A 144,179-nucleotide genomic window follows, 5' to 3' on the forward strand; every position below is an offset into this window, starting at 1 on the left:
AAGAGCAATTATGACTCCTTTGGAAACATCCTTAGCTGAACTCTTAAAATAATAAAAACACTCCTCCATAAGACCACATTAACATATGGTTTTTGTAATGACAGCACAAACAAATCACCCACTCATCAAACACATTTAGGAAGAAGACAGGAACAAACAGAACAAACAAATTTTCTAAAGATTACTTACTGGTCCTGATCAATCAGGAAGAAAACAAAATAAAATAAAATAAACTCAATTCAGGAACTGCCTATGGGATAAAGAATACACATAAAACATGCAACATAGCAATTACCAAACACATGAATACCACTGAACGTTGTAAAGCAAAGTTTGTAAATATTAAGCTCCGAAGCTGTATTTCAAAAATATTGAGCTGCTGATGCCCAGCATAACGATCCGCTCTCTGGTTTACTCTTTAACTTCGGTGATGCATCATGAGTAAGCAAGAAAAAGACAAAGTGTGTCTGCAGTGGTAATGGCTGTCGGAATATTCCCCACTGGGATCACCACCCCTGGTAACTTGCAGGCGAGTCCCAGAGGAACAAGAGCCTCCATCCACCACATACGCTGCTCCATCCTCATGAGCAGCAGCAGGCAGCCAGGGTGGCTCCCCACCAAAGAGAAGGCGACCACGTGCTGAAAACAGGAGACCAAACTTTGGAAAAAGTATTCCAACGGCAAGGGTGGGCCTAATGACGTGGCCGGTGGGCAACATGCAGATCCCTCTGGCATGATGCATGGTGACCGCACAGGTGCTACCTGGGTTGAGACGCACAGACCCCTGACACCTTCCTCTGGCTCCGGGCAGCTCAGCATGGCTCTGCGGTGCAGACCCGCCGTCTAGGAGCAATCCCAGGAGTGGAGTGCCTCTGGAGCCTGGCTCCGGCCACACAACTGCTCACACTCAGCAGAAGCCCAGTCCTGGGGCAGTCCTGAAGCAGAAATAGGGCTGCTGAGGTAAGCAGGCACGAAGCTGCTTTGAACGGCACGGTACTCCTGTTCTCACCTCACGTGATGCATAGAAATGTGCATGCACATACAGAACAACTGTTCTTTTCCATAGCTTCCATTTTCTCACATTTCTGAGCACCTGGCAGGTACCAGGTGCCTGGAAGCACTCCCCTTCTCCTCTGGATCACAAAGCCTGTCCCTCTGCATACCACATCTTTTTGTGCATAAGCTGGAGACCCTGCCCAAAGCCACCTGCCCATAACCCCTGCCAGGTGACATGCAGACCAGCCCTGCTGCATGACCCAAGTCCTCGCAGAACATGCACATCTTCCTGGGGTTGCGCGTTGGCAAACAACAGCAGTGGCCAGCACAGCCTCCATGCAGCTCCCCATGATAGCTTCAGCCAGACCTCGGCGCGGAAGAAAATGGGAGCAAACCAGCTCCACGTTCAAAACAGGGTGTGCACACTGACAGGCCCCTGGAGAGAGCCCTCAGTGTGAAACAATTCAAAAAAAAAAGCTTGAGCAGATTCCTCTAAGGAGTGTTTCTGCCTGCGTGTAGGTCCATTGTTTGTGCTTGCTGTCTTCCAAGTGCATCTATGCTTTGTCAATAGAAGAATAGATGAGAAAACTATGCACTAATTTTGATTCCAGTTGGGAAAGGGACCGAGCAAATCTCCCACACCTGTCGTCCTCCTCTGAGTACCTCCAGACAAGACCGAAGAAGAGCATTAAAGAGTGAGCTCTTGTCGCCACGTCCTCCCTCTTGCTGCGATCTGCGGGACCGGGCAGATGGTAACAGCGCCGGGAAATACGTGCGATAAAACTTGGGTAGATAGAGCCAGAGTGTCTTGAGTTAATGACATGAAGAGGAACGAGGTTTCCTCCTCTAATGACTAACCATGCCATTTTCGGGTTTAAGCAAAATCGGCATTGCTGCTGCTACAAATATTTCACTCAGAATTTTGTCCCAGACCGCTTCAGCCAGCAGCACTGCCCCTGTCCTGCCATTTGCTGAAGGCTCTGCACAGCAGCGCTTGGTCTCACTTAGGGGGGCATAGCGCTCACCCTGTGTTCTGCAAAAGTCACTGCCGAGTCCTTGAAGGCACCGTAAGTGCTGAAGATGATCAGCGCTGACGAGTCATGGCGGGGGGAATATTTCCACCCAAACAAATGTTAATGGAAATCAGGAGGAAAAGATTAACATTATCTGTCTTTGAACAGTTTTATCAGAGGCAATAGTTGCTTTCAGTTTTTGTCCAGCTGTGTTACCACTTTATCAGAAATAAAGATCTGAGTATTCAGAAACTGGAAAAATTAACAGTGCTCCCAGAAATAATGCTGTGATGTAGTCTACTCCATTATTATTGAGCTTTGAAAGGTAACTAAGTGGCAGCCTGATCCTGTGGGGATTTTCTCAAGAATTAATCTTTGTTATAAAGAAATTAGTTAAATTTTACTTGACGTTGCCGTTGTGAAGTTAAGGAAAGTCCTGGTGACAAAGTGCCATTGCTCTGCATGAGTGCCACAAGGAATGCATCTCTCATTTGTCAGCCTGTCTCCCCAGTTGCCAGAGGCCTCAATCTTTGCAAGAAAATTACCTTTGAAAAACAAATCCCTAATCGCAGGGCTGCTAAAGCAAGTTAGTCCTTTGACCTGAGAAATGGTGTTTTGATGTCTGCATACAGGAAGGAGACACGGCCACCGGGAGCAGGACAGTTGGCAGCAGTCCTGTGCTCCGGGACTCCCACGTTTGGCTGTGCTGGCTGCATGCATTTTTCGGTTATCGGGAGGAAATCCAGTTCATGTTACTTCATCTGAAAACAGGAGCCATAGAAGAAGCTTCAGGAGGACTCTCCAGAAGCTCGAGGTGAGCAGAGAGCAGCCAGGTGTTTCAGTATCACCGAGGGCTCGCAGGGCAGTATCTGATCAGCAGCTTTCCTTGCCCGCAGAGATGACTCACATGAATTATCTTTGTATATTGTCTAGCGTTTACTCATTACAGTTCCGCATTGTTTTTCATTTCTTGCAAGAAAATGAAAAACATTATTACCACATTTCCCTTCAGTTTAGGATTTTTAACTTTTCCTTGGTGCAGGGTTGCATGGACAGAAAAGCCTGAAATTGTTCAGGCTCTTTGCCACTCAGATGGCATTTCTGGAGGGTCCTCAACTTTTTCATTGTGCATTGTTTCTAAATCTGCCCTGCCCTGTTATTATCCTATTAGTGTTAGCTGTGTAAAAAGCCATTCAAAAGAGTTTTATTTTTCTCTGAATTGTTTATGTGCACTTAAGCTACAGAAACTTAATAGGAACATCTGCTAACGGCGTAAGTGGTATGTGTGATTGATTCATCATCAGAGATGCTCTAACGAAGTAACTCCTTACATCTTCTTCACCAGGAAGAAAATGCCAGGAAGGTCCTCTGTCAGCCCACGTTCTTGCTCTCCCCACTGCTTTGTCTGAGTTACCTGAGCAGCACTGGTAGGTAACTCCTCAATACCTGCCAGACATAGCAAAGGGATCAGACATCTGTCCCTGAAGGACAACTTCAAATTAAAATGTATCACTGAACTCACGATTAGCGCTGAGAGCTATTTAAATAATTTCTCTAAAAAAATACAGCACTGCAGTCAGCACCCTTTTCTCCTATTTTAAATTATGGATTTACAGCCAACCAAAGGATACCTTCAGGAAGTTAAAAACCTTTTCTTTTTTACTTATAAGAAAGCTACAGATTAAGAACACAAAATTTGCAAAGAGACCTTAAAAATAATAAAATAAAAGACATTTTATATTTATTTTTGAGAAAAGTTTTTTTTTTTTAATAAACAACAATTTTATTTTATTTTATTTTAAATCGGGAACATGATAAGAACTGCATCTCATTGAGACCTATATAACATTAAAGACAACCTTCCAGTGCCTTTTAAGGCTTTCTGGAGGTGGCTCTGTTCCCCTGCACACCCTTTATTTGCCTCGGCAGTCACAGGAAGCCTCAGATTTAGCTCAACTCTCCAATCTTTATGAAGCATTTTGACTGCGCAAGACAAACCCTCATGAGTCACAGTAATCATCTACTTCTGCAGCCTGCTCCCACTGCTTCAGTATTAGCTGCCCTCCGGAGATATCCTAAAGCAGTAACGAGTTCGGCTTCACCAGATGCACACACCACTGCAGAAGCTAGCTCACCTCTGGCCACATGCATGTCATATCGATGGCCCAAACGCCTGGATGGGATTTTTACAGTAGCATGAAGTCACGGTCAAAGCTTTGTGTTTGTGAACAAGTCTGATAGCAGATCAGAGATGAGATCAAAAGCTTAATGGCTAATCAGCTTGCCTTATTAACAATGTAAATAAAATGAAAGTGGAAAGATCAATCTTCTCCCTTTACTGTCTATTTTTATTCCCTTACTTTTCTGGGCTAGGGTCATGGGAACATATCCTGCTGCAGCCCTACCTGCCACCTACCATTGGTTTTGTTTAATAATTAAATTGCAGGTGCTGTGGACTCAGCGCATGTTGCTTTGGAGATGCCTCTGGTTCTTACTTGTTTAAAAGCCTCTCACCACACACTCTTTTGAAGGTTTCTGGTTTTGTACATGTTAATTTGATCTTTCAACAAGGGACAATTTAAACTACTGCTACCTAATTTATACAACAGACAACCCTTTCTCCACCTTGCCCTCTTCTCCTTCTACATGGACTGTGGTGGGAATTTCTAACTGATATTTCATTCGTATCAGTATTAGTATCAATATTAGTATCAATAATCAAATTAAAATGAAAGAAACTGCTATAGAATTAGAGGATTACAAAATGGAAAAGCAGAATTTGTATGATGATACCAATACAGAAAAAAATCTCATAAGTAACATTTTACAAAGTTAAGAAAAGTGACAGGAAAAAGTGAAAAGGAGACAACTGACACAAAAAAGCACCATCAAGAGTCTCTGATGGAGACAGCACAAGACATAAGGACATGTATTTCTTAGCATAATACCTGCAGGGAAAAGAATTGTTATTTTAACCTCTCCCTAAGTGCATCACAGTTTGGGTTACAGCACCGCTCTGCCAAGCAAGCACGAGCTGAGCTAACTCCTGACGGAAACTTTCACTCCTGCTCCAAAACCCAGCTGGCAGCTCCTGCAGAGGAGCCACCATCACCTCCTCCACCACGTGCCCCCAGCAGCCCCTGGCCAGGCCCTTGCAGCACCCAAGCCCCTTCCCACACCTGACAAAGCATTTCTCTGCCACGTGCTGGCGATCCAGCTTTGAATAGCAGCACATCTAGTCATGTTTTGGCAAGGAATCATCCCTTCCTTCCAAGTTGTTTACTGTCAGGCAATCCAAAAGTTGTTTACCAGGTTAAATCTACAGAGAATTGAAGTTTCATTCACATCTACAGCCTAGTGAAGGCAGCTTCTGGCCTGCAGCACGTGTGGCCTTTATTTTTTGTAATTAACCACACAAGGTGGTTAAAAATTCAAGTGTATGTGTCCCAACTCAGAAGCCTGGCCAGCAACACAAAGGAGCTGTTAGGATTGGCATCACAGGGGTGTTTGAAGGCTGGGGGGCTCTCCTCTGCTTTTGGTCTTTGGGTTGGTTGTTGTGTTTTGTTTTGTTTTAATTGTTTTAATTGTTTAGAAGCCAAGCATCCCATGTATGTTCTCCTGCAAGCTGTGACAGTGAACTTGCCTGTTACAGGCATATGGTCAAATGGTGGATACACAGGCTGAACTTCTAGCCAAGAACTATAAAGCAAAGAGAGCAATTTTTCTGTACAGTCCTGATGCTCCAAGATGCTCCTCATGCTCTTTAGAAACTGTTTGTTTCTAAAGAGCCCTTAAGGTTGAACTGAAAATGTGGCCAGAGTGTAAATTGTTTACCTTTCCTTGAATTTTTTCCCTGTGGATAGCTTGAAAAAGGCACCTATGTGCATGTAATTTGGCTGGACTGGGGGGCTTTATATAGCTGCAGAGCTTGAATAATATGTGATCTCCTCAGTAAGGTCTAACACGATTATGCAAACATCATGGTGGGGCTGGTCAAAAGCCCTCCAAAATACACAGAATTTCTGGAGCCACTAGGTTTGCTGCTGTCTTTGCACAGGTTGTGAAGTTCACAGGAGGAAAGAGTAATCCTGAGGGCGTTTTCTGTGCTGGCATCAAGCCGATCCTACAGGCAGTGCCAAAGACCCTGTGCAGCCATACAGCAGGCTCAGCAGCTGCCCTGCAGCAGCTGAGGACCTGGCTGAACAGACCACTCCGGACATGGTTGCCAGAGGCCCACCTCCCAAGCCTTCCCAGGTCCCTCCGGATGGCATCCCTTCCCTCCAGCGTGTCCACCGCACCACACAGCTTGGAGTCATCAGCAGACCTGCTGAGGGTGCACTTGGCTGTATCTCCACATCACAGCTGTCGATGTCTTGCGTATGGATGTGGATGCATCCTGACCCAGGAAGAGAGGTCCCAGAGACCCCCAACCTGTCAAGAGGTCTTTCTCTAGCTGCTTCCCCAAATCCTTCCTTTCGGATTGTCATGCAACAAGAGCAGGGCAAAGGGAGGCAGGGCTGCCTGGTGTGCTTTTGTGGTACACGAGTGGGATCCAAAACAAATATGAGGAAGGTCTTGCCAAAAATGCTGCAAAGGCTTGTGAAATAGACAACCTGAATGCACTTGACATAACGTGTGGGTATCACAAGAGTACAGCACCATAGGGTACAGCTGAGAGAAGAGTGTAGCTGTGGTCATTATTACCAATGAGCAGGGCAAGCCCCAAGGTCAAAGGGACCTTATGACAGTGGCATTGGGTTTGGTGTTGTACCTGCAAACTGCACGTGAAATGCAGACACAGTCTAACAGATAAATAACAAGACAACACTTAAACTTCAGAACAAACTCAGCATGCAGAAGTTTGTCAAGGCACATCAAAATGCTCAAGAAAAATTCAATTTAACAAGCAAATCACTGTTTTCTAGACTAGTTTCAGTCTCCAAGTTGATGCAAACAGAAGTTGCACTTAGAATGTAATGCAGTTACTAATATTAATCTCAAAAAAAGTATTGATCAAGTAAATCTGTCCATTCTGATGGGAAATTAATATAATTTTATGTACAAAAATGAGGAATGTCATCTGCATGTTCATTTAAAAAGAGTGAAACTAAATATTAAAATACTGCACAGACTTAGGATTGTCTCTGTTAGGCACTGGTTAAGAAATGTCAAAGCATTGACTGAGACACAAAACAAGGTTTAAAGCTGGCTGTGATGAGCATACTGAAAATCTTTTCTCTCATTTATCTCTTCTACAGCCTCATCTACACAATGAACAAGGGAAGTGAAAGGTTGCAGGAGCTCCACAGGGATGCACTGAGGCAGATGAGTAAATACTCGTAAAGATTTATCTTCTGGGATCTCCCTGAGAGAGAGAAATGGAGTCACTGAAAGCCAGTCATACAAACTGCTGTAGGTTTTCCAACTGCATCAACAGTTCTGAAGCTGAAAATAGCCAACGGGTCTAACTGTGTTAGTCGAAGCACCTTCTCTGTTCTCATTACCAGATCATCTGCTACAAGAACCAGCATTGTGCACGCATACACTCAGGTATAAACACAAATTGACAAAAATCAGGAGGACCTGAAATATCTAGATAAAGGAAGCCTTTTACAGAGACACAGTGGAAGAATTAGCTGGGTTGCCTTTTGTCCACTCTTGGCTTTCTGAGCGGGTCTGGGAAGGCATCCTTTTTAGTCTTGTTAATATGCTAACTATAAGGACTGTGCAACACATTCCAAATTCTTTTCTTTCAACAACCTGCTAGTGTTAGAAAAAAATAAAATAAAATCATTCATTTAGGAACAAAAGTCAGTAAGCTTTTCATTATTGATTGGGAATTCAATCAAATAACAACAACGAAAAATGTGTATGCTTAAACATGAAAGATCCAAAGATGTTATTTTTTTGTCAAAACAAATTGTTGAAGATATCTGTGTTCTGTATGAAAATAGATTTATTGAAAATCTTAAGTGGCATAGTTCCCCCATCTACCAAATGATGTTCTGTGGGGTTTTGTTTTGAGTACTGAGCAGTCACATCAAAAAACTTTTTCATCTGGGGAACTGTGACAGTTCTTTTCTAACTTCTGTTTACTGGTTCTCACAAATTCAAGAAAAAATATATACTACATAATTCTATCTTGGCATGCTACTATGTGACCATCATGATGGCAAATGTTTGTAATAAAATCAGTTAATAAGCGAGCCACTATTTTAGCCACCCTAATTTCAATCCCAGAGCTAGTTTAATAAGTATCTTCATGAAGAACATTTGTTTTTCTATTTTTTGCATGTCTGTTAAGGCTGGTGTAATCAAGAGGTTAATTAGAATCTAAAATGCATAGTTCACATGTAGAGAGATTTGTCTCACTCTATAAAGAAAAAGCTTTATGACATCGGAGAATGTTTTTTTTTTAATTATTATTATAATTGCCCATTTTGAAGAAAATGTCTTGTGTATTGGCAGCATGAGAGTCCAAATGAGAGGCTATAAACATTTTAAAATAATAAGTTTCCAATTTTCTTTTATTATTTATAATACTTGAACTCTCTTGCTTTCTTGATGTTCACATTGCCACAAAGTTCCTGAAGCTATACTTATTGTGCCATCTACTATGTTGTGAGTATAAAGATTGTACAGAACTGCACACAATAAAAAACTAATAAAGGCAGTAAAATAAAATGATGTGGCTTTTCGCTCACCAAAGCAACACCAACAGCACCCAACTTTGCAATGAAGGAGGGAGTAAACTGAGGTCAAGTGATTCTGAATTTCACTTCTGGTAAATGTTTGTTGACTCACATTTACTTTAATTTTTAAGGGGATTGTGTTTTGTTTTCCAGTTATTAATTTTTATGGGATGCCTAATACCTATGACAATACAATGAGAATTTTGAAGTGTGAGTTGTGTACAGAAGGCTAAAGCTGCATGTTGCCAGTTGTAATGACTATTGCCACAATTTTATTTCCAAACCACAATAAGAATTATTCTGAGACTTATTGATGGCTACTTATATGATGACCTTAAACGTAACACCAAGGCAAGCAATTCTTGCATATTTTCATTGCATGAGCAAAAAAGCCCAAGCCATTATCTAACTGGGCCAGAGCCACAGGAATCAACTGGAGATGCCTTAAATCTTCCTGGGCATGCTGCACGTGGGATGCAATGGCTCCAAACCTAGTAACGTGAGGCACAGACACCAAGCTGGAGTTTTGGTCTGTCACATTAAATAACATGTCTGTTATTCATCACACAAAGCGGCACACACACAGGAGACGCTCTGCCATGCTGCAATGCCACAGGGACCTTGCCCAAGCAGCAGACGTGGTAGAGAACAAGAAGAAGAAGGAGGCACTGCCATGGGGGTGGCACCATTTTGGCCACACGGTGACTGGGCAAGGCACCCAGGCCTCCATCTGGGCTGTGCTGTTTGATGTCTCCCGCACTGGGGGATTGTCAGGCTCCGTACCACGGCGCTGAGCCCGCTCCCGACCTTTAAAAATGGAGGATGAGAGAACGGGTATGGACTGCTGAGAAACCAAGCCCCACTCTACAGCAAGGCCCCATGCTACCCCCAAAATGGCGGCCCTCCCCAGGAACTACACCCCCCACAATCCTCCGGGAGCCCGAGCTGCCCCGGCAGCCCGTGACGTCACCGCGCGCTCCCCGGGGAGGGGGCGGTGGAGGGGGCGGGGCGAGGCGGGCGGACCATAGAGCGGGGCGGCCGCCGGCAGCGCAGAGCGGCCCCGGCTCGGCGGTGACCCGCAGCCAAGATGGCGGCGCGGAGGCCCCGCCGCGCCTCAGGTCAGTCAGCGCCCGGGGCGCCGGGCTCGTCGCCGTTAAACCGCCCTCCGAGGCGGCAGCGGGGGCGGGCGGCAACGGGGCTCAGGGCAACGGCCGGGGCAGCGGTGTGCCCGGCCTCCGTCCTAAAACACCGCGGTGGAGGTTTGGTTAGGCACAGTTGCGTGCGTAAAGTGTAACGTTATCACACAAGGAAGGGCGTTCGTTTAGTTATTTTATCAAAAAGGTGCTCAAGCGTCGTTATTGGCCACGCAACGCATCATTTATGCGAGCTGTGATGTGCTTCTGCCCCTAAATTATTATAATTTAACATAATTGGCACTCTGCGACTGATGATACATTATTCCCTTTCTAAATAAAATAAACAGACTGTCTTTGGTACCTCAAAGTTGAAGAGAACATTCACCTGCAACTTTTTATCATTATGGGTCTTGTTATTGGTGTTTCAGCACTTATGTGATAGTAAAGGGAAAAAAAATCATACCTACTTATGTATTTCCTCCATTCCTTAGCCTTTCACTCACACTTGTAATAAGAGCTTAAAAAAAAGAAGTTGCTGACGGGAACAGAATGTTTACGTTGCAACTCATTACAATTCTAGGTAGTAACAAAACTTTTCTCCTCTGCGGTGACCCAGCATCCCTGCTGAACTTACATCTTACCTTAAATATTTTAAACAGAAGGAGACTTTAATTCTGTGTGTGTGTATACTGATATATGGAATGCTTTTAGAATACTCCTTTTTGAAAGTAGGCCATCTCTTCCTTTGATGTTTGAGTATAAGCAGTATTTAGGATGTCTAATTTGGAGTTGTAGGAGAAGGCCTAGTTTGAAAACGTTGGGAGAATTGTGCTGAAATTATGGAACTTAATTGAAGTCCCAGCTTCATCTATTTCGACTGTGGTGGAATGGGAACAGATGTGTCTGTTCTTGGCTTATTACCTTAACCTAATGTCCTGCCCTCTGAAGAAGATACAAAGCCAGGAATTCTTAAAAGAGAAGCATCTGCTTTCTCTTAAGTCAGGTGTGTTTCACATTGCTGAAGATCATAAAAGCGATTGTGCGATGTCAGATGAAAGCCCAGCATCTTGTGTCTGACAGCCATCAGCTGCAGGGTGAGCTAGGAAAGAATAACTCGGTAAGCATGTAGCGATGCTTTCTCAGAATGTTTCTGATGATTTTATGCTCTGGACCTCGTGATAGCATTTGTTGGATTTTTGTTGTCGTTCCTTTATTTTTTTTTTCTTCTGTTGTTATTTGGAGTCCACATCAGCTGTTGGTGTCTACAGCATCCTGCAGCAAGCTGCTCTACAGGTTAACCAGGGCCTCTCTCAGAGAGGGCAGAGAAGGCTTCCCTTTTTTTCCTTTTTTTTTGTTGTTGTGTTAAACCAGCTGCCTGCTGGCTCCAAGGCCTTTCAGGTCCTCTCCTTGAACAGAGAGGAGATTCCTGTTCACCTTTTATGTGCCACATGTGGATTTTATAGATAATACCTTTCCTGTAGTCTTGTCTTGAAGATTGTGGCATAAAATCTCAAAGGTTCTGTGAACCTCTGGACCATAGGTAGCCCATATATGGCAACATAAGCCATTGTATTAGCCAGCTAATGCCAAATGCAGTTCTGTTAATGTTTGGGGTTTTGTTAGTGGATTTTTTTGATAGGTTGTTAGCTTACTGTGTAACAGAAAATAACTTTTTTTCTTCTTTGCTCTTTTTAAGAACGTGAAAGTGATGATGATTCCTATGAAGTGTTGGATCTAACAGAATATGCAAGGCGTCACCATTGGTGGAATCGTGTGTTTGGCCGCAATTCAGGACCAATTGTAGAAAAATATTCTGTGGCCACACAGATTGTGATGGGCGGAGTGACTGGCTGGTGAGAGAATGTCGCTTTCATAACTGTGCTAGACCTTCTACTGTTCTTAGATCTTTTTCCAGGCTGCTTGAAGCAGATACACTTATTTTCTCTAATAGGGTTTTCTTTATCGTTGATCAAAATTATGCATGCGTGAACAATTTCTTAACTCATTGCTCTGACTCATCATCCTAAAGTCGTTTTGTAATACTGGTAAAACGCACTAGTTATCTAAAGGAGCCCATACCACTTATTGTGAAAAGGATTTGAAGAAATGGCAGAACTTTAAAAGTCTAAGGAGTAAATGGAAAATTACTGCATGTAATTTTTGTTTCTATGGAAAATCAGATTGACTTACTAGTGGAGGTTTAGAGGCCTAGTTATGATATTACGGCTAAGATGCATTTTATAGGTAAAAGAAGTTAAGAAAGGAATGTTGTGGCAGAATGCATCTTTAAGAGCTCCATTTTATGGAGACATCTTTGTTTCTCTAAATTAAACTGGAGCCATTTTGAACAGTTTAACAGTCTCTCTACAGATAACATGAGAGCAGATACCATAAATTGTTTTAGCCTAACTATGCTGTGGTGATAGGTAGAAATTGGAAAGTGTGGTCACAGTCTTGGCAGCTATGTCAAGGTATTTGTTACTTGCCAAAGGTATTTGTCTAGTCCTTGTTTATTCCAGTATTCTAAAAAAATATATAATAATTTCAGTGAAAAACAACATTATGGTAGCGCAGGAACTTTGCAAATGAAATTATACAAGATTTGGAACATGAAAGAGGCTAAAAATGAAATTGGTATTTACAGGCTCAGTACAGCTTTGGGGAATGTAGCCGTAGCTTTCAATCTGATTTTTGATTTGCTTCTGTAGCTTTAAAATAGCTTTGAAAAGTTAGGTGTGAATAGACAAACTCAGAAACCTGTAGGGAGTAGCTAGTGGGATCTGGCATCCAAGAAGTGGCTTTCTGAACGATGTAGGAACTGTATTGCAGTGTCTGTGTCTACGTACATACATGTGTATGTGTGTGTATTCGTGCATATCAATAGGGTTTCACCCTTCATATGCAAGGGGAAAAAAAAAAAAAAAAAAAACACACATGCATGGGGCTGCGAGGGGGCAGGTCAGATGCCGGAGGGGACACCCAGAGAAGCTTTGGGACCATCAGCCTGGGAAGCATCCTGCGCCCACCTGAGCAGGGCCCTGAGCCCTCAGGACTGATGGTGCAGTTTTGGGCAGGGGGCTGGGGCAGAAAACCTCCTGCTGCGGTTCTGTGGTGCTGATGTCCGTGTGCTTCTGTGTTTGATGTGGGAGCGTTTGGAGACTGCAAACAAGGTACTAAATCGCTGGTTGCCTTGGTCCACTAAAAACAGACCAAGGCGATGTCCCAGAGGAGTGCCCTTCCCTGCCCTGTCCCCCTCTACCCTCCTTTTAGAGCTTTTAGCTCTTGTGGTAGGGATGTAACTTCTTCTTACCTGGGAATTAAGTCGTAGGTCATGTAGCTAATATAAATGATAGTGTAATATATTAACCTTCCATCTGGGAATAGTTAAAATGGCACTTTTGTATTGCTCTACTGTGCTTTGTTAAAGTGCTGTATTTAATAGCAGCATGCAGCTTTTATGTATAGACAAAGCCCACAGATCTCAAGCTTACTTTAAAGGGGCCATCAGTCATCAACTAGCAACCGTTGCTCGTGTTGTTTTGTGTTAGACGTTATTCATTAAACGTTGTTTGTGTTAAATATTCTGATCTAAAGACTTAAAAATGTGAATTTATACATTTGCTTTTGTTAAATGAACAACTTAATAGTTGTAGTCAGGAATTTTAGAGTGTGGCATTGTTGAGCAGACAACTTCATTGGACTGGGTTTTTTGTTTTGTTCTCCTAAGGTGTGCGGGATTTTTGTTCCAGAAAGTCGGAAAGCTTGCAGCAACTGCAGTAGGTGGTGGCTTTCTTCTGCTTCAAGTATGTAGAATTTCATGCTTTATAAGTTGGCAAATGTTATTTACTTAAACTGTAGGCAAAATTCAGCTGCTGGGTTAAAAATTTAATTAGGAAGGCTTTTTACCTACTTCATTTTTTTAGTGCTATCAGTCCAAAACTTAATTTCAGACGGAATACTGTGTGTAAAAGACATCTCTAAAAGAACAGTCCTAAATCGGAATCTATCCTGTAAAATAGTTTGTAATGAGCCAAAAGAAACCTTTGTGCAGAAACTGAGATGCTGTATGTGATGCATACTGCCAGATTAGAGGAACTACAAGTAAACTTATTAGAGAGATCAGGGTATTTAAGCTGTGTTTATTTTAAATAGGTTTGAGAATTTTTATCAGTGCTTTGAAAAAAATGGGCTGCTTTGGCAGTTGCTTGGAAGACATGCTCTGGTCCAATTATGAAGATACTTGTTTCCCTTTTCTCCCCATGCTGTCTTTGCTAGTTATCTGTTGAACCTCTGAAGCTCTCCTGACTTCTGGTGGCTTCATTGCTTTCCTCTGTTCAACCAGATTTCAAGTCTAAAAAAAATATAATGGTGTTACCTAGCATGACCATTTAAATTTTTCGTCGGATATTGTGTTAGGGGAGGACAGATTTCCAAAAAGCCTTCAAATAAATTAAAAGGCTTTAAGCAAAGGAGAATTTCACATATCCTTCTGCGATGTAAAAGAATTTATATTACTTTGCTAGCATTTTCCGTGTCTTAATATTTGTGGGCTTGTCGTTTTTATTTTTTTCTTCAAATTACTCAGAGAAGTAGACTGGTGCCTGTTTAGGTTTGTTCAAATAATACACCACTTCATTTTATTTTTTTGAGACAAGGATAAAGATAGTTTCTTTTTATTATTGCCAACGTGGCCCTGGATGGTTTCTGAAAAAAACTTTTATTTGTTTCCTTGACGGTAATGGCTGTTACAGCCAACCATTGGTCAGGAAGGCTTGTGTAGTACCTCTGGCTGCTGCTGTGTAATGCGTCCAGGTGGCAGTTGGGTGAAGTACTCTTACTTCCTTCATGATCATCCTCTCTACTGTTTTTTTTTTCTTTTTTAAATCTCCAAGCCCCTTGTTAAATGTAAGCACTGTAGTTCGGTTACATGTGAGAATGTATGCTTTTCCAAAACTATTTGGTTTAACTTGTTTTCAACAAGTATAACACCTACCTTGCTCTGAATTACTCAAAGGCGAGCATCAACAACAATGTAAAAAGTCAAAGAGAAATATTTTTCATGTGAAGCTTTATAGCATTATTATTTGTTCCACTTCACCACGGTGCATTGCTGACCTTTTCGAATCTCCTGGAAAGCACTGGTTATTGGGCTTGTACCTAAACATTGGGATGGATTTTACAAATGTATTGAATCAGAAGTGGATTAGAATCATCCAGATGTAAATTTTTGGCAAAATGTGCAAAGCCACCAAATAAATCAATTTGAGAACACTGCAGTTCTGTAGCCCACAGTGTGTATTTCTGGATGATGAGGGAACATTTAAATCTTTACATAATATATATATAGCTAGTGGATCTTTAATCTATTTGTCTTTAAGTTAACCAGATGAGAAAGCATGACCAAAATCTCTCTTCTCATTTAGCGTAGTGTTGGTCTTAATTCACTAAATGACAATTTTTATCCAAATTTGGCTGTAGAGCCTGACAAACAGAGGCCTGGAATCCAGGGGCAGCAGGCAGAACATTGCCTGCAAGTCCCCGTTAGTGCTTCTTACCACACTAAGCTGAAAAGTTAAAACTAAAACCTGTAAATAGTGAAGAATAGAAATTGCTTAAAAACATGTTACACACGCAATATTTTTGCTTGTTGAGCTGTGAAGTTTGGGGAGCTTTCCTATATGTAAAATCTGTTTGCCATGTGATAGTGTGTCTGATTTCTGAGTTGATCTCATTTAGAGTGTACTTGAAAAGGAATATTATCCAAGAGGAAAAACGAGTTGCGTATTTTGATTGAGTTATCTATGTCGTTAATTGAGAAAGATCAGATTCTCTAGGAAGGGAATAAAGTAAATGCCTCGGTCTTTCATATTAATTCAAAACGCTTTGCATTTTTAAAGCTGAGTCATAAATTCTATAGTGTAATTACATTTCTGTAGTCTTTAATTTTTTCATTTAAAGATCACACATTATGTTTTTAATTTCCTTATGAATATATGTTCAACGCTTCCCCTGTGTGGGCAGAGGAACGTTTCAGCACGTGACTAGAAACTTCTTTTTTATCTGTAAATTTTTCTGAAATTGCAGATTTCATTCCAACTCCTGATTGCAATATTGATGTTGTAATTACCTGCTCAAACAAGAAAAAGAACTACAGAAGGCGAGATTCTTGGATAAAGCCCATTCACTGAAACATTTCAGTCCCGGAATTGAAAAAGTTCATTTTTTCTCTAGCATATGATGACTTCATCTGAAGAAATCTAGTAGGAAACAGAAAGCAATACGTTTTGGAGTGTCAGTTCGTACAAGAAGTGAAAAGATCTTTCAAATTATTGTAAATGATCTATAAATTTGTCAGTCTCAATGCAGATTAAATAAAAAGCAGTCTGAGGAGAATAAAAATGACGTGAAGGAATCTGCATTGTTCTTGAAAATTAAGACCTGTTCTCACATCTCTGAGCTGGATATTTCAACAGCTTAATTTGATCAATTTTTTATTGAAAGAGTTGTGATTCTTCAGGTATGCTGGTGTATGATCAATACCCATGCTCTATACCGAGAAAAATACAATTAATTTCTCCTGTTGGGTATCAGCTTAAGGGATTTCCCTTGTCAGACTTACAGGTTATGTAGCACGCAGGTTAGTGAGATCCTGAAGAGCAGGGAAGTGTGAACTTGGTATGTTTCTGCTATAGTAAGTTACTTAAAACAATTGTTCTTAATGAGTGCCTGTTCTCAGTGTTTTTAAATTCCTGTATCCTTAGTAATGATCTCATTACTTTTTGCTCTGCAATCAACATATAAATTGTGGCTTTTTCCATTTTGTGTTGACTACTATTTAATCATAAAATGGTGTATTTGTGCAGTTATTTGTGCTTTCAGTAATAAATTTTGCCTCATTCCATTAACATGCCATTGATGGATTCAATTCAACTCCTCATTAAAATACCTTCTACCTTGAGAAAAAGCTTTGAAAACGATTCAAGAAGCAAGGTAAACCCTAAGACAGCCTCAGCTGCATGTTGTGCAGAGGTCTGGTTGGTGCCACGGTGATGCTATGGTATCTCAGCGGAGTGGTGAGAGAGCAGCATGCTTCTGGGGTAGGGACTTGTTCAGAGGGAGAGTTGCGTTTGGTTTTGCACTGGATACCTCACTTGACAGATGATTCGTGCAGATTTAGAGGGACTATTCAGTGGAAGAGCCAAAGCAAACAGTATCTGGAAGTTTGCCTTATAAAGAAATGCCCTGCTTCTGGCAGGTGTTTACATGAAGTGGAGGGGCATCGTTCTTCTGCTTTTGTAAACTGGAGGAGTTTTATGGTCAAAGGGGAGCTGTGCCAGTAGATGGTGGCTGAAGATACAGCCTCTGGAGTTCAGCTCTTTAAAAAAAAAAAAAAAAAAAAAAAAAAACAAAAAAACACTATCATTTCTCAGTCCCTCCTTATCTCTGTATGTTGAAGTTAGAGGCTTGTCAGGGCTGTCCTGGTCAGGGGCAGAGAGGGTTGCTGCCTAGGTAAATACCAGGAAATACCAAGAAGTTCACATTGTTTCTGTATGCTGAGCATGGGGAGCTTGTGTCCAGTTTCTGGGCTTGGTTAGGCCTTTTTAGTATGAGAGAAATTCTGCTTTTGAGGAAATTACAACCGCCATCTCGCTGTCCCATCTTCCTGTATGCATTTTTTTTGCACTTATACATCGTTTGCTCATTACCCTTAATGATGCTTCACAATATCAAAGTGCTCGTGTGCCTATCCAACAGCACCCCCAAAATGAGGCCTTCCCTTTAAGTTCTCTTCTCATTTTGGTTAGTGTAGAGAAGGATGGAAGCACTTTTATTAATCATGCATTAATGTATTTTTTAATTGCATTTTTAGAAAATATCTTATTTTTTCAATAGGTCTGGAAGATCTTGAACAAATATCTGACATTAATAAGCTATATATGTATGTACACATCTGTATGATGCATTAAGAAAATATATGTATAGGGAGTTGATAATGGAATATTAATGTTTTATTTCCATTATCATAGGGACTGGCTTTAAAAATGCTACTGAACTTTAAGAGTTTGTATTTATATAAATTTACTATAGGAACCTTGACCATAAACTAATAGTTAAGATTTTTTTTTAAGATTAATTAGGATTAAAAAATTGAAGTCTGTCTCACCAACGTAAGACTTCAGTGGTATTTTTTTCTATAGTTAGACAAAGTTATATATTTTGTAGGACTGCAGCCAAAGCAGGTATGATGCAAGCTCTGACTATCACTGCGGTGAAGTACAAGATATCTTTTTCCTCCATTACACTTTTTATATCCAAAACATTGTCTATTGTTTATTTCATAGCTGTATACTAAAATTTGAAAGCAGAACTTAAGATCTCTGCTACTAAGTTCAGGGAGAAATGTATAACTTCTATGATTAGAAGCTTAATTAAAAACTTCTGCCTCATACCTGTACTGTATGGATAACTGAGGTAATTGAACTAGTCTTAATCTTGTTTCTCTTAAAGTCCATTTTATATTTTAATAATTTACTTGCTTACTTAAAAGTTGTATTTCTAATATTGTGTTGGACTTAATATCTTAAATCCATACTTAGTTTTTAGGTTTGTGAGTCAGAAGGCACCAGTTCAACACTAAGGCCTCTTTGAAATTCTTGTGGTAACATTAACTCCATAAAATGAAAATTAGCCCAATGCCTAATTGTTTTTTCTCTTGGCGTGTCATCCAGTGACTGGACACACAACCACTACAGTTTAAAAGTTGTTTTATGTCTTTACAGTATACAGGCAGTCCTTAATTACCTACCTCTGCCTAACACCAGCACCTGTCTGCATAAATGGTTTACGTTAGACAGGCAAGGTCAATGGATTTATTGTATCCCAAACCTAATAAATCTTGTGTTTAAATATCCACTCCACAGAACTTCATTATCTGTGAGTTTTATTTACAAGTTATACCATTTGCATAGAACGCACTTACGTAAGTTACATGAATTTGCCAAACATAACTTCAAGAAGGATCTGAGAAATCTCACTCTTCACAAAGATTTCTGTTTTGGTATAAGTCATTTAAAGCTAGCGGTCTATATTTGTTTGTCTTAGCAGTTAAAATGAGCAGTAATCCTAAGTTCTGATTTTCTTCTTTTTACAACTGATGAGGTTTTTTCCCTTAACTATTATCTGGAGAATACAGTAATTACTTTTTTTAGTCTATTATCTTACAAACATTTAAATATGTATTTCTTTTGTGAGTTGGTGGGACTGCCAATGTTGTTGAGTAAATAAACGTCCTGTTTCCAGGATCAAATCTGAGTTAGAGAAATAAGGGAAGGGGTTGGGATGATGGTTAAATGTGCTAAAAATCCCATGAATGGTAATTAAGCATTTGTGAGTTTGAGTGGAAGTTGGTATGAACAGCCACCCGAAATATTCTGCTTATGTCGCAGTACTTGTGCTGTACGTGAGCCATGTTATTTTTCTACTTACTGGGTTTTTCTAGAAGGTACGAGAATTCTGTTTTCGTATACTTTTTGTTGAATAGTTTAAATGACATAAGATAGAATAAAAGTTGTCAGTATTTCCAAGGATGATTCTTATTAGCCCCAAATGTCCTGTCACAAGTCAGAATTCCACAATTTTGAAAGAAGCTAAAATGGAACAGTTTTTTCATTGTCATTCTATGAATGTACTTTTCTTCCCTTGCAATTACAGTTACAGTAAATTCTGAAGAAAAAAATGTTTTAAATTAAAACTTTTTTAACTAAGCAATAGAAAAGTGGTAAAATTACCAAGAGTCTACTGAACTTTGCAATTCATTGTTCTATTTCACATCACTGTTACTGCAGGGAAAATGTAGTGTTTGAAGCAGAGTAAGTGTTGTAATTGGAGCAGTGTCTTTTCCTGTACCTGTAATACAAAGAAGAAACAACATTTAAACAAAAGATAATTTGTAGGCACTAATATATTGCACTTTGACTCATAAAATGTTAACTACAACTGTACTAAATTTGTTATTTTCCTAGATTGCTAGTCATAGTGGATATGTACAAGTTGATTGGAAGAGAGTTGAAAAAGATGTAAACAAAGCGAAAAAACAGTTAAAAAAGCGCGCAAATAAGGCAGCACCTGAAATCAATACTCTAATCGAAGAGGTAAGTCTAAGCAGATAAACTTTTCTACCAGCCACCTTTTCTTACTTTCCACCTTACGTGGTGCTTAGTTGAAAATGTGGTGCAAAACTGAGCAGTAATTCTGATTATAATGGGTAGGCATCAGAAATATTCTGGCTGTATGTTTTATTAAAAGTTACCGGTTGTTAAAAGTTATTTAACTTGGTGTTTTGCTCGCTCTTGCAGGATCATACTCGAGCTTTGGTTGTAGAAAAGCATTAACTTTGATGTGGCCTAGGGACTGCCATGGGCTTTGTCAGTTAGTCTGTGCACCTTCTTGGCTAGCAAGAGAGCTGATATGCTGATGGCTTGGTTTAAAAAAAAAAAAGGGGGGGGGGGGGGGGGAGTTGTGGTTAAAACGTGGTAGCTCAAAGACCCAAAAAGGTAAGTCTGCTGATCACAATATTATTTGATTAGGAAAGATTAACCTCTTTCTGGAGAAAAGCGATAACCACTTTGAAACTAGAGATGCATATTTTTTAAATCTAATTTTTACACATGAAGAGTATGTCTACAGACTTTGTTACATGCTATGTTAAAAAGGCTCATACTGATCAGAGTGTCAGAGGCCGTTTAGTTCTGACATTTGAAGACCTTTTTTATCATTTTATCTTTCAAAAAAAATGCATGTTTGGCATGTTTTAACACACTTTTAAAATGTCATGTAGGCCCTATAAGTTTCTTTCTGTGCAACTGTGAATCCTGACTGGGAATGTACTGCAGACTAAGTGTTACAGCAGCCACACTGGTGCTTTGTAATAAAGAGTTCTGACATCTCATACTTAACCTGATGGAATTATAGTTAAGTTGCTAAAAATTGCCTTATGTTTTAATGTGAATTTAAAGTGGAAAGCCAAGAGAGAGGGTTTTCTGCCTTCTTCTCTACCCCAAATAGCTTAACCTGTCCTTCTCCATTCTGCTGCAGAAACGGATGGGACAGGAAGTTTTTTGTTTTCCTTTTTTCAAATTACGTTTTTTTTCTGTTTTTTTTTTTTTAATAATTGTGTCCTAATAGCTAATCTGAAGTGTTCAAAGTAAAGGATTTATGAAATGGCATGTTGGATGCATATTATACTCGGTGATAATATTTCATGAAATATTATATACATATGTTGTGATATTTAAGAGGGTTTTTTTTTTTGTAGGATCAACTTGCTAGGAAAACGGCTCACAAAAGAGGGAATTGTATTTCTTCCAGTGCCCTAGTCTTCCCCCCCAAAAGATATTTCTTTACAACTTTTTTTTTTGTGTCTGTGATTAAAATTGAAATGATTGTACTACCCTCACCTTTTTTTGGTCAAGAGAGTTCGTAAAACACCTGTCTGTTTTTAATCCAAAAAAAGTAGTATTTAGCATGGAATTACAATGACAATTCCTCTGTATTTTGACTCAAAATGCTGACTGTATTGCAAACACGTTGTTAAAGACAGTTGAGAGATGTGTTTCACTCCATTGGTGCCAGCCGTTGCCACCTAACTTTGTTGGTTTTCAGATGGATTACTACCACCTCCCCAATTCCAGTATACTTGTTTCCAGGCAATTGTGATAAGAGTGTTAAATGTTATTGTCAGACACGATTGACTCAGTTCTTTACACATACTCTTTTTCTTCTCAGTCAACAGAATTTATCAAACAGAACATCGTGGTCTCCAGTGGATTTGTTGGAGGCTTTTTGTTAGGCCTTGCATCGTAAGGACCTGAATCATCTCTTCCTGATGGCATTCGTGTCAAAGAACAGTTGTGGTGACACACACGGTCAGAAAGCAGTGTGGGTCACCGTGCCCTCCAGAGCAAGACGAGTGGAATAGATAGAAAATTTGGAAGCTTTCACATTTTAGGCTTTTGCCTCTTGAAGCTTGGCAGAACTAGAATTTGCTGAAAAACCGCAGTGTGCTCATTATAGCATTTCTGGGCAAAACTGGTTCATCTTCATCATGACTCTTTTTATCTGTGACCTTTCAAGATCTAGCATTTTTAAAATGCTATTCTTGGAATATAGATATGTAAGCATATTGTAAGAAAGCTCCATTTCTATGTTTTCAAGTAAATACTGTTAATTTTAAAAGTATTTTTCTTCATGCTGTAGTAGATAGTATTAATGACTACATACTGTACATGATACTGTAGTTTCAGCCCCGTGGCTGCCTGTGTTCTTTAGAAGTCACTGCAATAATCTATAAATCTGTAATACCTTTTTACAGAGTATTAAATAACAAAGAATCATCAGCTCATTAAAAGTGAAAATTGACTTTGACTCTGGCCTCTGTATACATAGAGAATAAGTCTCATTTTCATATCCTGCAGGCATCTGGTACAAATATTTGTGCACACAAGTTTGTGTGCTAAGTGAATGTGTATGTTAACTTTTCCCAGATGTGTAGACATGCATAAATTCATTGATAAAACTGTAGTACACAGATAATTGTGGCAAGGATCATTGTTTTACGCTCAGTGAGCCATGGAGTCCCTTTCAGACTTCAGTAGACGGTGAAATGAAGCAGTGAGACTTCTGCCTGAGCACTTTGCAAGGGCTCATACTTTGTGTGGCTCGATGCCATGATAGTATGATGTACCTTGAATCGACTGAACGCTTCTCTTGTAGTCCATTTTAGCTGAAAACTATGAGGTAATGCTCACTTTCATATTCACCTCTATTGCCACTATGTTCTGCCCATCTTAGCCTTTAAAAAAGAAAAAAACAGTTGTCACTTAGTTTAACTTTCCCTGTCTAGGGTGTCAGCTATGGAAAAACTAGGGTACAGATTGGCTTCAGTCAGCTTATTGGAAGAGCGCCTATTGCCTCTGACGTCTGGGAAAGCAAATGAGACTTAATCTGTGGGATGTGGTTGCTGCCTCCATCTTTGACAAATCAAAGCCAGAGGCAGATCCTAAAGGAGATTGGAGGTATAATTTTCCAGCCTATCTACAGCTAATTCTGAGGCAGGGTTTTAAGGTGGCTTTGGTCATTTCTTACTAAATTATTCTCAAGAAGTTGGGAATCCAAATGCATGCTCTGTACATTTTTCTGTTTTTCAAACTTGTGAACCTTTTACCTAAGAAAATGGGATGTTTGCTCTGCCCTCCTTTCCCTGCTTTAATTCTGTACCCGTAAGTTAACGTGAAACCGAGCCTGCCTAATGCAGGTTCTGTTGGGTTCTCGTTCCCACGCCTGAACAGCAATAATGATGCATCAGCATCCCATGGCTGAATGTGAACTTCTGATGTGCAGGACATGTGATGAACCTCCATCAGATGGACTGTATGTGAAAGGCCTTTGACATCATAACCTAGTATATATTTAGATAGGGCATCCGTGAACTTCAGAGGCCCTAACATGTTGGTTAACTTCATCTGGCTGGGCTAAGTCATGAAGCACATCGTGCATGCCTGCCAGGTTTATGTAAAGGTTTAGTCAAGCTAAAACCCATTTAGAAATTTGGATTTCAAAACTTCAAAGAAAAAAAGCAACGAGGAAAACATATTGCATGTTATCATCCTAAGGTTTTGGGTTTTTCTAAAAAGGTGAATTTCTAAAGCTATGTAAAAGCAATTGTTGCAGTTCATTGGAAATGGGAAGCCAAGGAAGGGGTTGGGTCATCTGGAATTAACAACATTGTATGAAACATTGTATGAAAGTTTCTTTTCCTTAGTATTCTGTCTAAATGATATTGGGAAGGTAACCACTATGTTCTTTTCTGCTGGTGAAGCTAACAGATTTTGGCATAAGATTTACCAAAGCCAACTGCTACAAGTCACACACGCACATGGGTGAACTCAAATGTTCAAAGGTCTCTGGGAGCGAAGTGAGCACCTCGATAATGTGAACCCATAAACTTGCATCTAAAAAGGAGTCTACTCTGTGAAAGGGTTCCAAGGGAGCACACTATAGTGGCCTTTCTAAAAGGGCTGCTGTGAGCAAGAAATATGCTTCATAGTTAAAAGTAGAATTTAAAATAACTTTTATAGCAGTCTGCAAGCCCAATTTCTGCAGAGGAAGGTTGTTCTGCTGTCCTGTTACTGTTATCTGGGATACTCAGTAAGATGATGAATAAAGAACTGATCAAACTAAATATATATTTTATTAGTTTATTTTTTTCAAAGGCTTTGGAACAAGAAGCATAACGCTGTGTGAGAGACAAAAATAAGGAGAAATGGTATAACTGAAAAGGTGAGCACTGGTTGTTGGTGTGAGGATTGGCTTTAATTCGTGCATTAATGACTTGAGGAACGGCTGCTGGCGTAGTGGTGGGTGTTTGCAGAGTACTTTGAAGCTGTTCCTTGGGTCCTGGTTAGCTCTTGGGGGTGCTGCAGCTGCAGGCAGAACTGGCGGGGTGAGCAGATGATGGAGCAGCAGACTGATAAACACAAAGTACTGAGATGTGTAACTGAAGTTTTTCTTGCAAATACCTGAGTTTTTATTTGTGTGAGCTCAGACTGGGGACTTGCATATCCCTGTACCCAAAGAAATGCTTTGTAACGTTACGGTCAGAAAAAATGACAGCATCATCAGAAATGGAGTGGAGCTTAGCAGCAGCATGATGTTTCTGGTGGTAAGGTCTCCTCTGGAATGCCTCCAAAGTTACTGTCATCCCCTCTGCCAAAAAATAATGGAGGCTAAGAAGATCCAGAGGAGGGTGAAATAAAGACTGAATAAAATTTTATTTTGAAGACCATTTGGTGGGAGAAAGAGCATCCATTTTAGGAGGCAGATGATTAAGAAGCGATGCGTTATAAATATGTGGATTAATGAAAGGCTGAACTGGCATTTCTGTGCTTTTCATTGCGTCGCTGAAGAACTTCAAGAAAACAAAAGTGGTCTGCTTGAACCTAGCAGAGAGAGACGCCCTTTCAGAAGGGATTGGAACTTGTTTGCACTGCGTGCTACTGAAACAACGGAACAGACTCCACTCAGAGAAAGAGGGGGCAACATGCGTGTCCATCACAGGAGTGCTCGGTTACGTTTAAAGATGCAAGAAAAGCAACTTTATCTTTCTCTGGCCGTAGCTAATACTGCTCGGTGACGTTCATGATAAAATCATCCCAGTGGTAAGTTTGTCTACCTTTGCTTTCCGCAGGCTTGTGTATTTTTTTCCCCTCAAGCAGTTGTTATCAGTCACTTCAAAATTGAATGCGAAGCAAAGTGATTCACTAAGGCATGCCATATAACCCTCTGTAATGTAGCGAACATCTGTTGAAAGTTTACTGAATAATGAGTTCTGGAAGAGCCTGCTAATAAATCATCTATTCATTTTGCATTATCTCAATGGGATAATCCAATTTTAAAAAATTATTTAGTTAAAGCAGCATCAGGTTTTAATTTAAAGTGAGATGGCTGGTTGGCCAAAATCAGTGCGATTTTATTGCAGAACTTTAAGAGGCCAGAATTTGGTTAAATCCTTGAAGGCTGTTTCTGTTGTAGCAGCCAGACTGAAAATGAAAATGCTGCAGTTAACGATGGAGCTGTGTTCTAGGTTCAAGGCATTTGTCAGGAGGTCTTAAAAGGCAGGATGCATGCAGAACAAAGTGCAGAATTCAATCCTATAATTCAAAATTAGTGCCTCAGTGATTGTTCATGTGAATGTTTCATAATAGCATGCAGGAATGCGGAGAAGCATCAGTAACACCTCCTCCTAACCTTTTTAAAACTGTTCCAAATGTGTTCCAAAAGAAGGACTTTAGCATCAAACTTCTGTAGTTTGCAGCTGCCTGTGTGGGGTCAGTATGGGCTGGTGGAAAAACATAAAGCTTGTCCAAACTCAGCACGATGAGATCCAGATGACATTTTGGAGGGATCATAAGAAAATGTGGGGTTTTGGTCACCCTAAGACTGGGTGGGCAGGTGGTAGGGGAGAAGGATTAAAGTCGTAAATCTGTCAGGAGTAGTAGATGCCATCCTTGCTTGTCTTTTGTATTATAGTTCAAAAATTGGACAGGAACGATCAGCTTTGATCTTTGTCCTACCAGGAAGGAGGTCTGATGCAGGGTGGGGATCTCCTGGTACTGAGACGTAAGGGAAGCAGGGTGTGGGTTGTTAGCCACTGAGAGAGCCGACCTCCACCAGGACCTGGGAGGCCTGAAGCCAATTTTAACAGATAATTGTGGGGAGGGTCTGTGAAGGGTTATCAGGTCTGTCAGAGCACTGTCTGAATGCTCTATCAGGTTTGGTCCCACATTCAAGCAGGGAGGCCATCTAAATCCTGGTGTGCTGAGGAACGTGGTGCAGGGCTGTGATACGGGCTTTTGTGCTCGCATACCAGGCTGGGAACAGCAGAGCAAACCCTGTAACAAGCAGTGCCATGTTTAAAACCTTGCTGGGCCCAAGCTGGCTGCAGCTTACAGGTTGGCTAAACCAATGCATTGTAACACTTGTGATTAGGTTCAGGACCTGGAGATCCTCTGCCTCCATCACCTCTTGCCTTGCCCCTGACTGCTGTGACCCCAGGATTTCAGTGCACTGCTCGTTCCCGTTTCCCTTCTTTTGTTTTTCCCATCTTCCTTCTTTTTTCACAGCTGTCCAGAACAGAGTATCATGGCATAGTGCTGCTGATCTGTGAAAAAGAGGGAATGCGGTGCCTGAAATTGCTGTGAAGTTGGGGAATAAACCCCACAGGCCAATTCCGCTGTTGGACGGCCTGCCAGCTAACAGCTCAGGGGCAGAGAGCTCAAGGAAACTGGAGACCACATTCAGTTACCTCTTCCAGAGAAACTTCTCCCACTTCCCAGAGCAGTACCCGACCCACTGAACCAGAAGGTATTTTGGCGTGAGCTGTTCCTGGTCTCTCCTGCTGATGCATTCTGTTCTGTGGACTTACCTCAGCATTCGTGGGAGTGGGGATAGAAACTGCAGTCTTGTCTCCTCAAAGTTTACCATAAATCATTGTAAAATAGTTAAATACACTTCTTGCAGTGGAAACGCTCTAGCAGGAAGGAAGACAGGAGTTATAGTCAGGGTATTCTGCTGCCTCTTTGGTAGAAGGCTTACCTGCGAGCTGTAACACATCTAATCCTTGATAGAAGGCTTTTGGCTTCACTATCAAAACCCCATAAAATCAATTGCTCACATAGCCTTAAAAAATAATAAAAAAATCACCTTTCTGCATATCTGCACTGGATATTTTAAAAATATTTAATAGAATATGCTAACATCCACAAAGGAAATTAATGAGCATTGAACCATACAATACCTATTTAACGTATATACTTTGAAATTTCATCTCAACAAGAGGTTATCTAACATACACTTCCAAATATGCACTCATGGGACCTAGAGAATTAACAACCAATATATCTAGTACGATTTTTAATTAAACATCTTACTTCCTTGAAGTATAAATCGTGAAGTTAAGGTTAGATTGTTTTTTTCATGTGTTTAACAGACAACAAACTCATACTGCAGCCAAATACACAATTTTTATTTTCAGATTTCAAATTCTCTCCAGTGAACCAGTTTTGATGGTTAGATGCTGTTCAGACATAAACACAAGCCAGAATACATCTGAACAAAACTGTTGATGTAAGAAAAACCTACAGATGCATGAAAGAGATGTATGAAAATCAAGTGTTGCCAACTATTGTTTCAGAAGCCACTTGGGAAAATAAAGAGCAGTGAATCTTAACAGCAGTAAGGAACTCCATTTTCTTAGTGCTCCTATAACAATGTATGATTAAGGTTAAAAAATACTGAGAATTTTTGTTTCTAAAATATTAATATATATTTTTAATATTTCTATAGCATTAAATAAGATACTTATTTTCCAAACTTAAAAGCTTCTCGTGCCAGATAGGCAAATTGCGTGCTGGCTCCTGTAGGAGCTTTGTTTTGAGACTGCTTGTGCTTCTGCAAGCTACACATATGCTTGACTGCCTAATTGGTTTGTAGATGAATGAAAGCAAAGGTAGAGCAAACACTGCAAGTGATAATACCAGGGCTATACGTGTTGCAGGAATCTCTGGCTAGGCCTTGACTGCTACAGGTAGTCTGCAGAAAACCATGCACTGCACAATATATAGGAGGTAAAAGTAGAGACACAAAGTGGAATTTGTCCGAGTATGAATGTCAGGCTAGCTACCCTATGGTCTGCTTATATAAATGAAAGGAAGTGGACATTTCTGTGGCAATTTTACCTTGGTCTAAAAGTGACATCTAGGGTGGCTCGGATGAATCTGACCTAAAAGTGCCCACTTTTCCCCATGGTTTTTAAGGCAGTGCAGAGAATGACCCGCTCACCTGTAGGTACTGAAGGTTGGGTGAGATGAAGCTCAGGAAGTAGTTTGAACTTCCAAGCTCATGAAGGATGAGAAGGTAACTTACCAAGGGCAAATCATGCTTGACCAGCCTGATTGCCCTCTCTGATGAAGTGCCTGGCTATAGGGAGGAGGGAAGAAAGGGTGATACCATGATTTTTATAAATCTCGTAACATCGTTGCCCCACAGAATGTCACCAATGGGTGCGGGACCCACAGGCTGGTGGAGTGGGATCTCAGGGAGGCTGAAAACTGCCCGAACTTCCAGGCTCTGAGGGTAGCGGTCAACGCCTCCTTGGTGTCTGCCAGGTAATGGTAACAGGCAGGGCACATCAGGCACTGCTGCTTCTTGAATATTGTTCAATAGCTTTGATGCAACCCCATAACAAATCTGTGGATGACACCAAATTAGGAGTGGTATTTGGCACGCTAAACTGTAGAACTTACTTGGGGAAGCTGAATATTGCACCAAGAGGAATCTCACACAGTTCAAGAAGCAGCAAGTTCTGTGTCTGCAGCAGATTAACCCCATACACAGCCAGTAGCTCTGCTGGAAAGGGCATGGAGGTTATGGTGGACCCCAAGTTGAATTTAAACCCTACATTCTCACTGCAAATAAAGGAAATCGCATGCTGAAGTAGTTGATGAGGAGCATGGGCATCAATTATGGATAGCTATGAACCATCTTGTCTGTACTCAGTACTGGTGAGACCACACGTGGAATACTGTGTCCATTTTTGGGCCCTCCACTTCAAGAGGGATGTGGAGAGGCCTAAAGCTTAATTCCTACAAGGGAAGCTGAAGTTGTTTAGACTGGAGAAGAGGAGGCCAAAGGGCACTCTGAGGCTGCCTACAACTACTTGAAGGGGAACAACAAAGATGATGAAGCCAAATCCCCCCTCAACAAGAAGCCACAAGTGTTGGTTTGGAAGGTTCACACTGGACATTAGGAAAAACACTTTCAACAGGAGTTTGGTGCAGCACTGGACAGGTCACCCAGGGAGGGTGTGGGTGCTCCGTCCTCAGGCATTTTCAGGGTTGGGCTGAGCAGAGTCACAGGTGACCTGCTCCAGTGTTGGAGAACAACCTGCTGTAAGCAGAAGGCTCCAGTGGTCCCATCCAAGCAGCACGTCAATGGGATTGTGGAATTCAAATTTTATCACACTTAGCTCCTCTGTCTTTTTCCTGGGTTTAGCCTTGTGTTCCAGTACTTCTGAGCACACGTAATAATTGCTCTCCTTTGGCTGGTCTCTCCTTACTATTCACATCGAGCAGGAAAAATAGATGCTAAGGATATATGGTACTGCAATTAATTTCAGCTTTCTGCTTAAAAACAACAACAAAAAAGTGAATTTCTTTATTGATTGGCTTGGAGTTCATATGTGGAACAGCCAGAAAAATGCATCATATATATTTTTTTCTTTCTTTAATAGGTACTCCTACACTAATATAAAAATAGTAAAAACTGAAGCAAGGTATCACAGAGCCTGATGTGAAAAAGCACATTGATAGAAGAAAAAAAAAAAAGGAATGGAATATGTGATGAACATTGACATGACAAATAAAAAACAAAAGAAAAAAATATGGAAATACATGAAATAAGGGAGGATGCAAAGCAATGAGGGAGAACTGAGAGCAGGGACTGGGAAGCTGGTGACAGATGAGGCTGATAAGGCAAATGGCCTAGAGAAATTCTTCGCCCCAGTAATCACAGAGGCAGCAGAAGGTAATGTCCCAGGAACCAGGATTTGTTTTCCTCAGGGAAGGAAGTAAAATGTCAAAAGGTTTTACTCTTGCACCGGAGTGGATAATAAGGCAATTAGTACTCTTAAAAGTTGTCAGATCACCTGGACTGCAATGATAAATCATATCCTACGATAGTAAAGGGAGTGGGAGATGTTGGAAAGCTTTTGTCAAATGGTTGTGATAACTTACCAGGGACAGGATTACTGAGAGCTGGTGGGCACTTTCTGAAGATTACAATGAATACCAAGGAGGAGCACTGGTGACTGGCATTAATAAGTTTATAAGCTTCACATCACCTCCACAAGAGAAACTAAACACTGGTGGATCCTGACCGTGTACACCTGTAAATGGCAACAGAAACATATTATTAAAAATGTTCTAACACACATGCTGCAGAGGAAGTGTATATAATACAAATGGCTTGGAGTCTGTTGCATGAAAGATTTATGCAAATAATCTCCATTAATAGGATTTATCAGTGCAAATCCTTTGTTGTCAATGTAAGAAGATGTCTTGGCAATGTTACAGTCATGGTTTACCTTCCCAAAGGGTTTCAGATGTTTCTACAGTTTCAAATGCTTTTTTCCCCCTACATTACTGTATATTATAGAGGAGGTAACTGTTAATCTTTCACAAAGGTCTGTAAATATGTGAACTATGCACAGTTTATCATCTGCAGGTTTAATGAATGTTCTATGTCCACACAACTTCCAGGTCTGGCCTGCACACCTTTTCATTATTTCATCTATTTTAGACAGGAATGTGATTCTTTAATGAAATAGTTTAACTGATACTGATCCCCATGTGGTTACAGCTACAGTAACACAAACGAATAGTATAGCAGCATGCAGTATTTTTCTTTTCACATAACAAAAATACCCTGCAAGGATATGCTGGAGTAAGTTTCCCTGCACAGTCATGTCCACACCATTCGTTAAGGAGACAGACGTGATTTAAAGCAACATGGCATTAGGGAATTTAAGACCTACATGTAGAGCATCTGCATTTTCAGACATGGAGGGGTCTGGGTTTTTCAGATGTTCTGCACAAGGTTTCCACAGCACCCCGCACCAGCTCTCACTGGGCTGGCAGAGCAAAACCAGTGAGGCGGGAGCCGTGGGAGCAATGCACGATGTTAGAGTAACCCACACCACTGGGAAAATCACAGAATCACAAAATGGTTTGAGTTGGAAGGGACCTTAAAGATCATCCAGTTCTGCACCCCCGGCCATGGGCAGGGATGCCACCCGCTAGATCAGGTTGCCCAGGGCCTCATCCAGCCTGGCCTTGAGCACCTCCAGGGATGGGGCAATGAGGGGAGAGTTCAGGGATACAATGGCATCCTTCAGGTCCTCCCCATCTACAGCAAGCACCATGCCCAGCACACTTTTGTAGTACCCACCATGAGGGCTTCCTGCTCCAGGACTTGCACAGGCCCAAATCCTAAACTGCACTCAGTCCCTGCAACATGTCCGCCATCACGGGGTGGCTGATGGACCCTCGTTAGCCACCTGCTGTTCTTGCATGATTCAGGCACATGCAGGAGGACAAGCAACCTCACAGGGCCACCGTGCAGCTGCGCTGCTGAGGCCAAGGAGCTGCGGAGGACAGCTGTGCTGGGACACCTGGGGCACGGCCCAGCCTCCATCTGCTGAGCGGGGCCAGGACCGCAGGTGGTCCCCATTGCCTACTCCTCGCTGAAGGCCCTCCCCAGGGTTTATGTCAGCCCTGGTCCACCACTAACAATCGTCATTTTCTTGCATTTAGGGTGACCTTCCTGGGTGATGCCACCCTGGGATATTGTGAATGGGATTGTTGTATTGCCAAACTCTCTTTGGGGCAGTCTGTTTACACATCTTCAGCCGGGTACAAAAAGACTGTAAGAAGGCCATACGCAGCCTAAAAGCTTTAAGGAATTGTTGGTTGCCTATCACACACAAAAGACAGACAGGATTTAACAAGCTCACAGGCATCAGCATCCCCCTGACCCTACCAGGCACCTGAAGAGCCTTTGCTGGGCCCTGGGTTCTCCATGCAGAGGCAGCAGAGCTTCATGGGGGACGTCACTGCCATACGGTACAGCACTGCACTGCTGGCAGTATGGTGTGGATATCTGGGGAGTGACAACCAAGCCTACAAAATCATGCCTTACTCCTCGGGTCATATAATGGATGGGCATTGCCCCCAGTTCCTATGGACTTTGGGGTTCCAAGGCACTGCCACCCTTCACTTTTGTTCCTCTCTGCTATTGTGTCACACCACCCAGGAACTATACAACATGGAAAATTGGCATTTTCTGAGTGAAACTTGAACACAAGTACTTCTACCAAGGGCTAAAGGCGATGCCCTCCCTGTACAGCACCTGTTATTCTTCATTCTGTGTTTGAGTTTCTTCCAGACCACTGCACCCTGGAGAGCAAGTGAGGGGGCTGCTTCCAACCATTTGGTTTCTGCTGGAAATGCCCCACCAGCCACAGTGATGGAGCTGCAGCTCTTGCTCACCAGCTGTGCTACTGAAGAGCCCAGCTCTTTTCCCACAAAACTTAGAAAAAGATGAAGGTGGCCTGCCCAGCACCAGAAGACACACAGCCTCGCATGCTGCTGCCTTCTTCCTCAAATTGACCCTCTTCAGGACAACTGGCAGGGATGGCCTCGGTCTGCCAGCTCAATAACCTGAGTGAGAATGGGGGTGTTGGAAACCCACGGGTTTGGTGTTCTCTTCTCAAGGCTGTCAGTGCTTCTCATGGGTGCACGGTGACAGTACCAACATCTTCTAGATTTCAGACAGGTCCTCTGTTCTTTGACAAACATGTTTCATTTTTTCAGAAGAGGCAAATCAAGTTTTGTGCAAGAGGTTTCTTTCTGAGATGAGGAGGACAGACACCCTACCCTGCACATGGGTACGCACAGCCCGGGCTTCATACCAGGAGCCGAACAGGCAGAGTTGAAGTGGCAGCATCAGCAAGAAAACACTCCTGAGTGACTTCTCAGATCAGCGTATTTTGATTGTGCTGATTATCTGTGCTGCCTTTCCTAATCTCCAGCTTTGTAAGAAGTGGGAAGTCTATTGTGTTAATATCCAGATTACCTAATATAGCTTCCCTTGGCTCAGCAACCAGTCACACAGGCCACCGCAAGTTCAATAAGGGATCAGAGGCACCAGTAAGTTAAATTCTCCAAACATTTTTGTTGGAGCAAAATTGCAAACATTTATCTCACTAGAAGGATTTACAGATCACACATGGCACTGATAAATAGAGTATCAGTTTAATGTCTGACAGGTCACCTCTCAGAGGACTAAAACTTGCGTTTGCAGAGGGATAGAGATGGTTATCAAATGATCTTGCCTGTCTCTTTCTTTTATGAAAGCTGCCTATTTTGTGGTGAAGTGGAACAAAAGCAAAATAATTTGTAAGAGTTATTTTGAAGCCAAAAACAAGTTCTCAGAAAATCTGTCTCCTAGACTTCTAGTACATATGAGGTTGTTATAAAGAGGATTATGATCAACCACTCATCATGTCCACCAAAGGAAGGACAAGAAGGAATCAGCTTAAACTGAAGTAAAGAAGATTTAGGCTGGGCAATAGAGAAAACTTCATAACGACAGGAGCCATGTGGCAGTGGGAGACATAACCAAGGGAGGTTTTTTTTCAACTTTTCAAAGAGAAGATTAAGCAAACGCCTAGCACGGATGGTTCAGAAATATTCAACCCTGTCTCAGTGCATGAGGCAGTGCAGGTTGGGAGGGTGTCCCTCCCAGCGGTGAATTCCTGTGACTCTCAATGTGCTAATCTAACACAGCGAGAGGCTTTGCTAGTAGCCTAGTGCTGCTGAGGGATTCATAGAAGAGTAAATAAGTCCTTCAGATATTTTGCCCTCTTAAGCATCCTAAATTTCCTCCTGTTGGACCTCTTTTGTAACAAGTACTTCCCTGCATGCATGCAATTATTTGTCCAGGATATTGTAGATCTGGGTGCCATATAACCTCTGGTGAGTGCCACCTAACCTCTGGTGGGGCAACAGAGGAAGCAGACTCAGGTGCCTGAACAGGGGGCTTCACTGCCCTTGGGATGTCCCAGGATACCTGAGCCATCCATATGGGGCTTTGTGTCACCTCTACCAGCCTTCTGGGGATGACTCAGATATTGTAGGGTGTTTCACGTGGGCCTGGGTGCCTCTGTTTAGACAACAGAATCATAGCCCTGAGAGATCCAGCTTGCCTTTACAGCTGGGAGTCTCGCCCTCACCTCTGCATAGCTCCTGTTTGAAAGCATGCTACAAATGCCTGAACTATCTCCTTCCCCAAATGGAAAACTGCTGAGCTGGAAATGATTTTTAAAAAGTGGGTTGGGTTGTTTTTCCAAATATTGTCATAGTTACTCAAACCTCTTGTAAATAATCTGCAGCAAAATAGCACAAATGTTGCACCCCAAAGGATTCTCTCAGCTGGGAGAAGAATCATGGCCAGAACAACTGTGCTCCAAATGAAATGATGCCACTTCCCCTTTCCAGGACCTTGAGTTGATCTGATCTGATCCGAAGGGCAGGGCTTTCCGTACCCAGCTCTTGCTGGCAGCTTGGCCCTGCAGACAACTTCTTGCTTTAAATTACCGGTGCCACCATAGAAATCTTCGCCTTGGCTGACCAAGTACTGAAAATGTGGAAAACTGCAGTCAGTGATAGCAGAGGACTGAACGTGACATGGTTTTTTTTGGTAATGGGCTGACACCAGGCTTTGCGTGACTTGTCACTTGATGTGCAGGCTGCAAAGTTGTGATTAATGTTATATAAAAACCACCTCCCCTCACCTTCGTGTTCTCACTTAAGAGAGAAACTTGACAAAAATTGGAAAATGTGATTGTACAGCTATACAAATTAGCAGAGGGATCCCAGGATCTGTTAGTTCCTGAATTTATTTAGAATTAATTTTTTTAACTGCCTAATTTCAGCTTGATGGGCCCCGTTGAGAACTAAGCAGGTCATGTAGCTATACTAGGCAAGAGCTTGTCTTCTTTATGAACTGCTTGTGAGTCATGTTTATACTCAAAGGGAATAGTGTCATGCATTAATTGAGTCTCACTGGTTTAATTTTCGATTGACAACTAAATAGGTCTGGTTCTTAAAAAATTATACAACAGAAAAATCTCTCAGTAATACTCTGATGACAAATCTTCCCAGGTACATTTTTTGTTTTGTTTTGTTTTGTTTTCAGATCAGTACAAATTGCAAATGCAGTTGAGGTTACATCATTCTGTTTCAATAGATGTTATTATAGTTCATTGTATTAATCTGATTATACTGAATTTTGGCTCTTAGTTACAGTTAAATTATTTTTACTTATTTAATACAGCTGCATGTTTAACACTTAATAAATTGCTAATCGTTTTAGTGAATCTGATTTTGTCCCAAAGCAAAATCAGAACAGTTTCAGTTGGAAGGGACCTACAAAGATCACAGAGTTCAGAATCATGGAAATCTTCCAAACTGCTGGATCCAGAAAAAGGCAATAGGGACATAGCTTAAGGCTCAGTCCTTCCCAGCTGTTTACAGATGTAAAAGAGACTTTAGGACTCTTTATCTATAACCAGGGAACAAGAAAGCAGGAGTGCTTGCTTTCCTGATTATAAAGATTAGCCTTTTTTTTTTTTGCCAGTTTTGAGATCATGCTAGGGTGAAGAAACCCTGGTGGGAAGACTGGAGGTAAAAGGAGATTGTGTTTGGGGTTGTCTGTGTATTGTTGTCGACCCATCACCCAAACCGTGTGATGCCCATGATGCTTCTGCCTCAGATACTTGCTTCCAATTAGGAGACTTCCCAGCAGAGGAGAAATGTGTGAGATGGAAATAGCCTGAAAACAGAATTTTGTTAGAAGCCTGGGAGGAAGGGAACTTAAGGAACAAGGATATGTGCAGAGGGAAGGGCACCTCTGTTGGGGTGTTAGCTCTGGAGGTCTGCGTGCTGAGAGAGGAAGACTCCTTCCATCTCCACCACCCCATCCCCTGCCCACCACAGCTGAGAGAAGACCATTGGACAGTGGTGGACATATCCGCAGCTGGAACACTAAAGGCTCTGCCCAAATAAACCCCTTGCTAGCAAGCATGGGGTCCTATCTGTGTGTATACCCAACTGGCTGTTACTTGATTTCTATATGACATGGCATCTAGGAAAAAGACTGCTTAATTAATTCTGAATTTATATGTGAGCATGGGAGTCTCACTGACTCTTATCAATTCCCTGTTTGAATAAAATGGGAAGTGGCAATGGTTACAGTGCACAGATTACTGCTTCTTGACATTTGCCTGTCCAGCTGGAGACAGCTGATGAAGAGGGAAGCTTTGGAGGGATTTAGCAGTCACCTTTGCACATCTACAGGGAGGTCACTGAGATGAGAGAGACAGGCTCTTCACAGGGGCGTACAGCAGGATGGCGAGAGCCAGCAGATATATGTTGGGACAAGAGAGGTTCAGGGCGGACATAAGGAGGAACTTCTTCCCCACAAGGACAAGCCAGGAGCAGAGCAGGTTGCACAGAAATTTTGGGCAGGCTCTGTTCATGGAGGTTTTCCAACTACTGACTGTAGCCACGAGCAACTTGGTTGATCTCAGAGCTGATCCTGCACTGAGCACTGCAGAGCACTGCACTGACTCAGAGCACTGCACTGACTACAGACCTCTAGGCCCTTTCCACCTTGAGTTACCCTGTGGTCCTATGTTTATTTAAACACCCTCTGCTGGCAAAGGATCGCCCACAAGTGGGATCTCTGCCCCTGAGCCCCCCTCTCTGCTGCCTGTTCTCCACTGGCTAGGTCACTTCTAAGGGTCCCTGGTGTTGTGTCTCTGTGGGTTGCTGTTGCAAGGTTGCAAGAAAAAGATAGGGTTCTCAAACAAGATATGGGACAAGATATGAAAGGGGAAAAACCTAGGACAGGCTAAATCTGAGCCTTCAGAATTCAACACTGTAATTTCCCCCTTCAGTAAAACACACAAATCTGCTTCTTCTTGTGTGTTATGTGCCACATTATGGGGCACATTTTGCAGGTCATCTGTGGAGGTAATTCCCTCGTGTCAGTGGAGTCACACTACTGAATATATAGCAGAACTGCTTCTGCAGAAATAGGAGAACTGATTATTAGCAAAAATAGCCTTTGATTAGGATTAGTGTTTTATTTCAGAGTAGCAATGGGAGTCTTGATGCCGTTTAGGAGTACATAATATTTATCTCCAATTGACTGTGTTTTCACACCTCGTTTTTCTTGAACAGCAGATGATCAAAAAAAAAAAAATCCTTTCCTAGAAGGTACACATTTCTAAAATATTTTGTTTCACACAGAGCATGCATTTTTATCATTTTAATTTACTAAACTTTATGGATTGTTTTCTTGAAATTCTTAAAAACTGTCCAGTATCTGGGATGATCATAGTATGTGATAGGTACCAAGAACTCCAAATGTTTACATTTTTAAATTATGACTATGATGAGGCAGGCACAGAATATAATTAATATGTTCCTACTTTATTAAAGAAGTCAGTTTCAGCCATCTAAACATGTCCTAAATGAAAATGTCTTCGAAAGATGGCCTCTCTCCTCTTTTCTTCAAAACAAGCAGAAATAAAAGTAAGGTTGAGACAATCTTCTGCTACATCTCAAAGTCCGTTTCATGTTGTCTGTCCTGCTAGCATCAGCCAGAAATGGTCCTGTATTTTCCCAGTGCCCATGTAGTGATAGTACATTTACCCAGAGACTGCGTCCTTGGCCAGAAAAAAATAATCCACCTAGTCCAGAATCTATATTGCCTCTTGAATAAGAAGGGGCCCTCTAAATAATAGTCTGTATACCCATGGCTAAGGCCTGCTTTGCTGAGCAGAGGGAGTTGGATCACAGCTACAGAGGAGGTCTTAATTCTGGCTTTCCATATCTTAATTCTGATATATATATATATTTAAATCCCTTATTCACATTAATATGCCAATGAATTGTATAACATGATGAGTGGATTTGCGTCGCTTTTTTGTGACCTAGAAAAGAGGTAGGGGTAGTGAGATTTGAAGGTGACACGAAGTTATTTAGGTTAGGTAGAACCAGTGAAGAGAAAATGCCCAAGCACTCTCTCCTGCCCAAGTGTGTAGGCAGTGGGGTGATAAAGCTGTGCTGGTGCTCACAAAAGCAAATTATGTTCAGCAGATGAAAAAGCCTGAAGCACTCGGCACAGTGTTTGGTCCTGAACTGCCACCACCAAAGTCAAGGCAAGACTGGGACGTTCACTTGGAAGCTCAGTGTAAACCAAGTCACATCACCAACAAGATGCTGGGGTACATAAGGAATGGGATGGAAAATATACACAAAATTATGATATTACAGTGCCGTTGCAATGCAGCGATACACCTGGAATGTTGCATTTGTTTGGGGTCAGCGTAATACTGCAAAGATGTATTCAGAAAGGCTGGTTTAGTTTAAGGAGCTTACCCTTCCTAAGATCCCTCTGCAGAAATGAGCGGGCCTGGGGCTCTCCTCAGAGGCATTTCAAGCATCTAGCAAGTGGCTAGTGTTCTCCATACTTCAGAATAATCTCGTTTTCTCCATTAAATCTGAGGCCAACGTTAGCCCTTTCTCTATCAAGACACACAGAAATGCAAAGCGCAGTTAATGAAAATCATTAGGGAAGCTGAGAAAAAAAAATAAGTTTGAGGAAGTTGTTTGATTTACATAGGGATCAGAAGAGTACAAGTTAAGGAAGTCAAGAGCAGGTAGATCTGGCACTTCTGACTTTTTTATAACGTGACAGCAAAACCCATTGGTGACATTGACAGAAAAGTTGAGGAAGTCTGCTCCACCTAGCGTGGGGATGAAACTTCATTCCCTGAGAGCTTTGCAGGATTAAAAAAAAATGTCACGCACCCTGCAAGGGATGAGAACACGACCAATTATTCTAGAAAGGGTTAAAATGCAAGCAGCCTCAGCACTTGTGTAGCTGTGCTTCAGATTACTACTTCATGAAAAGCTGGATTCTCATATTTGCACTTTGTCCAGCGATGAGGAGTTTGTTCACCGTTTGCCCGCTCATAATAGTTTTGCTTTTCTCCGTGAGGTGTCTGGCACAGCTGTCCTGGAGACGAAGCGTCCCACCAGCCCGATCAGCCTCGCGATCTCCCAAGCCATTTCCGAGTGAGCGCACCGTGGCAAGGAGCCAGGAGCCAGACTGCTGTGAGTGAAAGCCCACCCATTCCCTCACCTTTCCAGCAGGGCTCCTGCCGGGCAGATTGCAGATAAGCATCAGAATATCCTGAAAAACGGTGGTGAAATGAGACTGCTCAAATGCGTTTACAACATCCCAGCAACCCAGGGGTGGATAAGCTAGACCCAAGCCGTACCTAGCAGAAATCTGTCTAACATGTTGTTACAAGCTCTGGAATATGAGGACGCTCTGCTCAGCAGGGGTGTGCCATCCTTCTCCTTCACCATTCTTACCACTAGAACATTTTTCTAATGTAACTGGATTGCTTCTTGCATTGTCTTATCCACTATGGCCATAAAACAAAACAAAAAAAAACAAACATAGCTCCAGAGAGGTACTATAAGCCTTGGGCTTTTTTATGTGTAGCCTTTTCCCCACATTTGGTGATCTCCTTCAGGCAATGCCTCAAGCATCTGGGATGCACAAACACAGAGAGATGCTGTCAGCCCTGGGAAGGTTTGGCTTCTTCCAAAAGCAAGGTTTTCGGAGTCTTCTCCTTGGCCACATCTTTTCCTGCCATTCAGCTCAGAAGCCAGGGATGCTCAAAGCTACACAGCAAATGGCTGCACCAGCCAGCAAGTGCTCCGTGTCCTCCCATCCTTGCCACGCATCCTCTTCTTAAAATGCACCACAACTCCCCTCAGATGCAAAAGCACTGCAAGAGTGCACCCACCACCCACATCTCTCCTGTCTCCTTTCAGACCTACTGCTCACTTTTTACAGCTCTTATGGACCATGCAATCTTGTGGCTAGGCGGCTGCATAAGCACCGGTAGCAGGAACCAGAGGGGATCTCACATTTTGCCTCCAAGTGCATTTGTGGTAGGTCTTTCCAGCCCCCCACTCACGCCTAGCACATACACACACCCCACTGCCCCGTGTATGGCCCATATTGTTTCTCTTACACCTGCAACACTGATTTCCTTGTCATAAAAGGAAATTTGGTGGATTTGCTAAATGGCAAATCACACCAAGCCGTATCTCGCTTTATGGAGTTATAAATCACCCAACTATTTGTTTTAGTTCTTTCTCAGGAATTAAGGAGATGGTGATTATTTCTAATTCCCTGCCTCCACAATTCCCTGCCCCTACTTTTAACAGTGTGTTTGTTCTAGTCTTCTTCAGAAAAGGCACCAGGCTCTCTGAGCTTCTCAGCATCATCTGCCAATTTCCCTATCCATGGGTTAATTCTTCCCTCAGTTTCCCTTTTCATTACTATCACAAATACTCTTAAAATGTCATATTAGTATAAAAATAGGCAAAGTATTTTATTTTGTGCCTTAGACTTCCTGATTTTGTCCCTGTATGCTTGTGCTGAGGTTTTTTTATTTTTTAACATTCATTTTCAGATATTTGACCTAGTTTCTGTGTTCTGCACACTCCCTTCTTGCACTTGAGATCATTGAAGAGCTTGTGACTTCACAGAAATTTCTTATTGCGTTTTCTACCCTTTCTATATGCTGGGATATTTTGTAATTTTGCTCCTAGTGACTTTATTTTTTTATTTTTATTTTTATTTTTTAACCAACCATCAACTCTTTCTGGAGCTCTTTTCTTCCACAGAATAGATTCCCAGAGAGTTTACCTGCTAGTATCCTCTGTTCATGAAAGCCTGCTGTCTTCAAGTCCTTCGCCTTCAGGTGTATGTTTTCCTTCCTTTACTCCCTGAGGCTTACAAACCCTGTAACTCTTTCCCCAGCGCTGTCCTCCACCTCCACACTCCCCAGCAGTTCCTCTCTCTTGGCTGGAGCTGACAGTAGAAATGCCACTGGGAAGCTGCTTTCTCTACTGCTACATGAGAAAATGCTGGTGCCACACTCGCCAAGCACGCTGTGCCCTGGTTATTCACTTTCTTCAAAACTGCTGGAGTAGCTAAAGACCCCCCAAACCAATCAGCCCTGTTTTTTAAAATCATTCTGCTAGCTGCTCACAAAAGAGCATCATCTGTCTGAGTTTCTTAGTTAGGGGAAAGGAGATGAGTGTAATGGATGTAATTTTTTACTGTATTATTTCCTGGTGCTATTTAGCGATCAGGTCTATCTTGTTCTACGTTCTGTGTCTGAAAGAAATGCATGTATCTGTTTTTCCCTTGCTAGTTCATATTTCTCCAGCTCATTTCTTCCCATTTCTTCCTCCTGTGCATAGTCTCGTGTAGGCAATGCAGAGCGTCCCAATGGGAGGGGAGGGAGAGAGGTGCTCTTCGCAGGCAAGACCTCTAAGGGAGACTCCTTCAGCCTTCCAAAAAGTCAAGATATATAAATTAGGCAGTAAGATTTTGCACAGCCCAGCAGCCATCATTTAACTACCAAGACTGCTTTATTGCTGATGTCTTTAATAGGCAGCTCTTCTTCTTAATCTAGACAACTTAAAATTTGGTACTGAGACCATATTGGATCACTACGTTTAGTCTGATGGTTTGATCTTGTCATCTTCGTCACGAACTGACTCAATAATCTGAAGCAGAAACATTATAGCTACATCAAATATCAATAAAATTACATGCAATACAAAGATTAACTCATTCCAACTTGACTTTTCACTGCATGATCCCGTCCTCCTCATCGAAATAAAAATTATTCAGCCGCAAAAGGCCCTTGAGCATAACATGACATTTACAGCATCTATGAGTATTTCTTGTTTATTTCTCATAAATTTCCTTTGGTAACAACTTAGTCACCCGGCAAGGCTCTACAGTATACACATATATTACATGATTATCTCATATTTTATACAACACATGTTAAAGTAATTAATTTTCCCAGGCAAATGTCATACCATTTAGTTCATCGTTACGAGCCAAATATTTGTGCAACCATTTGTTACAAATATATGCATAACCACAGAACACTTCAGCTCCATCATATTTAATAAGTGTAATTTAAGGGGACACTGTCAAGGCTGTTAGCCTCAACTTTCACATTAATTTTTGTTCCACTTGCAATTCCTTCAAGGATCCAACCTCAACCCATTTGTTTACTTGCAAGTATCCTTGTTAAAATATTTAACACTACGAAAATAACTACAGTCTTACTGTGGTGTGGAACATGCTAGTGACCAGAAAATTTCCTGCCTGAGGATGACAGAAAGGTTTCATCTTTATTTGGACATTCTTCATCCTTTCTATCAACAAGATCTGGAGTTTGACCCAGCTTCAAGGTAGAACCATAGCAAAAAATGATAGGTTCCTTCTTCACAAAAAGAACTGAGTTGAATCAGAAATTCAACCGAACTTAAATTTATTTCTCTGCAAATACAGGTTACCTCCAATCAAACAAAAAGATGAAGCACATCCAGGACAGCAGCTTTAATTTCAACACATGGAAGACAAGTTAGCCATGCAGCATCAGCACCAGTTGCCTTGAAAAATGCATTTGAAGGCCATGAAACCACTTCTGACAGACAGTGAAGTCTGCTTCTCCCATGCCCTAAATTAGGCCTTCCCCATACTCCGCACACACTGATACAGAAGTCCAAACAGCAGCAATGGAGCTGGGCAGTAAGAAATTGTGCTCAGGGACTTGATAGGCTGAACCAGACAGCTCCATTCAAGCTAACAACACAATAAATCCTATTCCCTGCAGACCGCTTGTTCTTCAGCACATTTGATCAACAAGTGCGGAAAGGGGGCCCTGACACTTTTCTCACTTATTTTGGCCTTCGATGAGAAAAGCAGCTGTGAAGAAAAGAAGCAGAACCAAAAGCAGTAAAAGTGGAAATGAGAAGTTGTAGGAGGAAGTGCAAAACCAAGAAAACAGAAAGGGAGAAGAAGGAAATATAGAGAAGATACAGAAGAGGTAAGAGTGAATAGAGCTGTACTGCACCTCGGTGAGACTTCTCTTATATCGCTGTGAATAGTCACCTTTATTCAAGACAGATGCACTCAGACTGGAACAGGCAGAGAGAAAAGCATACCAGGTTGTGCAGAAGAAAGATGAACTATCATGCAAACGGCGTGCCAAAAAGTCTGGTTTGCTAAACTTAGCAAAAAGCTGAAAGGAAATGTGATTGCTATCTATAATTACGTAAGGATCAGGCATCAAATGGCAAAAAAAAGAGACACGGTATTTAAAGAACAATGTCAAAACAAGGATGAAAAGGATAAGTTTCCCAGGAATACATTTAAGCTGGAAGTTAGAATAGAGTCTTGATCAGTGAAGGAATTAAATTTGGGGCAAAGCTCAATTCCTAACTTATTCATAATTGACAAATTTCAGTCATTTTTGAGAAGCTGGTATTGACCAAGACTTTTGATCCATACGGATGACCTCAGTATCATTAAGACAGAGCTTGATTAGTTTAAGAAACAATTTCTGGTATGATTCCAGTAATTGCCAATGTATTGGGCTCTGGGACCGAGGGGATTACTATTACCCCTGTTCCGCTGTTATTCTGGCAGACTTCACCAGTTTTGAGACCACTGCTTGGAAACCCAAAATGTACTTCTCCCTTTGGTATCTTGCGCTGCCTTAATATTTCTATGGACAATGTGCTATTATATTAGAAGCAGAATGGATGAGTCCTCAAAGCAGCTTTGATCTGTACTAGATCCTCAAAGCAGCCTGCAAGGATGGCTTGAAAGCTTTTTATTTAAAATAAGTGGCATTTTCTCCCTCTCTTTTTAATTGAAATACATGCTGAATGTAGGGCAAATTGTAACGTAAGCTTGATTGCAGAAAGCAAGTATACTTCTGAAACAACCTGGATCAATAGCAGTTTCTTGTAGTTGACTGTAAAATATCTATTTATTGCTATGAGAATTAAAAAAAAAAGAAAAGTTTTTTTTTTTGTTGTTTATTTTTTTGTTTTATCCATCAGCTGAAAAGGTTAAGCTGGAAAATGGAGAACGGGAGGAGAGGGAGGAATTGATCAGTCATGCAGCCTCAACTGATGGCGTATCCTCAAGGCAACTTGCAAGACTTGGAGAAATGCCGACGCAATTTTCCTAGGCAGAAGGAAGCAGACTGGCAAGTCTTGCTGAACGGAGCCAGTGCTGCCGCTTGTGAGTGTCTTGCAGTGCCACCTTGGCTAGATGTGAGAGCTTTTACAATAGATACCGATATTCAGGCCACAGGCAAGTTAGGCCACTGGTACAAGTACGAAATGTGTATTGACGCTCCTACTGAGCCAAACCCCTCGTTTTTGTCAGCAAGACAGTGTGAATGCAAAAAGAGGAAAGCCAGGAAACGTTTGTGCTGCAAACAGCTCCAGTCCCACTCACATCACAAGCAGGTCAGGAATTAAAGGAAGGAAACCCAAAGAAAGTCAGAAGGGAAATAGATGCATCTCTTCCTTATTGTGGCCGCGAGTGTGGCCCTCCATTCTGCAGTGTCTGATACCATCATTAGGTTTCTGGATGCCACATGTGAACATTTTCCTGACTCTTGCGGGACTGTCTAGGGATGTCTGCCACTTCAGGCTGCTCATGTTAGAGCCATGCTGCCACAGGGACTTTGCATTTCCAGGGGATTTGTCCTCGCTCTGAGATAGCTGTTATCTAGACGGAGGAACGTGTGCTTTGCTCTTTGTGCAGGTGACAACGTAACTTGAAGGCCTTGGCTGCATTTTGATGAGGGGCTGTGTTGCTGCTGAGTGCTGCATTCATACTTTCCTCCTGCTGGTTTGGTCGGTCTCTCACATAACATCGCGCTTTCCCACGTGTCCCAGCGACGGCTGCGTGCCGCACTAAACGTGTGCCCGTGGTTTAATTGCCAAAATCTGCATTCCACTCCTGAATTTAATTAGAGGCTTTTCTGTCAGGTTTGTTTTACTAGCGTGGCTGCATCTCAAATCAGCCCACATAATGAGGGTGCAGAGGAACCGAAGAGCTGCTCTCCATGGCAGGTCTCACTGAATATATGCAGCAGGGGCAACTCAGACTTTTAATGCAAAGACTCAGAGTGTTTCTTCTACTGCTGCTTTCAGAAGTGCGGGGTACTGAGAAAGGTCTCCCCGACTTCAATGAGAGGGAAGTCAGGCCGACAGCAAACGTCCCAGAAAAGTTCACACCTTATGTAAAAGAGCTGGGTATCTGATGACTAGGAACTTCAAAATGCTTTTAACAGGCATGACAAAGAGAAACACGCCAGTCAAGCTTATTCTGTGAGGCGGTAAACTATTTCCATCAAGTTTTCAGAGGTGGAAGAATTTGCAAGATGATGTGATGGGGAGGAAAGCCAGCCGGATGCACAGCCTCTAGCAGGGGGCTAGACTGTGCAGGGAGTACCAAGGGAGTCCTGCAGTTCCCGCTCTTCTTCTCTGCCCTATGCTTTGCTTCCCCAAAGGGCATTGCAGATCTGAACAAAGTCACTCGTGCAAATGTGCCTTATTAGGGAATGCTGAATTGGAGCAATTAGCCACAGAAAGGTCATGCCAGATAATGAGACCTTCCAGTGAGACCACTGGATGTAACCTTTTCTGTTCTCCTATTCCCCACAGCATGGCCAGGAGAAAGAGGTTATGGGCCATGAGCTGTGGAAATTCATGCTTAATACCTTGTCTTGTTGGGGCTGTAGGCAGCTGCAGCAATACTGTGCTAAGTGACCAGGTGGTACATGGTCAGCACAGACCAGTGGCCACAGAAATGACAGATTTTTTCCTCTGTGGGTTGTCTGGAGCACTCCACAGCTGCAGCCAAAGATTATAATCAGAACATTGTTTTCCAGCCACTGGAGAGGTATTTTCAAGTGCTACATGTTCATTGACTGGTGAAAACAGAATGAACGAGGGCATAAAAGACATGAGAAAACATAAGGAATCAATATTTCTAAGGATCTGTCACTGATTGTGATAGTGCTGTTGAAGGAAGGATGGTATCAGTTGACCCATATTGCAGTACAGTGCACAGCCACTTCAGAATTTGCCCTTTTTTTCCCCAAAGTTAACCAGCTACAGGTAAGGCTGCAGTTCTCTGTGAGTATGTGTGCTTAATTCCTCTGTTTGTATCCTCTATGTGATTTCTGTGGTGACTGTAACAGCATTTTATATTTTTCTTAGACAGACCTAAAGAAGTAGGTACTAACAGGCAATAATTCTCCATGGTTAATTTCTGTGCATGTTAGAGTTTTAGTTATGTACAGGTCTTAGCGTGCTTGCATGATGATCCACATAGTGCCATAATTCACTTTAAACTAGGCAATCTGGGAACAATCTAATTTTGGACAACCCAATCCTAACATGGCCTGCAAAACCACTCCCAGAAACAGGATGAAGAAATATGTATGACTGAAGCACAGACTTGTCTTTACAGTGAAGTGGCATTAAGTTATGCCAATTTCAGTCACACTTTCCTGGTAAATTTTGAACTGACACAACTTCAACTAAGGCAAGGCTTCCCCCTCACACTGCCGAGTGATGTCTATCTGCTTCCTCTTGTGGGCTTTTTGTTCTGATCTGAAGACAGAACAAACCAGGAGTCAGGTTCTGAACTATGATGTGATTCCAGCTGGAAAACAAAGTGCTCAATACATGACTGGAAGCAAAATTTCAGTTCTCCAAAGATTTTGCAAAAGAGAGAAAGAGAGAGGGATGAAGTGCATAGGTTGGACGTGGTCCTCCACTCAGACAAATGGACCCTGGAGCCAACGCCATTTGGTCAGACTCAAAGCAATATAAAAAAACCAAGGCCGTTTCTGGAAAGTTTGCTGAGATTACAGTTTGAATACCCTTACTGATTTCAAGTTTGCTAGTAAAACAATCCCAATAAAAAGAGATTAGCATCTATGTCTTTTTAACTCCAAAATATTTTCTGTGCTTTCCCCAGCTTTAGCTTCCCTCGTTTTCTTCCTCCTTTGAACTGTACAACTAATGCAGTCTTATGTACATCCACCACGATTATCTTTAGAGTACTGTCAGAATATAGTTAATTTACTACTGCCTACTGCTTGCCTTTGTTGTCATTAGCAATCTTCATTTAATAAAAAGCTTTTATCAAAAATGGTTTTCCTGTAGTACTTTTATTTTTCCCAGAAAAGGCATTAAAATTAATTTGTTTTCACTTGGTCTGTATTCCTGAGTGAATACAGCAAGGAACAAAAAAAGATAAACATGTGAGAGTGTTGTGGTTTAGCCCGGCTGGCAGCCAAACACCACACAGCCGTTCGCTCACCCTCCCCCCTCCCTCTCCGGGATGGGGGAGAGAAACGGGAAAGTGAAGCCTGTGAGTTGAGATAAGGACAGTTTATTAAGACAGGGAAAATAATAACAATAACAATAATAATAATAATAATAATAATAATAATAATAGTAATAATGTGTACAAAGTGATGCACAATGCAATTGCTCACCACCCGTTGACCGATGCCCAGCCTATCCCCGAGCAGCCGGCCCCCCCACCCCGGCTAGCCACCCCTATATATTGTCCAGCATGACGTCAGATGGTATGGAATACCCCTTTGGCCAGTTTGGGTCAGCTGTCCTGGGTCTGTCCCCTCCCAGCTCCTGCTGCACCCCCAGCCTGCTCGCTAGCAGGACAGAGCGAGAAGCTGAAAAGTCCTTGGCTTGGTGTAAGCATTGCTCTACAACAATTAAAACATCGGCATGTTATCAGCGCTCTTCTCATCCTAATCCAAAACATAGCACCCTGCCAGCTACTAGGAGGAAAATTAACTCTGTCCTACCTGAAACCAGGACAGAGAGAAACCCCAAAGAGAAGGTAATGTAGAAAGAAAGAACTCTGTTCTAAGTAGAACATACTCTTTTTATATTTCCACATTTGAAAGAAAAAAAAAAAGTGATTTAAGACTGGCAGAACACATCATATTGCAACCATGCTTCTGGTGTACTGGGCAGATGCTTCCTTTTCTTCTCCACAGCTCCCTGCGGCTTCTTTATGGGATGAGGCAGAAGGTAATAATCCTAAGCAGAAAGACTTGACCCAAAGGTCAGGGAGGATTCATCGGATTTTCTGTTGGAAATGGATTGTAGTCTCCATCCACTTCACTAACCTTCCTAAGTAAGTGCTGTTGCTGTTTCCCTTGCACGTTTTTCACATGTAGCCTCTGTCTGTACTGCCTGAAACCTTGGAGCACCAGTTTATTATTGACACTGAGAGAGTACTAAAACATTCCAACTGCCCCGTTCTGCAATGAGCCACAAAAACCGAAGAGAAGATACCAGAGGAAAAATGCAGTGAAAAGAGACCCTAATTCTTCACTATTGTGCTTTCACAATGGCTGCTATTCCAAATAACAAGTTGTGCCACCAGTTGCATGGGGCTCACGGGAATTCGGTACAAAGCACCAGCAGCTACGCTGGCTCAGTAATTTTGGAAAGGCATATTGGCACGTAGAAATGCTTTGGATCCACTTTCTGAAGATCCTCACTAATGAAAGCTGTGAAAACCTAAAGGTACGTTTTACGATTACACTGCTGTCTCCTGTGCAATGTTTGTCAGATACACAAATATAGGGGGAACAACAAGTGATGCTGAAGAGCTGAAGTACAGCAAAGTCTTGCATGCCTGGCAATAAACTTCCAGAATTTGCACAGCTTTCTTTCCCTCCTTCCCTTCCCCATTTCAAACTTCTGGAAACAATTAAAAATGAAGGATTTTTGTTGAAATTAAGAGTTTTTGAAACCAGAACGTTTTGACAAAATAAAACTGACAGCAAATGCCATAAGAGCGTTCTACGGGAGCTGTGCAGGGAATGCCTCCTGGTCTCATTTAGACCGAAAACATCGCCCATGCTGCTCCACGAGCCTGTTTCAGGGAGGAGAAACAATGTGCTGTGGGAATTTCATGGTCTGATGCATCACGGAGTATGAAATATGGCAGGGGAGATCCACTCCATCCACGAGAATAAGGACGTTAAGCAGCTGAAGTACAGCTCCTCTGAGACAGCACGAGAGCCGTGACAGAATTTAAATATTTGGGTTTCGGCTAACTACTTTATCCATTTATTTATTTTATTAGAAACAGTTCCAATTAAAAAAAAAATAAACGCTCGTGAAGAGCTCTGTACAAAATGGAGGAGCACCACGTAGGATGCTGGGCTCCGGAGGCAACCTGGGAGGCATCCTGCCTTGTTAACCAGGAAAATGTTAGCTGCATTAATGAAAGGAACAACCCTTCCTAGTAAGCTCTCCGTGAGAAACTATCACTGCATTTGCTGTTTGAAATTTAAATCGTGGCGTTAACGCCACCCACTACATGAAATGAGTGCGAGTGAAATGAGGTCTCCTTTTATTTTCCAATTAAAATATCTTTGAAATGTTTACCACACCGCAGCAAGGTGTGTAACCAAACACTAGGTCACTAGTTTCACGATCCCGCTGGGTTAGCATGAAAAAAACACACAAAAAGATGTAAAACCTCCCCAAACACGCTTCCCCCAAGCCCACCTGGGCCCCCAAGTCAGACATGATGTGGAAGAAGTTGCCCCCCCATTCCCTGAGGCCCTGCTGCACTCGGCTCTTTCCGTCATCGCTCGGCTCTTTCCGGAGCCGCTCGGCCCTTGGCACCGCCGCTCGGCTCTTTCCGGAACTCCTGTCAGCGCCTCTCGGCTCTTTCCGGAGCCGCTCGGCCCTTCCCGGCGCCGCTCGGCCCCACGTGACGCCCCCGGCCGGTCTCCAGGCAACGGCGCCCGCCGCGGAGGGGCCTGGCGGGCCGGGCCATGGCGCCGCCGCCGCAGCCGCTGCCGCCGGGGCTGTCCCTCGGCCGCACCGTGAGTGAGGGGGCCCCGCTGTAACTATTAAATTAAAAGCGGGGATGCCTCGCCAGCAGGCCGGGAGGAGGGACCTGGCAGCCGCCCTAGGGCGGGTTGGGTCTCTCGCAGGGCGAAATGGGGAGAGGCGAGTGCGCTCCGGGTGAACCGCAACGGCTTTACAGGGGGGAGAGGCAGGGCGAGGGCTGTTGAGTACTCGGGGAATATACAAAAAAAGCATTTTTATCGTGAGCTACCGTAGCTAACAAAAGCCAAGCCTCTTCATGCTCGTTCAGCAGTGATAATTTTCTGCGTACGAACAAAATATCGTGTCGTGACATGGTGCGGGAGGTAAGGAAGGGTTTGGGAAACCCTTAGGAGGCAGGTAAAACTGTGGGGACTTCATTAATAACCCTAAAGCGTCTGGAGGGGAATCTTGTATTCGTGCTGGGGACAAGTCGTGGCCGTCAGAGCCCTGGTTTCTGCAGCCTGACTGCTCCCGAGTCTGGTCCAGCCGGTGAGGTGATAACCTCAGGTGATAGCGTAGTTCGGGCAGGGTTTCCACATCATTTATCAAGCTGCCTGCACTGATGCCAGTGATACCACAAGCATTGGTACCCCTGCAAGGTGGGACTTCTCCCTGCTGTCTCCTGGGAGCCCGCTCTGAGCAGTAAGTCAGCCTGTGTGAAGTGCAGTCTGGTGGAAAGCCTCTGGGAGCTCTCTCCAAAGAACAAGGACTGGTGGAGGCAAGTGTAGCTGCCCAAGGTGGTTGTACAGGGAGGGTAAAATTGTGCAGAAATACCTGGACTCCCCAGCCTCGTTTGGTGTGTCGGCATTGTGTGGGCTCATGCCAACACAGGACCTCTTGCAGGAGGAGCCCGGTATATGGCACTGGAGATGTTTCAGGCAACTTCTTCCCTGTGAACAGCAGGCTGGGTGCTGATGTTTTAGAAGGGCAAAAAGAAAAGTGTGGTGCTGAATGCTCAGTCTGTCTTGCTAAATTCAAATTTGTCCTGTAAGGATTTGGTTGTGTATATAACACTCCACGTAGCTGCTGAGCGAGCACATCAGCGGCATTGAAATAGGTGTGCGCCATTCCTGTCTGCGAGGTGGACATAGAATAACTCAGCTCAGGGTTATGCAGGACTTTATTGTTCTCCAGATTTCATTTAACTTAATTGATGGAGATTATTGTTTTTTGGAGTATGATGGAGCTGTCTCCAGAGTCCCACAGCAGCAGTGAAGAGGCTTTGTGATAGAGACATGATGTCTCCTGTCTCAGAGATAAGGCACAGTGCTTGGGTACACAAGTTTACACAAGCTGGAGAAGAGCTACATATAGACAGCATTGAACACCCCCTGCTGAAATACATACAGTCTGTAATTAGGTGTAATTTAATTTTCGTACAAATGAGAGGCTAAGAGGAATATTTTAAAGGGGAAAAAAAAGGTTTGGCTATTGTACACGGAAAAGAAAGCAAGTATTTTCATGCTAGCACTCTGAGCATTGCCATCAGTGTATCTTATCTCACAGAAACAACAGCAGCAAAGCGTTTCCTAAAGAAGGACGAGCAGGGGATGGGGGACTGCTGTTCCTGTCAGTCCTTCAGTTGTAGTTACGGGTATTAATCCCACTCCTGCTTTTAGCACTGCTCAAGCTACTGCTGCCATCTTCTCTTCTTGACCCCTAGTGCTACCTGCTGCATACAGAGGCCATGGAAGGCAATGGCAAAGGTGTGCTTATCCATTTCATCTGGCTTGCATGTGTCTAACAAGGAAGCTGAGCTGACTGCAGCAAATCAGGGCTTTGAGGTGGTTAGGAACACGGAGCCAAACTCCCTGGATTGATTGCCCTTGGCAAGTGGGAATAAGACATCCTTTCACAGCGCTTAGAGCCTCCTATCTAAGAGTCAGTGGCCCTTGCATTACGCTCCGTTATGTTTATTATTACATATTGACAGCTCTACCAAGAGTGTTTGCTTCCTCTCCAGCCTACAAATGGAAAAGCTTCACCTCAAGCTGAGCGCATCTTCCCCTTGCTGCTGAAGACAACGAGCTATGAGGCCAGGCAGCTCGCAGCTGCCCCTGGTGCTGGTGCTGTGAAGGGCAGCAACCCCCGTCTGGTTTCCACTTGTTGTTTTTCCCTGTAAATGTGAGTGGTAGTGGTGCCTCTTTCCAATTCAGCAGCTTCCCCAAGACCGCTGCTGCTGCGGTTCTGTTTAAGTGTGACAAAGTCTAACTGCTCGGGCATCAGCTAATTGGAGTCGAGGGTAATACAGCAAGGTGACAGACACTTTCAAAATAGCTGGAGTGGTTCCTACGGTAACGTAACACGATGTTTCCTCTGTGCTAAACGAAGAGCAGGGATGAAAGTGACAGGCCTAGCACAGCAATGCCATGTTTGATGGTTGGTTTGATGGAGGGGAGAAGAGCGATTGCTAGCAGAAGGCATCAGAAGCATAAAATATTTACAGTCCACAAAAAGAGGAAAAGGAACTGTGCCCATTTTTTCAGATCTCTTTGGAATCAAAACCACTGTAGTTGGGGTACAGGCATGGCCACCCATCAGTTAACCACCTTCACCTCTTTAAATTCCTGTTCGTTGAACGGAAGCCCACGGATAAGTTGTGGTGAGCATTTAAGAGCCGAAGGCAGACCTAGGGACTGTACCTTCCCTTCCACCTGCAGAGCCAAACTGATACTGAAGTGGTGCGATGGCGAGATTTCCAGCTTTGTCCATAGAAGTCACATATATGTCGCCCATTTGTCAGGGCAGAAAATATACGTGATAAGAAAAGGAGCCAGTGCGTTCAGAGCCTGGGCTGTGGTAGGAACAGCACCACGATGCAATAGTGCTGCTGCTTCTTTTGTTAGTGTTAACGATGTGCCTGTGGTTGTGAAAGGCAGCTGTCCCTTCTGGTGTCAGGCTGCTCTTCGTGCCTTGCGTCAGCAGCTAACGGAGAGGGCTGTATATTCCTAGGGGTCGGGTTAACTGGGCTCTCGCTGCCCGGCGTGTTTTTGTGCCTGAGGTTGGAGATCCCCCTCGGAGAGAGGATTCCTTCCAACAGTTCTGCGTGATATGTCTTGGAGACTCAGACAATGAGTTTATAGATCTTGGGGGGAAAGTCCATACTTGAGAGTATCAGTTTCTGCTGCAAACTCTAGTGGCGCGGCACAAATTCCCCCTCTCCTTTATTGCAGCAGCTTGGAATCACCCTCAGCTGTGCTACTGTTGCTGTCTCTGGGTTTCCTGCCTTAACTACTTCCTGCTGCTGCTCTGTAGTCATCGGTGCCAAAACGGGGCATTAGTTTTTCTTGACAGACAGCTTTCCAATCTCTGTCTCTTCACAGCCCCCATCCCAAACCTTCCTGCAGCTTCCCATCAGGGTTGTGTTTTCGCCTCTCTCCTCTATATCCACCTGTCGTCTCCAGGCTGTACCAGCTCCGGCAGTAAGAGCAAGCTCCTCGTTCTGCTCCAGGCTGCTGATGTTGGTGCATCTTGTCCTGAGGTGTGTTAGAGGGGCACCGCAGCTGCTGGGGACAATGTCTTAAGGCAATCCCCCTCTTATTATACTGCTTACCTCTAAGCATACTGAAACCTCTGCAGCCAGCTGGGGGTGAAACACGACTGGAAAATCAGTGACTGAATATGGCTTTCCTCTAGGAACTGAGTGCTAGCTTTGTGAGAGATGCTACTCGTAAATATTGTGGGAACTTCTGCTACCTGTCTCGGCTCTGTCTGCTGGCGACCTGTGCTTTCCACAGGGAAGGAGGCCGCATGAATTTCACCGGCACAGTTTGCAGCATTTGCACACATTTCCGTAGTGTAGCTGAAGCAACCAGGACACTGTCAGCAGTCCCGGGTAGTTCAGAAGTGTCATGGTTCATCCCGACACAGGATTTGAGCTGGACCTCCACGGTGCAGCTGTTGTTCTCAAGGTGGTCACGAAGAATGGGTATGGGGAAGAGCAGCAGAGCGCTGGCAGTGGCTTCAGCCCTAACTCCCTGTGGGACTTGGTTAACAAGCCGTGGCCCCCGAGACAGTGGCTGTGGTGAGAAATTTCCAGTTGTGTTTGGTTCAGCTGAGACCTGCAGCTCCCTGATGAGATCGCTGTGACTCTGTACTGGAGCAAGATGCAGAGAGCACGGGGCAGTGCTCCCCAGGGACTGCAGTGGCTGAGCTCGCAAAGCCAAAAGCTGCAGTCGGAGAATCCTGACCTTTGCATTCGTCACTGTTTGGTGTATCCCCAAGATTTATTTCAGGCTCACCGCGCAGAAGATGGCCAGCTTTGTTCAGCAGGTCTACAGCCTGCGTCCGCACAGCAGACACAGTAAAGCTCTTTCCCTGCACTGTCACAGATTTCTTTCAGAAGTCGTTTAGTAGTGCTGTGGATGTAATGTGGTGGTCTGTCACTGTTTAAGGCCAGATGAGGTCTGAGCTCATTAGCTGAAGTTTCCAAAATGTCATTTTTCTCTTTTGTGATCTTCAATTATAATTACGTTTTTGCTTAAAAGAAATAACTCGTTCAGATTTTTGGAAGAGATTGTTTTGCATATAGATTTAGGTGATGTTCCCAGAGAAGGGGTTTTTATAAGTAGTTCTGGGATTAATGATCGAAAATGATCTTTCTGTCAAACCCTAAAAAGTTAGAAGAACTCCACAAAAGATTCTTAATAGGATTGCAGCTCTTGGGCCACTTATTTTTCACATGAAATTGTGAACTGTGTTGTGATTTCATCGCTAAGTTCTGGAAAATTTCCAGCAGGAGCAAATCTGGATTTCTTTGACAAACACTTTACCAAGCTGTAACTCGCCAAAACTCAGTAATGGATGAACAGAAGATGCCTCTAGAAGATGCTTTGAGGACATGAAGAGCTTTCCGCAGGATAACTGTCACCCTCGCTCACTGTGCTTTGATAACTGTGCCTTTCTCCCTAACTCATGCTTTTGTAGTAGGGGGAAAATAATTAAATACTTGCTGTGCCAAAACGTGGATCTGCTGTATAGAGCCTTCAGTGTAAACCAGATGTTTCTGCCCACAAATTTCCCTTTTAAAACCCAGCCTGACTCTAGCTATTCCACATTTGGCCTAATAGATGCAGAAAGCTCCCTCCCATTCTGACTTTTCCCCAGCTCTTTATCAAATTACTGAGGAACAAAATTAATAAAATAAAAAAATAAAAGGAACAGAATGAGAAAGAGCAGTGTAGGAGTGTCCAGAAGAGAAGGAGAAACCCATCCCAATTGCAAATGTTTCGCAGAGCCGGTGCCAGACCCAGCCAGTGCCTGTCTGGGCCAGTGGGCACCTGTGTTGGGGTCTTCAGGGATGGGTGGGACGATCACCTCCTGATGCCTAAAGGTCAGTGCTTACGCTGTGCATGGAAGCATGAAATTTTATATCACAGCTCAGAAAATGTGCTGACGGTACATATTTTGTTTTGGGCATTATTCCTGCAAATACGCAGCTCTTCTTTTAATCTTGTTAAATTCTTGGCTTGAGGGATGCTGCGTGGCAGGGGAGCCCACGAGCTGAATGTTTCTTACACAAACAAGTATTTCCTTGCGTCGATTTTCTCTTTTATTCGGTTACCCTTATTCTTGAGTTATAAAAATGATGTGGTTCAAGAGTACTTGTTTTGAAGGGTGCTGGCTAGCCCAGCCTTCGTCAACCTAAGCAAGGTATGACCATTGATTATTATGGCATTAAAAATTAGCAGTTTTAAAATAATGTTATGTGTTCTTTTGCACGCCACTCTCCTTGCATTTTAAGCAGAAATGAAACTAAGGTAGGGGTTGAGCTGTTGGTGCAAAGGGCAGCTCTCCTTCCCGTGCCATTGGATTTAGAGCTCTGCAGGGTGGGCAAACAGCTGAGGTTTTAACCTGCAGTGTGCAGCAGTTTGTATATACGAGCAGTGAGTGTTATGAGCCATGAGGTTGGGTAGCTGCCTTTCAATTTCCTCACTCTTTTTCGTATCGGCAGAATAAAATAAATACTTTGGTCCCTTTCAGATTTTGCTGCTTCACTGCTTGCACCTTTCCCACAGGGTTGCTGTACTGAGTGTGTGTCATGTTATCTTGGAGGACTTCAATGTTGCCACAATGAAAAATGGTGATTTAACCCTTTGTTGTTTCTCTTGGCCAATTTTTGATTCACTTAGTATTTTCTAAGTGAATAGCATCGTTGAAGTTTTGATTCAACTTGGTGTTGTCTACATCTTTTTTGGGAGTACCAGTTTAAATGTGTGTGCTATAATTAGCATTGCTCTGTCTTCCAAATACAGCAGGAGAGGCAGTTGTGTCCCTCTGCAGCGTTACCAACACACCTGCTGCTCTGAAAGTCCTGCTGTCCAGCCTTTCCACCTCCCCAGGGTCTGCTCCGTGCTCGCCCGTGGCATCAGTTCTAGTATTCACTAGCATTTATTTTGCACTCTGCTTTGCGAATGTAAGATATTTGATGTAGGTAATGAGAGCAGGCTGCTCTCGGGGCACTCCTGAACCTTTCAGTTTGTTCTCTGGAGGTCTGTAGAAGAGGCTTTTCCCCTCTGCCTTTTGCAGAAGATCTTGTGGGTGACTTGCTTCCTTCCACAACGTGCCTCAGTCCTTATTACTGGGAACAGGTAGGGTAAAACAGCCAATATCATCCTGTTTCTCAGCTTGGATGCATCACTGGAATCTTTCTGGTTTGATCTATAAGATGAGCCAGCAAATTGACCACTGAAATGTATCGCTTCGCTTGCAGCATTCAGTTGGTACAGGTTTCTAGACTCTATTGAAAGTAATTGTAGAGAAACTTTTACGTGATTAATCCCCCTTTGTGTAGCTAGATAACTCTTTTAACTCTTATGGATTTAAAAACAAACCCCCATATGTTGTTTCCTCTCTTTTCTTCCAAACTTTTGACAGTTAGGGAAAGAAAAGTTCCACAAGTCACAGCACTGGGGTTTCTGCAATAATGTTGCTATGCTGGTCGGTGAAGATAAACCTGGAATAGGAGGAGAACCGTTACCGGGACAGAAGCTGAAACCTAAATACAGCGTGTTTCCTGCAGGGATGGGAAGTGATGCTCCTGCTTGGGTAGCATTTGACAAGCAGGTATGTACGTACAAATCTGTATCTGCATTTAGAAAAGTGAAATTCAGTCAATCTTGAGAAGGTTACTTGAGAAGATTATTTGTGCGTCCAAAAAAGCTCCTAGTTAAAGAGTGGTAATTACTATTTTTCTGTGATAATGGTATATTGAGCAATTAATGTAGACATCATACATCATGCCTAATAGCAACAAACACAAAACATTTCTGTATTGGGGCACATCTCCTACAGGAGATAGTAAAAGTAAGGGGGTGGTTATTTTTTTATTTTTTTTTTTTGTGCGTGTGTGTAAACGGTGACAGCAAGTAATTAATTGGCAACCTGTTAAGAACGAATATGCTCCTTTGCCAATTCTTTTCTTTGCTTTTCAAATGGCCAAACAAGGAAATGTGTAGCTACAAGAATGTAAGGTGGGCCCCAATCCAGGAGAAAATTTGCATGGGCACACGGGAACCACTAACCACAGTGCAGTGCTGTAGGCTCAGAACTCACTTATCCAGTCATGTTTGCTTGCTCAAAGTCCTGTTGACTTTTGTGTGAACTGTTCACATGCAGGGATATAGGTAGATTGTGTCTGTTATAGGCACAGGAATTTAAAATTAATATATATATATGTTTTTATTTTGTAGGTGTGTAGTGACACCTTTGAAGTTAGAGAGTTATCAAATAACTGTGATCTAGGATGATATGAATTTCATAGCATGCTGTCATTACTTTCCATTTTTAAATTTACATTAAATGCTACTTGGTGATGGTTTATTTCTAAAGCAAAAAGCCTACAATCAGAGAAGGAAAAAGATACAGAAAAAGAAATCATTCAGCAGGTTGCAGAAATGTTGTATGACAAAATGATTAAGGTATTTAAATATTGTGAAGAATGACTAATCATAATTTTTGTTTTAAAATGAAAGTTACGCAGGTAATTTCAGTACAGTTATGCATTTGCCTCCTCGGCAGACCAGAACTACTACAAGAAAATGTAAGACTTGATACAGATGCACATGATTTTGGTTAGCATTTTCTCTGAAGGGCCTAGTAGTGCTCACCAATTTTTCACCAATGTGCTGAAATATAAATTTGTGTAATGTGCCAAAGTGTTAAGGCCTCAGCCAGTCCTGCACATGCTTTATCTGCACCCTTCTTTCAATGGGGAGGTGCGCACTGGCTTCCTGGGGACATACGCAGTAAGGGTTTGCAGGGTTTGGACCCAAGTTTATGACGTGAAGGAGGGGACCTGCCTCTGAACATCAGGCACTGAACTTGGCCGGTGAGATGAGCTAGCTGGCCTTCCTACTCTCCTCGTCTAGTTGCTGTATTCCTTCCTCCACAGGGCAATCGATGCAGGGCAGGAGTTCACAGGTTTGGAATTGGCTCCTGGAGGGCTCATGCCTTTGTATTAATTGCAGACAGTTAAAGGGTACTACCCAACTAATTTAGCCTCCCCTGGTAAGAGCCTTGAATGCAGCTATGCCTGCCAGTGCTGCAGTTTGTGACTCAGAAAAGTGGACCCCATGAAACATAGTTTGAACAGATGTTTATATTTTTAAATATAGTCTGCTTTCTTACCCACTTTTCTTTGGTTTCGAGCTTTCAGCAATGCCAGTTTGTTGGAGGAAGGACAGGCGTAATGCTTCTTATTAAGTGGGTTACGAAATAGTTTTTGCAACTTCATATGCCTAATAGGAAGCAGGTGTAAATTTAATTTCTTCTGTGATTAAGTACACACACAAGGCCTCCTGGGCTTGAAAAGATGTTTATAATTTGACTACCACAGGTGCTAGGGAAACCTTGTGCCAACTTTACAATATGCCACAGAGTTTATTCAATATTTGTTACTTTCTATTTTCATGCCCGACTTCAAGTTTTTTAAAAAGTGGGCACTTTGTGCACAGCAATATACTACAGATGACACATGAGTTAGGAAGTGTTGAACTTTGACTATTTCTAAAATTAACTCTGCTTTAAAAAGAAAAATAAGTTGTCATCTTTTATGCTCCCTCCTTTACCCCTTCACCCTTCCTGAATTATCTGTTTCGATCTACAAAATCGCAGTTGGCTGCTGAATGTATTTCAGTTGTACACTAGCATGTTCATAATGAAGGGTATAAAGAGAATAAAGTTTAAGTGCAAAATAGTTTGTACAGACTCATCCAATGAAGTAAACCATGACACAAGTATACGGTCAGTGAAAGGAATAAATATTGTGTAATTAGGACCTGACTGTGTTGGGAGAGGTGTGCAAACAGACCCTTTCACCTGGCTGGTGTCATGAGACAGGAAAGACCAGTAGCAGAACTAAAAAGAATTAATAATCAAATAGTTGGACAATGTTTGTCAAACGTTTGTACTGGGACTGTCAGAATGGGGAGAAGAGCGTACATGTGTCCTGTGGTTGCATGGCTTAGCAGCAGCTGGGCAAGGGGTGAAATTCAGCTTCATTGTTAGTTGAGCCCCAGGTTGCTCTGACTAGGATACAGTGGTTCCACCAGACATATTTCATAACTTCTAAGTCCCCTGGAGTATTCAAGAGATTTACCCAGGCCTCCTGGTCCTTCTAGGGTATCAGCTGGGCACCAGGGTATCAGCTTGGTCACCACCGATGGCATTATACACTTATGTTTAGACAAGCAGAAGGAAGAAGAGATGTTAAAGGATGATGGAGTTGTTTGCGTTGCCTTCGTTGTATGTCAGTTTTTTGATTTGACATTCATTGATTTTTCCAAAATTTTCATCTTTGATACATGAAATGGTGAAATCCACAGTTAAAAATTACATGTGGCCAGAATGAATTTTATTTATTTTAAACCATTTTGTCTGTAGGTTGTTCAGAAACATGCATGTTTTACTACTTATACAAACAATAATCGGTAGTGTCTAGGTTCTTTTGTATGATCACAATCAATCAGATGTAAAAATTAAGGGTTATGTGATTTGATTTTAATTTACATTTTATTTCCCTAATGGTGTACAGGGAGGGTGCCCCATTGAGAGGTCTGGCTGGAACACAGGGTGGCTGCTGTTCTTGTGTGCTCTTGAGCAAGTCACTAGCTCTGTCTCCCTAGAAAAAGAGGTTGTATTTCTCTATTTGGGCATTCTGAAATGTCTACCATCAGTGTTTATGGAAGTGCTTTGAGATTCTCAAAAACATGTGCTAAAGAAATACAGACTGATCTTTTCTGTGTCATGTAGGGATCTTGGATGGCTCACTAGGTTTCTAGTGTTTTCAAGCCCAGGTCTGCCAGATGCTCATTGAAACAGGGAGCAGCTAAATTGTCTTTTTTTCAAATGCTTCGTTTTGTCTAATGAATCAAGAATAAAGGTTGTTGAATTTATTAATCATTACAAAAATGAAGCATGAATTAGCACTGACTTGACCCAAATGTTCTGATGGGGGTGCTGCTGGTGGAAACCTAGTTTTTATTAATACCGTGTCGTGTATCCTTACCACAGCAAGCATCTTGGTAGATAATGCACAAATAAAAATATACTTCTTACACCTTCCCTTAAGCTTGGTCTTGGTGATTGAAGACCATAAATGATACCAAGAAGTACAAAACTTGTGTAATGGTTTGCGCAGTTTGATCTAGGCTCTGCAGATATTAAGGCCACTCAAATAAACCACTGAGCACCTCATCTATGGAGGTTTTTTTCTTGCATTATTGTCATTGCTAGAGACCATGAAGGCTGAATTGCAGAACCAGGTAAATTTTGAAATGCCAGTATTGCACAGCTCTAAGTGACTCCTGAAAAAATATCATTTCTTTCTCATAGTCTTCCATACCGTTTATTAGACAGCTTGCAGGATCTGCTTAAAAAGAACTCTTCTTTCCACTTACCTCAATGGTAAAGCCGTTACTGTCAGATGTGCTTTATTTTCCAGCAATTCATTGAATAGAAGTCTAACATTTTCTTCATGACCTAGGTAGCTCATTGTACTATCGAAAGTGCTTTGTTCAGAAGATTTTCCAAGCAGCCTGCTGATAGTTTTATATTTGATTTATTTCTTTACTGTAGAGTTTTATCTCTGCTTAGATGTTATGATAATAAAAATGCCAAGCAAAGAATTTTATATTTATGTGATTTAATGTCGATTTCCATTCTTACATTTCTGAGAAATAAATCTACCTCCCAAAATCCATACATTTAGTTAGCTTATAATCTATACAAGTTTATTTTATTGATGCATTTTGCAAAAGCATTGAAAATTTTCCTGCTTTATATGTATTTATTGTTTTTAATAGGTATTGTCTTTTGATGCCTATGTAGAAGAAGAAGTGCCTGACAAAAATCAAGAGTTATATAGAATAAGACACTGTAAAATATACTTCTACCTTGAAGATGATACAATTCAAGTGATTGAACCCCAAGTGAAAAATAGTGGCATAATGCAAGGTATGTATTTTTAATATCACCCTTTTTTTTTTCCCCTTTATATCTTCAGCACAGTCTCGATCCCTTTTAAGGATACATAACGTGAGTTCTTATACTTAAAATGGGCAGTAACATGAATGGCTATAATTATCTTTTCTTGTTACGGATCACAATGTGAACTTTTTTTATTGCCTTAGATTTTGAAGAAGTTGGTTTTATAAGGCAGAATCCCCTCCTACACACGCATACATTTTTTTCTCTAATGCAGCAGTTAGAAGTCAAATGATAGTTGGTCTTTTGTTGATGTAGTGTCACTTCTGCAAAAGTGATTTTTGTTCTAGATTTCCATTCCTGAGCCTGGATCCTCCCATCCTGGCACTGATAGTAAGTTCTCTAGCTGTATCTTTGTAATTGTTCATTAGATGCTGCAGGTTTCTCGGCATTTACTGAAAGAGAGCACCTTTTGTGCCTCTGGCTGTTGGTTATGATTAAAACGCCCTTGGCTCAGTAATTTTTCCTTGACACCTCTAAGTTAAGACTCTGCCTTGCTTCAGAGTCGTATCACTGCACTTGAGCCAGCCTGAGGACTTTTGGAAAAGGGTTTAGTAAGCTGATTTACTGGAGTATTAATGAAGTTGGTTTACATTAAGAAAATGTGAGCTGGCGGTCAACATCCTGTTGCAGAAGAGGAGCACAGCTGCTGCTTCTTGGTGTTTATGGGTCACTGCCAGAATTAAAAAGTTTTGCAAGGGATGTAGTCCAGATAAGCAGGATGTCTTTGGGATGAGTATCTTGGGATGACTGCGCCTCCCAATCCCAAAAGATATTTTGTACATTCTGGTGGATCGTTGCAAAGCAATTAAAAAAAAATTAACCTTTCAACTGCCATACTCTTTTCCAAGGTGATCAGCTATGATCAATAAATATACCTATCTACAGTATAGGACAATATTTGCAAGTGTTATGCTCATCATCACAGGTACATCTGGGATAAAATTGCCTGGGAATCTTATCTTCTTAAACTAGTACTTCAAACCTGGCTTTTCCTCTGTTGATTAGTTCTTCTTGCCAGAAATCTTGCTGGCTGTTCAGTAGGAACTGACTGTGAATTCAGAGGAACCTTGTCTCCTACTCTTACCCCTACCTGGGCGAGTGCTTTTTCACGACCCAAAGAAAAGCACATTGGATCTCTTCACCTGGGAATTTACAAGACACTTACCCCCCCGCTGCAGCCATCTGTGTGAGGCTGGAGGCATCCTCAGGTGTAGGTTTTCCTTGATTTGTGTCGTGGGAGTGTCTGTTTCTGGATTATGTGGCTTAGAGCAAATGATCATCAGCAAAGGAAGCACAGTTAACCTAAGAGGCAGAGGTGACGTCTTTGAGAGGGAAGGTGGAAGCCAGGTTCATTAAAGCAGGAAAGCAAATTCAAAGCTGATTGCTTTGAAACTGGCTACGGGAATGAGTCATTGTCATTGCAGTATGGGTTGTGCAGGCTGCTTCTTCGGCTTGATGTTCCTGGCAGTCTAGTCATGTTCCTGTGGTGACAGGAAGGCTACAATTTCCCCCTATTTCCTTGGTTGTGTCTTGTGTTAATGGCTGTTGAAGTCATCTTTGGTACTGGATCTAAAAGGAACTGGATTGTATTAGAGAGAAACAGGAATTTTCTGTGTTCCATGCATGGATGTTTTGAAGGCCTCTACAGCTTTGTATGAGCACTTTTTGTGGGATAAATGAGTGTGGGGACAACTTGAATTGGATGGATTAAAAAGAAATATTCTGGGATCTTAAAAGAGCACTTAATTTATTTGATGCTTGTAGCTGGGCTGTTAAGGAAGCTCAGTGTATTGAATGTATTTAGGAAGGAAGAGATACTGTTGATTGAAAGGCCCCAAAACTGTTCGGCATGTGTTTAAGCTTCACAGCCAATGAGAAGATCTTGGGTCTATGCTTTGTCATAAGCATCCACATAAATATTCTTCTTACGCTGGAGATAAATGTGATGTAGGGGAGAAAAAAAGATGTGATGCCTGTCAGCAAATTCTTTAATCGTATGCACTTGGGTAGTGACTTTATGCTCCATAACTGAAGAACAGCCACAAAATTGTTATCTTAAGGGTGATAAATAATTGCTCTTGAATATATATAAAAGCAGACTTAAAGTGCATATTTGTATAAGCATATATATATATAATGCTTAATGTATAAAGTGCTTTATATGTGTATATATATACATATAGAAAATGCTTAAACCCTTAACTGCTAGTTTAACTCAGTTTTTGATTAAAAATTGTCCCATTGCCTCTTCTATCTCTTATATTATTCAAATTCCCTGCCCTGACTAGGAATATTTTAAGCCTGAAAGGAACAGAAGCCCAACTGTCTGCATTGTGAGGCTGTTAGGCTGAATCACAAAGGAATGAGTCTTGCCCATGATCATATAAAAAAAAAAAAAAAAAAAAGGTTGTAACAGGAAGAGGAACTGAACTGAACTGAAGTTCAGGGTCTTAACCATAGTGCTGTTCTCTGCACCTCTGCTGAAATCAAACATTTCAGTTAATTAAAATGCCCGAGTTTTGTAGAGGAGAGTTCAACTGTAGCAGAACTTGGCTTGCTGAAGAAAGTGCAAACTGTGCTGAACAAAAGAGCACAGATGTGGGGATGTGGATGATGAAAAACGTGTGGGAATTTCAAGAGCAGGACAGGCTCGGTCTGTGTGGACAGTTGGAGAGTTGCAATGGCAGGAAAGGGGTTGCATAAAGGAGGAAAAGCGAAAAACAGTGATGGAAAAAGTGCTGAAGTTTTGGAATTAATCTGCAGAAGGTGGTGGGGACCCTGACTTGGACGTATACCCAGGTGGAAAAGCTGTAAAAGAGACAGCTGTTCTCAGGAGTCATCTTGAAGAGCAGATACAGCAGTGGTGGGGTAGATCAAAGGCAGATGGTGGGATAGATCAAAGGTAGGTCTTCACTTGGCTGCTTAATGCCTTGAGGCCATTGGTTTACCAGCTCTTGTGCTTTATCCCACACGTGAGAGCTTGATGGTCTGTATGGGTCTCCGTGGGCATGGTTGGATTAGGGAAATATAGTAGTTTCCTACTGTAATCTCCCCTGTGGGTAGTACTTGTTGCTTTGCAGGGAAAACTTGGAGAGGCTTACAGACTGCAGGAAGATTTGGTGAAGAAACTCCTGGCAAAGAAGTTAGCATTTCTAAATTCAATTAGGATTTTACAAAGCTGAAAAAAATTGGATTTTAAAAAAAAAGCCAGAAAATGTACTTTTACCAGGGATCAAAATCTCAGAGTGACAAAGTAAATGATGTGTGGGAAACATATTTCAGTGACTTTAAAAAAGAAAAATGCTTTATGGAATTGGCTGCTGCACTTGGACACAGTTTCGGACAGTTAAGGTTGCTACTAAATAACCAAAATTTAAAGTACACTTAGTTTTGGAAACTGCCTTGCTATAGTTTGACAAATATTGTGGAAATTATTAGAAGCAGTAGAAGAAAACTATAGAAATTTCAAAATGCAAAACACAAAGGAATGCAGAGGCCAACGTGAACTTGAGAAACCAGAATCAAAGCAAAAAATACCAGGACAGTCACAGTGCATGAGAACTAAGTAAAGATAAGGGAGTACAGAGTGAGGGAAGGACAGTAAACTCGACCACATAACAAACTGCACAATGTTTTTCCAGAGCCAGGATGATAATTATTCTCCCAGTATAAAAAGAAATTCTCCCCATAGAGAGCCAGGCTAGATAGGGCGGTGCAAGCGGTTTGTAGCTCTAACTCCCAGTTAAAAGAACTGTAGCTGGCTGATACTGTCTTATCAAAAGGTCATTTTTGTCCCATGGGGTGAACTGAAGCTTCCAGTGCAACCCAGGCCTTGAGAGCTGGAGCACAGCGGAGCAGCTGGCTGGTTTCCCCAAGGTCAGCCAGCTGAAAAAGAGAGTGGGGCTGCCTGCTGGCGAGGCTCCCAAGGCTGGCTGGCTGAAGAGGAAAGCACAATCAGGAAAGCGAAGTTGCAGTCAGCTTCTCCAATATAACTGATTATCTAAGAGTTTGAGACCTCCCCTGAGACCTTGAAATAATTCTGATTTTGCCATATTTGAGGGTGGCCAAAGCTTGACCTTGCTACGTTCTGAGGCGGGTAAGTGAATTAAGAAGCCCCCTTGTTTCTTGGGGTGCACTCTTTGTGTTGCAGGAATGGTGGTGGCTGCTTCTCCTTTCTGTGCAAGCAGAGAGTGCGCAAAATCCAGGTGTTACCCATTCCTCTCCTCTCTGATGCACTCCTAAGTAGTGCAGAGGGAGTCAGTAAACTGTGCTGAGGAAATTCTTGATACTGCTTTATTTCTTCCGCAGAGCAGTGTAGCAGCAGAAGCCAAACCATTTGGTGCCCAGCTGCACGAGCTACCCCACAGTCAGAAGTCCTTTGTTTCTATTAAGGTCTCCTTAAGCTGCTACAGTAGTTGCCAGATAATCAGAAACCCTGAGAAAAGAGAAGATAACAATTGTGACGTGGAAACTTGATGGTACTGCCCTTGTCAGAGAGAAGCAATATACTAACTCCCTTTACAAGAACACAGCATAGAAAAGCTTTGCCCTTACCAGATGCGAATATTTAAAATCCTGGTAAAATACTGGTGCAGTAGGATAGCCTGCTCAAGAAACTGACAGCAGACAAATGAAACATCAAGAATATCCAACCCTTCTCAGCAGTAGGATTGTTGCAGGTGCACAGATCCTCCTCTGATGATTTCTAGCACAGTTCTATAAGTAGAAAAGTAATTATTTTCCAGAAGAAGGGACAGCTTAAAAAATGCTGAGACCTAACCTGAGCTGATCACATTTTATTAAATTTCAAGTTCAACAATATAAAATACCTTATCCACGTGTATAGATCAGGCACAGTGATACCTAGTAAAAATGAAGGAGTGCTAGGCTTGATATTATCTGTACAAGACATTTTACATTAGGAAAGAAATTCTTATCCCCTCAGAACAAAATGGGCACATGTATTGTACTTTTAAAAGTGACATGAAAAGCTAGCTGAAGGCTTATTTACCACTTCTGAGGTGGATATACCCTCAGAAAGCACCTCCTATCAGGAAGTTGTTAACTATTATATTGTAATTAAAAGGATGATTCAACAGTGTTTGTAATAATGTGGAGGGCTGTTCCAATTCACCACGTTATCTGTTGAGTTTTGTGGGAGCAACCCAAGGATTAGACAAAATTAGGTAACATTTTCAAAATACATGGTTTTGTTAATGGTAGTGTTATGTAGTGTTGCATCATGTTAAAATGTGCTAATTGCCATGTTTTCTAACTAATATTTCCATGAAGATGCATCTTAAATGTATGTATGTTTAAGCAGATAGAAGCTCACATTTATTTTACAGTCAAAGGTCAGTAACAAGAATGTTGGATTTGGTACATGTGAAACATCAAGATATTGAACAGCTCTTAAATAAGTATTTTAGCAGGGATATAAAGTAAATTTGCTTTGTTGCCCCCTCCTTTTCCCCACACTCACAAAAAAAAACAGGGAGTTAGACTAATGATAAGAGTTATATTATAGGAGTCTACTCATTATAGGAGTTAGAATGTAACAAACACCTCTGATAATACTTCATACAGATTAGTCCCTAGGGAAATAAAGTGAACAATAAAGAATTTCCATGGGCTAACTCAGAAATGAGGCCACTCAAACACCAAACAAAAATACACAGCGATATATTTCTCCCTCCTCCTCTGCCTCTCTTCATCCCCCCTCCACTCCCACTTACCCCCAAAACAAAAAAAGCAGCGCTGGAGAATCATCAAAAGGGACTCAGTGGGAAACACTACCAGATGCACAGCTGAAGGGCACTGGAAAGAGATCCAGTTCTGTAATGAGAGCTAATGAGATAGACCTTTCAGATAATTGTGTCTAATAAACTATTATTGTCGTAGTAGGTTAGTACGGGAACTATTTTTAGTTTTGGAATTTTTGTGTGTTTACTGCAGTTGTTTTAAAGTTGCACCTTTTATAATTACTGTAATTTTAAAGTTGTTAGGAACCTATAGTGACAAGGGATTATTATAGTAGTATGGGCTGGTGGTTTCTGCCGGGTTTTGGCTAGTGGGTATCTGCATTATAAAGCTGTTGTTACAGGGACATCTAAGTTCGTAAGCACAGCAAAGATGCTGAGTTTGAAGACTGGACCATCTCTTTATTCTCTGTGGGTTATTTTCACACAACTGTACTAATGTATTGATGTGGCAAAGCTTTCACTGTTGTCCTCTTCATTCTCTCATAGTGAAAATAACAGTAGCCCCAGCTTTGACAGTCTGCAGTTCTTTGTGAACTTCAACTTTGCGCAGAATAAATCATAGCTTGTCATATGTGCAGCTGCTGCATAGCTTTCCTTTAATGTGCATGTTACGTATTTGTTTGAGCTACTGAGGCTGTAGCTTACAGGTTATTTTTGAAATACTTGTGGTGTCTCAGAATCACAGAATGGTTGAGGTTGGAAGGGACCTCTAAGATTATCTGGTCCAACCTCCCTGCTCAAAGCAGGGTCAGCTAGAGCAGGTTGTCCAGAGCCATGTCCAGTTGGTTTTCAATATGTCCAAGGATGGAGACTCCACAACCTCTTCGGGAAGCCTATTGCAGTATTTGTCCACCCTCACAATAAAAAAGTATTTCTTTGTGCTTGGATGAAATGTCGCATCTTTTAATTTGTGCATACTGCTTCTTGTCCTGTCTCCAGGCACCACTGAGAAGAGCTTGGCACTGTCTTCTTCATTCCCCCCATCATGTATTTATAGGTGTTGCTGAGATTCCCCCTGAGCGTTCACTGCTCCAGGGTAAGCAGTCCCAGCTCTCTCAGCCTTTCCTCAGAGGAAAGATGCTCCAGTCCCTTCATTATCAGCAATGAGTACTTTTGAAGCATTAACCAATTCATTGATGTGAGTTTTCAGCTCATAGACACATAGCAGTTTCCTTCTCCTTTAATATGGTGAATATAAACAAATGCAATGTGCACAGAATAACAGTGCTTCCTTTCATTTAAATATTCTAAGGAAGAAAACTTAAATGTATGCTAACTTTAATGAAGTTAAAATCTCTCTCTCTCTTTTTTATTCTACTTTTTTTTTTTTCTCCACTTTTTAAGGAAGCTTGGTTGAATGCCCCTGTCTCCAAGCTTGATAGTTCAGACCTTGTCTCTTAGTAGGGCAAGTTTTTTCTCTACCCTTAATTATGTATGACTCTTCTCACCCTGCAGGATGTACAGACAAATCTTGTCTGTCCCATATGCTCTTGCCACATTTGTTTTGCACAACCTTTTTTTTTTTTTTTTTTTTTTTTTTTTAAGAAAAATAATTGTGCTAATGAGTACTGGAGACTGCTTTTCAGTAAAAGTGAAAAATATCTCTTTTTTAATGAAAGCAAAGGTTTTGATGTTCTTGTTGGAGAAAGTACTGACCTGTTACATTTGTTCCAACAAATATTTTTTTTTCCTGTAGCTTTTATGTTTGTTTCAGAAGGTGGTAGCTTCCTGTATTAACTTGAGTGCTAGAACTTGAGGTTCTAGAAAGCGATCAATGCGATGTAGTGTAGTTATTAAGATAGGATCGTCCTACCTCGTAGTTCCTTTGCTGAATGAAGGATAATTTTGCTTGTCCCATATGGCTTCATCTGCTTTGGTCATACCAGCACAGGAAATTATCAAGTGTGTGAAACAATCATCAGAGCAAAGGGTGTTCACTCTGTGAATGTATTGTAATTGTTGTACAGGAACTATTGTTCGACGTCACCGGATTCCACTTCCACCTCCTAACGAAGATGAGTACTATACTATAGATCATTTCAATATCAACACAGAAGTAGTCTTTTATGCCCAAAGCTATAAGATTACTGATTGTGACCAGTTCACAAAAAATTTCCTGAGGAAGATGGGAGTTAGATTGAATCCTCCAGCAAGTCGTCCAGATGACCCATATACCAAAGAGCGGCAAAAGGTCAGATGAGGCTATAATGGTAGTAATGGTGAATACGTGATTTTAATAAGAGTGCCGTTGCTATTAGTAATATAAAATTTTTCTCTAATGGCAAGTAGAAAGAATGTAGAGGTAGCTATTTCAATGTAATGAATCACAAGGAAATACTTGCTTTTTAAATTCCATTATATGGTTCATTGTACAAATATAGTGAAGACTCAAATATAACTGATTTTCACCTGATGTGTTCACACACCTTTTGAAATAAGAAAAAAAAGGTAAAAATAAAATAATCTTTGCCTTGTGTGTGTCTGTACATCAGTTTGATAAAACTGATGTAGCTTCTTGTCTCTCATAGCAAAAGAAAACACACACACACACACAAAAAAAAAAAAAAAAAAAAAGCTAGGATTAAAATTGTCCTTAAGTTGTGTGGATAGTATAGCTGAACAATGTTAAATTTACCATCTCCATAAGATGAGTTATTTTCAGCCTTAAATATATGAATTGGGTTAGTTATAATCAATGTTGATCTGTGTTTTCTCATGTAGCCTCAGACTTTAACCAGCAGTATTGACTAGACAGCACTGTCATGGATTTTTATGTATTACTTGATGTCTACTGTAGATAAATGACTTTCATCTGTAAACATTGGTTGGTGAATCAGTGAAAATAAATGCTACATAACAAAGAAAATGCATCAAATAAATGATCTTTGAGGTGGAATGGCAATCTTTATTCTCAGAGGATATCTTCTGAAAATAAAAATTGTATTGCTGCAGATTCTGTGCATACAATTATATCATTTCCTTAAGCATGTCAGACTCTGTGATCTCTTCTGGACAAAACTTCCCAAGAGTCAACACTCATAACATAATTAAAAAAAATAAAATAGGGTGGAAGTGGCACTCTCTAGTCACTTGAAAACAGGGAGGTTTAAGGATATTCCTGAACTAGTTTGATTAGGATGCTAAACTAACTTAAATGAGCACTTGAGCTGCTCTCCTTTTTGGCTGAATTTTTCAGTGCCAGCTGCTGGGGATACAAACAGTATTAAACTCAAAAGAAAAAAATTAAACTCTTACATGTTCTATTTACAATTTTGCTTGAGCTGAATGAATGACAACAAACAAGTGTTTAAGGGAGATACGATTGGAATTGTGGTTCAAGCACATCTCTGGCTTCCTGCAGACTCGTTTACTTGGTCTTCGTATGTCATCTTGCATCTCTACCCCATGTCATCAACACTTTTTTGCATATGTAAAGCGAATTCTTCTGCCACACAGAACCCAGTACTCTGCAGCTTTTATTTTATTTTATACATGCAAGCTTTTATTTGAATGTACTTCTCTCTTTTATGAGTATACATAATACAAAATGTATACCTCCTCCAAAAATCCCCATCATTCAGCTGCTAGATGCTATGTGGATTCATCTTTGCAGGGTTTGGGGTCTTTTCTCTGGGAATATTAGGGGGAGTATTATTTTATTTAGGGGATAATGATGGTGCCTTTTGCTTCTGTTTTTCTTGATTAATCTGAGGGCAGATGGCACTGAATTTTTCTCCTGACTTTTTAGGACTGTTGGTGAATGTATCCAGTTGGGGTAGATCTAGCCTAGTACACTGAAAGCAACAAATACTCTATACCAAAAATAATTTAACAATTCCCTGATCTAAGGGACCTTACTGCAAGAAAAATAAGGGTCAAAACCAATCCAAAATTGTTCTCATTTATTTTCTGAAGGCACAACAACCCTGTGAATAGTTCTTTGCTAATGGCATAAATAATTTCATATATTGTAATTGTGTGGTTTTATTTGAAAATCCAAAAAGGATGTTCTAAGATCAGATAGTACCATGCAGTTTGGTATCTTCTCTTTAAGATCAAGTCATTAAAAAGGTGTTTTTCTTGATTTCTCCTTCATCTGCAGATTCTTGATAGTATGAACCCTTTGCGCCCTTATGAGCGCATTGACACTTTGAAACAATTCCTGGAGCATGATGGACATGTTTTACGTTTTTTCTGTGTGTGGGATGACCCAGAATCCATGTTTCATGACCCGCGGGAACTGGTTCTGCACTATTACTTGTCTGATGATACAATTGATATAAAAGAAATTACACCAGTAAATTCAGGTCGGGATGCAGTTCCGCTTTTTCTCAGAAGAGATAAACTTCCAAAGGTAAGGAATGAAAAATTCATCTTATTTCAATTTTTTTTCCTAATAAAGAGATATTAAATGTCTTTTTCTTGAAAATCCTGCACTAGGATTGTAATTATATTTAGAAAGTATTATCAGAACATAAATCATAATTGCATGATTTAGTTTTTATGCAATATTCATACAACTTTAAGTAATGAGAAAAATTAAGTTTAGGCTTGTCATGCTTAAATTAAAAGGAGATAGAATTTAGGTAGAAAGATATCCTACAATTTCCTTTCTCCCATATTAGTGTCTTAATGTAAATGCACAAATAAAGCTATGCAGTAAAGTTCAGAAAATTAATTAATATTGGTAAATAAACTAAAATAAAACTGAGATGAATTCAGATATGATTCATAGGACTTATATTTGGAACTTTTGGAAAAGTCCAGTTTAAGTATTCAGTAATATTACTTCTTTGTAGCAAATCTAGAGTGATTTCTTAAATTTGAATTCCTAAATTTGGGACCTTATGGAAGGCTAGTTAAAGTCAATAAGAATTCAGGAGGCTTTGTCAGGCATTAATCAGGTGCTTATCAGCGAAGGCTCATCTCAGGGAAATCTTCAAGGGGTTTGAGTCCTGTGTAACTTATTATGATTATAAAATTAACGAGCTGGATACACTTCTGTGTCACTCGAGACAGGTTCTGTTGACAGAGTAAAGTCAACCTACAGATGGAGTAAAACACTGAGGAATCTTTTCCCTCCTGTCCTAATATTTGTAATTTATCTATGAAGCCTTGGGTGTATGAGAGACTTTACAGTAAAAAACTAACAAAACACGCACTGTTCTTACTTAGTGCATCCTGCATTCTGAGATGCTGATTTAGCAATGACTCTGTGCTGACAGACCCCTTCTACTAGGGAAGTGCACGTTTCAATTTTAAGTGCTGGCTTCTTCCTCTGAATTCAGTGACAATTTTGAGAAGAACAGCAGCCAAAAGTTGGGGTGTCATGGAAGGTGCTATGACTAAATAATCCACTTTGGTTACCTTGCCTTAGCAGCTTTCTTATCATTTAAAAAGCATGTAGTTTACTTGTTTAATAAGTTTGATGTTATTGGTAGAAATTGCTATTGTAATTTTGAAGCTTACAATAGAAACAAACAAAAAATAACTTTTCTCCCAATAGAATCATGCTGACTTGAATCCACTGTATTTTCACAGTGTTCAGCCCAGGAGGACTGGCCCTGAGTGTTTTCTTGGCATGCTTTTGTTATTATTACCAGTCAAAATAGTAGCCTTTAGAGCAGATGTTGACAAGGATGTGCTACTTTGGGTGTGCTAATTTTTGCTTTCTGTTTGCTTCCAAGAAAAAGGAGACTTTACTCGTGGATGTGCAGTGAGATCCTGAATGCTTCTTTTGACCTACACACTGGGTTTTAGGTTCAGTGGCATAAAGTTACCTCAGAATTTACTAAAAATTCTTCCAAGAAAACACTGTAATAACAGTCAGTCTGTAAAAACACTGTTAGTTCCAAAGTTACTGTGTTCTCTTTCTTCACTGTTAGCTGCATTTCTTAACAGCTGGTCTCCTTTCTTGCAGTATGCTCCAACCGGGTTGTATCAGCCAGGCACAATCACCGCTCGCACTGTTCTCAACGTGTTTGGAAATTTAGTGGGAAACAGAGGCCGTTACATTCTGGACAATCGTAAGGTCAGATATTATTGAATGCCTCAAGCAGCTGAATGTCCTTGTAGTAGTTTTTGTAACTTCTGTTGTTATCCTCTACAACAAGGAGTGTTGTTTATAAAATAGTGTTGACACTGGAGAGTAGCTCGAATCAAAACTACTGAGGTTTAATGTGCCTTGCTTGTGAAGGTGACTTAGCATGGAGTGCAAATGAAGTATGAAGATTATATTTTAAATCACTAAATGACCTGGATTTTAAGAAAAGTTGTATGATTCTGGGTTTGTAGAGTTGCTATATAAATGTTCCCAATTTTATTAGACAGGAGCAGTGCATCAGGAATTTTACAGAGACAGTGACCTGAAAATAGGGGAAGTAATTAATGTTTGGGGAAGGAAGATATTACTCTGTGATTGTGATGAATTCACTAAAGATTTTTACAGAACAAAGTATGGAATCGGTAAGTAGTGACACTTATCCTTTCCTTACGAACATTTTTATACCTCTGAGTTTGACAGAACTGTCTTTGAATTTTATTACTGACAAAACTTGTTCATTAAAACCTTTAGCAATAACAATCTGTTGTAGGCTGTGAACAGCAAAGCGGTAATTTTACAGGTGATCCAGAAGGGCTTTCTTGTATGTTACTCTGCTGAAAAACAACACATGATGTACATGTTCTGTTCCTAACTGCCTCTATTTTAAAACTAGAATGAAAAAATAGTCATATGAATAGACTGCCATTTCTTCTTCTCCTCTATTTCCCCCTCCCATTCCAATAGCCATGTTTGCAGTCGGAAGGTAATGAAGAGCATGCGGTGAGTGGGTGAGTAGGCTCAATTATTCCCCATTATACTATGCTATATATGCTATACATTATGCTATATGGATGTCAGAATCGTCACATAATAAGATTTCCTGACACAACAGTAGTAGTCTATCACATCATTGTTTTTTAGTGTCATTTTATGTATTCTGAACCATTAGAGTATTTATTCTGTGAAGTTTCAGTGCTGAATTCTGGAAGCATTTAGCAACTATGTCCATAATGGAAAATCATTTTGGAAATGTATAACAATAGGGTCTTTCGCTTATCTATATCTGAATTCCCTCAGTCGGACTTGCTAATGGTTCTATTATAGACATCTTCCTGCAAAAATGACTTAATTTCTGGCAGTTTATTCATTCAATAAATACAGCTAAGTGTCTGACTGTTCAGAGATGATTGAAAGAATCCTACTGTGGTCTTTCTCTGACATTGATAAACAAAATACCTGGGTAGACTATTTCTTTTAGCTTGACTTATGATCTGATAGAATGCAGTGTTTAGATCAGAGCCTCTTTGCTGCATTGAGGGAATTAAATAATGTAGTGCTGCCATTGCAATGCTAAATTACATAATTGGCAAAACATGTTTCATAACTTTTTAAATAATAGCTTGGAATGTCTGTGCCAAAATAAATCTCTTCATACACTAGCCAGTGTGTGAAGAAGCCACGTTCAATAACCATAGTATTATCTATAATAACAATGAGTCTAACTCTGGAGATGCAAAACAGGGGCTTCTTGCCTCGTATTTTTTTCAGCCAAGACCGCTGCCTCTGTTTGGCAGCAGTATCCTCTGTCTGAGTGAAATATCCTGGAACAGTGAATGGGGATTTCTTATTCACAGCAGAGTGATAAATGAAATGCAGCTGACCATTCTGTATCAACCAAGCAGTGCTACCAAGCGTTACACAAACCCAAAGGCCCTTCCTCTGCTATAATGCTGGCTCGTGAGTTTACTGGTTATGGCTCTGGATATTAAAGTTAGGTGCTTTGCAAGTTAGGAGAAGCCAGAAGTTGCTGATGTGAAGAGTTATAGAAAATAGGGACTGTAGGTGATCTAGCCCTTTCCCTTTGTTTTGAGGCAGGACAGTGTATATTAGACAGTCACTGACTGATATTTGTATAGCCTTTTATCGACATCCTCCAGTGGGGGAGATTTATCTGCCTCCTGAGGTATCTTGTCTTAAATTCATAGTTAGAAAAGTTGCTTAATAGCTACTCTGAAGTTAGTTTGTGTAAACTGAGGGAGTAACTTTTTTTGCCTTACCTTTGCTGGACATGGAGAACAACTGATCAATATCCTCTTTTATAAAAACCTTGTACATATTTTATCTATTCCAATACACCATCCCAGGCTGCTTGGGGAAACCCAATTCTTTCAGTGTCTCCATAGTCCTTTCATCTTTTTCTGTGATCATTTTTTTCTCAGTGCTCCCTCCAGATTTTCTGTCTCCTCAACATGTGACATTAAAAGACATGCACTAGCTGAGACTTTCACAAAACTGGGTAGTGTTTTGCACACAACTTTAAAGATATATGGTGGCAGAGAGTGTGGCTAACACACACAAAAAAATCAGTCTTGATGATGCCTGTCATGTTCACAGAAAATACACACTTTCTAAGAGCTAAGAGATTCTCATGATTTGCTGTGAAATTATTTCCTGTTTTCCCCATCAAAGTTAAAGAAAATGTTGGCATGATTTTTTAGTTAGTAGGATCTGGGAGTGGAATCGGGGTAGTTTTTTGTCTTAGAAGCAGTTAGGTTTCAAGGGAAAAGGGGATGGCCTTTTATTCTTAGTGTGTTACCAATTTTGTTTGCTTCTGGTGGACATACAAGGTACTCTCAGTGGGCTTGATCCCACAAAGTGCCCAGCATTCTGCCCCAATCCAATTAAACACTGAAACATACTTAATTGCAGTTTGAATCTGGAGAGACCATTTACTTGGGTAAGAGTAAGCAAGTGGATAAATGAGTTCTTGCATCAAGGCACAGTTCTCAGTACCTCACAGCATCAGTCCAGCTGTTTGTTATTGTGTTTTCACGTTACTCCCCTTCAATTTATACTCTTCTGCCAAAGCCATTAAAGAAGCCGACATTTATTTTTGACTCTGCAGTTTCAGCATCGGTTGCTTGCCAATGGAATTTGCCCTTTAGGAGAATTAAGGGCAGTTTGGATTTCCCTTGAAGTGCATGATTATGGTATCTGATGTATTTCCAATGTTGTTTCTGCCTGTTTTGCTCTTCATAGTGTTTGTGAAAAACGAAGGAGAGCTTTTCCATGGGTAAACATGGCTAATGCCCTTCAGTAGGAAGCTAATGACATTACTGTCATGTAACAGTGCTGTGAATTCGAGAAAAAAATAGCTTAATGCATGATATTATCTGTCTAGATCTGTTACTGAAGCTGCAGAGAAGGAGAAAAATATTCTGTAGCCATGTGTTGTGGCCAACATATAGATGTTGTGGTCACTCTGCTGAAATGTGAAATACACTGATGTGCAATGGTGGGAAGCTGACACTCGTTATTCCAACTAAATACAGTATCTCAGCACTGAGTTGAGTATAAATTGTCCTTTCTTAAACAACAGATTGTTCCTTCAGGAACAAAACCAGTAAAATCTGGTTTCCTGCTGATTTTTATTCAATGTCCCGGCACCTCCCAGGCCTGTCTGTTACGCCTTTTCGCAGCACCCTGTGATCCCTCTCATGTCGCGGTTCTCCTCGCCCTCCCACCCCCTCATTTCTCAGGCTCCCTCTCTGACCTGCTGCCTGGGCAGAGCAGCGTGCAGCGTGAGCGGCTGGCCAGTACATGTGTGCTTTTGGCCAGGCAGCTGCTGCTGGATAACAGCTGACTTCTTGCTTTTCCCTCAGTGGGGGCATTAAAGCCTGCTGCCAATTTTCAGTGAACTCGTTGGAGATCAGAATCTCTCTGGCATCTAACCTCTCCATTAAGTGTGGTTGAGGCTGAGCTGTGGGATCTAAATATACACAGGGAGTGCTACAGGCATTTGCAGATGCCTTTTTTTCCCTCAGGTAACCGGAATAATCTTGAAGTAGGACTCTCTAAGAGGAGATGTTCTTTGAATCAAAACAAACACTCTCATGTTTTAGCTGCACACATGATTTTGTGAAGACTGGATTTGCTTTAATTGCTGCATGTAAAAGTCATGAAGATGTTGGTTCTGCTTTCTTATTTTACCTCTTACCTAAGTTGTGAAACACTCATGAAAACCAAGTGTTGGCTGTTTCTTATACCTCTTATATATAAGGAACATCATGTTAGCAATGTCAGCCCCCCAGGTTAACTCCACTTCCTCTGTTGTCCAAGGCTAGTGGGATTTCTCTCTCCTGTTCCTGGCTGTAACGCTTAGATATGACTGTTCTTTACCTCTGAAGGTAGAATTTCTTGCCTGCCTGTTATATATTGATATTCAATATGGTTATCACTCTGATCCAGAATATATACAACTTTACTCTTCCTTGAAATGTGTTTTTATCTAACATGTGAGGGTTTTCCTACGGTTCATCAGCTGAGGGCAGAAGGTAATCTTACAGTGTATATTATGATCCCACAATGTCTATTGAAACTGAAAGCAGACAAAATCTCATTCAAACTAGCTTAATGCTGCCTCTGTGGCAACAAATCATTTTTGAGGAAGTCAGTTTTTCTTACTGAGACGGCTGTGTCATCTTCAAATTGTATGCTAAAGAAGAGACTGGATTTGTTTTTGGTTCTTGGTGTTTCCAGTGCTTGTTCAACTCTCACTCAGGTTTTGATGCCATGAGAAAAAGTTACTAGTGTGTGATAAATGTTTGATATACTAGGTGAAATAAACACCACAGTGGCAGCACATCTCCTGCTGGGTATCAATTGATGCAGTAATAAGGGGTGAAACAGTCCATGGGGAAAATATCTCTACTATTCTTTCTGAAACTAGAAATTTGTAACCCAAGACTTTCAATTTACCTGCTACCTGCTGTAAATTCACATTGAAAATGTTACCGCCTAGAAGAAAAGAGCATTGATTTCTTTTCCAGAATGGACGTAAGTAATTTTCTTAAGAAACAGTGATAACCTTGAGAGGGGTGCATTTTATGTGTAAGTGCAAGTTGTCTGTCTGATACTGCCCTCATGGTGCATGGCAGAGCAAAGATGAAAACAGTTTGGAACGTGTTCATAGCTCTTAGTCTAACGCACCTACCTGGCTGTTCAAAAGTTGCAGAAACAAGTTTTTAGCTAGTCTGCTAAACCCTGTTTCTCTATGTAAAATTCTTTCTGAATTTCCTCGTTCACAGGAGAGAATCTGCATACATAATCCTTTAAAATCATGGAAGCTGTAGGTGGCACAAGACTAGATGTTTGCATTATTCTCTTTAGTGAATCTGAATGAAGCAAGATCGTTTTACGCTGGGGAAAGGATGAGAAATAAAGCCCTGAATTTCTCTCCAGATTTAGTTCACCCCATGCTTGGGTTGTGATTGTTTAACATACTCTCTGGGACTAACGCAATATTCTTCTTAATTTGTAGTTTCCTTTCAGTTTATCCGTCTGATTTTCATCAGTATATGTTAAAATACATGTAAAGGGAAATGCTTTAGCATTTCTTAATGAATGCCTTATGCATGAGTGTTAATGTGCATATACTGTGACCTGCATGTAAATGCATTCGCTTGTCTTTTGAGTTTACAATTTCAGCTGGACATCCTGCCTTTCCAAACGGTGTTGGCAGGAAGCGTGTTATTTAAAGCTGTACAAAGTGGAGTTTATGGTTCTGCTAAAAATACGGTGTTCCAAGCATCCAGCCGTCGAGGGGGAAATATTAATGCAGCTTAACATAGTGCGTAATAAAAAATGTTGTTTATAATTCTAAATAACACGAAGAGCCTAGGTTATGAAGCCGTTCAGGAGAGCTGGCTTACCAACGTCCTGCAACTGCCTGAAGAGACTTGGGAGGTGATAAAGGAGCCGGCTGCAGTCTGACACAGCTGCATTTCTTTGCATCATGCCTTATTAGTACGGCTGTATTGCCTACGGATTACAGCTTTTACTGCTGCCTTCATGCCACCCGAGCAAGAGAAGCGAGTGACATGCGTGGCTCTCCCTGTCCCATCTGCCGCACACGCACTAGGTGGCACTGTTGGAGTGCAGGAAAGATCTTAATCGAGGTTTCGGGTGTGTGTGTTCCACGTCGCAGAAGAAAAACCTATATTATGAAACCAATATATATATATATATATATATATATTTCTGTTGGCAACTACAGGGGTAATTTTGGAGTAACTCAACATGCACCAACTCGGCATGCAGAATCAATACCAGTGGGTATTGTTTTTATTTTCTGTCTCAATATGTTGATTTACATACATAGCATATATTGTACCAAGAACTGCATGTATAGGTTATATAACATGGCACACTGAAAATGCCTTGAGAAGCAGTTTTGTCACAACCAGTATTGAGAAAATCATATTTTGCTGCATGTTTACACATACATTTATTGTTTGCCTCTGAAGCTTAGAAAATTTCTGAGTGGAATTTTGCTTATGGGCTTGGCCTTTGTACTTCCGAGTTACAGAAAGGGCACACACAGTTTTTATGGAAAAAAAAAATGTTGGCATGTTTTTGCAACCCCCCTGTCTCCTGATTCAGGGAAAGGTATTAGCATTTCCATTAGACCATATTGTAACAGATAAAGGCCAAAGAAAATCACATTGTGTTTCACGTTAAAGAAAAACTCTGGCATCTGAATTCTTTTTGTATTTTTCAGCTTCATACTGCTACTAGGCAAGTCAGAGTTTAAAAGAGTAGGTTGCTCTGATCTTCTGACATATTTCTGTTTAAAACATTTTAATAACAAACCACTTCAGAAAACATTTAAAGCAACACCAGTTTTATCATTCCCCTCAACTGTACTGAAAACCAAGCTACAAGTGTAAGTTATTCATCTCTCTTGAGTTCTCTGTAGCAAATTTAAGTTTTAGAGAAAAAACAACAACTTTATTTTGTGGGGTGAAGTTTAATACACTGGTCAGTTAACATCACTCTTTGCCTCCTGGGCTGCAGACTGTGATCCAGCTTCCTCTCCCTCCGGTTTACCCGACGTGTTTATCCTACACCTGGCAGCCCGGGTAGCTCTCGGTTCCTTGGAGCAGCACCTCTGGCCAGCCCAGGCATGGAGGTGGCACTGCTCCACCTGGGCAGTGCTGTGCTGGCTGGACCACAGCAAGCTCTCCAACCTTCTCATTGCACCCGTGCTGGGGCAGGAAAGGCCCTGCAGGCTGTGGTGGGCACCAGAGCTGTGGTGGCCAACTGCAGCCTGGGTAGCACGGACAGCAGCTGTGTGAAAATCAAGGGAGGTGGCTGTCCCCCTCTGCTCTGTGCTCATTGCACCTCATCAAGATAATGTGTTCTCTTTTGTGTTGGCCAGTACAGGAAAGGCATGGACCAGCCAAGGTGAGTTTGGGGGAAGCCCTAGGATGGTCAGGGTGGAGGAGCAGCCAAGGGATCATGGTTTCTCAGCCTGGAGAACAGGCGGAGGGCACAAACAGCCACCTGTACCCAACCATGGAGACATTGCTGGCAGGAGAGCATGAGACAATGGGCATAAATGGAAACCAGAGACGGTCAGAATGGGTATTAAAAAAATTCCTTCCTAAGGTCAGCTGGGCCCAGGGCAGGCTGAACAGGCTCCATCCAGGGATGTTTCATGCCCCACCTGGACACAGCCCTGAGCAGCCTGGTCCAGCCTGGGGCTGACCCTGTCCTGAGTAGGAGACCACACTCCTGAGGTCTCATCCAGCCTGATTTGTACTAAGGTCCTTTGATTTATGCCTTAATTTGCTTCAAGTCTGCCCATCTATTTCCCCCATCTATAAGTTGCTTTTCTCTTTTCACCTTTTCCATTTTCCATTCACTGTATTTGACCAGAAAACTCTGTATTTACTCTGTTGAATTTTTATGCAGACCTCATTGGAAGCTGGAAGTTGTGTTGTGAAGCAGCTCAGGGAAGGAATAAGGGGCCAGATGGAGCAGCAAGGTTCTCACCAATACAGGATTAAGGAGAGACCTTAGTGCAGCAGGGCTTTTGGGGGCAACACATATTGGAAGTGAACGCAGGCTATGTATCCGGGGTAGGTCAGGACCGTTCATCACTGTGAAAAAAGTTTTGAGAGTGGGGAAAATGAGTGAAAATGAACCTTCCACAACTCTGGATGAAGTTGAGATGTGGACTGAAGCTATTGGCGTCAGTGTACCAAGATGTACATAAACTTTAAAAATTCTTCTCATATATGCATGATATGAACAATGAATAAAATTTTATTTATTTATGTATTTATTTTCCTCCTGGGATAAGCAGAGGGCAAAGAGTCTCAAAGGATAAAACTAAAAAATAAATTTAGAATTGCTAATTTATTGTTCTATCCCATTTTGAAACTACATTTGTCATTTCTTTTGCCTGTGTATGTTAATGATTTTTGTAAAACATTTTAAGATTATAGGTAAAATTCTGCAACCCATGAAGAAACAATAATTTCGCTTTTGGCTTCTGTGGTCTTTTTCTGCTCTGTAGCAGTAGGAGGGATCCTGGTTTGACTTTGATTAGTGCTCTGTTACAGAAATAGGCAGAAATAAATACAGAAATAAGTATTCATACTGGAAGTTTAAATCCTTAGTAGAATGACTTCATAAGAACAATAATAAATAGCTCTTGCTGTCTTTGTTGCAGAGGATTTCACCCCTGTTCCATATAAAACTCCATCACCACCAAAACCAGAAAAAACATTTCCACCATATACTGGATTTGGTTCTGAAGAGGATTCGTTATGCTCCTGTATGGGTCTTCTTCCCAAGCCTCCCCAAAAAGATTTCAAGAAATTCATGGAGAGAGACAGGTATTTTGATGAAAAATAATTCTAACCTTTTTTTGGTTATTATTTCTTTTTGTGAAGGCAATGGATGTTAAGTACAGATGTCATTTTTTGGCAAAATATGGAGTTCATCAGAGGTTTAAGGGACAGGTGCATGAGGACTAGTTTACTGACACGGAACCCCAATTTTCTCAGACCTCAGCAAAATTTCTTTTTGAGGAGGCAAATCTTCTGTCCCTCCCATCCCTCATTCTCTCCTGCTGTCTTCAGTGGCAGTTTCATGGAAGTAGTAGTCCAGGAATTAGTCAGGAATTTTGAATGATACAGCAGTCCAACAGTGATTTGTTCTTTATGTTTGACTTTCTGGCATTTACTCTTCTCTGCCAATTTTCATGCACTCTGCCACAACAATGTTTTAAAGCATTAACCCTTTACTTTCCATAATGCCTCAGCAGGCAATGGTTGTTAAGGCCAAAGTGGAAATGTGGCTATGTGGTACAGCACTGGGAAGGATGGCAGGAAGTCATTCTGTAACTCAGAGAGGTAGGGGAGCCTTGGCTAAGTGGATTCCTGTGGGGGAGATTAGCATATTTCTGTGAAGACCACAAAGCAGCAAATTGACATGCTAGAGAAACAGTAACCACATGTAAATCCTCAATAAAAGAAGAAAGCTATTAGGAAAAGACTTGGTAGTGCATATAGTGGTACTGTACATTATGTAAAACATAACAAATCCCCAACTAGTAAGATCATCTGATAGGCCTGATTTCATGGAGGTAGATCCTTGTATGTATTGCCATTCAGAATTTGATTTGAAAATATACACATTAAATACATTTTTCCTCTATAAATGCTCTGGAAAGAAACTTGAAGCCTCATTTGCAACTGAATTTGAATACAAATTCATTTCAGAGCTTTGGCAGAGAAGCAATTTTCCCTGAAAATAATTCCTTTCTATCTGGCTGAGTCTTGTTGGTTCAGTTAATTTAAGCTGAAAATGATTTTTTAGAAAAATAGGGAACCTTATGCCATTCCCCTCCTTGGTCCAGGAATAACACAATTAATATATTTTTAAAATCTCAGGGGAATGCATCTCTAAGTGATGAAAACTTTTCTCACACTCTGTTTTTAATTTCTTACATCTTTTTTAGAAGTGGTCTGGAAAGTAACATACTGCGCTTTCTTGCAAAATTTGTTACTGATAGTCCCATCGACAAGGATCGCAAATTCATTATTTGCTACTTCCTGAGTGATGACACCATTTCAGTTTATGAACATGCACAGCGAAACTCAGGTAAGACGTAGTAATGTCTTGCAATCAGTCTCAGTTGCCCTGCTCATTTGATTACAGTTTACAGTAAACGTTGTGGCTGGAGTCAGCACTAGCAGAAGCAGGGATGTGGCTTTTTAAATGCAGTGGGAATTACATAAGCAGCCCTTCTGCATTATCTTACATAGCTGTATGTCATAATAATTTATAATCTTCATCGCTCAGAATAATGCTGTTCATTGTATGACAGCACTTCACAATGTCCTTTGGGAACTGGAAGTTTAATGTATTAGAACTTTTATTACGTTTTAATTTGCAAATTTGGCCTTTAAGCAGTTGCTTTTGTTGTAGATAACATACAGGAATTGTATTGTAATTGGTGTGAAAAAGGAACAGGAAATTTAAGACATTAAGAATGAAAGAGTAAATCATTTGTTTTGCAAGACAGTGTTATGGTGTTATGACACCTATATAACGTCCTTGGTATAGAATCAGCTCATGAAGGCAAAACAGCTGTGACGACTTCTAATATACGTTATCATTAATCATGCAGTGTTGAGCATCTAAAGAGTGAATGTTGCCCTGTGGTACAAGACTGCATGTGTGTTTGTGTGTATGTATTTGGCACAACACTGGGAAGGATGGCAGGAAGTCATGCTGTAACTCAGAGAGGTGGGGGAGCCTTGGCTAAGTGGATTTCTGTTGGAGAGATTAGCCTATTTCTGTGAAGACCACAAAACATCTGTAGCAACAGTTTCACATTAGTTAACATCCAGAAGTGCTCTGGCCCCTCTAAAGATGTGCAGCTGAAGGACTGATTGCTGTCAGCCTCTGATAAAATCCTTGGGAGAAAAAAATCAGGAAATCATATTCTCTCAAAGACAAGAGAAAAACATGAATGGAAGGTTTCCTTAGTTACATTATAAGGCTTCTGTGGAACCTCCTTGACTAGCTCTTTTGATACTGTTTGAATTGTTCTCTACCACCTTCTTGGCACAGAGAGCCTTAGTTTGTTATTTCAGGTACTCTCTGCAATGGTGACCAGCTCACTGTGCTTAGTACTGACCTGCTCGGTACCCTGAGAGCAGGTACAGCTCACTGTCTACAGCAAAGACTGTCTCAGGAAGGATTGTTCATTCTCCTTAGCTTTAGGCTCTGGTGGCAGCAGTTGACTTGCTGAGGTTCAGTTATTCAGCTTATAGTTAAGGGCTGAGTGTCCTTGTATCCTTACTTCTAAGCCTTTACTGAAAATGGTTTTTTTGTATTAGTCCATGTCAGACCTGTGATGAACATCGCATTAGTGAAAAGTGAAGGTGTGGTGGATATGTAGATCCTTCTGTATTCCTAGACAACTTTTTCTATGCCAGTGGTGCTACTAAGTCATTTAGAGTGCCCTCTCTCAGGGAAGACCTGAGCCTTTTCAATGCAAGGAACTTCTAATGGCATCTGTGCTTGTATCAAACTATATTATGAATGCATAAACAGAGACCCCACCCACCATCTGAATACAAGCAGTTCTCTGAGGAATGTTTTGAAAATGTGCAGAGCCCTTGAATAGGCTTCACTGACCATTCCTGGGTAGCCCTGCTCAAGTGTAGCTTAAAGATCTAACACTGCTTTATGGCAGCAGCGTCCTGTCATTGTTATTTTAATAGTTTTCTTCCATCCAGTAGCTTTTAATTTATACAACTTCTTTTATACAGCTAAAGATATACACACATGTATGTGTATTTGTTAAGTGATGCTGCCGAGAGGCTCAAGAGCAGCTCAGTTCTGCACTAGAGCATGACGTGTTTGACTGGCTTGCTTTATGTCTGGAGACACAAAGGATGCTAAGGGTACAGCTGCACTGTTAAATTGAAGTCCAGGGAAGAGTTTGAATCTTGGATCCCTATCATCTGTATTGCCTGTCAGTGACTCCTGGTTCACTCCTTTGCACCATTCCAACTAGACAACAGGGCCCCACAGAGCCCAGGGCCCCTCCTGGAGGATGCTTAGCTCCAGAAAACCCGCCTGCAAGGCAGTGAGGACAAGGCTGCATCAGGTTTGGCTTGCTCCACCCTTATCAGTTATCTAACACTATCCCAGGGGGTTTTGCACACTCAAAAACCCTTCCCAGGCTCTTCTGCCACACCCAGGTGCTGCAATACATGCCCTTGGTTTTCTGCTGTAAAACACTGCTCATTTAGACCACAGCACAGCCCTCACATACCTCCAAGCAGTTTGAACACACAAAAGTGCTATCTGTGTCTTAAGACCCCAAGTTTATCGCATAGCACCCGGAGCAGACCCACGCACTGTGCAGTGCAGATGTGGTGAGTCACTCGGGTTGGCAGCAGCATGGTTGCAAGGTCAGAGATTATTCCCTGGCTTCCTTTTATTTTGGAGTAAGAATATATGCTAGGTTTGCAGCTGGGGCCCCATTAATTATTGCTAGTAAACAAAACATGAAACTGTAAATGAGCAAGTTTGCATACCAACAATAAGAAATGCTTTCAGACACGTACAAAAGGCAAGTATCAGCAAATTGGTTTTCAACTTTCCTGGGTTATTAAAGGGGATGGAGAAGCTGACTGTTTCAGAGAGGGCAAAAAGATGAACTACGTGGAAGGATATGACTAAGAACTGCCCTCTGGGGCATTTAGTGATAGCAGCCTTGAAGGGGCAGGATAAGAAGTAGAGATGAAGGGATAGAGCAGAAGTCAGAAAGAGGTCTGGGACTGCAGAAGTTTCTTTGTTCCCATTTCCTTCCTTTATTCTTTCTGCTTTCCTCTTCCCTCATTTTAGTCACATCTGAAGGAGGAGAGACCAAGTTTCTTTGAGGTTAAGAGAAGGCTTTGCAGAGGTCAGGTATGAGAGGCTAGGAAAAAGGGTAAGGCGTGCAAAATGGGAATGAGAGGAACATTCTTGCGAGGAGCAGAAGTGTTGTTGAAGTGAACAGGGTGTGAGAAGAGTAAGGCTGGACACTTCTTAGTGAATGAGTTAAAATAGTAAATGGCTCCCAGAATAACAATTTGACCCCCTCTCTCGTGCACAGGTTCAAAGGGCTGTCTTTTCCTGTTTTATTTGCATGAATTGATACACATTGACAAATAAAATGTTTCAGACCTCAGTTGCTCTTACTTTTCTAAGTCCAGGGACCTGAAAGTTGCTGAGAAGTACTTCATGCTATTAGTACTAGTGTGAATCTGTAATTGAAATACACAGGGTTGGACATCTTGAAGCACTTGTTGAGATGGGGGTCAAAGCAAGAGAACTTTGGCTCCCCATGCAGGAGATCACAACCCCTTTTTTTTACCCTAGACCAAACTAGCAGCTGTACAAACACCTGCAAAGTCTGATCTGATCTTAATGGAAGAGGGTCTTTGGTTGTGGTGTTTATTTTGTGCTTTGAGCCCGACTCTTGTAGATTTCCATCAAAATTTCTCATCAGGTTTCAGTGTAAAATCTCTAACCTAATGAGTTTTTTTTTGGTTGTTTTTCTTTATACCACTCGAAATGTACTCACCCATAATATTTAAAAACCAATTATCAGACAGAGGTATTAAGGTAAGTTTACAATCCAAATGCGCAGTTGAAGGGAAAAACAGAGACAGGAGTGAAATTTCAGTCTTACAGTGATCGATTTTGTTTAAATATTGCAAACACTTGCCAGGATTCTATAATGTAAAATTTCATATTTGTTTTAATAGCTAGGTAAAAAGGAATGTGTTAAGATTAGAGTTACATTAGTGATTGGAATCGTTTTTTGATTTAAGCTAGACCTGACCATTGCCCTAGTGTATTTTTTTGTCTTTTGCTTTTATGGTACAAGTAAAGCAATTAAGTAAGACATCTGATCCAAACTCTGGTTTAATAAGTAGTTTGGGTTTCACATTCATTTATAATTTTGACTATAAATGGCATTTTATTACACTGTTCATCAGCCTTTTATTGGACTCGCATCACTACCTAATATGTAAAACATCATTAAATGTTACTGAAGTATGCTTTTTGGCTTTCGGCTTGGAAGCTCAAATATAAACAGGAAACAAACCCCAGGCACTCCAGAGTTGTTGTAGGACACATACCCTGATGAAACTAAACATGTGACAGACTGTTTTCTAGAAAGCTTGGTAAATGTGATGTAATCTTGTGGTGCACCAGAAGATATTAATGGAAAGAAAAATGTTCCTTTTAGTATCTTACATACCCTTGAGCACAACGTACAGTTTCCAGTGGCATGAATAAAATCATTATAATGTGAGAAGAAATAATGTGACATACTGTGCTCAGAAAGGAAATAACAGATCACAGGTAAGTCGCATTGGCAGAAGAGTATGTAGAAGATAGTGTCATGTCACTCTTGCCTTTTTCATATTCAAAAGCCCTTAAAAGCAAGTTAGAATGACAGTGCACCAGAATTCGTGATCTTAGTAGGGCTATATTATACTAAGTTGTGGATTTTCTTTTTTTTTTTTCTTTCTTCTTTTTTTTTTTTACTTTAACAGTTCAAGGATAATTGCCTGGATCTTGCATTTCGCATCTTACATTTCTCACGGGTCAGTCCCAAGGCTGGCAGCAGGGTTATGGGAACCATTTGAAGAGGCAAATTTCTCTCACATTTTAGAGAAAAGAAAAAAGGGAAGGTGTTTGGCAGGCATTCAGATGAGACATGTCACAGAATATGCACAGTGTAACTGTTGCTGTGGACACTGGTAGAGGCTGTTCTTTTAGCAATGAGAAGGAGGGGGGGACACATTTTGAGACAAGAAACTCAAGGATGAAAACTAATATATAAATATAGACTGGTTTGGAGTAGTTTTTTTGGTTTCCTTTACTTTATTTTATTATTATTTTTTTCCTGAGCAAAGCCACTATTAATTGTTTACAATTCTATTCCCATAGGGATACTCGGTGGGAAGTTTTTGGAAAGAGGTCGCATTAAGAAGCCTGGGCAGGAGCTCTTTAAGAGTGAGCCATCTGAATACTTCAAGGCTCAGGATCTGTTTGTTGGAGCCAGAGTTTGTTTCCATGGCCACAACTTTCTTTTGGTGGATGCTGATGAGTACACTATCAACTATATGGAGAAGCATGCAAATGAGGTGAAGCAGGCTCTTGTTATTTTCTGTTGGCTTTAAGAACTATATCTTATCTATGTTATATTTTTCAGAATTGGTTATACCTAATTTCTTCACCCAAAGTTCATGGCCCAGTGCTCTGTCTCTAGCAGTGGATGTAGGAGATGCTAGCTAGGGAGAGCTCTAGAATCTTACCGATGAGAATTCCCTGATTTGATTTATTTGTGTTCATACATATTTATTTTACTGAACATTTCCATTTTAATATTAGAAATTCAAATCACAGTCAGGAATTCGGGCTTACAGTTTGTACCAAGTTTCACTGTCTTTTAGAGTTGCCTGCAGAGGGGAGAGCAGTAATAAAGAAAGAGCTGGACTGCTTCTGTTTATGTGTACATTTTGCTACCAGTCATTACACAGACGTCTGGTAAAAAGCCCTCATTCACAAAAACCTGAAATATATCCAATAGGAAGAAATGGATTGTCCTCCAGCAATTGCCTCAAAGGTCAAAAAAAGAACGGATACAGGGATGGAAAATCAAAAGAAAGAAGAGTCCCAGAGCGTTTTGTGGGATTTTATGTTCATTTGGTAAAAAATGTAGATTTTTTTAAAATGATGAACTTCGTGCTGAAATATTTGAAAAAAATTACCCTAGTGTACTTGGGAATTCCTATTGTGTGCAGTCCCGAACCGGTCGGTTTGAGATGCATCTTAACAATGCAGCAGCTCAGGAGCCAAGGCATTTCAGCATCCCAGTCCCTCTTCTGATAGTTGTTTCAGCACCGTGTGATCTTGAACATCGCCCTTCGGACTAGACAGTGTTTTGAAGCCTTTGGAGCACTGCATATGCTTCATAGCTCGTGGTGGTGTCACAGCCTGAATTGTGCCTTCAGCAGACCTTATGCAGAGCTGCCCATTACTCAGGCTTGTTAGAATATCCAGGAGGGTTTATTGAGCTATGAGATAATGCTCTCTGCCTTTTAATCCAGACCCTTTGTGAGTGGGGAAGGGAGAAGGTTTAGTGCAGGTTTTAGTTGTTCCCTGTCCACTGACTCACCACAGTGAGTGAACCTGCAGGATTCCCCACATGCCAGTAGGCCTGGCGTAGTCTTGGGGACTGAGAGTGTCATCTTGCCATCACTGTGCTGCTGAGGTAGAGGTAAGTGCAGTCTGACTCTGTATTATTGCCTTTTGGCCACGCGTGCTGTGCTTACTCTGCTGAAAATAGCAGAACACAGCGCGGTTTCTTTGCAACGTGGAGTTAGCACCACCCCGCCTTCCCTGAAGTAATGAGGAAGGTCTGCAAATGCTTGTTGATGTAAAATGTTACGACTGCTAAATGCTTTAAGCAGTAAAACACAAAGCTATATACATTATGTTTTCTTACTGCTGGACTGTTTTTACTCCTAGTAGAATAAAAATCAAAGCTATTCTCCAAAATGCAGTCTGCATCATTAGGTTGTAAATGGTCTTTGGAACTGCTGTTTGCATTGATTGTCTTGAAGAAAATAAATGCAATCGTAGTTTTCCAGACTGAATGATTGTATATTACCAAAATAAAATCTGCAAAATGGGAAGAAACAACACTAAAAACATTTATCTGAAGTGAATTTTGAAATGTTCTTTGCACAGTGAAGAGTTCAAAACAGCTGGTAGAAAAAAACATTTTATTCTCCCAAGGACAGATGCTTTATTCAGATCCTTTGGCAACAGTTCCAGAAGTAAGGGTACACCTTGTTTACCTCAGTTCATCGGGGCTGCATACTCAAACCACAAGAACTTCAGCAATTATCAGAGAAGAGCAGAGACAGAAGACGGTTAGAAGAAGGGAAAAAAACTAATATATTTCAGTTATTTCTAAAATTAGAAATCTTTTTCCTTCTGAATCGACAGAGGTTTCCTTTTGGCACAACACATCAGTACCTTTTCTGAACACTGGTGAAAGAAATCTAGATGGAATATTTTGCTTTTGGAAAATGAGATAAATTTTCTGTTTCAAAGATGTATTTATTGTATTGCACTTAAATTAAGGGGCGAAAAGAAATCAATGAATCTTTTTGTTTTGATCACAGCCTGTAATGAAAGTAACTTGAAGAATCTAATTTTCAAAACATTTCAACACTTAGTTTCTTTTCCAATTTGATGAAAAAGATGTATTTGGAAACCGCGAATTTGCTTCTGAACAGAACATTTGCATTGTGCACAGCTCTAATGGTATTATCAAGGTTTGAAGAGGATTCTTTCAAACAAGGCATTGCTCTGCCTCCTTGGAAATGGATTCATCAACTCTGAAGCAGTTTCAATTGCTTAAACTTTGTAGTCTTCTGCAGCACAGGCACGAAGGTTGATTTTACTTGCATTGAATCCAACATAATAAAGTCTGACTCAGGCATAAGCAAGACAACCAAACAAAACTAGATTGTGACTACTGGAATGTCAACAGCTACAAGAGAAGTGGGGAAAGTGAGTGAGGAGTTATCACCAGGCTGCTCGGATACTAGATGTTTACATAGGTGTTTGCAATATATAGTTTGGAAAAAAGGTGTAAAAGCAACTGCTTTGACAATGTAAAGGGCAGTTTTTTAAGTAGATGACACTTTGCCCATCTTTAAATACTCTGCAGATTGATTCCTTCTGCCCAGCCTTTTCTCAATCTCTGTTCCTTTCTTTTTCAGTAAAATGCTGTGTGCTTGTGGCCCAGACAATAAAGTCTTGGCAAGAGGACTGAAAAAGTTGCTGTCTCTAAGTCTTTTTGATTGCTGGTCAAGCTGCTCCACACCACTGGCTTGCGTGGCATTGCATGCCAGTGTTGTACTTGGAGCAGTTTTTGCATATGCAGCGGCAGTCTTCTCTAAATTTGAGCGTGTTACCTAAAACCACTGATGTATTAATTAAATGTGGATCAATTTATAATGCTCTGGCAGTGTCATAAGGACTTCCAATACTTCCAGGACTTTTCTAGATCTCTTTGAACAGATACAATTCTGTGGACGGACTTCAGCGTGATGGGGAGTGAGGCCTCATCTCTTCTGTGATGAAGTCCTCAATACCAGTCATACGAAATTTTAAGTGCTTGTTTGTTAAAAGAACATTTCTTACTGCAAGAAATGAGAGAAAACGATTTTCAGACCATTCATTGTGCTTTATAAAGGAGGTAGAGCATGATAGATGTAAGGGCATATCTGATATTAATATCTGGACTCAGCTCCAGTTTAATGACTAAATACATAGACGTTTATGGTAAAGATGAACATAGCAAATAAATCTTTGGTAGAGCTCTTACACAGGAATCTGAATATAGGGTGAAAGCCTAAGTGCTCCAGTTCTATTTATCTGAATTCAATTTTATTTTAATGGTCTATTTAAGAAGAAATAAGCATTCTTGTTACATGACAGGGAAAATTGTTTCCTAACTGATTTCCAATCTGCTAATTCTGAGTATGTTTTACATAATGTGAATGAGCGTATCTGTTGGAACAGTTGATCCGAGCCAATGGTGAAAAGATTAGTTTTAACCTGGTAGAATTTATTAATTGAGAATTCAGTGACATGCACCAACACAAAATGAGGACAAAGTTATTAGATCTATACTTCAAATGTTACTGCTTCAGTTTTAACAATACAATGCTTGAAGCAAAAGTGAATGTCCTTTCATGTGTCTGCAATAAGCTCTCTGAGAATGCATGATCTGATGATTTTTGTTTTGTTATTTAATTCTCAGTAGAAAGCAAGTTTTTTTCAGTAGCAAGCTTCCCTCCAGACTTAACACGTTGCAGATTTATGCATTTGAAATGAAACAATGAAGAAACTAACTGTTCAGCTTTGCCCTGCATCCTGATAACTCTTGCTGTTACATAAGTTGCATAGTGCTTTTCTCTCTTATCTCTGTGTCTTGTTTTCCTCTGTTAAGTTCTCTGTGGCTGATACTGGTTTCATCCTCAAGAAACTGAAAGACATAGCTGAACCTCGTTCACGAGAAATCAGACAGGTGTTTGCAGCCACAGACCCGGAGCATACCAAGGTGATTGAGTATGAGCCTTTCAGGTAAGACAGTGGGTTTTGGTTTTTAATATTTAATGTAGGCACATTCCCCCAGAAAGTATAGGGCATGAATTACTATTGACACCTTTGGCACGTGTTAGCTGACAAATGGTGTATGTTTCTTTACATTTACTTGGAGACTTTGTGGGAAAAGAAGGTGAACCCATGTCCTGGAAAAACAGAAATGAGAGAGAGCTTTTCAAGTAATCTGGAAAGCACAACTAAAATCTGTCTACTTTTTATGGAGCTGGCACAGGGTATTATGAAGAAAGGCAAGTAAGTAGTAATATATTCACTGAAGGATAAAGAAAAGCCCATCCTCAGAGAGTGAAACAAATTAATTGTAGTTTTGAAATTCGAGAAAGAAGGTTTGAGTTGCCTTCTGAAAATGGTGTTATTTGGGTTTTGAATCATTGATAAATGAATGATTGGTAAATGAATGAATCATTGATAAATGAGTGATTGGTAAATGAACGAACCATTGATAAATGAACCAAGGTGTACTGAAATTACAGGATACAGTGATAAGCATCTTTAAAACATACTGGAAAGCAGTAGTGAGAGCAATGCTTATTAATGATGTGGAACAGAGGAGGAGATTTTACCTAGAAACATTTTGTTCTTCACAGTGGTAATAAACTATATATTTAGGAACTGTCATAATAACTAAAGCATATAAGTAGATGTATATTGCATGGAATGTCATCCCTATAGAAATGTTAACCAATGCAGAAAAATCCTTGTGAAATATCTCAGAGAAAATATAGATCTGAAGAAGGTTTTTCCAGTGATTCAAAGTGAAAGTAGTGACAGATGAAAACAAGCTGGTATTCAGAAATCAAAAAAGAGTGTTTAAAACGTAGAATTCAAACTAAGAGAAGCCAGAGCTCGTGGAAGTTTTTGGTCAAAATATTCCTAGACTCCTTGATGTTTTACTCAACAAAAGCAAGATTTTGAATTGTTAACTGCATTAAGAGGGAAAATGTTATTTCTAGAGTAAGAAGAGTAGGAAATTGAAAGTTCATGTGTATGTGAAGAAACTTTATGGCACTTGTAAAAGGGTTTTAATTTACATGTCCAGTAACTGTTTAAAATCGAACAATTATGGTTTTAATTAAAATTATGAAATAATTATTCGCAAAACTGTCTTCTTACATGTACTAAGAGCAGATCAAGGCTTCAGAACATTTGCGTGACAAAATTGGTGGAGCACACTTTTAGAAGGGTTGATTGTGCTTTCCCTGTTTACAGCAGGGATTTTTTAAAATTTATTTTATCAAGCAGAGGTTCAGTTGCACGTAAATTTAATTACAGCCCAGCTGTTTAATTTAGGTTGGTGCTGTTCCTATGGCATGTATGGAGGCACTTGGTTTAAGCAATAAAAATACTGTAGCCCTCTCCGTGAGCAAGAGAGAAAACGGAAATTCACATAATGATGTTTTTTAGCCTCAGTGCTCACATAGGCCAGTTTGAGCAACTACTAATGGTTCATATCCCTCCTCTGGTGGGACCTAAGGGGTTTTAACAGGAATCATTCACACACTGCCACAGGAAGGATTTGCCTCTAAGGCACATTTGACTTCCATGCTTTATAGTGAACAGTAGATTTTGTTTCTGTTCATATTTAACGCGTTTCTTTTTTTTTTATTTTTTTCTTTTCTTGTTTTAAAATCCACATGTTTTAGTAAAGAAATATTTTCAATGACAAAGGCAAGAGAGCCCTTCTTTGCATCTATGAGAAATCACAGATATTTTTCTACAAAAAGAATATGGATTTCTCCTTCAATTTTATATTTTCTTGTTTACATCACTGCTTATTTTAAATCTGTCATGGCATTTCATGACTAAAACTAACTACAAATGATTATTTTTAATACAGGCAATTATCTGTGTGACAGCTTCAACCAGCGGAATAATCCTCTTATCTTAAATACAGCTTAAGCTTTGCTGTGCTCTAAATTTTGCAGTTCAGGCTTCTTCCTTTCTACCTGTATAATTTTATACAAGTTAAATTTAAAAATACACCTATAAGTATGACGTAGTGAAGCAGAATTATAATTATACAATTTACTTGAAGTATTCTCAAAACCCACATCAACGGGACATCATCCAGGAAATAAATATATGGTGCGTACAGAAGCAATCCCCAATGCTATTGTTAGAACTATTGAAAGCTTTGTTAAAGAGAGAGGAAGAGAAAATAACTATAACTTAGAAGTCTGTATATCACATGGTCCTATCCAGACTGCTTTTTCTCAGAAGCTACTGGCAAGACCATTTGCTGTTAGAAACAAAGAACCATGTGAGTTTAGCAAAGATGCCTATCTTTAATTTAGCTTGAGAAATAGCTCTCTTAAGCAGTTAATTATTATTTGTTCTTTCTCTACCAAATTCAGATTGCAATCTGTATTATTCTTCTAGAACAGCAACAACAAAAAAGATAACTAACTTGTGGGAACAATTGTTGCAGCTTGTTTCTTTTTGTCAGGAAGAGTTTAGATGTATTCAGTGTGTGAATCTCGGGTCTCACTTGTTAGTCCCTAGGAATCACAAAAAAAATCCTTAATTCCCAAATGAGACAATAATTTTCTGTAGGGTTTTGGTGACTCAGTTGTCACCAACTGGCTTGAGAAAAGATAAGACTTAAAAAATCCTGACAATGGAAAAGTCTGTGCTGTGTGTGGAAATCCAGCCTGTGGATTTCATGTTCTCATGGGTAGAGCTACCTACGTGCTTTCAGCTTTGCCAACCCAAGCATTTAGTGCCAGTCTGATGAGGCAATGTTGTCCTCTACTTCATGTATGCAGTAATACCGAAAAAAGAGGCTCCGGTTTTGACTGCATCTCTGAATGCTGCTACAACATGAATAATAATATTCAGTGTGTGTGTTAAGATAATAATATTACTAAATGGACCATGTTTTGGTCATTGAGCTTGCATAAACTCAAAATAAGGTTTGGTACTGTCATCAGCTTGTCTTTTCCTTATATTTATCTCCTGTCTTTGCAAATAAGAGATTTTACTGATTTTTTTATTAAAATAGAAAAACAGCAGTTGAGTCATTGTAGACATTATGTGGTGTTTAATATCCTTTTTTGAATAGCTGTGTGAGTGCAATCCTGTTCTCTGTAGCGGTATCTTCATTTGAACAGGACCACACAAGCCTCTGAGGCAAAGTGAGTGAAAAATTACATTTGTTAATAAAATTTTCTAATTTGAAGGGGTACTAAACTTCTGTGCTTTCAGTTCAGATGTGGATGTTAAAAGATCCACTATGAGAATTGTTCAGGAATTTAACTGCTCTTCAGCCAACCGTTTGAGTCACGTGTCCGGTCTTTGTCTATCACTAACAATTTTTTCCATTTGTTTTCAAGGATTGGTGATCCTTGAAATTGCATCACAGCGATGCAGTACCCTCAAGTGTACCATAAGGTACAGCTCTAGCTGCAGAAGCCATTATGGTGATGTTTATTCCTAGTGCAGTTTATCCAGTTGCATCATAAATAGGTAATCTAATTTAGACTGAGACGCACAGGCCGATGTTGATGCTTGCTGTTAAAAAATCCTACTGATTATGTATTTATCTGAGACAGATTTGGAATCATAATGCCAAGGTATAGTTACACTAACCCAGGTTTGTTTGACAAGAGGTCTTGTAGCTATTGAGGTAAACTACAGTTCAGTTTTCTCAGGAAAGCTGGAAGCCTCCTACGTTTCCTTGCTACTGGCGTTTTTCTTCCTTCCTGTGGTGCCAACACGCAGGTCACAGGAGGAACTCCGTAGTCACTGAAGGTGGCACAATCCCTACTGCAAAGCTTGTACCATCTTCTAATGCAGTCTTTCTCCTCCCTCTCCCAACAATATAAACCAAAGTTTTATGTATAACAAGACTATAATGTAGTCTCAGTGCTTGTTTCCATTTGCTGATATACAATAAGTGTCTTCAGGAGCTTACCCTAAAATTACTCCAGTACTATTATCAGCAACAAATCCTTGATATTAACAGGAATGATTAGTCATTCAATGCCAGTATTGGCCCATCAGATGGATCTTAGGAACATTTCTTCTTCCTTGGGTTGGGCTGGTTCTTCTGAGCAGCACAAGCAACCTTGGGAGAGCGCATCTCAGGCTTTTCGCTGTGGGATCTGATTCCCCACTGACAGTACCCAAGCATCAGCTGGTCTTGCTGCTGTCCTTTATTTCTTTCTTGTCAGGAGGGCTTGCAATTACAAGTTGGGTGTAATTTTCTGCCCTTTCTGTGTGGCTGATTTGTGTTTCCCTTCCCCCAGCTTTCCCATGAAAGCTGCCCAACAGGGCCAGTTTTCACAGTGATTTGTGGAGTGTGGCTTGACACTTGATTAATACCACCATTCTCTGTTGGTATCTTCTGCCCCACTTCTCTTCCAATGATGTTTTATGCAACTGTTGTACGTGCTTTGTGTTTATAGATAATTAATCATACATTGCAGAATGCAAAATACAATTAGGAACAAAACAGGATAATAGCCTGTATAATTCACTGTATTGTTGGACAAAGCTAATCTCTACTAATGTTCCATGCTAGTACAGCATTTCCAGGTAAAAGGTTTCTATAATGATTATGTGTTTTGTTATGTGTAGTCAACTACAGAGGAAACATGGACATCTTCCAAAAGTTAAGAGTTCAGGTACTTCCCGTTAAACCTTCTTGAACAGACCTGGATTTCAAATTTAATTGAATACTTTCTTTAAAGATTTTAAATAAATACAGCATTTTAATAGTTGTTTTCACAGAAATTTAGCAATTATTAACTTTTTAACTATTTTACTTAAACTAATGTAGTATGTTGTTTTTGTAAACAGAAATTTGATAGTCAGTATCACGGATGGAGCATTTTCAGAACATGAAATTATGACTCTTGGGCGCTATTACGGTGTGAAAGAAGAATATGAAACAGACCTCCACCTCCTCCTTGCAGTGGCTCAAGAACAACTGAAGAAAAAAAGCTTTGAGAATTTTGGGCAACTGTCTGCAGTACTTGCATACAATGATCGTGAAAAGTAAGTTTCCTCTGTTTATCCTAGGCTGCTTTCTGGTAAACTCTACTTGCAAACCTACCTAGTTTCTGTTTGTTGCTGAGCAAATGATATATTGCAGTCAAAGAATACTTTTTCGAATCTTAAGCCTCTCTCAGCACTTGACAGTGGACAAGAAAAGGATAGTCTTTTTGTGTCCTTTTCATTTTGTTCATGTACTTTTTGTTAATAGCTGCCATACTGGGTATTCACTGGCATAATCAGATGTCCGTTCACAGGCAGAACAGTATATTAAATGAAAGACTGAATAGTTATTTAACAAAAAAAGGATTTGTTGTTGATCCTTTATGTTGATCATTTGCCCTTTTTGTTCTGTGATGTCACAGAATAACAGAATCACTAAGGACCTCAGAATGGTGGAGACAGGCTACTAAGTGCACTTCAAGTTTCTAAGCTGTATAACAGTGAAATTCCATAAAATATATTTTCATTGCCTCTGACACATTTTCCTGTACACATTAACATTAACTTGAAATAAACCTGGCTAATACCTAATGTACACTTCTCCCTCTCTCTTTCTGTTTGTGTAGATGTGGGGTGCTGCCCTATCAGATGTGCAGGACTATTTGCAAGTCTTTTAAGTTGCCACTGGCTGATGACCTTCTGGAAGCTGTACTGACCATGTAAGTTAAAGGCAGATAGTATGACCTGCATGAATGGCTGAAAATCAGTGTTAAATATTTACTGCAGACACATTTCTAAAGAATTTGTCATCTTTGTAATTTCAGTCATTACATTGTGTTGATTTTGTCCATGTACAGGTACAGATTTTCCTATTTATAGAATATTTATAATCAACCGTGGTGCATCCAATGTATCTTCTTTTTTGTCTGGCACGATAGATCGTCTGGGGTTTGCCAGAATTCTGTGGATTTGGACTCATGGTAATCAGCTAATGATACCTACCATTATTAATGAGATTCACTTTATTTGCATTAGTTGTTCCAGTTTATATAAGTTATATAAGGTAAAAACACTAATCTCATAGAAGCACATGATGAATACAATACCAAGATGAATACAATGAAGTATCTTTGAATCAAGTTGACAGCATTAGTACTCTTCTACAAAAAGTGGTTTCCTACTCTTATTAACCTCATCTGCAACATTTATTCTATTGTAATTATTAAAAAGAAAAAGGAGTATTGCATGATTTTGGTATTTTCCCATAGCACATTTAACTTTTTTGAGACAAATTGTTTGGCTAGTTGTGTTCAAGGAAACAGAAGTGAAAAGAACTAGTATTCAGTGCACTTGTATAAAAGGCTAAAGTTCAGAGTAACCCAAGGTGTTTTGAATGCACGTGTCATCATGAGTTTGGTTTTCATGGCCAGCTTCCCTGGTAACAGGTAAAGTACATGCTCTTTGGTCTTTTCTTTCACATGAGGGAAATCATTAAATATTTTGTCTGTGCCTTCACACTGTGTAAAATGCAGAAGCAGGTCTTGTCATGCTTAGGTGTTTTCATGTAGATATGCTTCTTGATTTCAGCAGGAAATTCAAACTAAACATTTGGATTTATCAAATAATGAAAAGACTCTTGTCAAGCAGAAAGGTGGAATCCATTTTATTAAAACATTTATATACAGCAAGCAAGGCTTCCTACTTCAACCAGTATCAACAAGACTGCTTTTAGAAGCCTAAAGGGCTATTTTCTACAAAGCCCTGTTTCCCCCCCAAACCAAAATCTTTCAGAATAGTTCCCTGTAGTAGCCAGATAGATGTCTTTGGTAATTGGTTGGCCATTAACCACTTCTGACAATTGGGTTACAAGTGTTAGTCATCAGAAACATGTCTGAATTTTAGCATTAATCGAAAACTCATTTTTAGAACTCCCACTAAGCTGCCCAACACAAAAAGTGTCGGAGGACAGTTGGCATCCTGGACTAAACAAGGAGTGCTCATAGTTTCCATTTCATGAAGGCTGAAATTGAATAGATGCACAGACAACGGACTGAACGTTTTCCTTTATGTACTAACTCAATGCTGATGAAAAACAGACAGGCCTGACAAATCGTAGGCTCCAGAGACATGTTTATTGTTTGTGAATTTATCCTAGGGAAAGCTTTTGTGAGATGAACGTCTTCTCTTAAAGGGTCTTAGTGTGGGCAGTTAAAAAGAAAAAGCCCAGTACACTACAATAAAGAATTAGATATGAGCTTAGAAGACAAAGAAGAAGCTAAGGCCTGGATTTCACCCAGCAGATACCCATGACAGCCAATTCAGGATTCAGCCACTGTAGGTTCTTTCTGCAGGCGATGGAGAAGGAGAGGCAGTCATCTCAACCCGTGAAAGAGCTGGATTTCAGAATTACCATCCATTTTCCTGTAAAAGGGTTCGTGGCCAACTTGTATTCCAGATTTCTATATGAGAAAGTTAAATGGCGTGAAGCTGTGCCTCAGAAATCAGTGGGAGAAGTACTGTGTATGACAGAACATTATGCATAATGCTGGTTCGAAGTTACAATAGCAGCTGCTTTGAAAGATGGTGTTTTTTGTGGTGATTCACTGTGCTGCAGATAAGAAAGAACGTTACTTTCTTAATGATGTGTGCAGTTGGCACTGCCTTGGAGGAGTATTGTTGCACGAGGGTGCAGAGTCAAGGATTTTGTGAAGTGTATTTTATAAGTGTTAATTTACAGTAATCTGGAAATGGAAAAATAGATTTGGCTGAGTGAGATTTAGACTTTTCCTTTCATCCTGCTTTTCTGGTTCTCGTTGAGACTGAAGAATCAAGAAGCAGGCAGGTTTATTGTTAATGCAGAGTCTGACTCCTGGGGATTATGCAAGTCAGTGTGGGCAAAGTTCGACAACAGTATTCTTCTGCTTTTTTTTTTTTTTTTTTTTTTTGATGACAGAGTTTGTAATTCTGTGCCCTTTGTGTCCATTGATGCTTTCCGAAGGAAGCAGTGGTAGCATTCCTAATGTATGTATCCAAATTTATAATGGAAGAAAGCAGTACAATAAAAGTTGTTGGACTGATTCCCACAGAATCAGTATATATAGCTAATGCACTAGCTGGACCCTATTCAGCTATAAAATGATCGTAGATGATGTGGATCAGATAATGGTTGAAGACTGGACCTATATGTTTATTCAGCTTTGCTATCTGAGATTACGTAGCAAAGACTTTTTTGTAGGAGTTAATGGTTCTATTTTTCCATTTTAAAAGGTAATGCCCTTAAAATGTTTACTATTTACATTTGCAAATTACACCACAATGATCTGTCACTTATTAAAAGCACAGGATGGAACTAGTAGTTACTGTCTAATTTTGTGGTCACCTCCAGATGATCCAGGACTTTGTTTACTGCACCGGAAGAGCATTCAGTTTCCACAAAGAGCAGGGAGAATTAGCACAAAGACTGTGAGATTTTGCAAGACCCTTTTCAATTGTCTGTCTAGAGTAAATTTATATTTTCAATTGTGGGATGGTGAAATAGTAGGATTTGGGTACCTAACAAGGTGTCCACTATTGCAATTCATCGAGCTGTCTTATTAAAAGATATTTCCTCTCTCTATCAGCATTATTTCACTTAGTTTTTCAATTACAGGACAATACAGATTTTTAATCACAATATATTAAGCAATACCTATGGTATACACTTTCTTCTGCCAGTAAACCGGGGTAGCTTATTATAAGCATTTCTTTAAATTTATGCAAGCATAATGAACAATTATGGTTTGTTTAATAAATAAATGTTGTAAAAATGCTGAAGTAATGAATTTAGATCCCCCCCCCGATATTTTTATTTACTACAATGCTAAATGTATGCTAACAAGAACTTAAAAAGATACAGTCTTTCCCCAGAGGGTATATAAACAGCTGGCAGATAACAAAAGAAAAAATGGTGTGAAGAAGGGATGGATGAGAAGTTTACAAGTATTACATGTTGATGATCCTGCATTAGTTTAGTTGTTAAGCATGTCCCTATTTTTAAAAAAGTCTTTTAATTTCTATTGAAACTGGCTCTGTAGTTCTCCTCTTGACAGGAGCAGGGTCAGTCTATTAGACCGTGGAGTCTTGGAGTCTGGCATTTATGGTTTTTAAGCCGTAGAAGCACAGCCAGTGGGGAAGAAGTATTTTTTATTTATTTATTTAATTTTTTTAAAAAGGTAATTCCTAGTGCCTCAGGTAGCCTCTTCTGCCTGCCCAGCTTTTCCCTGACTCGTGGCACTGTAATATATATATTTTTTTACCTACTTGCCAACCTGTAATATTTTTTTTAGGGTTGACCTGTTTCTTTCAGGAAGGTAACCCTCTTTTCCTACTCCGGCAAGTGCCCTTGTAGCAGCAGCAATTGGAAATGGTCATGAGATCGTTCTTCTACACTCTCTATTCTGCTTGTTGCCTTTGATGCCTGAGACTCACTTTGCCATTTACGATTAAAAGACTCCAGCATGAATATACGGATCTCTTAAAAGAAATTATTTCTGTTATTCAGTATCTTGAGGAAGTGATGGTTCAATTTATAGTTGTTCAAGACAAGAATAAATGTATGCACAAGATGGTAGCCATTACTTAACTGATAGTGATCAGCCACATAAACTGGTCTGTTTGCTATTTTAAATCTTTTCATAAGAACAGTTTATGAAAATTTAGGTGTATACCAGTGTTACACAGGGACTGTCAAACAGCTGAAGAATCCCAGCATTTTCTCTAAGCTTAAAGCAGCATAGTGCCTCTCCTCTACTGTTATCAGATTAACTACTTAGCAAATGCTATTAAAAACTAAGGAATTCAAAATCTGCATATGTACATTATATTTTTACATGAATGTTTGGGTTGCAGAGTTCTTGATGGGAAAGAAAATATATTTAAACGTAGCCTTTACTCAGCGAAGCATCCTCAGGAACAATCTTAATGTGAATTAAATAGATTTTTCATGTGTCTGGAGTAAATACTCCATTATGAATACATTTTTACAAGCAAAACCATGTGATTATTTCTGTAATATCAAAAAGGAAAAGAAGCTCTGCAAACAATGGTAAGAATGAGGGAGTGATTTCCACAGTCTAAAATCACATGCAATGGTGAAGTCATAGGGCAAAACTGGAGAGAAACATAGTTTCAAGGGATCTTTGTTGCATCTTCTTGATAAGGCAAATCTAATTTCCTTTGCTGAAGAGCACTGTCAGTTCCAGTCATATTAATTCCAGCCTCTGAAATGTATGACATCTCTGTCCTAATAACACAGAACTTGATAACATCTCTTCATTCCATCTGGATACTCTGTACCGAATTATAAATATGTGCATTTAGTAGATTAGCACAATAAGACACAGTAGGGAAAAGATCTAAAGAGTGGATTTTTCTCCTCTAGATTATTTTGGTGTAATACATTAAGCTGCTTTCTGTAGCTATTGAAATATGGGATTTAGGAGTCCCATTTCCTATGCCCACCTTAAAATCTTTGGTTGTAGTTAACTTCATGTCCATGTTGTTGCCTCGGTTTGCTAGTGCTGTCAGTTCGAAGGACTTTTCTCCTTGATAATGCTTGTCAAATGCAGAAGCAATGTTTTTCCCCAACTTCATTGCCTCAACATAAAATTGATGCTAGAGTAATTACACGCCTTCACTTGTTCTTTATTTAAAACTCCTACTTATGCAGCTCTGCATCTTGACAGTAGACCTTATCTTTTGACTTTTCGCAACCAGCAAAAGCTAAATACATATACACTAGTGCATATAATAATAATAATAAATTATCATGATTGTACTGAAATTCAAAGTCTGTGCTCCAGTTGTTTTTTTAAGAGCTTTTATTTGTCTTCTTACTTCCAATGCAAAACTCCTGTTTCCCCAAATGCCACCTAAAAAAAAAAAAAAGAAAAAAAAAAGAACAAGAACGCCCTAGAAGTGGGAATGAAAATTTTCTTGTATGTTGGATATATTCCACAAAAGTGAGGCTTTATGAAAATGTTAACTTGCACGTGAGGTATTAAAAAGAAGAAAGCCATAATAGGTTTTCTCATGGCAACGTTTCAGGCTCCTCTTTAATTCTAGTAACAGTAGCATTCTTCTCTGACTGTGCTTTCATCTTCAGCATAACTCACTGTACTTAACATTTCAGTTTATCGCTAGCATCTCTGTTTATGGCTTTCAGTATATTTTATTATTATCTCTCCTGCTGACTGTTAAATGAAAGGTGTGGGGGGAGGAGAGGGAGAGGATGAGCTGCAGTTTATTGCAGTTTATTTTTGTCACTAGATTTATTTCTCCTCTTCCCCAGTGTTGTTTTCCCAGTTTGTGTTATAAAGTCTTCCTTCAAGTACCTTCATGCTTAATTTTCACCAGAACCCTCTCCAGTAATTTGGAGAACTGAAGTTATTTGAGGCCTGTGTTTTGTGCAGTTCTATTTCTCCAAGAACAGAATAAAATGATTTTCTAAAAAACATGTTTCTCCAGAGATGACAGTGTGTAATTGATCTGGCGCCTACATGTGCAATAGTATTTGTCTCACCGGGTTACATGGTAGAATTATTTAACCTGATGTTTGCCACCAAAAAATACTTACTAAATCTAGCTAGTCATATATGTCTCTCCATGGACAGCAGTGAAGCACAGATGCTTCCAGTGTGTGCTTAGATGCCTAAACCAGATCCTTTTTCCATGTGGGTAGTGCTAAGTGAGACAGATGTCATTCACAGAAGCTGCTAATGCAGTATGTATGTATAGCAGAGCAGTTAAGATGTTCATTTCAAGAACAATCTGCGTGGTAGTGTCAATTCTGCAAGGTGTGTCAGCTTGCAGAATTGAAGTATCTTTCAAGCATTTGACAAGACCCACTCAAATAAGAGCAGATTTCTGTATGCCTTAATCAAGTAAGTGTTTTGCTGAACCGAGGACTTTTTTCTGAAGCTCCTTCATTCAAAAAAATAGCAGAAGGATGGCGTGGCTTACAGAGCTGCTCCCAGTGGGTTTATTAGCGCAGGGTAATGATTTTAGAAATCTGAGGGAGGAAGGTAGTATGTTCCATGTGTAATAGTAGCTGTAGAACCTAGCTGGCAGGATATATCTCTTCATTCAGTTAGGGAACCTTTATAACAGACACAAATATATATATTTATTCCATGGAAATGAAGAATAATACCGTAAAACAACTACCAAATGACAAGGATTGAGATTGTTGAATCTGACTATTAAATTATAGGTTAGAGAGCTGCATGTTTGTCAATTGTAAGTTGATCCCAAGGTGTGTACAAACAGCATATTTGAGAGATTGCTTATTTTCAGGAAATGACTGTAGAAACTGTATAAAGCAGGTCAATTATGTTAAAGCACATCTCTCTTGTATTGTACTACCAGTTTCTTTTCTACACAAAGGAATTATACACCAACCATCCCAGCTCTATGGTTGTCACCAACTGTGGGATCCTAGTTCTGGAAAAGGCTGGGCAATGGTTAAAAATTAAACCTTAAAGAAATTGAATACTAGTGTGAGAGACGATACTGAGCAGTAAGTATATGGAATGCAATGTACAATATCAAGGCCTGGCAGTTTGTCAGTGTTTCTCCATACTCTTACCAGGCTTTGGTTCTAAAGGAATGAAAAATGATTATCCAAAAAGTAATATATTAGTATGTTGTAGATAACATGATATAACTGTGTTAAAATTTTCATTTAACCACGAGTCATCTTGTGGATGTTCTGCTTAGGTTTGAAGATGACAATAAGCAAGTGGAGTATAAAAAATTTCTGGATGGGCTGAACTGGAGAGAGAATCAAATACCTGCATTCCAGACAATAAAACTTCCTCTCAAGGTAAAACTACTATATTTGAGCAAAGGAACAGCACAGCCAAGCACATGAGATAATCATGTGTTTTGGCCAAGTGTAACATGAGTGCTTCATCCAACAAAGCCAATAACAGTTTTCATCTTTGTGCATTTGTGACTATTTTCTTCGTGTAATTATCTTTTTCTGGGAGGTTAAGAATGAATCAGAGAAGTCACACAGGGAATAGTAGGCCTGCTACCCACCTGTGCCTAGTAGGTGTCACATCTCTGTGACATTTTTCTGAAAGAAAAAAAAAAAAAGAGGGGAGAACAGGTGTATTTGTCCTTGAACAATAGGTGTGAATACTGCGCCACCCACAAATATTTCTGCCACATGTCAAATGATCTGTTTGGTTGCTGGGATAGCCAGGAAATTCTTAAAACTCCACTGGCACCACAGAAAATAGCTACATATATTTTATAACTCTGTGGAAACTTGTATATAATACAGCACATCACTGGTAGGCGTAAATCAGGAGCAGTACTGAAGGATCAACATTGTATATCTCCACCAGCCTGCTACTTAGGGTAAATAAAAATGTGGTGTCAACAAACTGCAGAGATTAATCTGATCTCGCCATCTTGTGCTGAATGGAACATTTTAAAATAGATGGTACATAAGGCAATTACGCTGATTTTTAAAAATCTTGTAACAGATAAATACGAAGCCCTTCTGCCAATGTGTAGTTTCGCTATTCTGGCCTAGTCCATGTGTTGCTATGCTTGTACAGAATGTGTTTGATTGTGTTCAGACCACTTAGAAACATAGCATTCCCTTGAATTCGAGTTCAACAGTGACATATTTTAAATCAATATTCCTCAAGTGCTGTGCTATTAACCTGACTGCTCTCTCTTATTGGCTTACGAGCTCTTTCTTCTGTAGCATCTCAAACTGTCTGGGGTGTCTAACCAGGGCCCTATGCTGCTGCTTTGCTCTGCTTTCTCTGGTGGTTTCTTTTTCACTTTGTGATTGAGAAGAATTTTTCTTCCTTGCACAAATCAAATCAAATCAAAGCCCTTTCATGTGTTTTATACAGCAGTCCTATGGTTCTTGTGGAGTAGGCTGTGTTCAGTGGGTATTCTTTGTTTTTACAGAGTAATTCCATCTTTAAGCTATAACTTGGTATTTTACCAGTGCCTTCTCTCAGGAGAGTCTGCCAGGATAAGGACCCTCATGGGCCTCAGCACCATGCAAGCAAAAGAAGGTCAGAGCCTGTGCAGTGAGGATTTTTGCCTTGAAGATGGTGCTAAGCTCCGTACCAAAAAATCAAGGCTGAAAGAAGCAGATATCTGCACAGATATGCTTGCTGTTTAATCTGTTTGACCGTTTTTCTCCTCACAGCTGCATGGCTTATCTAGCCATTGAGCATGACCTGCTTTCTGTCAGGTGAGGGAAGGAGATGGCTTCTGCGCAGTGAAGGTGGGGTGCAAGTGATGGTGGCACAAAAAGTGGTCTTCATGAGTTGAAGGCACAAAGGAAAAGGTGCTTGTGAAACAAGCTGGAGGTTGAGTGGACATCTGTGGTAAAATGTATGTTCTGATCAGTGTAAGAGACATGGTTTTCTTTGGGTATGAAGGAGATGTTATCTTTCCTTGGAAGATAGTCAGTGGATGGGCTTTCAGGGAGTGGCTGATGCTTAAGAGCCCCAGTTGAGAGCAGTACATGGGAGTTAGGGGAGGAAGGTTACAGATGAGGCCAAAAAGGAAAAAGGTGCATCAAGAGGAATTATAATAATTCATCAGCATGCTGGGATAATCAGTTCCTCGTTGGCTCCAGAGCCTTGCTCTGACTGTCAGAGTGATACATAGTGCTGTTTTTAATGAACTGCATCCAAATTGGTTTCGGTATTGTTTATTCATTTTTATCGACTTTATTATTCTGTTAGTTAGCTGCAGTACCTAGACTATCTTTGGTACAATACACAAGTATTCTAATGAAGAAATACTAAGACATGGAAAAGATCAGTGAAAGGAAAGGATTTAAATCTTGTTGAATCTTTCAGCTTTAGAACCCAATTGTCATTCTGTTCCTAACTTACTTTGAATTAATGGTGATATTTTGAGGCTATAGTATCTGTATTTCATCAATAGATTTCAGTAGCAGAGTTGTGCTTGCTTAGCTTACTTTTCTCCTTTCTCTTTATCATTATTTTGTATGGTTTTGGTATTGAGGCATAGCTGACTTGTAAGGTTTTCAAGTATAAATGTCTTAATGAAGAAAATACAGTGTTCTTTAATTTGAAAATATCTGCAAAAGTGCTTAATATGTTCAATAAAATATTCTGCAAGATTGATAAAAATGTGCATGTAGTAATGTTTTAGGAGGATGCACTATATAAAGGTCCACATGTTCACAGAATGATTGTAATTGCAAGTTAAGCAGCACATTCAATCTTATGTTGACCAGCTTTTATATGTTGTTGTTTTCAATGTTATATTTTAAGATATTCTCTGTGTTACTAATTTCAGAATGAAGATGATTGGAATGGACAGCCACCATCCCTTCCTTTTAAAAAAATCAAATACTTGCCTCTTCTGGATGATCTGTTTGGCAAGGAAGAATGACCTGATTTGCACAAGTTACAGCTTTTGGATTAGTGTTTCAGCTCCAAAACTTATTAGATGCTGAAGATATTTCTTGTAAAACAAAAATAGATTGGCTGTAGGTTTTATTACATTTTGTTTCTTATTCTAACATATATGTATCTTTGTGTATTTTTTAACTCCTAAATCAACAGTACTCTTTTGTACTTATAGAAGCGTGGTTAAAACTATCCTGTAAACTTTGTGCCTGGTCATATGGAGAACATGCAAATACCAAGGAATATATGAGTCAAACACAGCAAAATATGACTGACCCTATTTTGTTCTGCAAACAAAACAGGTTGTTGGCTGACCTCAGATATTATTAGGCCAATTAGCCTAAAATTAGCACAATTATATAATTCTGTTCAAATTTCCTCTCTTGCTTTTTAGCTTATACCAGTCTATTTTCCTATATCTCTATGGTGATGTTTAAGTGCTGTTTGTGTCAAAGTTTATTATTTTATGGTGGACATAGTTTTGTAGTTTTAGCACAGTATAAAGTTGCTCTGTTATCAGAGATAATTATAAGCTACCAATGTAGAAGTAAATATCTTGCAAGCAAGAAGCTATCAGCTCTTGCTTTTTGTCTTAAATGTGACTCAGATTAGCAACCATCCAATTTTACTCAGGTGAAGTGTGTGAAAAGAAGGTAATGTGGTATTATTTTAGTGAGCATCTTTCCTCTGGTAGCACTGAACTTGCCCTTTGAATATCAATAGCTTTCTCTTTGCTCAAAAATGTGATGACTAAATGGAGCTCCTGTTAGCATTTTTGTATCTTTTTTAAGCTTGTGCCAGCTCAAAGCTGTGGTTAGATCTCAATTTACTGCATGTGCTTGCAAGAGAAGTAATTACCTCAGTTTAAAGAATGCAAGAGCTGTGGTGAAGGGGGCAGCTGATTCATCCGTGGTGATTCCATAGGTGAAGGGGAAGAGGCATGAGCTAGCATACCTCTGCCTGCTGCTGGGAAGCTCACATCCTCTCTAGACTGAGAACCCTGTGCTGTCTGTAATCTGAAATTGCAATTTGGTGAGAAAGTGATTTAAGAAGATGAGAATTGAGCGTATTTAAATCCCCAAACCAAGGGCAAGACACTAGTTCAAATAATAATTTAATTCAGTAAGTCTGTATGTTTTTTTGAAACTTGAGATCCTTTTTAGATTTATGATTCCATTTTAGAAACATCTTGCTGCACTTTTGTATGGCAGTGTAAATGAAGTTTCTAATTGTATGTCTTCTCTCTAGCCCTTCAGTTCCTGAGAAGAAATTCTTTTCACGCCATATGGCAACATATGAAGCTTTTGGCAGCTTCTTACCTTTTTTGTTAGCAAAAAAGGACTTGAGACAAGGCCTAATTATGTGTGTTGCTGCTACTTAGGAAGGTGTTTGCAATGAAATGAATAAGTGATGGTCTGTGTCCAGAGGGTCAAAAAGAAAACTGTGGAATTTGTTAACGTGTTCCAAGCTGTAGACAAGCTTTTGTAGACAACCATGTACTGCTTTTGATCCAAAAGAGGAAAATAGTTGCTTACATGACAAGAAAATTGTCTGACCGTGGAGATAGTATCAGGAGCCAAAATAAAAACAACTTGTGTTCGAAGCCAGTTTGATGAAAGCTGAAGATTTTTTAAACATGCCACCACAGCTGAGCTTGACACTTTAAACGAATGCTGTTGCCCTTGTAAATTTTTAATGTTCACCAGACTTCAGAAGGATATCTTTCAGTTGTAGAAAACTTGTTCAGCTGATGGTTTCCAAGGAAGAATGACCCTGAACATTTAGAACTTCCCAAGTAGCTTTTAGAAACAGTAAATTCACTTTACTTTGTTTTCCTTAATGTGCATAGGATGAAGAGGACCCCTTTTGGATTTAAAAAAAAAAAAAGCATAAGAAATATAATTTCATATCATTTTGTTTGGAACCCTATGTACAGGTTTTGTTAATCATGGTCTCGTCAGATCTGGTCACGGACAAGAAAGGCAACTGCAAACTAGAACCAGTGCAGAGAAGAACTAGACAGATGACCAATAAAATGGAAATAAGAAAGAAGGCTAAAGGAGTATGGATTATTTAGGGAAATGAAATTCAAAAAGAATATGGCTGTTCTTTGTGTATTCATTATGGGTACGTATGCCAGGCAAGGAAAATAATCTTTCAGTTACGAACTTGGATTGTCTAAGAAAAACTAGTTATGGTTTGCCACAAATAATTTTAAACTGGACAACAAAAGAAGGTTTCTACCTTCTAAAATAATGAGAGTCTCAAACAATCTTCCAGGAGCAAAGTACCCAGTTAGTTTTAACATTGAGATGGATAATCTGATAAGACTAATTATAGGGTGTGTTGCCTGTAAGAGTGAGGACTGTATCTGGTATCAAAAAATTCCTCCTGGTCTCAGCCCATGTAATGAGGCAAAGGATTTTTATTTTTTTTTAAAGAATAGAGAATTATCTGATTCTGTTGTTTCAGTATTTCCTATTGATACTCGGTGTGTTTTATTCATACCCTTCTGAATTCTTCTTCCTACTTCTCTTCTCCTCTTTTCCCATGTATCTCTCATAACCCTGATGAGCACAAAAGGATCTCAGGCGGAGCAGACAGGACCTGAAAAATGTTTTCAGTGCTTGTCACTGTGCTCACAATGTGTCGTATGCTGTGGTCTGATGTGTTATAAACACATTTCACCAGGGTTTCTTTTTTACAAGCAGCAGTGCTTCCAGAAGGAAACGCCCCAGCCAATGAGCAGTCCAATAATACTCTTTGTATAATGTGACTTGCAGCATATGCTGCCCAGAATATTTCAACCTCTCTTCTAATCCTGCCACCAGCTTCTTCTCTCTTTTCGCATTGCTGATGAGGGGCCTGAATGAAGACAATACCACAAGATTATGTTTCAAGATGGCAGGAGGCCACAGCTTTAAAGCATGCATCGCATAAAGGGGAAGGCAGCCCTTGCAGTTGCCATTAATCTCAGCTCTCGATCTCTGTAGGGGAGCCAAAGATATCTTCTTTCCACAAGTATCTATGCTGTCCATGACAGGAGCGAAGAGATTCACGTTACGGTACTGGCTCCCCATCTAACTACTGGGATGTGTTTGATGTTAATTTTTATTTCCTCAACTTGGCATTTGAGAATAAAAAGCTTAAACTTCTCTGGAATAGCTGCAGCAACAAGCAGATGACTGGCCGTGAACAGCAAAGAGGACCTGTCCTTGTGTGCAGGTGGTGCAATTAGCTCGCAGCCTTGCATCAGCTTCTGCTCGTGTCCAGTTAAGAGAGCCTGCTCTGCTCACCAGCAGGTGGGTCCCCTCAGACGTGGTAGATCCAAGCAGCCAACAGACAATCTAACCTACTGCAGACAGAAATAAAGTTCCTCACCAAGCAATATTTTTCTGTGTCCTGTCCCTAGTATATTCTAGACAGAGTCGTTCGTACCGGCATCAGACAGATCAGGTCTTTTTCATTTACATGAATGAAAAGATGGTGAAAGCCTACTTCTGCATTTGTACCTCATGTGTTGATGAGATTTGATCCGCCTTCACAGCAGGAAAGCTCTTCCCCCGCAAAAAAAAAAAAAAATTAGGCTCTGTTGAATACTAGGTCTGCTCTCTCTGTCTTAGCCCAGGAAATGCTTCTGCTGCCTCCCAAAAGGCTAATTTTCCTTGTGCAAACTGCAGGGATCCTAATTCCACAATAACCAAAATAATGGAGTTTTCAATCCCTTGGCAGCATTCAGAGAGCAGCAGTCCATATACCACGTATAAAAATTCACTAGCCTCCTGATTTCTGGAGCCTTCTATATGTTCCCATGGTTTGAGACAAGAAAAAATTACTGGTGCTTGAATATCTCATAGTCCAGTATAAGTTATTCAGTGGTGTGGAGAGACATATTAGTTCTTTAAGTAGTAATGTCCTGTTCCCTCAGCAATGTATCTATCCACTGCATGCTTACGGGATGTTTCTACCTCTTGAGGTGTCTTAGCCCTCCTCTTCTGGCTCAGCCAAGAGTACAGCAAGCCCAAGTACAATGAGAAAGACAAAATGGTAGCATGTTTGGGAAGAAAAAAGTGACAATATCAGAAGGAAGAAAATGCTATGATCTGAGCTCAAACTGATTTTAAAATCATTTTTGTTAGATTTCAGAGGTCAGAATAGATAACATTTGAGAAAGAATATCTTGAAAAAAACTTTTTGAAATTACTATTTTCTCTTCATTAGCTTCTCGATGTTTTTTAATTTGATTGGTGACTAAGACCCAGACAGAAGCGGTACTCTGGTTTTAGGCAATGGCCAAACAAGCCAGCCAAGGATGTGGGTGCAAGTCCATGTCCCTGCCCATTTCCAATGTAAAGTTTAAAACCAATGAGGGAGTATAACCAAGAAGATGAAGTTAATACAGATATGTTATAGATTGATTATATAAACTTTTTCTCTGCACAGTTGGGCATTTCTGAATCATCTGGAGTTTTTTTTTCTGGTATGTATCACACGCAAACAAACTAGCTATCCTCATTTGCCCTTCAACCTAGCCATCTATCCTCTTTGCTCTTCTCTTCCATCAGACTAGATTCATATTAAGAGAAGTGAAGGAGCTGATTCGTGAACTCCTGTGAAACCTGATGCAGATCTCAGACAAGGAACATGGTAGGATGATCTGTAACAGCATAAATTAATTGTACCGCTTAACCCTGCTTCAGAAAGCTCCCACTTTCAAAGACAAATCTGCTGGAAGAATGTCATTTCCTTGAAAGACACAAGGAAGACCCTTTGCAGAGCTGCTACAACAGGTGGGATGAAGCCTCTTCTGTATTAGTATGAGGTTTAAGTGGGCTGAGGGGGCTTACCTACCTTCTCTTCTGATGTCTTCAGTGCAGATGTCTGCACCTCCTCTAGCTCTCAGCATCCCCTACTTGCACATGGAAGGGCAACAGGCACGTGTGGGAGTGATTAGCCTACATGAATGTCTACAGGAAGCCTTTTCCCCATATAGTCTTCCTCCCTGTGTGCTGACTGTGCTAAATGCAGCTGTCTGTGCTGCTGCTGCTGGGTGAGGTGATCCCCATCCTTGGGGTACATCAGCATTGCTCGAGGAGCGCTGCCATCAGGCATGGTGACCGCTTGGCTGCTCCCTGCCCTCGCTGTGGGCTGTGGCCATGCTGCAACGAGAGTGGTACGTGTCGGGAGAGCTGAGCTCAGGCAGCTGAGGATAGTCCAGGTTGAGTTGGCAGACCATGCTGAAGAGATGTCTTCAACACCATATGCTGAAAATGCGTGTGATCCCCCTCTCGGGGTGTTCTGGATAAGCAGAGACTCGTGGCCGTGCTTCGCAGGCTGACCCCGCTATCCTCAGTGAGCTTGGCTCTGGCCAGTGGGCCTCAGTCAGATTTCACTCCAGTTAGGTAAACAGGAAAACCTGGGTTGATTTCGATGAAAATGGGATTTCTCTTGTTAGAGCTCTCTGAGAATCTAATTTAGTGAGATATTTCAGTGTATGCATAAGTCTGCCCCTTTTGTGTAAAGCCAGCCAAGGACGTGCAGGAGGCTTGCCGAAATCAGTCAAACAAAGCACGGGTGGGAATGCTTCCTGACAAAGAGGGATTCCGAATTTGAGGCAGTTAGAAATTAAATCACGGTAATAAACCTCCCCACACCATATGAGAAGGTAGCAGGGAAAGGAGGTAATATGGAATTGTCTGGACATGTTTACGCAGGCTATATATTGTGTGTTGTTACTGTAGTTCTTTTGCAATATAAGCTAGCAATTAGCAATTAAATTCCCATTATGGGATCATGTTGGTAATTGAGATAAACTGTAAGTATGTAACTGTTTTAAACCTTTCTTTTAACTAACCAAAATACTGTAGCACTTATATAATTTAGAGATAATATCCCCATTAGTAGAGTTTATGACTCAATAAACAGCTCCCACAAGTTAATAAAAGCCAAAACCGTAAACACCGAGACTATTAATGCAATGCGATTTCTGTGCCTCCCTCATTTCTTGGTGGTCTAGATAGAGCAAAGGAAAAGCTATCTCAGGAAAAAAAAAAAAAAAAAAAAAACATTTATTCTGGCTGTATAAATATAACTGAATTGTCTTAAAACCCATCTGGAAATTTCCTATCCTCCCCATGTCCCAGGTGGTCTGGCAACAGTGATGCATTCTGCTTTTGTCTGCAGGCAAGAGAAAGAGCTCCCATTTGAAATAATTTACATGAAAGGATTGCATATAAAAGTGCTGTTGGGATCCTCACCCCGCCTGTCCCTTCTGGAGCAATCTTCTCTAGAGTTAGGTTTCAGTCTAGTTTTCTATTAGTGTTATTATTTTATTTTTATTTTAAGGAAAAAAAAAACAACATCAAAGTGCCTGGACTTTACAATTTTTGAACCTCTCTGCTGCTGGCATTATTTTTCCCCATCTTGACAGCTAAATGAATTCTGGGAAAGGATGTCTGTGTGCCTGGAGGTTAATGCAAGCAGAGCTTTTGTAGCTCAAGTCTCTTTCCTTCTGGAGCTGAGGAAAATGATTAATTAAGCTGTTTGCAACAAAAATCGACCCTTTCCTTTGTCTAAAAGCTTTGTTTTGCAGTGTGGTAGGGCGCCGTTCTGTTCAGCAGATAGTTGCACAATAAACCACCTCTGTCTGCTCACTGATTTTTCTGCTGAAGGATGTTTCTTCCTGTGTTGCTAAAATCATATTTTTTGAGTGCACCACAAGGCTTGAAGCTTTTGTCCTTGCTAGCCAGCTGTGTTCCCGTGGACATGAAGAGCCAGAGGTGTGCAGCAGGGCAGCTGCTCTCACCCTCCCTCTCGCATTCAGTAATGCATCCTGAGGATGAAGCACATTGTGTGCGTTTGTTTCACCATCGCATCACATCTTCTGTTCTGCCACTTCTGTGTGAGAGCTTGTTTCCAGAGGAAGCACCTCAAGTGCCTGTTGAGATCCGTGTCTTTCACCTCTCTGCTGTCGGATCCGTGACCTTTACGCCCACAAGGGGGCTTGGCCTTCAGGAAGCAAGACGAGTAGTGAGCAAGTATGGTCTCTGCTGGGCTTCAGGCCATTTGCATTTCACTAGCCTTCCTGGTTCATCCTGAAGTTTGAAGCTTCAATAACAACAGCACCACACAGGAGGCATCCTTCTGGGAACGTGCCTGTATATTCGCTGCCTCCCGGCATGTAATGTTTCGTGGTCTCCCAGCAGGTTCCCTTTTGCTTCCCTGTTGGCAACTACATTATGAAGACAACCCAATACAAGGAGCAAATGAAATATTCAAGTTAGAAAGACTCGGCACTTTAACGAAGCAAAACTTTTAAGAGGCAAGAATCATGAAGTGCCTGAACCGGCACTGCTGGAGTCACGGCAGTTTTATCAATGATTTCTGTGGGAGCAGGGTTTGGTTTTATTTTAGGGGAAAGAGAAATTGCTCTACTGCTTTCCTACTCCTGCACACAAAATCCTCAGCTCTCCTCAGGGTAAGTCCGTGTGTTTCAGCAGCCAGGCCCTGAGACTGGACCAGCTCCTCACATCGCAGCACTGCGGGTACGTGTGTGGAGGCCTCGCACCGCCTCTGGGGCTGCAGTGCTAGCGGCTTCTGGCCCCCAGCCCCCGCTGGGACGGAGCGCCAGGAGCAGCCGTGCCCTGGCTCCCAGCAAGGAAAGAGGCTGGATCAAGGCCACGTGCAGGCAGGAAGGACAGATCCCAGTTCTAGTGCTGGCTCCAGGGAGGTTTTGCAAATGCTGCTAGCAAGACAGCTGAGGGAGCTGAACAATTCCTGGGTGTGAGGTAATGTTCCTAATGGCTTATACGGTAATGAGCAGGACAGGGGCTGAGATCCTGCATCAAGGAGAAGTATCTGTAATATTGCCTGCCTGATCTATTACATCTAAATCATCCTGGATGTGTGAGGGGACTGATGGAGTAGCAGAGAAACCTTTGTATGAGATACAAGAACAGAATCTGTGACTGCTCATGATCCTAAAGTATGCCTTAATCCAAGTATGGTGGTGGGCTGTTACTTGAATTATAGAGGAGCCAACTGGACTTCCCAGGCTTTGACCCCAATTGTATACAGTAAGGAAAGGCTCCAAAGCCTCCTGAGAGATTGCTGGGGATTTAGAGGGAGCAGTTTCAGGCCCTTCTCTCAGGATAGAAATGTTATTTGAAGTCTGCGGGTGACTGCAAGCCTTGTGGGCTGCCCAACTCCCCAGGTGTAGTTTGGGAGACAATGGGGAGGCTGGTTTCCCTAAGCAGGCCCAGCGACTGCAGGATTGCTTCCTCGCTGAGGAGAGGTTTCAGCTTTTGGAGAGTTGTTTTCCTTGCTGGATTGCTCAGCTCAGTCGCACAAACCTTCAGCTGTCCCTCGGTAAGAAGCAGTGTTCCCTTTCTCCTGGGTCAGGTCAGCTACAGCCTTCCTCGTACTTGGCCAGCAGAGGCTCTCAGGTATCCCAAGGTTGCTCAGCCCTGCTCTGCAAAGCCCCTTTCCAAGCTTTCCTTACGGGTGGCAAGTGCAGGGTTATCGAAAGAATGAATGGCGTGAGTATTAGCACCCAACCAGCAGGAGGAAGAGCTGCACCACCAACACGTGCCTGCTGCTGAATGCTTCCCTCCTCTCACGTTCTTTGTAAAAAAATGTCCTGTTGGTGGCATTTGAGGTATCTCTGCCTCGGTGTGCCAAAGGCCTCTCATATTGTGGGAGGTAAACCGTAAATCACAATGCGAGATACAATTATTGGGATTTAATACAGCTAATTTAATCAACGTTAGTGACGCTAAGCACACATCAGCTAAGGAAAGCAGTTGGTTGGCCATCAGTGGGGAACGGCTTCAGAGTATTTTCAGGCTCAAAAGGTGGAACCTGCTTTTATAGAGCAGGAAGTTTCCAGCACAGGTGAGTGGAAATCATTCTTGGAGTGATGTGGTATAGTGCTGCATTTAGTGGTGCAACTCATAGATAATATACCATTACAAACAGATTTTACACTGTGATGCTGTAGCAGCCTTTCGTCTGTGTGCCACAATATTCAGGCCACAATAGCTTATTTACTTGTTTATTTATTCCTGTGGAATATGATAGAGAGGAAGGCTGCCTCGAAGTCCTGTGGGGAGAAAAAGGGCAGGTTGCACCAGGGCGCGTCGCTTCTGAGAGTCCAGCCACTTTAGGAAGGATGAGCAAGAAGGACTGGGAAAGACTTTCCAGACAAAGATCATTGCAGTTAGGTGCATAAACCTCACTTTGCCCACTGGGAGCTCCTGGCTTTTGCTTCAAGACAGCCAACGTGTGTCAGATGGCTGAAGGCGACACATTAAACAGCATATGCTAAAATTGTACTAGAGATGTAGTCAGAAGGGTCAGGAAGGTGGGGACAAAAGGGCGGTCAACACCCATTTTCTTTTAACAATAGTGCAATTAAGCTTCTTTATATTTCAGGGCCATCTCTTGAGGCTGATATTCTCCCTGAGCCTCTGCTCCTGGCCATTGCTGTTCCTCACCTCGAGTGGCCGCGGTGGTTTTCCCCTCAAGGTGAGTGGTCTCATTGTTAGCTAGGCACAGGTTGCTGTGTCTCTGCCAGGCAGCGCTCCCCGTTCAAGTGGTAAGGATTTCATTGCATATTTCTTTTGATTCAAAGCGTGATGCTGTATTGTTGGGCTGATGGGAGCACTGTTCTGTTGCATATAGTTGCTAGGGAAACATCTTCAGGTTCATTTTCCTTTGAGTTTTGTCATTCAACTCGCGGCACGGCTGCAATTGTTCTTTTAAAAGTGGGACACATGAGCCATGAAGGGGTGCCAGTCACTGATGTAAGAGCTGGCATTGACCAAGCGCTCTGGCTTGAATCTTACCAAGGCTTTTAAGGCCAGCAGAGAGTTTTCTGCATGTGCTGGTGCTGCAAAATCAAAACAGCATCGATACGAATTTGAATAGTGTTCCAAGAAACCTCTTTGGTTATGCCTCCAGCAATGATTCAATATCCTTTTCTGCTGGCAATAATGTCCCTTGTTTTGTTAGTGAGTCTGCTAGCAGTATATTGGTAGGCTCTGTAATGAAAGAAAATAGGAGTATTGACAAAATACTAAAAAACTGACAAAAAAAAATCTCCTCTAAAAAGGAAATGAATTTACAAGTATTTCAGTATCCTTCAACCTTGAACATCATTAAAATAATCTCTTATCAGTGTGCTACAGAGGCAAGGATGGGAGTGGTAAACTCCAACCTTTGTGGAAGAGGCATCTCAGAATAGGTGTATCTCCCAGGCATTTGTATGCCCAAATGCTCCCCTGAAGAAACAATCAGGCACAAAATCACTCACCCTATCTGGGGACTGAGCTGAGGACTGATTTTCTAATGGACAATTCCAAGAATTACTCGGTGAGCAGAGGCAAAACAGATATTTTGGAAAAACAGTTGTAGTTATGTCGTTATCTCTCTGTATTGCCTGCATTTCAGCAAGGCTGATGCCCCGTTGTCTCATTGCAGAAACACAGCAGGAGTCAGGTTGTGACCCAGAGATACCTCCCTTGATGTGGATAAGACAAAAATTGGGAAGGGGTCCCAAGAAGTGAAGCCAAGTGACACATCCAAAATTAGCACAGCAGACTCGAGTCAAAATCCTGCCCTTCGAATCCCCAGATGGGTTGGGGTTCTTCTCTCCGTCAGGCTCAATCTTTTTCTCTTTTCCGTTTAATTTTTATGTCTACAGCCCATGTAACTTCTTCAGAGTGGCTGCTCTTGCCCAGAACTTGTGAGCTCAACTGGGGATGGTGTCTTCTGTGGGCTTTGCCTTTGCTGGGGGCCCAACATGCTGCGCTGGGTGATGGTTTGGGTCGTGCGAGGAAGGCCCCCGTGGACCCCAGGGCTGCACAGGGGGGTGACCAGCTCTGGGCTGTAGGATGCCCCAGCCATGCTTCACCACTTCTCCTGCTTGTGTCCTTGGTCTCCTTCAAAGGCAGGGCTTGCCAAGCATAGGGAGGCCTTTTTTTGAATGAGGTGGGATGCTGGGTACTGGGAGAAAAGAAGAATGATCCCACACTGGCTCCCTTGATAGCCCCCCACCCCTGACAGAAAGCTGGGTTAGTGTTGTTTTTGTTTCTGCTTCTTTCCCCCCTTGCCAAAGAAATCACTGTGACTAACTCCTCGTCATATGTGTTTGACAGTGTTTCTGGGATCAGGGCCTTCTCATGAAAACAAAAATAATCCCTGTTGCCTCCCCTCCCAGCTATCCCTTAACATACGTAAGTGTTCAAGGAAGCCAGGAATGTATTTTAATTCAGATCATTATTAATAAGTTCAGGAGCTATGAGTTTTCCCCTCTTCATTCAAAATGAATTATGTTTTGGAGAGAAATATATCCATCTTACAAAGTTTTAGGTCCGAAGGGACACCTCTTAATTAAATTAACCAGTGGAAAGGAAATACTTGTAATAAGGGTGCAAGATAAATATTTGTACCGTGCACATTATAATTTATCACAGCCTTAAAAGAGTCCATAAGGTTTGTTTTTCTTCACTGAAATGTGACGCACTCAGATATCATTCTCATTTGTAAATTAGTGTGTGCCACGAGGGATACCCCCCTGTGTGTTAAGGATATTGGCCTGCGAGTGATATACTGCAGCTGAGAGGGCTGCGAAGTGAAGAAGAGCAGTCCTGAAATGCAGGCCCAAAATTAACATTACCCAGAGGCAAACACAGCCCTGATCTGACTCGGGGGTGGAGGCAGGGCTGCACAGCCCCACTGTATTACCCTGTGGGACTGCATGGGGCAGTGGTGCTGCTGATTTTGAGGGAGAGCACCCCTGCTCCCTCCATGAATCTGCATTTGTGTGCCTAGGTGGTACCACGATGATACCTGTTGAAACTCTAGGTGGGCAAAAGATTTAGGTGAGCCTATTTCTAAAGCACCTGACAGGTTGCATTGATTTCACAGATGGTGCTTTCATGCTTGTAATTATGTTCATGATTAAATACTTGATGGGTTGCTTTCACTGCTATAGGTAACTTCTACCTCTTTGGTTCTTGTTTTGTTTGTTTGTTTGTTTGTTTGTTTTTGAAATAAGGCACAATTCCCATACACGTGCCTTTGTTGATGCATTTACCTTCGCTATTGTACTATGTCTGACTCACATGAGACTATATGAGCAAAATTGTGGATGCAAAAAAAATGGAGTTTCTGAGGGAAGAACCTGCCATTGCATTTTGTAGTGCAAAAACTATATCAACACTTTATTCAAGGAAAGGAGCAACTGGGAAAATCCCCTGTTGTGGGCATACTTTGGACCAGTTTGTGGGAGAAAATAATGCTTTTAGAAGGAAAAACAATAGGGATAATTGAATGTACCTATAGGGGATATTTGTTGTCCTTCTAATTATTAATTAAACCTCATGTTTGAACCTTTTATTCCAGATATATTAACTGTAGGTAGAAATAATTCAAGAATGAACCCTAGAGCTATGAACTAATATGCTGGCCTTCCATACCAGGCAAAGTATTGAAAATTGTCTCACAGGGTAGACCTGGTAGATATGGATGGATCCCATAAGCATGGGGTAGTAGAAGAGGAGAAATGTTGCTTCTGTAAGGGAAAGCCATGGTTTGCAAATTTGTTGGCAGCCTTTGCAGAAGTCATTAGGTATGTGACTAACCAAGGCGTCACCAATAAAGTGGATCCAGATTCCCAAAGTGGCTTTCACACCCAGCTCATTGGAAAGCCAAGCTGCAGAGAGAAAAAGGCCCAAGACCTTTCTCAGAGCTCCTCTAGTCTAGAAAACAGTGTAGATGTAAGTGGTATAATGCAATGCACTCATCAAAAATCTGGCAAGGGGGGATAAACAGTGGGTTAATCGAGTTTGCAGATGATACAGAATTATTCAGAAGAGCCAATATGAAACAGTCACAGGAACATCTCACACAACTGAGTGACTGGGAGAAAACAAAACAAAACAAAACAAAAAAACAGGAGAAATTCAGCGCTGGTAATGAAGCAAGGTAATCAAACAAAGAGAAAGTAACAGAGCTACCAGTGTTTACCCAACAGTTGGCTCTTGGTAAGCTATTGCCTTTTAGAAAGAGATTTGGAATAATGATGGAAAATTCTCTTAAAACATTGTCCTGGTACTCAGGAATGGAGGAAAAAATAAATAAAAAAGGTAGATGAAGTACTAGATCCTACCTGGAAAGGAAGTCATCATAAATACCAAGACCAAGATATGCCATGCTCTAACCCTCCTAAAATGGATCCAGGAGAGGCAGAGGTACAGACAAGAAAAGTAAGAACGATGAGGGCTATGAGCAAGCTTGTACAAAAGGAGTGATGAAATAGCCTATGTGAAAAGGCAGGAACACCAACAGTGATCTGGGACAAGTCTATTCAGTGTTTCTCATAACACAAGAACTATGAGCCTTCCAAGGACATTACCAGGTTTAAAATGAGGGCAAGGAAGTATTGATTTCATGCACAGCATAGCTGCCTCGTGGAAGTCTTTACCACAGGGGGCTGTGAAGGCCAAAGGGATAGAGGGGCTGAAAAAGGGATTAGACGAATTCAGAGAGGATAGGGCTATTGGTGACCGTCAAACGCCTTGTTCCAGCTGCAGCTCCCAGCTCAGGAAGTCCTCGAACCACGGATCTTGGGGACCACAGGAGGCACAGCAGGGAGGGCTCCTGGCACTGGTCCTGTTCCTTCTGCTCCTTGCTCTGAGCATCTGCTACTGGCCACTGCTGGAGGCAGGATACAGGATTGGATGAACCTTTGGTCTGACCTGGTAGAGCTGCTCTGATGTTCCTCTGTCTCACTGAGAACTACAGATGTGCCGTGCTGACATCTAAATAACATAAAATAATCTAACTCTAAATAAACCAAATGTTCTCCTTGAACTAAAGAAAAAAAGAAAAAAAAAAGAAAACAACAGAAAAGAAACAAAAATAAAACCAAGATAATATTTATGCTGGGAAACGTGCATTTTTTTCCTCCTGGCTAATTCAAAAACAGCTGTAGAGGTTTTATTCAGACTCCCACTCCTCCAAAGTTCACTTTTAGGTTGAGACAAATGTTATCAGTGCCAAAGAAGACATTTGAAGATGGCTGTAAATGAGAGAAAACAGGGTTAAGATGCAAATTATGTTTTGCTGCAACCTTACCCAGTAATCCCATGATTTACAGTAATTTTGCTAGCATTTGCTTATCTTTAAGGAGAGAATGGCTCTGGTTTAGTGGAAGTTGTGTTCCACCAGAAGGATAAACAACAGTCTTACTGACTAATCAGGGTTTCCCATAGTGGTCTTCTGAAGATTTTAGGATAAAATCTGCTCTTGAGATATTTGCAAGAGGGCATTAGACCTGACCGCACTTAGCAGCCCCTCACATGGGCTCTCTGCATGTCACAGGACCTGGGGAAATCTGGAACTAATCTTGGTGGCAGCACAGTGGGGAATTTTGCCTTCAGCGAAGATGGGATTGCCCAACACTTCCCATTATAAGCTGTTGCTTATGCTTTCTCATAACATTGGCAAACATTAGCTGTTTGGGCTAGAATTATGCACATAGGGTATCTTTCCCTAGCTTACAAATTTGGGAAAATGTCAAAACAAATGGAAACTTATGAACAGGAGAAGAGAGTGGAGACAGAAATAGGGACTTGAACCCACCTGCCAACTCGCTCTGTTGAAGGTTGCTAAATCCCCTTGGAGGTGTGGCAAAGCTCTGCAGCCTGGCAGAGGAACGGGTGTCAGGAAAGTGCATTTTATTGCTGTCACCACGGGCTGTCAGTTAGCTAAGATATATGATGCTCTGAAGTCCCATTTTTACATGCTCGGAGATTAGCAGAGAGGCTGCTAATGTGTCAGCAGTGCTGGAAATCCTGCTGTCCTGTGATGTATTTCCTGCACAGGGGGCACAGACATAGAGGAGGAATTACCCTGAAGAGTGTTTGGGGAGGTGGGAAGAACGATGCAATTTAGGTGTTTTCTTCCCCTTGCAGGTGATGAAAAACTGATTTTAGAAGAGCACCAGTAGTGCGACTTCAGGCACGGGTGAATTAGGAAGTGTTGGAACTGAGTGCACGACTGTGGCATGGCTGGACTTCAAGGACAAGGCCCCAGAAGTTCAAGGAGAAGTTCCAGAAGATTCCTGTCCTCCAGGTGGGGTCAGCCTGGTGCTCCAGCAGTAACATCAGAGGTAAAATTGTGTCTGAGCAGCAGTGGTTCGGAGGCTCTGACATGGAGATGAGAAACAACTAAGGGTGGTAAGTACCAAAAAGCTGTTGACATGCATTCAGGACTGTGGGAAGGAACATAGGAAATTTGAGTTTCCTGTTCTGCCAGAGGCACATTTGATGAAACTACCACAATATACATGTGCAGAAGATTTGAATGAAGGGTCATTATATGTTCAATTAACTGTATTGCAAGACCATTAAAGAAAACAAGAACAGGAGAAACCCTTCAGTCCATGAGAGGATTTGTACCATGCCTCAGAAAAATAGATCTTCATGTTAGCAGGAGGCCTATCATTCTTGCGCGGTCATTGGAAGAGGCCCAAGGCCTTTTGCACTCTGTGCATGTGCAGTGTAAAACAGCTTTGCATTTGCTTGATCGTTTTCATTATATTATACAACCTTGAAGAAAGAAAAGCAAGCATCACATCTGTGATTTATGGCTTGATATTTACTTGCCATATCCGGGTGCGAGACCTAGTCCAAGAAACAAAAAGAGACTGTGAGCCCAGAACAAAAGCTACACGCTTAAGGACTAAATCTATTTTTCTTGGAGCACTGTCACCACTAGCTCTACTTGGAAAGCCGACCGCCTGCTCACCCTGCAAGGGTTTCCAGGCTCGTGTGCTTCCACGCTGAAGTCTTTCTCTCTCTCTCTCTCTCGGTGCTCTTCACGGTTGGCTCAGGGCAAAACCCCGATCCTTGTTGCTCCTTGCGGAGGAGATTCCTGCACCCCACGGCTGTGCCGAGAAAACCCCTCTTTAATAAATTAACGCGGTACGATGGGACCCAGGAGCATCTGGCAGTCCCAGTTCTGATTTATTTCTGCAGCAACACACGAAACATCGGATGATAAATCATTCAGAATCAATGGGTCCTTGGAGAATAGGGCTGTGATGAATAGTGAGCAGTTGGCATCCCACATAACAGTGTGTCTCGGAGGGCTACCTAGGGAGACGGTAAGGGGAAAGAAAAGGCCGAAGCTTTTGAAGGATACAGCTGTTTGGAATGTCTTCCTTTCAACGAAAGAGTACACTGATTTTAACGCCTTATTTCAGCAGTGGGAAATGGGATTAGTAGTCGGCTGGGAATAAATAGTAACCACTAAACTGACTTTCACCTGTAGCCCGATCTGACACAGGATGACAGGGAGGCAGAAAATTGATTTCCCTTAAATGATTTTTTTTTTTCACTAATGACGCCAGTAGCTCCCTTAAAAGATGTTGCTAATACCAGAGCTGTATTTCCCAACTTCCAAGGCAGGAAAATTCACGATCTGTGCCTTACCAGTAAAGAAGCTACAGTGTGCCTGTCTGGTATGGAAACAGGAATGATTTTGAGACAGTGTTTACAGATACTGGAACAAAGGCCGGGTAATGCAAACACCTCTTGATTGCCCTGATGGTGTAGGATTTTTGCTGTACATAGAGCAGTGGAGAAAGCACTGAGAAATACCCTTTTGTAATGATCCCGGAGCCTGTGGCCAGAGTGGAAATTCTTCAAGCGTGGGGATGTGGTGAGCAGGGTCACGGCAGCGGGCTCCTGGCTGGGGCAACTCCGCTGGAGCAGAACATCATGAAAGACCAGTTGGCAGGAAAAAATTCTGCTGCAGGTTGGATATTTACAACACCTTTTTCCAAGCATGGTGATCTTCACTACATCCTCTGAAGCAAGACATACCCGTATCCTCCATACATGAGTGTGAGGGTTAAAATGTCCCCAAAGGTGAAAAACTGGAGCCAGAATGAGAGCAAGTGAGGACAGTGCCCTGGGTCTTGCTTGCCCCTGCCTGCCTCCAGCTCTTCCCGTTGTATTTCCTTGCAGGAGGGCTGAGCCACTGATGCAGGTACCTATGCATGGACATCTAGAACATCCTTGTACAAGCGCTTTTGAAATCTTGAACTAGTGCTTCAGTCTGCTGTGCTTTCTGAATGATTTTTTTGACTATTTATCTGTATCACCGCTGGCAGCCAGAATATAACCCACTGTCTTATTTGGGAGCACAGTCATTTGCATAGATTGTATCTGACAGCTAGTAATAACTTCAGTTTGGCTCCAGATTTTCATTTCAGTTGCCACAGAAGCCATCTTCCTGGCTGCTTCTGTTGCAGTCAGCTCTGCTTTCAGATACATGAGTTTGAGGGAGGTATTCACATGGGTATTTACCTCAATGAGAAAAAAATCAGCACAAATCTTCACGTTTGCTTTCTTGTGTTTTCATCTGCCTCCATTTTCTGCTCTAACAGGTATTTGTATTTATTTGTTATAATTCAGTAACTGGGGAATTCCTTACTGGTGGTATTTTTTTCTTCTGTTTTGCCCTTGGCTGAACTACATGTTTTGGAAGTCCCTAAAAATTGCTGGGTAGATGATTCTCTTAAACCACTATGAGCTAGTCTAAACAGAAAGGCAGAAACACCAGTGTAATTTATAATTGCTCGTTGGAAACCTTCGCAACCTTCGTTGTTTTTTTTTTTTTGTTGTTGTTGCAACCGCAACCGTGAATTGCTCAATGGGCCATTTGAGCTGTTTGTTTAACAGCGTGGAGGGTTGCAAAACTGCAGGTGTGGAAGGGGCCTGGTGCCTGCAGGGATGGGGCGGCCACGTTCACCCGCCTGGTGCAGGCTTGAAACCACCGAGCCCTTTCTGTGGCCGTGTGAGGATCGGAGAAAGGCAGCTTTGAGCCTGGAAACATTGGAGCCAGTGGATATGGCATGGGGTTGGGAGTGCACAGGTTTCTGATACCTCTCTGGAGGGCTTCACAGCCCAGGCTGAGCTGTGGGTGGACAGAGGCACGTCCAGGCTGCCTCTGGTGTTTCGGTCTTTATCCACTTCTGCTATTTCATTGCAGCTATCAGGAGGCAATGGCAATTCAGTTGCGCATATGAAGGCCTTTAAACACAGCCCTTGGGGATATTTTGGTGCCCATTGAAAACATTCCTCCTTTCCTCTTACCCAACCCTCTCAATTTCCAGCCTCTATTTCTTCTGTGGTGACGTTGGCACTGACTGTCCATACAAGTTGTCCTCACCTCCTTTCCCCTCCATCCTTGCTGCCAGCCTGTGTTTAAACTTCGAGCAAAGAGATCAAGGTCTAAAGGGGCATTAGAGACCAAATTACTTGCAATAACCTGTTCTCTTCTCCAGCTCTCCAAATCCAACCAGCAGAGCTGCAGATACCACTGGGGTGTCACTGGTACCTACTCTGCTCACACAGGACTTTGGTTCCCCTGTTGCTAAACCACTGGTTTTCATTACTGAAAGAAAAGTATATAGCACATATATGTCATTTAAAATACCTTAATTAGAATAAATCTGCCACTGATGGTATAAGTGACAGCTTAATTATATCTTGAGAAAAAAAAAAAAAAAAGCATTTACTCTTTTTAATGGAGTTTTTTCCCCCCCGCTTCTCATGTGAACAAGGACTTATTATCATTTCCACTCCTATGTTCCGTATGTGACTCCAAATCAAATCCAGAGTTATTTCATCTCTTGTCTGGCAGGGTCAGTGTAACGTATCAAAATCATCTTGACTTACATCTGCTTCGCAGATCATCACTGGCTTCCTTCAAAAATTGTGATACATCTATGATGACACCTTCTTCCCCTCCCCCAGTGCCCCAGTAATGTCAAGATTTATTGGATCTGAAGGTCCAGTTGTGACCTTGGCTCTCACTCACTAAATCCGAATCTCTGGGGTCTATAAATCTTTGTGCGCTGCTCAATTTATAGGAGCAAACATCTGCTTATCATACAATATTTAAGTTGCAGGTGTATTCTACTAGAAAAATAAACACATGAGTTCACAGTTGCCTGCACTATAGGACGTTAGACAGATGCTGAAGAGATCGCAATGATTTCATCTGTTGGGAGAGCCCTCACCATGAGCACACACCGCTGACCGGGCTGCCCGATGGCAGGGTGGCTCTCGGGGCTCTGTGTCACCAAGAAGTGAAGGTGACACTGGATATACCCCAAAACCTCAGCCTAATCACCTTGCCATGCTGAGAGTGGTGTATGGCTGAGATGCACACAAATGATGTAAGGAAAAAATCTCATCTTCCTGCCTCTGCTGTCTGGTTGGGAAAGTACCAGCACGTGTAAGGGTCGTTAGCTTTCTGCACAGCCTGGGGAATGAGAGACAGTGATGACTCTGCGTCTTTACTGACATGATAAAAACCATGGTGCACAAGAAAACTCCATCTCAGAGCATGCACGGAGAGGGAGAGACCTATGAACACCTGAATATGATGAAAAAAGGATGAAGAGTCCTGCTTCACAGTGCAATGAAAGCATTACTGGCCAAAAATCATGGGAAAGAGAAAACAAACAAGTACCCAGTGTGAGTGCAAAGGAGGAAGGAAGAGGTGACCAAGCAAACATAATCAGAGCCAGTGATGACTAATCTGGGAAATGGAAGGGCAGCACAAGACCCAGATAACTTAGTATGACCCAGAGGAGATGATCAGGACAGAGGAATTTTGAGAACATCAATTGAGACAGCCAAGGGAGACAGCAGTTTCATAACAAAGGCAGGAGGAGATAACACGAATGACTAAAATTACTGAAAATCTCTACTACTTTGGAAGGAAAACGTTGAGCTTTAGATACTGCTTGTATTTAAAGCCTATGCCTGTCTCAAACTAAAGCTCCTGGGACCAACTGAACATCTCTGCTAGGCCCTAACTCTCTGTTGGTAACTTACCCTCCTCCCTGTCTCCTTGCCCACTGGGAAGGAAACGTGGCCATGGGGGCCAGCAGGGAGCCGTGGTGAGCCCGGGACGTGAAGCAGACCTTGGGCATGCAGCCTGATGCCCTGCAGAGGTGAAGGAGGCTGATAAAGCCATACAGGACAGTGGGATCGCTTCATCCTGGCTCCTCTGCTGTCTGCAGGGCTTGGGGCCAGTCACACCATGCACAGAAGTACGCAAAGCCATACCTAGAGTAACCGAGCTCAGAGCTGTAGTGAGCGCCCAGACAGGCTGGGGCAGCGTTTCTGGTTGCCCTCAATCCCCACATCTAGCAGAAGTCAAGCCTTTCTCTCTGCTTTGCCCAGGAGATTCCTAGTAAAGGCCTTTGGTCCAGCACTATCTAAAGTGTCAAATGCAAGCAGAAGTGCCTTTGACATCATGCATTTTAACAAGTACCTATACTCCCTTTTGGGGATAAAGAGCCTCTCTGCAAGAAGCCCAGCTCTTTCACCTTCCAGCAGGTGGCTGGCTGGAGAGGGAACCAGCTGCGATGGATGCAGCTACACAGCATGGCATGGTGCTGGGCTGAGAAACCAGCTGGGGTCTCGCAAGCCATGTAGCCATGTCAGCAATGGGCTGGCCGCAGGCTAGGCAGCCTTGCTTTGCAGGAGGAGAAAGGAGGACCAGCACTGAAGTATTTCCAAGGAAGAAGCCTGGACCCTATTCTGCCATGGCACATGGCTGGCCACTGTACTTCTCTGTAGTCACTGCTCCCTCGATGCTCCAGGGCATGCTATGGCCCCGGTGCTGCCCATGACACCACTAGAGCTCCTTTGCACAGTACTACACTGAACAAGTGAATTCACTAAGTGGAAGGGTTGGACATAACATGAGGGGTTTCAGTGGCACAAGTTGCATTTTACTTTCCTTTTATTCCCACATTTCCATGTGGAAGACAGAGCCCTGCAGCTAGACATGGCCTCATCAACCTGTTGCATGCATTTTGGAGGATGACTGGCTCAGTTCAGTAAGTGGCCCATGAAGGAGAGCACCTAGATAGTGTATCAAAGCACCTGGAGAAAAAAGATCATGAAATATTTTAGCTCTACTCCTATCAAAACATCTAGTAATATATTTTGAGACCTTCCATACTTGTTTTCTCCTCCCTCCAGGCAAATTTAAGCCCAGCTATAATTTAGCATGAGGCATGAATATCTTCACTTATTTTAACCATAAAAGAAGAAAATTGGGAATTTGTTCAGACTGCCAGGAATCTGGAATTTGTTGATGAATGGACATTTGGCTGAACATAGTGAATTCCCAGCTAATTGAAAGCAGATAACAAAAGTAATGCATTTACCTTGAAAAACATAATTTTCTTAATAAATAATTGAAATGGCAATCCTCTGACAGATGAAATAAGAAAAAAATATAAATAAATTCAGGATTAATTCCTGTCCTATATATTATAACATACTTAACAGTCATACTTCATGAGGAGATTAAAAACTATAAATCTTTTTTTCAGCATAGTCCCAGAGAGTGCTTTGGTCTAGAAAGTGCAAGGGCCATCCTGTTCAAGGGAGTGTGGTTTCAGTCATTATCAGCCCATGTTTCTGTCTCCAGATATCGTACCTATGGAAAAGAACGCAGAAACCAGGGGAAGAAACCAACCTCTGGAAGACATAGAGGGTAGTTAATGTGATTACAAACAATTGAGTTAGCGTCTTTGTAGGTGTTCACCCGTCTCATCTCCTTCCTCATGAAGGTGGGCCAGCAAACGTGTTGCACTGTACATTGATGGGGAGCTATGGTTACTTGTTGCACTTCAGTCAAGGGGCGATGATTTTCCGTTAAAGGGAGGTGATGTTTGAAAACATGCTAGCTTGAAACAGTTGCAGATGATCTGAGCACACCCTCCATTTAAGCAAAAAATAGTGATCAATCCAAACAAAAGCATATGGGTCCAACTATCCCAATCTGGGTAGGGCTATGACTTGGAAACTGTTCTGGATCTAGAAGCAGGTTCCTCCCATCTTTGTACAAACAAGACAAAATTAAACTGCAGATCTGAACTCCAACAAAATATAGAGTTTTCAAAATGCAAAGGTAGATTTTTTTTAATGGCTTTAACTTGGCAGTAATAATTTGTTGTGGGATCATGATTTGAGTGGAACAAAATGTTCACAAAAAGACACGAAACTTGACAATTTTTAATCTGTTGAACTTAAAAACTTGGCCATATTAATTGGAAGTGTTATTAATCTGGGTTAAGTTTGGAATTGCTTTTGAATGAATTTGCAGCAGGTTGTGGTTTTTGGCAAAAGACATGGAAAACTTGGTAGTTTCACAAATTTTTAATGGGAAAAAGGGGAAAACCATGGTGATTTTTCTCAAGTTTTAAATTAAAACTTTGGAAGTGGTCAAACTGATGGGCTGCTGGACTAAAGGAACAAGTCCTGCAAATGAAAACTTTCCCACTGAATATACCAAGACTGCAGAGAGATGTACTTCCCATTGTATCAGCTCTTCAGCTGAGAAACAGCAAGAGATGTATTCAGCTTCTTTGTAAAATCAGTCTGCAAGAAGTTCTACAGTGCCACAAAAGGAATGGAGGAGTATGAAGAAAAGAGATAAATGGTTTTGAATCTCTAGTTTTCTTGCTATTAAATGTTCAGTAATTTGCAGATCTGAAAGTCCTTTTAGAATGGAGAAATTGCTACACTCTCAAGATTTTGTTAAAAGAAGTACTGAGGGAAAGCTTGACAGTGACTAAAATTGGTGAATGTCTTTTTTTGTATATCTGTAAGAACATCTAGTTGGTAAAAATAAACAGTAACTCTGGGAATGTTTGAATGCTCTATTGTGTAAAGGGAGGTCTTCCTGGGTGGCTCAGTGCTAAGATGCTCACCAAACGTATATGATATCACTGACAATTTCTTTTCTCATATTTTTAAGCTTAGAATAGACCTGAGGGTCTTCTAAACAGCTCTTCATGGTTACACAGCCCATGGGACTACCTGGGTTTCTCCTGCTTGAAATTTCCAGCTTTCAATGTTTTATAGAACTAAATTTTTCTTCCTTCCTTCCTTCCTTCCTTCCTTCCTTCCTTCCTTCCTTCCTTCCTTTCTTCCTTCCTTCCTTCCTTTCTTTCTTCCTTCCTTCCTTCCTTCCTTCCTTCCTTCCTTCCTTTCTTTCTTTCTTTCTTTCTTTCTTTCTTTCTTTTTCTTTCTTCCTTTCTTCCTTTGTTTTTCTTTCTCTTTCTTTCTTTCTTTCTTTTTCTTTCTTTTTCTTTCTTTCTTTCTCTTTCTCTCTCTCTCTTTCTCTTTCTCTCTTTCTCTCTTCTCTCTCTTTCTTCTCTTTCTCTCTTCTCTTTCTTTCTTCTCTCTCTCTCTCTCTCTTTCATTCTCTCTTTCCTTCTTTCTTTCTCTCTTTCTGGAAACCTCCAATCTTTATGAGGAACTGATCAATAGCAAGGAGCCTTTTGGTTAGTAACTCTGGCAGCTAATCATTCTCCCCTGCTCTCTGGCTGTAATGCATTAGTATCAAATCATCCTCAAATCCTCCTTTGGACATGCCACATAAATTGAACTTCTGAGTCTCTCAGAACAAGGCATGCTTTCCTGTCCTTTAATCAAGTTCATGTATTTTTTCGTGAATCCGTTCCAATTTTTTTTTAAGATCCTTCTTCTGAACACCAAAACAATTGTAGGAGCCACCACACCATTGTGAAACACAGAGGGTACCTCACCCTTTATTGGACCCTACTTTGCAGAGCCAAAGACCCATGGTCTCTTTAGCCATTGAGATGCATGAGGAGCTCATGTTTGGCTGACTTTCTACCAGGACTTGGAAGTCTCTTCAAAATCACTGATCTCCTCAGCTGGTACATCTTGCCTCCTTTGCTGTCCCTTACTTGTGTTGTGTCACAGTTATGGAGCAAATGAGAATGGTCTCCCAGATTAGCTGTTATGTCTTCACCATTCACCAGACCTCCCTGAGTATTTGTGTTATCTACCAATTCCATCTGCAGGGAATGGTTGATATAGAGTGAAGTGCCAAGAACACAACTCATGAGACTGGCTGACACCCCAAAGGCAGTCTTATTTAAGGACATTTTTGTTGGTAAAATAGACCATTTTAAGTCTGAATAATTTATTTATTTTTTTAATGGATTTGGGATGACTCAAAGTCATGCACTTTAGATCAACAGTAGTGTTTAGACCAGCGCTATTACCTTTACCAACTGCACTTGTACATGCTCCAACATTATAAATTTTTTTTGATAGGATCTATTTTTAAAAAGTTCACGATAATTTCATTTTTTTTCACTAGTTCTTAATAGAGTCCCCAAATAACAATTCTATTATTTTGTTCAGATTGATGTCAGACTGACAGGCCTATATTTATTCATGTCATCCTAGTTACTCTCTTTAAGTGCTGGCACAACATTATCTTTCCTTCACGTCTCTAACTTCTCTAGTGTTCCAAGACTTATTCAAAATCAGCAGCAGGGGTCCACTGAACATCTTTGCCTCTTGGATACAAGTTATCCAGGAACCGCCAATTAAAAATTTCTAACTTTAGAAATTATTGTTACAAAAGAAATGGTTGTTTTTCTTCCATAAGTTGCAATACATTATCTGGCTTTTTTTCCTAAACATAGGTGGGAAACATTTACTTGACATTTTTACTTCCTTTGGGTTTATTATTGGCAGGCTTATCATGTCCATTTAGTAGCAATGCGGTACCTTTGTGATGATCTTATTTGTAGCTAACATATCTTTAACACTCCTGCTGACCATAGATTTCTACTTGTGTCCTTCCCTTACCATCTGGCTACAATTTACAGCCTGTAATTCTTATTCATTACTATCAATTTACCCTTTTTCAATTAGTGACTTCTCTGGATGAAAGTCTTTAGTACGGATTTGCTACTTACTAGACATCAGAGGACCCATTCCAGAAAGAGCCCACATGAGTAGCTGGCAATGAGCAAAGTTCTGGCTAAACTCAAACCTTATTTGACACAAAGAGTCACTTGGTGGTGGAAAAGAGTCCTCACAAACAAGGGTTCATTAATCCTACTGATTACTGATCTTCTGCCATTAAGCTGTGTTCAATCCTTCACATTTCTGTTTTTAAATTCTTCATTCTGACATATTCAGCTCTCTGAAACTAGGCTCTTCAAAACACCCGGTCCTGGCTGGGGTATATGGTGATGGTCCCAATAAATATTATCCAGCCATGATGGCTATTATTTACACAGTCACTACTTTAAAATGTCTGACCAGCTGGTAACCTGTAAAGAAAAAAAAATAGTAGATATTATATTACACACCAGATTTTACACACTGCATGTTATACATGACATTTATTGAAGCTATGTTGTGTCTTTTGTGTGTCTGGATATTCCATAGATGGATTGGTAGGTGCAATGGAAGGTCTCTCACTTGTCCTGCAGAGGCTGCAGCATCCATGAAATGCAATTTTTTGTCCCTACACATCATAATTCAGTGAATGAAATTCAGTCTTCCTGTTGGTTTTAGAGTTGATGTTGCTTGTACCCATCTCAGACCCTATTTCTAACAATACAAGAACATTCGTTCTGGAGTTACTAATAACTTGGAAGAAGGACAAAGCCTTTTTCACAAACAGTGCAAGTCCTCCTTAGTTTTTGCACAGCTGATTCTCCTGAAATACACAATTTATTGATGATGATTAATTTAAACATTCCAGATATGGGAATCTTTCCACCAGATTTCAGTGATCAAGGTCAAGCTTATATTTCTAAAGGTGAAAAAATGTTTCCAATTCACTATACAGGCAATTACAGAATTTCTTCTCTTGGTCTATAGACATGTTTTTCCTGAACTTTCTGATTTTGTGCTAAAGAAATGGCCAGATATTCTCTTGCGTGTCACCCCTTTGCTCCAGCATGTCAGGAAGGTTGATTCCTTCCTGAGATGGAAGCTCTCCAGCCTGCACCAGAGAGCAGAGCCAGCTGAACCACAATCTAATGATAGCTGCTCTTGGCATTTCAAATGGCCAGTGGTAATTTTGCTTATGAAATAAAGTTTCTAGCTGTTTCTCATGTAGCAAAGGAGACAGCCTGTCTCAGCGCAGATTGAATTATTATAATGAAGCAATCATCCTTTTACTGCCAATCTACCCATACTCTGATGAGCTTGCACCAAGTGATAAACACAGACAATAGCAAATGAAGCTAAGATATTGGCTGACTCCCTCTAGAAAGTCCCCTCAGGTCTTTATGGAGGCATGGAAATAGAGTTGGGCAAATGTTCCCTGATTATTAGGATGAGGATAAAGAAGTGAAACATGAGGTCATTCTTCTTTGAATGCCTAATTCATTCATTACATTTATTAGGACAGTCTGGCTGGTTTTCATATTGATTTAATGGAAATGTGTCACTTCTTAAGCTTTCCATCTTCATTTTCTTTGATATTTGGTTTTGGGTGAAAAATCACAGAAAGAATAAGTTAGCTAGAAAGAAACTGGTCAACTGCTAACAGAGTCTGATGTGGCCTTTTGTATGAGTGTGTTGGATAATTGTGAGGCTGAGGCCAGCCATCTTAAACACCATTCTCCAAAACAAAAACAAGTTGTCCTTGGGGCTGATGGCTTTCTCTGACCCCAGAGGTAGAGTCTGTATCAAGTGGTCACTCAAGGCTCTCATAAACCTAGGACAGTATTCATCTCACCTGGCTTTAGGTAGCTAGAAGGCACCCACGTGCAAGCTGGTGATGTATGCAGGCTGCTTTTGTCATCAGTGGAGAAGAGCAGGTTTGTCAGACCTCAGTCTTCTCTTCTGTAATTAGGTGTCCAAATAATTCAGATGGGCTGTGCCTTGCCAGCATCATCTTCCTTTTCTTAACTATAAAGGAAGTTGAGATGACCAGCTCAGACAGGGACGTCACACAGAGGCAGGATGAAATGAATGCCAGTCTGTGTTTTCCTCTCCAGTACCAGGGTAGTAGAACAGGCTGGCTGCGTCCATTCAGTTTATCCACAATGTGACAATCCATGATTGTCTTGCTGATGGCCAGGATGCTACTCTAACTCCTTAAAAGTGTATCCACCATTATCATTATTATTATTATTTTTATATAGTACCTGAATTCTCATTTGGAATAACACTTTGCACATAATCCCCATATCCGTGAAGAAATCTTTAGCCACTATCAGCTTAATGAAGGGCTCATGTAAACAAGAGGATATTGGTAAGCAGATCAACAGAAGGCCAGGAGAATAAAACAGGCTCCAGAAAGGGTTTGGGGCGGTGGCTGGTGTGGAAACCCGTCCCCATTGGAGAAAAGGCTCTCTGGAGGAGGCACTGGGTGGACAGTTCTGCACTGGAGCTCCAGCAACTCCATAGAATTTGTCCTGACCTGCACCTGTGAGATCAGAGCCTGGAATGGCAACTGGGGCCGGAAGATATTTTTCTCACAGTCTTAATACTGCCACCAGAAGAAGACTGACAACAAATTCTGGAAGATGCTGCCTGGTAGCCAATTGAAGGAAACACTGCATAAACCCCACTGAGCTCCTTTGGTTCTTTACAATCTTCAGTTTTCATTAACAGCATTTACTCATTCTCATCAGCATCAAACTCTGTGGGCAGCACTGGTTACCTCAGCCAGACTGCCCCAGGAGCGATGTCCTACCCACGCTGAGTGAGGCTGGCAGAATGCAGGCTCGTCGTTTTGCACTGAATGTGCAGTAATTTGATCCATTTATTTAGATTTCAGAATTTGAGAGAGAACAATGCAATTCTCGCAGCTCTTCCCTTCTGACTGTTCTGCCAGACTGGAATGCTCTTCGGCCATTTGGGAAGATATTATACTTGCAAATCCATTTATTACTTTGACTTTGGCATTCTCATTAGAGCCCTGGCTGCAAATCTGAACTATTACCCCAGCTCAGTTTACCTTCTTGTAAACTTTGCTGATATGTGAAGTGTTGGATGGGTCCTGTGTAAAGCATATTGTCCTATTAAAACACATTTAAAGAGTCTTGTAAACCCTAGAGATTAACCCCAATGTTTATGGAGAGTTATAGATGCTAATTCTTGCATACTTGCCATTCCAGAGCATGGCCTGGTGGCAAACATTCTTTCTACCCCACAGCATTTACGTCAATGGGATTTGTCCATGCTCTGATTCCTTAGGACAGAGAAATGAAACGGTGGGAAAGTGAGGAACATGGGCATTTACCATCCTGGACTATATTTGCTGGTCATAAAACCCTGTAGCTATCTCATAACAAGAGATCTCAGACTGGGAAATTGAAGAACTTTCCCCAGAAGACAGTTTTGGTTAAAAGATTATTGGTGGGTGGTTATCTTGTTCAGCTGGAAGAATAATTTTCTCTTTCAGATGATGTTCCTGTGATGGGTCACATCTATGTATGATCTCCCACCCTCTCTGTTCTGCCAAACAGACTGAGTGGCAGCAGCATCCTCACAAACCTTCATCTTCTTTGCTGACTATAGGCATCTGCTCAGCATCCATCATTTTTTTTCTTGTTTGGGTTTAACAGATTTCAACATACTTCTAACTGGTGGTAAGATAATAAAGAAGAAAGTGATAACTCATCTGTTTGGTGTATATGGGTGTATCTGTAGGAAAACACGATATATGTGTTCATTTAAGTATGCATATATATTGGTTCTGTGCATTTGTGGGTGTGGGTGTGCATGTGTGTATACACACACAGTTTAGTCCACATTCATATGGGTAAAATAAATCTAAGCAAATTCAGTTTGCCTGACCTGACATCTAACTACACCACTGTCTTTGTTGATATCTTAGATAAGTGACTTTGTAGCTCTCCATAAAGCCAATCCTGCCAACTTTTTGGTGAAATAGCAAGACATGTTTTGTATGGTATCAATTCTTTAGGATACAATGGATATATCAGTTACAACACACAGTGGAACCACAGCTAGCTAGAATGTGATTTTTTTGGCTTTTCTGGGAGAACTGAAGTTTATGAGAGAGGCTACCAAGAGACCATCTTGGAAGGAGGTCATGAGAATGGAAAGGTAGTGCAGCTCTTACCAAGAGCTTTAGGAACAGCTGCTGGCCAGAAAGGTTGTGAGAGGTACCTACAAGGAACTCCTTTCCTGATGTTGACTATTCCTGACTCCAAAAGAACAGGTCTTTACATGTTGCTTTTTTTGTTTGTTTGTTTCCTTTTTTCCCCTTAATTTGATAAATAAACAGGATACCATCAATGAGTTGACTGGGATTATTATCTTCTTAATTTAACACAGTCTTCTGGAGCTCAAATTCTGGCTGACCACTGTGATCAAGAAAGGTGAGTTAGATGGAAATTAGCCATTCTCACACTAGCCAACTCACACCCTTTTTTTTTTTTTGATGGAAAAGGCATTTTGGAAGTTTGCATGAAGAGAAAAGGTTCTCTGTATAGTTGGGAAACAAAGAGACAATAACTGGACAATTAAAGGAAAGCAGATGATACAATCCTTTTTGGTTAGACTGCTACTTGACAAAGCTGGGCTAATAACCCGTCAGCAAAAATCAATCTGATTAATTTCATCTCTATTCTTCTTTTTTAATGTGTTTCCAAGAGAGCTCATTGTTTTGAATGTGTTCATTAATCAACAATACTTTCTGGATAACTTTTGAAAAATATTCCTTAATCTCTTGGCCTGGAGCAGGTCATAGTGAGTAACAGATATTTATGATGCTTTGGTTAGCATGCTTCTGCTGTCTGTGCCTAGGGAAGTGCAACCTAAAGAATGAGGTTTCTAGTAACTATATCTATTTCCCAGCTATATCTATGATGTGGCATAGAGGAAGTTACATTCACCTGTATAAGAAAATTTTATGTGCAACATAGATGGTGAAAAACATGCCCCCTTTGGCTTTGGGAGCATGATGGTGTTTTCCATTACTAGTAAAAGATAAATCTTGGAAAACATTTTCCCTTGGTCTCCTTGCTGTGGCCATTGTCTATAAGCAGATATAGTTAAGGGAGGTGTGTGTAATAACTCTTGCCTCCACGATGACTTGTCTGCATATCCCTAACATTTGATTGTGCTCAAAATAAATAATAAAGGAATTATTTAAAATTTAAAAATTATTTAAATTTAAAAATAAAAATAAAAATAAAGGAATCCCTTGTAATGAGCCACTGGTTTCCAGCTCCAAGCAGTGCAGAGCATAGCCATTTTACACAGGTGTAGCTTTCAGCTAGTGATTTTCCCCCTAACATTTAATGCAGTCAGAAGTACCCACCTACTCTATCTTATGATTAACCATTTATTCTGGAGGCAAGTTTTGCCCTGCAAAATTTGAATTTGGAAATTTAAAATAAATAAATAAATCTGAAGAGGTGAACAATATGCCACCAAGAGTTCAATTTTTAGTATTTACAAGTGCTTTGAAAACACATTACCCTGCAGAGTGACTCTTGGGGCACTCTTGGGAAGACTGTCTCCTGGCTGTGTTACTAACCTTCAGGTGCACCCTCAGGTTTGAATCTTGTGTAATTCCTGGGAGAAAACATGGGTACACATGGTTATTTCAGGCCCATGGTGTTTATAGTGAAGCCAGTGAGCAACAATGCAAAACCTGGCACTCTTTTCATCAGGCTTTTTTGGTTATCCTTTATAAAAATTACATCCTTCTGTGAACAGTTGTGTGAGCACTGCATAGAAATGATGCTGATAATGGTCGAATTTCACCTCTTCCACTTCTAAAACATCTCAGAGCTGGTTATTTCTCACTGCTCCAGGTCATTTCATACTAGATGGATTCTCATTTAGAAAAAACTTGACTAATAAAAAGCAGCTTCTGTGTCTTGCTGATTCACATGCTTGCACCCAGAGCAGAGAATGCAGTGAAAATGAAGCCATAACACCAGCAAAGAGCTAAAGATAGTTTTGCCTTTGGGTGACTAAGAAATTTGAGTTTGTTTTATCAAATAGCTAAAACAGAGAGCCAAAATTACTTTTTCTTGGAGCAGTGCAGAGTTGGATGAAAACAGCTCCTCCACAGAGGGAGAAGAGGAAAAGCTTCCCTTCCCAATCATTTATTAATCTTGTGCCTGACATGGAGTGGCTGATAGCTTTAAATAGCAAATTAATTTGCTTCATTTGCTGGCGGGAGCTGATTGAAGAACTCATCACAGAGCAGGGGCTGAGGTGCTGTGTGCATTTCCCGTGGCCTCTGAGCACCAGGAGAGGGGCAGAGCTTGGTCCTTGGGACTACCAAAACGGCAGAGAGGCATATGGGCTGAGTACAGTGCAACCTGTGTAAATAGAGTCTCTCAAAAATATGAAAAATGTTATGCAACTGGAAAAGAGTTTGGTGACAGAAGGCTGGCAAGTGCTGTTCATATTCTGGGAGCTGTAGTTGACCCTTGGGAGAGGTCTCACCACTGTTTTTCTCTCAGTGGAGTGGTGCAAACTACTGCTTCAGTTTTTTCTAGTCACAAACAAACACACCTTGACTGGATCTGGTTTATGTTTTCCTCAGTGAAGATAAGAGAAGACATAGTTGATATGGTCTATTAAGAAGACAGACCAGGAGGAAACCATCAGAGCTGAGCAGCTTGCAATCTAAAGCAACAGAGAGCTATTGAGCCTGGTCTGGTGGAATGATTGCCTGATTGCACAGTTACTGGAAAACATGTGGTTTGAGTGGCTTCACTGGCAGTGCAAGCACTTTGTCGTAAAGCCTTGGGAGATGCTGGCTTTCTGCTAGCTGCAGGCTCACTCATGCCCACAGATGAGTGGAGAGCCTGTGGAGAGGCCTGTGGGAGAGCAGGGGACCTAGGGATGGAAAGTTTGGCCAACCCCATCTGCGTGACATCTCTTGCCAGGAGAGCAGGCGGCTACGTGGTGAAGGGTGGTGGGTGACGAGGACACCAAGGGTGCCAGCCACCCCATGGAAGCCAAGCCTGCAACATGGCCAAGTGAACACAAAGTGGCAACCTCAAATGAAAACCATTTGGTAAGCAGAATGAAATTGTACAAGATTTATGTTCCTCAGAAACGTGCCACTTGGCGCTTCTGCTTGTGCAGACGTTGAGGTTATGGCCCGTGATGACTGCCACCAGGACAGCCACCAGTCACTCATGGTATGTGAGGGAGGTCCCATGTTACTGTTCGCTGTAGTTAGTCTGTGGTTCATTGATTGGTAAAAAAAAAATCTGTTGCCTGTTTCTAAAAAAAGGCCCTTTTTCTCACACTTAAGCTTGTGGCACAGGGCCCTGGAGCATGGGAGATGGAGGCTGCTAGTGGGTTTGCCTTCATGCTGGCTCCAGCCTGTGTGGGCCTGGGAGGGTGCTGGAGGGGCCATGACTCGGCCTGGGCCGCCTGTGTTGGCCTTGCTACCTCATGTGGGGACGCCCTGGGCTGAGCGGGGCGGGATGGCCCCGTAGGTCAGCTTGTCTGGTCCCACTTCCAGTGGTGTTTTTCTGTTTGGATGAGCACAGCAGCAGAAAGAAGGTGCAGATCATGGGAAAAGCTAGCGAGAGCCTCCCTAGAGGAGCCAATTACTCAGACTTTCCCCCTCTGATGTCAGGTGCCTCTTTTAAAAACCTTAACTCACACTGCTAGGAGTTTAATTTTAGGCTCATGCCTCCCACATATGGCTTTTATACTGTGGGAAGCCTTCAGACATATCACACTTAATCTGTTTATCCTTACTCATTTTCTTGCCATGCTTGATATTTGTTTTTAATCAAGAACAACTTTTCTGCCTTGTGTGTTCGTCCGGCTGGAGGGTAATGTGCAGCTCTGCTCCCAGCAGTCGCCCCGTGCTGGTTATGTCGGTTCAGAGCCATGCCTGCTGAGCTGGGTGACCATGCGGCTGTTTCTTCAGCCACCTCCCAGCAGCCAGCACAACTGGGAGGCAGTGAAATGAGTTATAGCTGAGTTTGTGCCTCATCAAAAGAAATGGCAAATAAGCTCCCTGTCTTTGGCCGGCTGTGTAGCACTCTGAGGGCACTCAGAGGACTTTTCCTAGGGGGGGAGTTAGCGAGGGCAGAAAGGTTTGAGCGATGCTGCCAATCTGCTCATCAGAAAAACCACAGCGAAGGAAAGCTTGGCCCCTCAGAAGACAGCAAGAGCTTTCCTGCTGACTTTTGTGAAACCAGGATTAAACTCACAAAACTTAAACACAAATTAAGCAATTTTTTTCACCCAATAGGTCCCATACATTTTCCATTGACTTCAGTAGTAGTTGAAATGGGTTCTTGGATCTGAGAAACAGTAAATTCAGAGCCACAACCGCGTTTCACTGGAGAGCCTGTGCTCTTATGCAGCAGCTGATGTTGCCAAGGCAGAAGTACTTGGAAGACAGATACAGGAGATTTAGTTCTGTAAACCTCAGAGTCAAACTGGAGGAAGAACTGGATTAAAAGAAAATACATTTTTGCTTCCCTTATAATCGTTGAAGCCGTGATGGAGAGAAAGGAAAATGTTAATCCACAGCACGAATACGCAGAGCATTAGTCTGCAGGGAATTAGTGCAAATAAATTCTATGAAAGTATCTTTGTAAAAAGATAAGGAAAAAAGATGTTTATATATATATATATATGCATACATGCATAAAACATATATACACCTATATGTATATATACACATTAAAATGTGATGGCTGAACAAAACATACATGTGGTTTTTAATCACATTTTAATCTACTCCTTTTCTTCAGCTGGCGATTTCAGGGAATGTGAGGTGTGTTTGAGAACAACTGATAGACACACTAGATATTTTCCATGTCAGGATAACCATTTAGGACATATCACTACGTTTTTCAGCACTCTTTTTTTATCTGTTAGTGAAAGAGATGAGTGAATTAATCTATGCTCCCAGCAGAGCTGCCTGGGTGGGATGCATGTCCCATACAGACAACGTCCTCGCAGATGCTGCAGGGCACCGGTGCCTTAAAACTTTATTTTCTACCTTCTATTTTTGGGTCCTTCTTTCACTGCATACAAAATATCCTGCAGAAAGTCCATGGCCTGGATGGGTCAAGAGTTAGGTGAGACATAGCCATACCTAATTTCTCTTTTAACATTCCCTATTTACAGAAGCCATCCTCCAAGGCTCTTCTTTTAACATCATCCCTGATTTGGTTTATACATTGTGTTTTTCTCTGTGGCCAAGTTTTACAGTGCCCTGCACCAACATTCGTCTGTTTCTTCTCTGCTCTTTGGAGCATCAGCTCAAATGTAGGAGATCAAGAAGAGCTGCAGCACAGAGCTGTGGTTTGACAGCATCAGGGTTGAAGAAGAAAAAAATTTGCTTATGTCCTACTTCCTGGAAGATGTTTCAGTTTAGGGATAGCTGGGAAAGTGGTGGTATTACAAAAGGCAGGGAGTGACTAAGGGACATGTGGGAAGGAAGGATATGCTTAGCCAGATGGTTTGTGCTTCTCTGGGCCACAATTTCTCACCAGATGGAGAGGTATCCCAGTATTAATTAAAAGTGTATTCCATTACGATGACAGAATTTTGGTTTTGGTTTCCATCATCTCCCCTATATCTCAATGACTACTTAAAGTTACAAAAAAGTAACTACCAAGGACTCAAACCATCTGACCCTACAAAGGAAGGTGTAAGAAATGACAAATAAAAAAAGTCCATGACATCAGTAACACTTCTAGGACAACAAGAAGAGTTTTTTTTATTTATTTATTTTTTTATTTTTATTTGGTTGGTTTTTGTATTTTAAATGGAAACAGAAAAGGCATCTTTAAACATTGATCTTATATGCCATTAGCTAAAGAGACAATAATCCTAGGTTAAAATAAAATATCCTTCTTAATTCCTCTTTAAGTTAGTCTTCAGGTAATGAAGAAGCAAAACTAAGTTTTTCAGTGTCATAAATCATAAAGCTTTTCCCATCATACTAAGACTTCATGCCAGAATTAATTTTATGGATAGACATACACGTATGCTCTGCCTGAAGCACCCACAATAGCTAGAAAACACAGAGAGGCTTTGAAGGATTAAAACAGGGCATGGGACCTGCAAATAGAGCTTGGCTAGTAAGGGTTTTTTTCAGTTCATTGGCAGTACTGAAAGAACCACAACACATTTTGTTTCAGGTTGTCCCCAAATGAGAATATTCGAAGTGTTTTGGATGAACAGGAGAGTGAAAAAAAATCATTTGTAGCTGAATAAAATGGCTTATTGTGTCTGAAAACAAGTGTTTTGAATATTTAAATGAATGCTGGAACCTTGCTTTCATTCAAAAAATCATGGCATTTTATCTTAAAAATATGAGCATTTAAATGCTGTTGGTTTTTTTTGTGTGGTTTTTTTGTTTGTTTGTTTGTTTGTTTGTTTGATTGATTGTTTTTTTCTTTCTTCTCACTTTGTCAGGGATTTTAAGGTCTTTTTTGTTTTTCTGACCAGTCCAACCAGGCAATGTAGAAAATAATTTAGCACTTATTTTTGTCAATACTCATTTTCTGGGAAAAGGACTATAGCCATATATGACATTTTTCTGCCGGGCCAGAAAGCATGATGTGCTACCCGCTTCTAATTTGTGTGATAAATGAGATTCACCAATGACATGCAACTGTTATGAAATTACCAAGAACTCTCAGTCTTGCAGCAAACTTCGTTTTTCATTCTTTCAGGGTAATCTTGTACTAAATTAAGAAAGATGTTGGGCTCTGCTATCTCCTTGGGGGGATTCCAGGCACAGAAAGGTTTTTCTCTGAAGTGTCAACTTCATCTCCCATGCACCTATATGAATTGTGGGACTTACTACAGCTTCACAACACCAAAAAGCCTGTAAAGCTCAAGTGAACAAGTTATTGAATGCTGTAATCAGCTAGTGTTTTTAATGGTTGGAAAACTTCCATCTCTGAATGAGCTCTTATCTGAAATATGTCATTCAACAGACTTTCACTATCCAATCCTGAAGTTATGCAGAAAGATATTGAAAATGCATAAAATATTATTTTACATAATAATGTTTTAAGTGCAGCATATATTCTAAGGTATTTGCTCTGCAAAGACATATGCGAAAATGTAAGTCGACCTTAGTAACATTCCCTTTTTTTTTATTATTTTAATTTGCAGTGTATATGATTGTTGAAGAGACAGTGCTTTCCTATCTATGACAGTCTGGCATTTGAGAGCCAGTACAGGAACTGAAGACTCATATAATGGGGAATGAATGTATCTGTCAGCTTCACATTTCTTTCTGGCATATTAATACAGTTCACAGGGTGAGATCCTCAATTGCCACCTCGCTGAAGATTGGGCCCTGTGTGTTTCCTCTGCATGGCATACTGTGAAGTCCAATAGTTGTAATGCAACAACAAAGCAAACCCACTAAGCCTGGAGCAACGACAATGTTTCATAACTCAGAATACGAACACGGTGGTGGTGCCAGGGCTGTCAAAAGAGCTGTGCAGGATCCCCTCCCTCTCCCCCCCCCCCCCCGAGTTTGAGGTTGCACCTCAATCAATGGAGATAAGGTCTTTGTGAATGTCAGCATTTGTGCTAATTAGAATAACTGAGATGCTTGTCTGCCTTTTCTTTTCATCTCTATCATCCATGGATACGTGCGTTCATGCTAAGAGTATTCCTTTGACTAGGAG

At 41.1% G+C, this 144,179-nt stretch overlaps 2 protein-coding genes across 3 annotated transcripts; both read left to right on the forward strand.

Moving 5' to 3' along the window:
- Positions 1–9,697: 9,697 nt before the first annotated feature.
- On the forward strand, positions 9,698–22,260 carry FUNDC1 (FUN14 domain containing 1). Its single transcript, XM_035542234.2, has 5 exons — positions 9,698–9,819; positions 11,534–11,690; positions 13,565–13,640; positions 19,860–19,988; positions 21,622–22,260. Exons 1-5 carry the CDS (start codon positions 9,789–9,791, stop codon positions 21,697–21,699), a joined length of 471 nt encoding a protein of 156 aa, XP_035398127.1. The 5' UTR covers positions 9,698–9,788; the 3' UTR covers positions 21,700–22,260.
- Positions 22,261–49,759: 27,499 nt separating this feature from the next.
- EFHC2 (EF-hand domain containing 2) lies at positions 49,760–107,771 on the forward strand. Of its 2 annotated transcripts, XM_035542330.2 has the most exons (15): positions 49,760–49,888; positions 56,772–56,960; positions 61,199–61,349; positions 69,112–69,335; positions 71,247–71,498; positions 73,065–73,175; positions 73,471–73,609; positions 81,706–81,871; positions 82,999–83,141; positions 88,005–88,201; positions 92,089–92,222; positions 97,062–97,259; positions 97,826–97,918; positions 104,955–105,060; positions 107,544–107,771. In XM_035542330.2, the coding sequence occupies exons 1-15, from the start codon at positions 49,838–49,840 to the stop codon at positions 107,637–107,639; spliced, it is 2,250 nt and encodes a 749-aa protein (XP_035398223.1). In that variant the 5' UTR covers positions 49,760–49,837; the 3' UTR covers positions 107,640–107,771. The 2 variants fall into 2 exon arrangements, with proteins under 2 accessions (XP_035398223.1, XP_035398224.1); XM_035542331.2 differs by lacking the exon at positions 104,955–105,060 and having other exon boundaries at positions 49,790–49,888.
- The last annotated feature ends 36,408 nt before the right edge of the window (positions 107,772–144,179 follow it).

This window comes from Cygnus atratus, chromosome 1 (genome assembly GCF_013377495.2).
Source record: "Cygnus atratus isolate AKBS03 ecotype Queensland, Australia chromosome 1, CAtr_DNAZoo_HiC_assembly, whole genome shotgun sequence".
Lineage (NCBI taxonomy): Eukaryota > Metazoa > Chordata > Aves > Anseriformes > Anatidae > Cygnus > Cygnus atratus.

What these genes read in the sequence shown, in the direction of transcription:
- EFHC2 (XM_035542330.2), top strand. Translation starts at nt 49,838, where the DNA reads ATGGCGCCGCCGCCGCAGCCGCTGCCGCCGGGGCTGTCCCTCGGCCGC. An exon ending in GCATACAATGATCGTGAAAA is followed by an intron (nt 97,260 to 97,825) that starts GTAAGTTTCCTC and finishes CTGTTTGTGTAG; the next exon opens with ATGTGGGGTGCTGCCCTATC. An exon ending in CTGGAAGCTGTACTGACCAT is followed by an intron (nt 97,919 to 104,954) that starts GTAAGTTAAAGG and finishes TGTTCTGCTTAG; the next exon opens with GTTTGAAGATGACAATAAGC.
- FUNDC1 (XM_035542234.2), top strand. Translation starts at nt 9,789, where the DNA reads ATGGCGGCGCGGAGGCCCCGCCGCGCCTCAG. An exon ending in GTGGCTTTCTTCTGCTTCAA is followed by an intron (nt 13,641 to 19,859) that starts GTATGTAGAATT and finishes TTATTTTCCTAG; the next exon opens with ATTGCTAGTCATAGTGGATA. An exon ending in TCAATACTCTAATCGAAGAG is followed by an intron (nt 19,989 to 21,621) that starts GTAAGTCTAAGC and finishes TTTTCTTCTCAG; the next exon opens with TCAACAGAATTTATCAAACA.